We start from the raw sequence: 141,553 nt of genomic DNA, 5'->3' as shown, positions 1-141,553 counted from the left end.
TGCAGGTTTACCAGCTGGAGAATAAAAGCTTGCAGGCCGAGGAGCTCTTCTCCACCTTGTCCTTGGAGAGGTTTTTTCTTCCAACCATCCAAGCTCAAAATAGATGGAGGAAGAGCTGCCAGCTCGAATGCCTGTCCCCAGCTGTCCGGGTGCCTCAAAGCTGGTCTTTGGCACCGGGAACTCAGGACAGCGCCTGCTTCGCGCTCCTCCTCCTCCTCCTCCCCGGCGGTGGCCCTGCAGTCACATGCGTGGTGGGAATCCAGCCAGCCCTTGCACGCTGCAGCTCTTTACGCTCCGTCACAGGCCTCAAGCTGGGCAAGATGCAAGAACATCCTGAAACCTATTAGCGTGTCTCAGCGCCCTCCCTAAGTAGATATGATTTTTTTTTTTTTTTTAATTCAGACTCCAAGTAGGAGGTGAGAGTAGAAGAGGTGGGAGCCTCTTTGGCTTCACCCTGCAGGTTTTAAGTTGATTTTATGCCAGAAGACCATTAGTTTCTGCTATCTCGGAAATTAGACCCTTGGTGTCTGCGTTCAGTGTGGAGCTGTGAGGGTCTGACTGTATGGCTGTATTAGCTCAATTTACCCCTCTCTTCCAAGATGGGTTTAACACTAATTGACCAGAATTCAAACCAGCTTTCTCTCCTGGTAATGTGCTTCATTGCTTATAATTGACCTGCTTTCCTGGCAGCCGAGAGAGTTGTACCAGCCAGCATGTACTGCGTGGCTGCATCCTGTAATTACTTAGATTTAAGTCTGTGAAGGAAAATTTTAGGAGTTCCTTCTCTGCTGAACTTAAGCTGTAAAATATATATATATATATATATATATATAAAAATAAAAGCTTCTAAGCTGATCTTTTAAACATCTAGCCACAGCTGAGGGAAGCAGCTTAGCACCGCTTGGCTGATAGCAGAAGATGGCTTTTGGGAGCATGGGGATTGTACTTTGGGATCTTCTGCGTGGTAGGCTAATCAAGTTATTTCTTATTTCTCTCAGGGCTGTTCATTTGTTTTGGATGACACCAAGGTGGGCATGGCCATGGCCCAGCACTGCCTGGCATCATAGTCCCCACCATAGATAGGGTGATGCCTCCTCCTGGATAGCGTCTGTTACGCGTGTGTCCTTGGCTGCTTATCTCTTTAACTAAGGAGCCCTTAGGAGTGACTAAATTAGAAACGGAGTTTGCTACCCAGATTTTGTGTGGGAAGAAGGTGGAAACAAAGGCCTATTACTATTATTATAGCAATACTTTGTTTAGCGATGGGCCTTCTGAATAGGGTTTACATGAGCCTATGATTGCCTGAGTTCAGCGTGTGCAGTTTTTCAAAAAAAAAAAACCAAATGGTGACATTTAGGCACTTAGGTTAGTGCCTAAAACTTTGTTAGTTTACCTAATGTAAAACCTTAGGTAGGAAAACCTTAAGTTTGACAATGGCACCCAAAACAAGTGTGTCCAAAGCACTGATTCCAGCACCTCTGTTGCCTGCGTTTCAGGGCTTTCTGAGAGGCCTGGATGATGTTTGGGGAGGTGGGTTGTTTGGATCCAGACATAAATCCGATGTGAACAAACTGTCCAGCTCCCAAACTTGGAACATTTCTGAGCATTTGCAGGTGCCTGAAATAAACACCCAGGTATTTTTTAAACCAGAAAGACCTCTTATCAAGTTTAGGCATCATCAAGGTGGAGCAGCTTGGACAGGGCAGTTCTGGTTGACTTTCTTAAACCTGCACACCACAATAGATGGCCAAGGAAGTCAAAGATGCCAAAGGAGATGAAGAAACACCTGGACCTCAAACTCGAAGGTTTTCCCCATCTTCTGCTGATACCTAGAGCAGAGCTAATCTCCAGGCAGGTAGTAATATATAGCCTTGAGGGAAAGAGGAAAATTGAGAGAGCGGGAGACATTCCTCGCTGTTTAAATGAACCTCTCAGAGGTGCTTTTCAGAAGACAGGAAAAATGACAACCTGATTTACGATAACCCTTTTCTGCCTTGAAATTCACTGGCGTGCCTGTACTGCTCTGTGCATCTGGAAATAAATCATCAAGCACTGCAGAAATGCCCTCAGAAACGTACACTTTATTTGGCTAGCATGTGTGCTCGACAGCTCAAATATGCATTTTTAGGCAGTGCTACTTCTCTGAGTTTCTTCTCCAGATCTGATGAGTGTAGAGCATTGATTTTGCTTCCAAGCTTTGAGATTTTTTTTCTGTGCTGGGGTCTCTGGGGTCTGCAGAGGCTTTTTCAGGTTATATAACCCCGTTTGGGGGAGATGTAATGGGAAAAATTAATGAGGTTAAGCAGAAGAATTTTAAATGTTTCATCCTGAGAAATGAGCAGAATGTGTGCGGATACGCGAATGCTAAGGCCACAAGAGCTGGTGTAATAGCAAATTGTTAAAGTATCACCCAGCAGCTCATTTCATCTTGGCCTAAGGCATCGGGACACAGATGCAGATAAAGTTTTTCTTTCTTTCTTTCCACCTCATGGAAAAGTCGGACCAAGAACTAAGCATCAGGACTCATGGTACTTATTTCATTTGACAGAAAAGTCAAACTAGAGGCAGGGGAAGAAGCCTGCTAAGCACTTCATTTGTCTTTCTCTTCTCAATGAAATAACCAAAGGTATTCTGTTGGCTAAATTTATATATTTGACGTAACGCTACAGTGAAGAATGAACCCAAGGTAGGTTTAAATGCATTAGTAGTCATTATTGTGAGCTGGCAGTTTAGAAAATGGGCATTTCTGCACATTTGTTTTAGGAATACTGAAATCCTTTCTATGGCAACTCTTTCAGTGGATCTCCATAGCAAATCCGTGCTCTTTCTGTAGCTCGTGTGACTCTGAAGGCAGAAATTTGACGCGTAAGATATCTGAAAAGCTTTTGAGGGAAGTAACTTCCCATGCAAAGTAGGTTTGTCAGCGGCTGTCCTGGAGGCTATGAACGTTGTGAAACCTCCCTTAATCCTTAATGTGTGGCCGTGCCGTTTGCAGGATAGAAAAAGAAAGAAAAGGCTGAGAAAAGAAACGGTTACACTGAGAGCTGGGATCTCGCTGGTGGACTGTTTACTTTGTTTGTCAAATCTGTGGTTGGAAGGACATTTGCCAAGTCTTGTCTAAATTATAATTTCTCTACTTGTAGAAGCTGTACTGGGAGCTCTTGCACATTAGAGAAGTAAAGCTTTCTACAAGTGCATTTGATGTATCAAGATATGACTTATCAAGCTAACTTACATGAAGATATAAGCTCTGTTTTCCCATCCTGATGGCTAATCTGGCACCACAGAAAGGGCAATGATAACTTTACCATTCACTGCTCTGCATTGGTTCGGGTTTGCAGACCTCCTTTGCACACGTGTTCTTGAATTTGGTTCTGTTACCTGAAGTCTCAGTTTCCTTAATTTGTAAGTTCTAAGTTCTGTCTTAGAGGGGGGTTGGTTGGGAATAATTCCTGCGTACATAGTAAAATAAAAAAAAAAAAAAAATTTAAAAAAAAAAGAAGGAAAAAGGGAAAAAAGCTTATTTAATTTTCAGATTTACACTTGACACCCATTGAAACCATACGCATAGGTATAGACACCCATTCTGTGTCTATACATGCAGATCTGCTCTGTAGTAACCTGTAGTGACTTGTTTCATGTGTGTTGATGTGGTCATCGGGATGTTTAGTGTACATTGGCCCATGTCAGTGGTTTGCAACCTTTTTCGGTTTGTAAATCTTACATTTTTTGCAGTAGGGTGCAAGCATTTGCATAGCAAATTTATGCTCCTGGACATTGCGCTTGCTTTGCAGAATGACAGCTCACCAAACCCATACGAGTTGCCTGCGGATCCCCAGTGCTCCCCAGTGGCTGCAAACAACTGGCCTCAGATTGCTAGGAAGGTTGTAGGGAAAAAAGAGCAGGAAGAGAAACGAGCGCTCCCGGGCAGCACAAACGCCCCAGGCACCCTGAGAGCACCCAGACTAATAGCTCTGGAGATGCTGTCTCTGGTCTCCAGTTAATTTGCAGAGCTGAGCAGGCAGGTGAGAAGGTGCTGAGGTGCAGCAGCAAGGGGGCTGGGGATTTTACACCTTGGCTATTTTATATTTTTTATATATATATAAAATATATATACTTTATATATATATATATATTTTTATTTGTCAAGTCCCAGAACACAAGCAGCCTCTCTACCCAACGCTTGGTGCCCCAGCAGGATCCCGCGTTCGCTTGCCTTGCGCCTCGCTGGCTGCAGGTTCTGTTCACAACATATTGTTTGACAAATGTCACTTCTGAAGAGAAAGAAAAAATAAATTATTTCTTCAAGACAAAGTTTCAGATTTAACGTTGAGCAGATGCTCTGTCTAAAATTAGCATAATGATTCCTCATGCCTGCTACTTACCAGGACATGTGTCTTTAACGTAAGTGTGGGAATAATAATGCAACTTCGCAGTGATTTGGGTTTTTTCATGGTGGGGAGGGTATAATATATATTGAAGATGCTCCCGAATGCTTTTGAAACATTTATTGAGCACAAAGGCCTTCTGAATTGAGGAGCTTTGCTATTCCCATGTAGCAGATGTGGGCAGGAGCTCATGAGATACGTGAGGTCCCAAAGAAATACTACAGCTGGGAGCAGTGCTTGAGGTAGCCGAGGTTCACCAAGGGCCACTGAGTTCCCCCAGTGGCCGAACTGGTGCCGTGTTTCAGGCAGAATGAACTCCCTGACTTGCGATGTCGTGTTTGCAAAGGGACATGGTCTTCTGGTGTGAGACTGTTAAAAAGAAACCGGCCTGAGAAAAGGTGCCCAGTGGGATTTCCAAGCGCGTGGGGCGCCTTTTCTTCTCGGTGTGGCTGATTGCGAGGCTGAGAGCGTCCAGCTTTGGAAGGGCTCGTTTCGGTTTCAGGTACCTGGAGGATTTACAGGTCAGATCTTTTAAAAGGTGCTTAAATATGTTAGAGGATGTTACATGTAATTCATAGAGCCGGTCTGCTCCAACTTTCCAAAAAGAGGATTGGGGTGTCGTGGCCTCACGCCCAGGCCGCCCTCTTCCAAAAAGAGTGGGATTGTTCATACTTGGACATAGAGGTTTTAAATTTTTTTTTAAAAAGAAAACCTTTGCAAATCCTCTGTTTCCCCATGTGAGAATACTTCAGTGCTGAAAGTAGAATAACTTCTTGGTAACTCTATAGGGAATGCATGGGAGGGTTCATAATAAAACCCCAAATTTGCACACCGGGGTGAGGAGAGCCTTCTGTCCCCTTCACACTTGCCTGGGACTAACAGCGACTCTGGCACTTGCATATATGGAAAACGTGGAAGTCCTGGCCGTGCTTTCGGCTTCTGTTAATGTCATTCAGCCGATGCTAAGAAAATAGAAAGGAAGGGAGGAGTGAGGAACGTGTGACCAGCTGGGAGCACACAGACCACCAGAAAGTGCTCTGAGGACCACTGGATTAGAAACCATCAGAGGAGCTCATTGTGCTCATAGAAGATAGAAGAGCTCATTGTGCTCAAATGATAAAAATAAAGAGATGGAAATAGTTTGAAAGAAGCCCTGTGGATAATTTTTACACAACCTGGGCCATGCTGAGGTGAATAAGGGTGGATGAAGGGATAGGGAGGTACGCTAATATAAGGAAGAAGGTCTGACCTTTAAAAGCAAAGCGAGGAGTAGTTTCTTTAACCATGCGAGGCCTGAGGACAAACCCTTTCCTGCCTAACATGGGTCTAACAAAGGATTTGCACAAAAGCTGCCCATCGTGGCCTAGGCATAACCCCATATGTCCTTGGCGCTGCAGTCAGGAAAGGAAACCCAGGGGAAACCTCTCCCTTCTTTTTTTTCTCCTTTAAGCAAAACCACTCTCTTCCACCTAAGAAAAGCCACAGCTGCTTGGTAAACACCTTTTGTATTAACTGTTTTTGAATGGCCGTGTTTGTGCTATTCAAGGGGAAAAAATATCTCCACTTTCTGTATGTTGTAATGTAGAGGTCAACCAGAAGAGGACATTTGGGCGTGTTTGGTGGGACCGGGAGATTTGAGGGTGTTGGTTAAACCCAACAAAAAAATGGTAGCACGTCTTCTGAGGAAGCTTTTAAATGTGGGGCCATGTGAGCTCAGTTTCATTTATTACCTGACTGTCCAAATGTTCAAATTGATTAAGAAAATGGGTTTCTTGCCATGTTCAGCCGCCTTGCATCAGCGGGTTCTGTGGCAACCCCCAGTTCTCGACGCTGTTGGCCAAGCCTACCAGAGCTCATTGCAGCGCGGTGACCGTGCAGACTGGATGCGGTCTGTTTCCTGGCGTGAGATGCAAACCAAATGCACGTGTTTGCAAGCCTAGCGCTTGGGGAAAAAAATAACCTTGTGACTTGTAATTGGAGGCAGTGTGGAGTGAAGGCAGAAGGGGAAAACGCACTGCGTTTTGGTGTTCAGCAAGTCCGATTTGGGAGGGCAGGGGCAGGCCCGCGTGTTGTGGGGTCCTGGCCCCGTTCGCGTATCCGCTGTCTGCCTGCGTCCCTGCTATTAATCCTTAACCACCCGCACCTGCACGTGCCCGAGTGACTCAAGCCAGGAGAGTTGCTGGGGGGGAGCACGTGAGTGCAATTAAAATAACACAGGAGAGCCTTTCTGTATTGTACTCTTCTTCTCAGCTCTGTCCAGGATGAGGGGAGCTGAAATGAGGTGTGAAACTGGACTGGTGAGGACATCGTATGCACACAGAAAGTGAATGCGCCCTACGGTAGTTTCTCACTTCTAGCACTGCAGATGTTTTGAGCTTCACGTGAAGCTGCTCTGTGACTGACTGCAGAAAGGCCAACCTGGTGTTTTTGGTTGTAGGTTTCCAATCATTAATTTGCCTGAAAAGAGGCATTTTGTTTACGGACTGAAACAACCACCCTGTTGATGTTCAGCCCGAAAAGGCCCGGCCCGGCAGTTCCTTGCTTGGCTGCCAAAATAATTCTTTCCATCACAGAGACCTCAGAGCATCGTTACTTCATTGCTAAATGACTTCTTTGGCTCATCCCTGACTTCATAGTCTGCAGTCAGATAGGAACAGAGGATTGGCAATGGTTTTTCTGAGTAAGGATTTTTTTGTCACGAATTTGGAGTGCAGGTTAGCTGGGATAGCTGTACTGGCTATACATCAGAAAAAGAGGGGTTTAGCATATTTAGTGGCAATATATGCTTTTCAAGCATATACTGATAAACTGACCAAAATAAACAAACTTGGCAATAGCTCTTTTTTTTTTTTTTTTTTTTAATGTAAACTGTAAGAGCTTCTAATTGCCACAGAAGAAGAGTAAAACCTTTCTGTTGTTGTTGAACCCTTGCATACATTTTAAATGCAAACACGGCATGGAACGCAAGCTTACTCTTCTGCTTTCTTCTAAAAATCTCAACCTTGCCCCTTTACAGCTCTCTGCACTCAAAGCTCAAAATTTGGGATTATGTGGTTTATTGTCCTGAGGCTGGGCTCCCTCTACCTCCCCTCCTGCCTGCCAGGCTGGAAGTGGGATGCACTTTTGGGAGCCAGGGAATAAGAGAGAGAAGGGAAAAATAAAAGGACCAAAGTCCTATTGCTGTCCACATGTGGAGCAGAAACGTGTAATGAATTTAAATTAATAAAAAAGATAAATTGGGGGAAAAAAAAAAAAAAAAAAAAAAAAAGAAAGAAAAAGAGGAAGGAGAAGGAGAGGAGAGGGGGCGGGAGCCGCCCCGGGAGGCGGCCGCTCGCGGGTGCGGGACGGGGCGGCCCGGGGCGCCCGGCCGGGCAGAGCCGCGGCCGCCGCCGTGGATCCAGCGTTTCCCTTCGCGGGAAACCCCGTCGGGAGCGCGGGCGGCGCCGCCCCGGGCAGGGGCCGATGCGCTCGGGTGCCCTTGGGAACCCCCTCCCTCCTCCTCCTCCTCCTCCTCGACGGAGCGGCCGCGCAGGCTGCGCCGAGGGCGGCGGGCGCCCCTGGAGCCCGGGTCGGGGGAGGCAGCCGGGAGCGAGGCAGGGGGAAGGGAGGAGGAGGAGGAGGCTGCGGGGGAGGAAGGGAGGGAGCGATGCAGAGCGGAGGGAGCCGCTGGCGGCTCGCTCCGTCCGCCGGCCCCGGGGCTCCCCCGGGTGCCCTCGAGGGCCGCGGCCGCTTCGCGCTGCGGAGCCGCCCGGGCGCCGGCCTTGCGGGCGAGCCCCGCGTCAGGATTAGGGCCGCCGGGCGTTTCGGAAGGGGCCGCGCGCCCCGCCGCGCCTCGGCGCGTTGTGCAATGCCCCGCAGCCAGCCCGGGGCTCAAGGATTCCCTTGTCTGCGCCGAAAGCCGCAGCAGCCGCTTGACAACAGGAAACAATGTGGAGTGAATGGAAAAAAAAAAAAAAAAAAGAAGAAGAAAAAAAAAAGGGGGGTGGCGCCGCCTGAACAACTTCCCTTTACATCACTGCCCAAATAAGGAGCTTTAAACTAACCCTTTTCTATTGCAGCCCGTGCAGAAGATCCCCCTGGAGTCCCAGGGTCCCTACCTCTCGCTGGGCACAGTTATGGGAGAGCCGCGGCTGCAGCGCGGGGGGCACGTGCAGGTAATGGATGCGCTCCCTTCGCTCCGGGCCCCCGATGCTTTCCTGGGGGGAAACAGGGTGATTTTCGCACTTCTTTTTTTTTATTGTATTTTTTTCCCTCTCGTCTCAGCTGTGTCAGCACCCAAAGGGGTGGCCGGGAGGGGGGACGCCTGGCTGCGGACCAGCCGGGGGGGAATTAAGAGCACTGGTATCACTGGGGCATGTCTCCCTGGTGAGGTCACTTGTAATGAGTAACCAGGAGTTACTGGATGTCGGACTACTGTACACTGTAAACACCGAGGCTTGTTTCTCTTGATCCCCCGCCAGCCAGCCCGGTGCCCGCACCGGCAAATAAATAAACTGCAGTGCGAGTCTTAATTGGCGGCTGCCTCTAATGAACGCGCTGTGAGCTGAGGACTTTCGCTCCCTGCGCCGTGTGGCGCCGGTGCCGGGGGAGCTGCGTGTCTGTCTGTCTGTCTGGGACGGATTTCCTCCTTATCATTCGTACAGGAAAGTGAGTGGGGAGTGGAAGGGCTGTTCTCGGCTGGCACGTGACTCCAGCGGGAAGCTGTGCTAGTAGAAATCAGGGGCGAGCTGCTTTTCAATTGGCTTTCCCCAGTTAAGGGTTCAGAATATCACCTAGATTAGCAGTTTTTCCCTGCTCACCTTCCTGCACTAGACGCAGAAAAGGAGGCCCCAGACCAGGAACTGACCCGTGGCGTTTTATCCTTTTTTTTGAAAAGTGCCTTCCTGGCGCCTGCACATCAGCAGAAGAGGAGGCAGCCTCCAAATGCATGAGGTCTGAGTTGACAAGTGCTAATGATTTAAACTTCTTAATCCTCTTTGGTGGAAATTAGTAATGCATCTAAAGGTGCAACAAGGCATGTGCTTGAGCTGCTCTGTGCAAATGATGGTTGTTCTGGGTAAGGGGCTGTGCATTTTGCTGCTGCTGTTTTATTTCTTTTTCTCTGTGTTTTTTAGCTAATCAGAACAACTATTGTGAAAGCACCAGGTACTTTTACTCAGTTGTACTCTGGTGAGTGGAAAAAGCTGGGGCAGCTGATGCAGTGATTTATGGTGTGAGCAATAGGATCCAAACCCTGTCCTGCTGCTACAGGGTAACCTGCAGTGGATGGACTTTTGGTTTCCCTGCGCCAGAAGACTGTGAGTGTGAAAGGCTGTTTTAGACCTTCAGGAGCTGGAAAGGAAGCAGTTGGGGATCCTTATAGCCCCTTCTCCATCCCTCTGATCTCACTGGGCTACAGGAATCCCCCTGGCACATGAAGCAGAGGAGAGCTGCCCATGCTTGTTGGGGACTGTCATATTTCTCTCAGCATTTCAGGAACTTTATTTTGTTCTTGATTCTTGTAGAAAAATGCGCATGGTGTTGTCACAGTGCAGGGTTTTTTTTTCTTTTTTATCCACAGTAAAAATGGATGGGATTCATGTGGGGACATCTCAGTCTCGTCCTCTCCTGCGCCTCGTTTGCTTTGGAACCTTTCTTCAGCGGTTCCGAAGTTTTGATCTGGGGGCGTTCTCCTTCGAGAACTTCCCAGCGACTTCAGAGCCGCTGCTTTGGAGCAGGGATGAATAGGAGGAAAGGCCGGGTGGGATCAGAATTCCCTGCACCGCAAATAAAAGAGCGAGCCGGTGGGGAGCTGCCATCGGCCCGGTTGGCTGCTCGCCCTTTGGAGAGGCCCCTCACGGTCATTAGTTGGGTTGTGCCCTGCTGGGAGGGTTGGGCTTTTGGTTCTTTTGCCCTGCTCTGTTATTAGACGTGCAGACTTCAGGCTCCTGGAAGGTGGCGTGTGTCAAGAATTGGCTAGATCCAACCAAATTGGGTGCTGCGTTTCGGTTTCTGCAGGAAAGCTCCTCTCGGACACACCAAGGCCTCGAGGTGTTTGCTGAGCCTGCTTGCGTGGTGGCACAATTTAGAAGGGAAATCTCAGGAGAATTCAATCAAGTTGAATCTGGCCCTTTTCCCAGCAGACCAGCGTTTAAGTGTAGTAGTTTTGTGAAGTCTTTATTGCCATGTTCCTGTGTTCGAACAAATCCAGCTGCTGTGTTGCTTAGCTATCTCTACTGGGTAAGGGTAGCACGGGGTATTCCTACTTTGTGGAATTTAAAAGGAAGGAAATCAGCACAGCCTTTCATTATACAAACACCTCCTGATATTTTTCATGGGAACCACTAGCAGATTTTAAATACAAGACATACAAGGACTGGTCGTCTTCAGCTTTGGGTGTTGGACTTGCCACTGTCAGTAGACCAGTCTAGGGGCAATGCCATGTTGGTCTTCTTCAGCTTTGGGTGTTGGACTTGCCACTGCCAGTAGACCAGTCTAGAGGCCATGCCGTAGCGGGTCTGCGAGCCAGCAGGGATGGTGGGACCCCAGTGCTGCGTTGCAGGCTGGTTGCGTTCCTCGCTCGAGGCTGGGCATGGTCCAGGCCAAGGGCATGGCTGGACGCGTGCTCCCTGCACGCACATGGCAAGGAGTGCAAGCTGGGCTTTGACGCTGCAGGTGTCTCTGCTAGGAACGATGGTGCACGGGCTCCAGACGCTTGCGGTGAACAAGGGCTGGTGTTTAGGTAGGTGAGGGTTTGCAAAACAAGCTGTGAAAATTGAAGAGCTCCTAGGAGCCTTCCAGGGAGTTAGCAGTGAAACACATTGGCCATCACCTCCAGCTGGCGCCTCCTGCCCCGAGCTGCTGGGAGCTGCCCAGAAGAGCCTTGGATGGGAAGTCCTTCCCCATTCCCTCCTTCTCAGGTTGATGTCCCAAGCGGTGAGGATCCCAAGGGAAGCAACAAGCACCCCGGGGCCGAAGCTACAGACTTGTCACTGAGTGGAATGTGCTTCAGAGTTTTCCATGAGGCATCACCAACTCTTTAAATAGCTACCCACGGGTTACATTTGTTTCCTCCTGCCCTTTAGTTGGTTTTCTTGGTTTTGTTTCCTTCTGGGGAAATCTGCTAACGTAAATTAAAAAAAAAAAAAGAAAAAATCAAAGTAAAGATGGGGCAGGAATAAATTTTTTTTTTAAAAAAAGTTTCAGAAAATTCACAAATTTCAGAGAGCCCTGATGTGACCAGCACTGCCTAAAAAATCAGGTTGGCTGCAGGCTGCTTTGCTTGGTTAACTGGTACCCGGGAGCGGGTTGTTAATCGTGCAGATCTGAAACGTTCGCCCAGAATCGCCAGAGCTCCCCCGGGTTGGATCAGCCGGGGAGCGGTGGCCCTTGGAAGCAGCGTTGGAAGCGCGATGAGCGGACTTGGCGCGATGGAGCAGGGAGATGTGAATCCCACCCCTGCGGGGATTTGGCTCAGAGCGGGATGCGTTGCACGTGGGCTGGCCTTGGGAGGGCCCTTTGTGGCAGCTGTTCTTTGCACAAGTGGAAAGGCTGGGAAATGTCTTTGAGTCGGGCTTGAGGAGGCCTCTGGGCATCCCCGCTTGAGTCACGGCCTGAGCCCGGATGTGTCGCTGCGGAGGAGCTCAGGGCTGGCAGGGGCAGGACGGAGCATTTTGTGCGGGTGTGTTCAAACAGAGCAAAGCGTGAATTTGGGTTGCTTTTAAAAGAAGAATGACCTTTTTTTTATTTTTTTTTTTTTAAAAAGATGCAGCGTGTTTGACATTGGGACAAAATGGTGCAATAAAAGGTCAGACTAGAACCAAGAGTAAAAATAGAGTTGTAGATATCTCCAGAAGAATGCAAAGCTTTTCAGGGTTGGAAGGGAAGTCAGTGTGTTTAATTACCTGCCACAGACCTGCTTGGAGTGCTCAGGTATTTCCTTCGTGACTTTCTTGGGCTAAATTTAACAAAAAAAAAAAGAAAAAGAGAGAGAACCTACTCTTCGCTGTTTTGCTGCTCTGTTTACGTGAGAAAATTGGCCAGGACGCAACAGTGCGGCCACTGTATTTTGGAAGAAGTGTACATTTCTTTTGGAACTGAGAATCTCTGCTGGAAGTTACTCTGCGAGAATTCAGCAGCGCCTTCTGGCCAATACCCGTTTGTGGAAAAGTGCGTGCCTCAGTTCCCACTTCTGTAAAATGGGGTTAAAAATATTCTCGCCCCCTCCCAGGAGCATTGCCACACTCCCGCCGCAGCAGCTTGTAAAGCACCGCGGTTTTTTTCCACCAGTGTGAAAAAGGCTAAATAAAAGTAAAATCGGACTATTTTTAATGATATTCTAAGTATTTCACGCTACAGTGAAAGGCTGCAAATAACTATGGAAACACATCGTGGTAAAGATGCATCGTTGCAGCCTGTGAGCACTCTGGACCGAGGAAAGGGTTATTTTTTGGCACTGGTAGTTTGCCAGCCACTTGAAAGACTGTGGGAAGGGGTAAAATTGCTGCAGGAATGGTCCGAGATGTCCCTCGGACCTTGCAGACAGACCCTTCAGCAGCACAGCCTAGATTGTCACGCCTGGAATCAGTGATTCACCCTTTAATGAGTTTATTGTCTCTGAAGAAGCGAAGGGGAAGCCCCAGGTGTTGGTGGCCTGCTGCTCTCCTCCCAATAGTTTCTTTCTGATTCTGCTGTAGCTCGCTGCTGCAGACAAGGTCCACTGCCTTCGTGTCATGATCTGTCGCCCACCTGTGAGCGTTTGCTGCAAGGTTGGAAAATACCTTGTGTTCCTGTTTGCATTCCTTCGACTTGAGACTTACTCAGAAAAGAGTTTACACCAAAATGTGAAGCCAATGGTTCGATTTTTCTCAATAAACAGGTGTAAAAGCAGGAATGGATGATAAGTTGTTCAGGTAGCTTGGTCATATATAGTGTAAATGAAGGTGAGAGATGCGGTCCTCCTTTGGGTGGACAAGTGCTGAGCTCCTCCAAGGTCAGACGAGGCTCTTGGCTGGTGAAGACCCTCAGCCCACAGCTCTGAAGTGACCCAGGAATGCAGAGCAGATGCAATGGGAATGGGGAGAGGGCAGGAACCACTGTGGGGTTAGAGAGTGAAAAAATAGTAAAATAACTTAAAGAAGTTCGCTCAGAGAGAAAGAAGCCAGTGCAGGATTTGAAGTTGGTGAACGTGCTTGTGGCCAAGAACAGTTTTGTAGAGGTGTTTGCTGAAACCACTCTCCCTCTTTTGGTGACTGAAAGGAGTCAGGAGAGGGGAAGACGAGTGCGCTATGGGAGGACACATCATGGAACGGGCAGACATCAGGGGCCTCTCTCGTGTATCACCAGCTTCGTGTTGCAGCGGCGATGCTCTGCCTGGCTTTGCAGTGGTATTTCGGGGCACTTTGCACTGGGATCCTCCAGCTCCTTGAGGAACTGCTGCTGGAACCTGTTTGGCTTCAAAAAAAGAAAAAAGAAAAAGAAAAGAACATAAAATGTTATATCAAATAGTTATCTCTGAAGACGATAGTTATCTGCCCACAAAACAGTGGCTGTTTGGGTCTTGTCTTAGAAATGCTGGAAGATAATTGGATTTAATTGGGTAGTTTTAAAAATTATTATTTATTCTTAGGTCTATTAACAGGTGTGTTACTCCATCCTGCTGCTCTTGGCTCCCAGCACACCCACTGTCAGCACCGGCCCGTCTTCTCCTCCCCTAATACAGCAGCACAAGGTGCCGTGTGGATACTGCACCTAGCCAGGGCATTCCTCTAGGGCTGCGGGTTGCACGCTCCTTGCTCGAGTCACGAGGAGGTTCTCAGAGAGCTTCCAAACTCATCTCATAGGCGCCGCACAAAGGTCTTGAACCCTTCCTAGAGGTTGGCACTTCCCAAAAACACGAGCCTGTCGCCACGCAGCTTCTCTGACGCAGCCTGAGAACTGGTTCGTGCTGCTTCTGTCACGGCGAGCCCGGGAGGGCTCCAGCATGTTGGGTCACGTCAGAAGTTCACCTAGTTCAGAGGCCTGACAGTGCCAGGAGGATGCGGCGAGCCTTGCGACACCCTGACGGCGGGAGAGGCTCCTTCCCAGTTGAAGAATTCACGTTCGTTGTCACTAACTACTATTTATCTATGGTCTGGACACCATATATGATCAGATACCAGGAACTACATGTATGGGAAAACTGGATGTGTGGTTGCACCTTCAGGGAGCTTGCAATGAAAGGCAAAAGTCGAAGTAAGAGAGGACACAGACAGGGGAAGGGGAAGGAAGGGGTTACAGTGGCCAGGCGGTGAGGTGGCTTTGCCAGCTCTCATATGCCTAGTGTGTTTTACTGGCGGGGTTTAAGAGCGCTCTTTCTCACTGGCACCTGTGGAAAGGCTAATACCGGAAAGAGGAAAGGAGGTTTTGTCTGCGCTATGCATATTTGATGTTTAGCGAGCATGTATTTTAATAATCACCTTAATAAGTTACTCCCGCTCGCCTCTTGCTTTGTTTCTGCGTCTCTGGAGGCACGCTGCTTGCTTAACACTCTCCAAGTCTTCGTTGCATTCAACACATGATTTATCACTATTGATTTACATGGCACCCGGCACAAGCTTCACAGCAGCGGTGCACAGAAATTATGGTTCTTGCAGGACCACTTCACCCATCACTGAAACAGAGACTCTGCTGATTAACAGTGGAGAGGAGAACAAGACGGACAGACTCATACAATTTGATGACCTCAGCGATTAATTATTTATTGGGCTTTTAATTTTACATCCATTATTCCAGCTCCGTCTCCCTTGACTTCCCAGCGTGGTTGTCCAGGGAGGGGAAGCATCAGCAGATGCCTTCGGAGCGGGCAGCCTTGCGGCTGTGCGTGCCGGCAGCCTGGCTGTTAACCCCTGCAGCTGCAGCTCTGCAGAGCCAGGGAGCCTCCCCGCACGTGCGCTGCCCTCGGGCTTTCGCTCTGCAGCCCGGCACATCTGGGTTTCCCCGCGGCCCCGGAGCTGCAGGGCACGTGATGGCTCTGATAACTCTTGCACCACGGCGTGAAAGCTCTGCTCCCCTTGGGCCTGCCTCTTCAGGGCTTCCAGCGCGTGTCTGCAGCTACCAAGCGGGCAGTGTTTTTTGAGTATGTTTTTGTGGTTCCGCTTGGCTTTTTCTCCCCTTTTTGAGAGGTCGAGGATGGCCAGAACTGAGAAGGACACTGAGGCTGGAGCTGCACGCGGGGCCCCCCACGCGGGGCTGGGGAGGAAAAAGTCCACACAACTAAATCTCTTGCTGTGCACTTCGTGTTTTCAGAGTCACAGGCTTTTAGTGAGGAGCTGGGCTCATTTACTCCGAATTTCCACTCCTCTCCTTAGTTCATTTGGTTCTGTGGAGGGAACTGATGGGAATCGCCACAATAAAATTTTAATTAAATGCCAGGCAATAATTTGCAAGGAATGAAATGCGGTACCTGCAGCAGGCTGTTGACATCTGTTCACAGACCCCGAGGGCCATTAGTGACTTTCAGAAGCCGGAGAAGAACACAGGTCCACTTACCTTGTTTTTATTCTTCCAGTCTGGGGCAGAGAGACCTATTATGTTGAATATTTTATAGCGGTGCACTGTTGCCATCCTTCCTGTGAGTCATTTTTCCCCAAGAAGCCCATGCTCGCTGTGTTATTTAACCCCTTTAGAGGGTTTTAAGGGTGCCTGTAAATCTTCAGCGGGACTGCTCTTTTACATGCCGTGCTCATGCCGTCGCGTTACTGCACTGCAATTCCGGGAAGCCAAAGCTGCTTTAGTATTCAGCGCTCTGCATGCCTGGGAGAAGAAGGTCCGCGGCAGTCTGGAGAGCGGCACACACGTTGCCCTTGCCTGTAGGATCATTCCCATCATTGAAGTTGTGAAAAGTTGTTTTCCATGGAGGTTTTCCCCCGGGTCTGAGTTCACTGGACAATGCTAAGTCTGCCCGTGTCCTACAAAGGGGACATTTCCAAACCAAAGCGTGAGTTTTACCCAACCCTGTGGGAGATTTCTTCAAAGGGTGGAAAAACTCTTAGTGGAGAGTTCTCCCGTTGAGCTCCTTTTAATCTGTTTCGCCCTGTTCCATTAAGCTATATGTGCCTATGTGTGTTAAACTCCCATTTTTGAGGTTCTTGCAGATACTTCTCTCCCCTAAAACCGTCCTCAATGGCTCTTCTATATGAGATTATATATATGTATATTTATCTATATCTGTTTCTAAGTTTGGGGGCTTTTCTTTTTAAATACTAACTTTTTTGTTGGGGAGGTGAGGTGGGAGTTCGTTGCTTTCTCTAGGTTTCAGACATCAAGGAACCTGGAACCAACTCCAATTTTGGGTTGTTATACTGATTTTTCAGCAGCGCTCCTGCTGTGCAGCCTCATAGGTTTAAGGCCAAAAATACATGCAAGTTTCATTTAAATAACTGTAGTGGAAACTTTCTATGGAAAGAAGATAACCGAAAAAAAGCCCCTGAAAGAACAAAGTAATTGCCTTAAAGAATGACTTCCTTTTGCTGCATTGTTTTCCGTTTGCATCAGCCGTTTGTCTCCTTTGGGCTGTGCAGTTGCGGTTCTTTGGTGTGTCATCCAGCAAAAAGTACAGCAGAATTTCTGTGCACAGAAGAGCATTGCTACTTTTTCCTCTGTTATAAGTCAAAAGAAAAAAAAAAAAAGAAGAAAAAAAGCAAACAACTGCACTCTGCAGATTGGGTCTATGACATGAATGGAATTTTAAAATGACAATTAGTACCGAAAGCTTTGCTCAAGGGTTCTGCTTTTGGTAGAGTCCTTCAGACTCCTTCAGATAAAGAATGTGAGTGTGAGCAATTGCTAATACGTGGGAACCTCTTGACCAATGAGATGAAAATATTGTGGCATTTCGGCCTCTCCAGTGCAGAGATGTGGTTTATATATTTTTTTCGTCAAATCCCTTTTGTGAACTGTTGACCACATCGTGGCGAAGGCAGCTCGCTTTGTTCTGGGGGCGCTTTGTCAAGCTGGGAGTGCCTGAAGCCCCCAGCCAGGCTCGGGTTTCTCTTGGGAGCCTCGGGCAGGACTGCGTTGAGTTTCCCAGGGCGTTGCAGAAGGGGCAGGGTTCTCGTCCTCCCGGCGCTGCTCATTTGCTGGGCAGGTCAATGTTGCCTTTCTTGCGTTTGCTGCAGGGGTAGAGCCTGGACGTTCACGTTTCGCAGGCTGCAAGCTGAAACGTTCCTTTGGGGCTGTTGGCAAGATCAAGCAAAGCTTTTGAGTTGTAGGGGTCACCTTATTTTTATCTAAAAAAGCTACTTATATGATGCTTTCTGCTCCAAAATGGAGTCTTGTGCTCTGTAGCAACACTGTGTTTTCTTTTTAGCACTTGTTTTTAATCACTAATCAAGTCCTAAGTCTCCCCAAATGTTAGTTTAATCCCAGTTTATAGCCTCACTCTTGAACTGAGACCCTGGATGCTTTCAGTTTCTCATTCCATTGGCTGCATCTTGACCCACAAGTCTGTCTGGGATGCAGCATGGCAAGGGGGGTATAGGAAGAAATCCGCTCAACAGCACTGCAGAAACTCTCTTTTTTTTTTTTTTTTTTTTTTTTGTCACAATGCAGAGTTACGTGGCACGTTGTCACCCCTTGCAGAGCCACTGCAAAGGAGACTTGTCAGGCATCTCCACGCTGGACTGTGTTTCGTGATTTACAAAGTCACTTGCATCTCAAAAAAAGAAAAGAAAAGAAAAAAAAGAGAAATTTTATTTTTTCTCCCATCTAAAAGGTTTTGCAAGCTTTTATTCAGTAAGGAAGAAAATGAAGTGAGTTAGGTGTCCAAAGCTGCCTGCCTAGGGCAAAACCAGAGGACCAGGGCCACCGTCTTCCAGATGAGAGCAGTGAGAAGAACTCAGCCTTTCCCCTGGCTTAGCAAGGACACTTGGGCCGGGATATGAATTTTTAATTTGCGTTCAAACTGCTTTCACACTGGCATTGCCCAGAGATAGAGAGCACGCAGCCTTGTTAGAGAGGGCGATAACAGCTACCTTATCTCCAGTGCCTGCACTGCTGCTATGGCTTTTTCCTTTTTTCTTTTTAATCTGATGCTCTTTGTTGAAAACCCGGATGGGGCAGATGCCCCCCAGTTAAGATTGATGGAGGGTATCTGTACAAGTCTGTCTGCTGTTTCATAGGCTGCTCCTGAGCTAAATTAGGATAAGGACTGGAGCTTCAGCGTGTCAAAGATGGTGTGAAAGGAAATCTCTTTAAATGCTTATGCATCAGCAACGCTGGCTTTTCTTTCCATGGCATTCCAGTGGTTCTTGGTGACTAGAGATGTCCTTGGTGGTTGAGGAGCGATGCGACAGCAATGGGTATGTAGTCCAAAACCAGTGCAGCTCCCTGCTAGCATCAGTGTGTGTCCTTTAAATGCTCTCTTTATTTTTTTTGCTTCACTTTTAAAATGAAAATTTAATAATTTTCATTTAGCACCGGGTTTTCCTTGCTGCTCTGCAGAGAAGTGGAGCCCAGAGCAAAAAAGGGCAGCAGAGGTTGGAGGGGGCCGAGGTGGCAGCAGCTGAAATGAGCCCCTCGTGTCGCTCCCAGTCGCTCAGGGAGGACCTTTTGCACAAGCCTGAGGCTCGCAGGGAAGTTCTGGGGCTTAATGAGGAGGCTGGAGCAAACTTGCTCCCAGCCACGCGCAGGAGGCTGCGAGACCCTTGGCCAGGTGAGGTGCCCGCTGTGGCCTCTGCTGGGGCTCTCAGCAACATGCCACCTTGGGACTGTGTTATTATAAGTTTATTTTCGTACTCGATGAAAATTTTCTAAAAATATTTGCACTCGCTCATCAGCCATCAAACTTCCTGCATTCCTGGTGACTGCAGGGAAAACTTCTGCTCTTCAGCCCCATCGTTATTCAATGCAGGTTTCTCTGATGAGAAATTAGTGCCTTGATCATTTAGGCTGCAGTCTTTCACCTGCAAAAGCGTATTTTGCATGCTGCGTGGGAAGGCAGATTTGCTTAAAAATAAAACTGGCTTGATATTCTGTTACGTGCTGCTGCGAGCAGGCCAGCCACAAATTATTCAGGTGAGACATCTGTTTTCATACTTCTGTAGGTAAAAAGGTTGTCCTGAGATTGCACCACTGGACAAGGACCCCCTTTTAGTACGTGGTGGATGCTTGGTGTGACATGGGCACGTGATTTGGTGCAAATAGTAATGCTTATCTCCCCTGTCTGGTTGGTGTAGATGGATGTTTAAGAAGACGAGTTGTCTGAGGGAAACATGTTATGGATGAAACCATTACCTCAACTGAGGCGCTATCATGATACAGCTGGTTAATAATAGTTGAGATATGTAGGTGCTTCTCAAGCTTTTCATCTGAGTGGTCATTGGTAGCAGCTGGTTTACCCTTTGAAATAAGAAACCAAAGATTTAAGACAGGCCAAGAATCTCCAAACCCTTTCCTGATGGTTGGAAGGCTAACTTTTCCAAAATAAGCAAGACAGATCCCACAGCTGTCCTAGAATTTCAGTTTCAGTTCTTTTCTTAAGAACTGAAGATTAAGTCAGAAAATTTCTTGTAGGGTCTAATTCATGTTCCCCTCAGTGGAATTTAAGGCCATGACTACTGCTGTTTTTGACAGCCTGTGAAGGTGGCATGGTCCTCTGTGTTTGATGACACAAAGGACCATGATGACCTTATGGTGACTCCTTTTAGTCTTTATTCCTTTAAAACCGGATGAATCTGATTCTTTCAGTCTTTCTCACCATCATTGTCTTCAGCGCTCTTGATGATTCTTGCTGTTCTCCTTGGGATTTCCTCTACACCTTTATCAAATACACTGTCCAATATTGGGACTTTAGTAGTGATACATAAGAAGAGAGTTCCACGGTTTTGGTTTTGAGTCTTATGAGCAACACTGCTCTTCATGTGAGGTGCTGTGATGTTTGGTTTGATTGCAGCAATATGACAGTGTTCAGTCCCTGGCTGTGATCCCCACCAGCTCACAAGTTATTTCCCTTGGGCATTGGTTATCCGTACTGTTCACCTGCCGTTCCTGAACTCACTTTGTCTTTTTCTTTTTCCAGACCATTTCTACAGTTTATCAAGATCATTTTGAATCCTAATCCTGGCCTCTGAAGTACTTGCCGCCTGTCCCGTCCTGGTATCAGCAGTGATTTTAGTAAGCATATACTATGTTCCCTCCTTCAAATGAATCATGAAAATACTGCAAAGAAATGTATCTCCACGTGAAGATCAAATTGTGTTTGAAATAAGAGAGTTTTACTCCCATGGAGGTATTGTTGTCTAACCAGCAAGTGGAAAGACAGATTATAGTTAGGACATGGAATTTGAAAGAAAAGAAGCTGTGGATTCTTAGAAAATCATCAAGTGGATTTTTCCCTTGCTCCAGTTTTCTTTCTTTCAGTAGAGAACCCCCCATCCACTTGGGTCTTGCAGCTTTCCTTTGTCCAGCAGATAGTTGACGGCTGAAGAGCCTCAGTATTTGGGGCTGAGGAGGGAAAGAAAGCAAACCCAGTGTGTTCCATGGAAACCGTGGCTGTGAGTGAGGGGGGAACGTGCTTGACTTGGGGGAGCTTTGCAGCATTGAGGTGTTGAGGCAGGGCGCCTATGGCCTTTGTTGGGATTTCTGCCTTTTGGCTCAGACACTGTCTTTAAACGTCAGTGGAATATGTCAGTTCATTCTGGGGGAGACAGTGAAGGGAAGGGTGTGCCAAGATTTATATATTTCCGTGGGGCCTGATGAGTGGAGCTTTATGGACCGCACTTACATTTATAACGCCAAGGGGCAGAGCCAGGTGGTGCCCGCAGAGACCAGAAATAGAGTTCACAGCCACTGCGTGTGTCCCCGTAACTGTCAGTGTCTAACAAATGAGAAATGAAAACAAAACGGGTGGAGGGCTCCCAGAGGTGACCAGTTACACACGTGCTCCAACAAGAGCTCATTTCTTGTCTTGCCCGTCAAGAAGAGCCTAAGGGCGGGTTTTGTTGTTAGCTGCGCCTGAACATCTATGCGTGGGTCAGAATAGTGCGTGGCTTCAGCCGTCAGCTCCTCCGTGAGCCCGGCCCTTTCTAGAAATTTCAGGATAAGCAGGAAAAATCATTTGTGCCTCCCTCTCAGCTCAGCCTCTGTCTACGTGATGATGGATTAAGGATTCTCCATGCCATAGGGTCAATAATACTCTCAGCATACTAAAAAGTGGGAAGCAGAGGAGGGCAAATGCTCCTAGGGCCCAAACCTGCTGACTGCTGCTCCCCTCTCCTGTCATCTCTATGTCCTTCCCAAAGTTACAAGAACTTGAGGAAGAACGTAGTTCTGTGAACAAAGACCCAGAATTTGCTGTTTCTTAAAGGACCATGTAAAACTGGCTTGCTGTTGGTGGGGGGGAAGCCTCAAATATCCCTGTGGAGAGTATTTAATGTGAATGATTTTGTATTTATTCGTTGCACTTAACTGAGTGGATGGAATCTCTTCTGGCCATAATTGTTTTGTAGTTGGAAGTGCTGTCTAGTATGTTAGTGTTAAGAGCAGGTGCACAAAGAGATTTCTTTCTCTGGAGAAAGAGAAAAGGGAAGAAAAAATAAATTTTTTAAAAAAGGCAAAGCTTACTGTACCAGTAATTGATTCAATAATCCTTTTAATACTAATTGCAATGTTGCAATAATCCTTTTAATACTAATTATGATTAATTTACCCATCTGGCTTTTGTTTACATGAAAGACAACCTGGCTAAAGCATTTTGTTTAAAACCTCATGGAGTTTTAGTAATATTTTGGACTTGCTTCACATGATATATTGTATAAACCTATGACTGGTTGAGTTTTGAGGGAGAATCACATGCATCCATCGTGACCTGTTTTCTCTCTTGCACGTTTTTCGTCACTAGGTCCCTCTCTTTGCACTTTTCCCATATTGTCCAGCTGCACCTGTACAAATGTCTTCAGACTTATTTCTTCTCCTTTTTCAGCTTCTTTCTTGACAGTCGTACCCAGGCCCTTCTCCGGCAATAGTTCTGCTCTTGATATTCTGCTGAGTCCAAAAAGCCAAGTCCATGCAGCAGCCCTGCCATTTCCTATCCATGGCTCCCTGTTCCTTCTGGAACAATCCTGCTGTAATTTTCCACTTGTTCCTCTCACCAGAAGCCCTCTTTTCTCACTTGCATATGCCACTTGCTTTTCCTGTCTCTTTTTTTAAGTGCTTCTTTTTCTTGTTATTTTCCATTTCTGTAAAGCAGTTTAGATTTTTCAGAAAACAAAGCTGTGTGGCTTTCCATATGCGCCAGCCCATATGTATCTGCTTATAGTGAAGGTTGCAGAGCAGTATCCATCAAATGAGGTAACTTTCCTTCATTTCCTATTTATTCACTACTGCAAAGTGAACTTTCTGGGAAGGCTTCAACCAAAATATTGTAAGACTTTTTTTGACTTGCATAAGAGAAAGAAAACAGACAATTCTGTCCTACAAAAGCAGCTCTGTTGACAGTAAGACCATTGCTCCATCTTTTCATCAGTTAACCTGGAATCTTTGATGTCACAGAGCAACAGGCAATAATCACGTACACTGGAAAAGGCTTCTCTGTAAAGATGATCCCTAATCACTTCCAAATGCCTTGCTTCTGCTCTTCTACATCGGTTTTAATTCAGTTTACCTTTTCTTACCTGGCTTCACAGTGCTATGAACCTCTGGCATCTCTGAGGCATGTGGCCTTTGCATTTGATCTTGCTAGCTTTCAACGCCGTCCTCATCGGTGGATTCACCACTACACTTTAAGGAAAGGCCAAAAGCACAAGAATGCCCACAGTGAGCACCGTGCGGCCAAGTATTAGCTCTTGGCAGAGAGGTTTTGTGATCTGCAACAGTTTTGACGGAGCTGTTGGGAAAAGATGGTCTATCACCTCCCTGTTTCAGGAATTGGCTGGGAATGGCTTGGAAAAACAGACTTTTGAGGAAAAGGCTACTTCCGTGTTGCCAGAGGTGTGGGTTCACCTGTGTGGCCATGGACATTACTGTCTGTGTCTCTATTTCCTTCTCATTTGCAGGTACTTCACTGGCACCCTAGGGTGTACATGCGGGGCTAGATCAAGACCTCCTTTCACGATGGTAGAGGGGTTTCAAGTCAAGGGTCCCTGTTGCATCAGTGCTCCAGGACTCAGGGTTGACTCTCATAAACCGAATTTCCTTCCAAAGCTACAAGCTGCAGCTTTTTCTTTTCACTTTCAAGCGGTCAAGGTACTATTTGCAAAGCCTTCACAGTCTCATCTCTGTATCTCCCCTTCTGCAAGCCCTGGAATCTTGCTAACGTTGGCAGTGAAATGTTAAGACCATTTTTTGGCCTTTCTCCCCTCCTGTCCTGTGTGTTTTTCTCCATCTTGCTGGCGTGCTGCAATCCTGGTGCACAGAGCAGAGTGCTCCTCTGCACAGGACTGTGTCGCGGCTCTGAGGTCACCCCTTACTAACTGAAAGGTGATGTTTTTAATCGGGTAACAAACACCCTATTTTAAGCTGCTTCTAAAAATAATTTGCCACACAAGTTGGTATTGTGGCAGTAACGTTTTAGAATTGAATTGAGAGTGTTTTCTGAGTATGATTCATAGAAAGAAAATGAGCTTTACTAGTTCTGCCCCGGGGTGAGGCGACGTAGGTGAGTTGCTGATTGCGTACGGAGGTTCACGTGGTTGTGAGGACTTTTCCATTAGCTCCTCTGTTGCAGGCTCTTCTCCTAAGAGTGGAACGTCACATAAGACACTGGAAACTCTGTCCCAGAGGTAGGGTATAACCCATTTCTTACAGGGACACTGTCCCACGGTGCCTTGGAGAGTTAGTGCCGTTCCTCACTCTGCCTAGACAACTTGTGCCATCTGCGTTGCATCCATCACCAATGAGACATCTCTTTCTAGGCCCCTTCACTGAACTGTGGGGTCTCTTTTCTTTTGGTGCTACTGTGTGATCATCCAGCTCCTCTCCCAGCCTTTCATATCATGGCAGTGCCCTCTGGACTTTCTGCTGTGCTTTATGTGCTGGAGTTCACCTGCAGCATGTTGTGCCGAAGTAGATGGTGATCCCGTTGCCTTCCTGGAAAAGGTGATGAAGCTTCACCACGTTCCAGGGAAGGATCACAGTGTGGGAAGTGGGAGGAAAATATCATTGCTTATTTACAGCTTGGTCCTTAGAATAGGAAACAAGAAGCTTATGGTGATAAGAGAAGGCGAACGGGAGGTCCAGGCTCGGCGCTCATAGCAGCTTGTCATGCGAGACATCCTCAGGGTTCTGTGTTTTCAGCTGTAGCATGGGAATCGGACATTCCTTGTCATGGGAGGTTGCTGAGGATTCGTTAGTGTTTGCGGAGGGTATTAATTAGCCCCAATTCTGATCCTTCTTCCTGCCAGCCCCAGGAATGTCTGTCTTCAAGAGCACAGCTGTGCCAGGGTAAAAACAGTTAAAGGAGATTGGGAGCGTTATCAAGGTCCAGAGCAGGATATTTGCTGAGGCTGAGTGGAGGCGTATTGTTTTTACTCATACTGAGAGCGCCTTTTTTAATCTGGGGTTTCCTTCATTTGTCTTCATTTAAAAAAAGCAAAAGAAAAAACATTACAAAAATTCCTTAAACTTCTGATTAAATGTGCCCAGCACCTTGTGCAGGCCTTTTGGATGCCCTTGCTCCATGCAGTGAGTGGAAGGAGACCATCTGGAGAACATCGGGGGGATGGCAAAGCTGGGGAGCAGGCGAGACAATAAAGTCAGGGGAGGAGGAGATGCTGGGATGTCACCCGGGCCTGCTGGGGCGAAAGGCAGTGAGCAGCTCCCGAGCGCGGGCCGCGACGCTCCTGCCGCGCGGCGGCTCCCCAGGGAGAGGCCGAGCCGGGCAAGTCCCAGCCACCCAGGGGTTAACGGCAGCATAATGGTCTCCTTCTCCCTGGCAGAGGAGTTTCTGTGCAGGGCCCGTGGGTAAGACGCGTGATTGTGTGTCCTGGCAGCCGCTTCGCGCTGTGAAATAAACACCCGCTCGGATAATAGCGCTCATTGAGCATTGTGCCCGGGAGCGCACCGGCACACACGTCAGCCTGGGGCCGGGCGACTTCCAAAAGGTTTCCAGGGCGTCTTCTGCTCAGGCAGGTCCTCCCTGCTCCTGGGCGAAGCAGCTCCGGAGCTTGGGGCCGACCTGCTCCGAGGAGCTCCTAAAATAGCGCCCGCAGCCCGGCACCGCTCAATGTGCCGGGCACATGGAGCAGCTCCCAGATTTGCTTCCCTGTTGGGTTTATGTTTGAAATCGCTATAATAGCCCTGCAGATTTATTGTTGCTCGAAGTAACTGGAACAGAGCTTTAGAGTCAACAGGCCTGATAGCGAGTCCTCAGGCTGTGTGTGAGGGAGCGCAGAGGGGAAACTGCAAGGTTGCAGTGCATGGAATTTCTGGTATCAGGTGCTCTGCACCCTGATCACTAAGCCCTGCAGTTTCTAAGAAAAAAAATCTCTTTTTTTTTTTTTTTTTTTTCTTGATTGCACTATTTAAGAAGAGTGTTTTTTAAATCTCAGAGATACAGGAAAATAAAACCTACAAGATCTGCCCTTGATGGAAAGACAAATGTTCTGTAATGTCACCTGGTCTGCAAGGAATGCAATACCTTGCAATTGCAATACCTTTTTTATTTTTTTTATTTTATTTTTTCCCCTTTGACCTTCAACCTGGATGGCCTCCATGACCAGAGAAAATTACTATGGTTTCTGGCTCCTGCTCATCAGACGCTGCTCCACAGTGTCACAGTCAGCCTCTGCAGACCACAAAACCAGTTGCAGCTAGAAAGTTTGTCTTAAACGTATAGAAGGCTGATTGAAAAGCAAGTATGTTTCCAAGAATTCCCTATGTTCTGGTTTGTGTTATTTCTAAAATTTAAAATGTGTTTCTCTTACCCCAAATAGTTTTCAAATAGTAATTGTAAGTGGGGAATTACAACATACACGAGTGGTTTCAAGGAGGGCTCTCAAAGGTCGGGTCTTGGTCTTGTGACAGTCAGTGGATTTCTTGATGAACCAAAAAAATAAGCTTCTGCTAATTAAATACACATCTACAGTGTTTGGAAGATGAAGCTGGAAATAAGGAGCTGAATCTTAGCAGAGAGGTTATCAGTCACTGGAACATCTTAAGTGGGAGCTGGCTCATCTCCTGTCGTTCACAGTCTTTAAGTCAAGACTGTTCTTTCTTTTCATGAGAGATGTTGAAGCTCAAGGGCAAGTCCTACGCTTATTGCAGAGAGATCGGAGAAGTTCTGCAATCTGCGTTAAGCTGGAGGTTAGGCTGAATGTTCATTGCGTTGTCTTCTGCTCTTAGAATTGGAGGCTCTCTGAGGACTAGGTAGGATTATGTTATCAGATTTGGAAAATAAACCTTTTAATCCCCCTCGGAATGATTGTTCCAGAAAAGCAAGGGCCTTGACTATGCTGAGAATGTCTCTTTCTTGCAATTTGCAGTCATTAATGCTTCCTAAGGGTGAGCATGAATGTTGTTTGCTCTTTGGTCTAGGACTAAGAATAGCAATTTCCGAGGCAAAGGCTGGACTCACTGCGCGCCACTTGATTGCTGTTAAGACTTGGCATCTCCACGGAGCTGATGGAGCTTCCGCAAGTCCTAGTGTTTGGTTTGTGAGCTGTGCAGAGCCTCGCTGGGAAAACAAACAAGCTCTTGTGCAATTATCAAGCGGTTCAGGTGGTTTTGATTTAACACTTCCGTATCCAGGTGAGAATTTCCCCTCTTTCTTGGAATACGTTATTGTTCTGGGACTCTGCGCTTTAAACTTCAGGTTTAGTTGTAAAGATGCCGCTTGCTTTTGATGTAGCAAAGAAGAAAATCTTCTCAACTGACTTTGGGAAAAACAGAACAAACAAACAAGAACAAAACAACAAAGCGCGACCTAGAAGGCAAACACAGTTCTCTGTTTTGGCCGTCCAGCAGCTCGCTCCCCTGAGCTTCTGCTCTCTAACTGAAGCAGGGCTGTGCTCATGGCCATCCTCCCTCTTGGTCCTGCTGCTCATGAATGAGTTCAGAAGCCTCCAAGAGGAAAAGAACTGTAATGTAATGAAATCCTTTTTTCCCCTGTTTTCCAGAAAATCAAGGACATAACTAGAGATCCCTCGGAAGGGGGTTCCCCAGCCAGATGACCAGTTAATTGCTTGATTTTCTTCAGCTGTAGGTTTGAGGTGAGCGGCTCTGGTGAGCGGTGGGGCTGCCAAGTCTGGCAGATGATTCAGCATCTTCCCAAGCTGCCTGGACCCGTCCGGCCACATCTCTGCTGTTCTTGCAGCACCACCTTCTGGCCTGCTCCCCCAGGCCTTGGGCGCTCGCTGGAGACAGCGATGCAGCCCATGCATTCGGTGCCGTGCATTAAATTGAGGTGCTCCGTAGCAGGGTGGGAGCGGAGGACTGGAACGTCCTGCTGGCTTGTGGCCGGCGGAGCTAATGCATGATGAGTTAGGTGAAGCCTCCGCAGGGTTTCCAACCTTTGGGTCCTGCGCGGCGCTGAGGGTGCTGCAAGCTGGTGGGTCAACGTGTGCATGGAGGTTTGGGCATGGTAGAGACCTTTGACCGGAGAATTTTCTTTCTCACATGAAAATAGTGAGAGGTTTTTCTGATCTTTCAGCAGCTTAATCAGCAGGAGATTTCATCTCAAGTAAGGTTTTTGGATTCTTCTTTTGGGACTTTACAAAGCTGGAGGCTTTTTGGATTAGCAGGTAAAGTGCAATGGTAATGGCAATCTAGATTCTCTGCAAGTTTAAGATCTGCCATTTTAATTTCTTAGCGAGAAGGTGACATATTTTAAATTAAAAAAAAAAAAAGAAGACAGAGGAAGAAAAAGACTCACAGCCAACCAACCAGGTTGGAAGTGTTTCTGAAAAACTTTGCTAATTTTTTCTTGCCAAAGACATTTTAATTCTATTAAAAATATCACCAAATAAACATTTTGAAGCCTTAGTGGCTTCTGTTGAGCCCAGTGCTAAGCAGTGGGAAAACAAGCTCAAATTTCCTGGATGTCTGTACACACAGATATATCTGCTTTCTTTGGTAGAGTATTTTGAAAAACACTTAGATGCCTTAAAATCTTCAGCATTTGCCCTGTGTGTTGTTTCTGTAATGTCATTCCTAGCCAGATGCCCAATGAGCTCCGATTTGAAGCTCTCAGAGATATTTTCAAGCTGCCTGGTCACCACTGTGAGTTTGTTTCTAATTAAACAGAAGCCTGCAGTTTATTTCATTAGAAGCATAATAATAAATGTGCAGATAATTGGCCGATTCTTAATTCAGCAGCTCTTAGAGGCAAATTCCATCGAGTTTGGTAGGATTAGAAAATGGAGCTTTGTGTCACTGAAGTAATCTGGTTCTCCTCATCTGTGGTAAGGTGTTGCTTTGCCTGTAGCTCTGATGTGTTCAAATAATTTCTCCAGGCTGTGTATGTGATGGGCACCTCGGCTGCAGGGTTGCCAGCAGAATGGGCATATCTAAGGTGCAGATCTTAGGTCTGCAGCGGCGTGGGGAGGACACGTAAAATACTGGCCTGTGTTTCCTCTTTCCTGCAGTGAGAGCTGTAGGTTCTTGGAGGAATAGGTTTGCTAGGAAAAAACAGGAATTGGTGGACGCACTATGGACGGGTCCCTACATAATTCTTGTACGTGAATGCAAATATCTGTCTGTCAATAAAAGATCAATCACCTGGAAATTAACCCAAACCCATCCTGGTTCTTATTAAACGCTGCTTCATTTCCCTTGCATCGGGTATATTTTAGCATGCACATACGAGGGACTTCTGTAGAACTCGTGATGACAAGGAGGAAAACACTGTCCAGACTTGATCCTTTCCTTCCCACAAAGTTAATAACATTCCCTCCAAACTTAGTCATGGGTTTTTTTTTTCTCTCTCTTTCCTCCTTTCCTGTTAAACAAATGTATATCTTGATTTGAAATGATTTCTGTTTTGGGGACTTGGCTTGGCCTTGTTGGTGTGAGAACGCTGAACGTGCCAGTTCCTCCCGAGCGTCCGTCCCCAGCGCTGCTGTTCTGCAGAGCACCAGTCGTCCAACAGCAGCAGGTCTTTGCACCCCGACACGTGCTGCTCTCCGCAAACATCCATTTAATTTTGGATCGCTCCCGTGCGTGTAGTTTTGCATGCTCGTGTCTGTCTGTCGTGTATATCAGCTCTTTCCAAAGCGAGGGTCGATGTATTTTGCTGGACTTTTTCAGGACTGTGTGCGAAGTAGCATCTTCTGCATCCATCCGATTAGGAGATCTGCTGCTGTCCTCAGATCTGTCAATCCGTGACATTTCAGCAGCTCCAGATTGGCTTAGGAAATATTGATCTTGCAAAAGAAAAGTTTGGTTAATTAAACCGACTCTCCTACCAGTTGCCCTGCTGAGCAACACGAGCTCGGTGAAGTTTTTATCAGGGAGGCTTTCCCGGCAAGGATAGCACTGGGGACAGGCAGGCACTTGCTCTGCGTGTGTCTCGCTGGGTTTATTCCCTGTTTCTGTTATGTGACAATTTAGAGATGTGTTTCAGTGCGTGCTCCTAACGGGTCAGGGCTGTTTCTGCAAACAGGAGGTTGCCAGCTTGGTCACAGGATCACAATCTCTATTTTTTGCCAGAATAAAAGGACCATTTTCTTCTCTTTTTGTCTCTCATTTCAATCAGGACAGGAAGAATCCCATTGTCTTTCGTCCTAAAGCAGTGGGGGGAAGTTTCCTGGCTGAATTATTTCCACTGAGATTCCGGGCTTTCTCCACTGACACTTAAACAAAAATCTTTCAGCATCTCCTCTTTGTGTTCGATTAAATAAGATACAGGCTGGCACAATACGGCCTTGTGTAGTGATGCTGTCTCCAGAAAGTAACGTGCTGCTTTGGAAGAGCTCTCCACTGAATATTATTTTCTTGTCAGGGGCTCTGCGAAGATGGCCTGTCTTACCAAAGCTGGAAGCCTTTTGTAATGTCAGCTTGGAAGATCATTTTATCATTTTAGCGAGGTTATACAATAATCTTGGAGACTGTTTTAGTTTTATTTTCCTTAAGTTTTATTGCATTTTACTTAATTGCTTCTGCGTTATTGTTAATGGGACAAAAAACAGTTTGTGCAATAGCTTGCAGAACAAAATTATCAAGGAACAGAGATGGCATTTGAATTTTAAATCTTTCCTTTCATTGTTTCCGTTGTCTTCCAAATCCTCATTATTTTTTTTAATTCAGCGCTACAAACCTGCTGTGTCCTGCCGGAGCCTCGTGCGTCCTGCAAGCCCATCCCCAGAGCAGGCTCATCCGCACGCTAGGTGCGGGAGGGTGAATTCTCCAACGGGAGGACGGGCACGCTGCCCGTATTATCACCTGGTCAAGCCAGGGCCGTGTTGTTTGAACATCCCTGAATTCCTTTATTTCTGCTCGCCTCTGCAGCCGGCCACCACGTGGTCGGGCTCTGTGCAGGGCGACTTGGAGAAATGAGCAGCCAGGGAGCAGGGGGTTCTTGCCAGGGAGCAAAACTGCTCAATATGAGCACGGCATCCTGGAAAAAGGCAGGGCTCCCCAGGAAGTTGGGGAGGGTCAAGGGGAACCATTTGCAGCGGATCCGTGCTGAGCTTCCAGGCCATGAAACCAGGGCCTGTGGTGTTCACTGAAACCTCATTCCCCACTGATTCACCCTGCAATTATGAGACTGAGCAGAAATCATAAACTCCATGTGAACCCTAGCCATCCTCTTCTTCTTCTTCTTCTTCTTTCTTTTTTTTTTTTCCACTCCTGTGGTTTGAAACTCTGTGGAAACGTTTTGGAAAATTTCTCAATATATGAGTTTAACCGTAAGTCTCAGCAGGGGGAACGTATTAGCAGGGAAGGGCAATTACCACGTTAGCTGTGTGCAGGACACGCTACCTTGGAGAGACTCCCCCTCTTGCCAATAACTGGCTCCCCTCTCTCGGTTTGGCAGGTCTGGAGTGCTCAATTCGGGTGAATTTTGAAAGAATCATTACGCAGCAGTAGTTTTGAAATATTAGTTTACTAATGACTTTTTGCATCAATAAGCACACGAGAAGTGAAAGCAGCAGTGATTTTTACAGTCCTCTGGAGGAGAGGCTTGCAGCAGTGCAAATAATCCCCCGTCACACGCAGAAACATTGAACGAGTCTTGAGGGTCGTCTAAAAATTATGCGAGAACTTGGTTTTCTTGAGTATTGTTTGCAAGAAAACAAGATTAGTTTCATTATGAACATAAAAAACCCTCTCTCCTGGAGTGCGAGAGCAGTGCTTCTCTATTGGCTTGCCCTTACCATCTGCAGGAGCCTCACTTCAAATCCCAGGGGATGATGGAAATGATGGAATTAATGATGGAAACGACATTGCTAAATTCTCCTGCTCCCAAGCATGTGCTTGTGTGCACAAGCAGAGCAGCCTCAGCATGCATGAAGCTTTGGGAGAACCTGTGCAAGTGCTAGGGCTACCTTAAAACTGCAAATCAGATGTGGCCTGGCTGGGGCAGAGCTGTGTGTTGTGTTTCACATAGGAGAAAATGCCATTTTCTACATAATGTGAGTATGACCACGGGAAATGGTGCCCTCAGCCCGTGTTCTCCATGTCCCTGTGGGGAGAAACAGTTTTTACCTGCAGCTTCCTGGTGGTGATGCTCACCAGGATACGAAGGGCTTGTTGCTTTTTTGTTGTTGTTCTTTTAATTTCAGTCATTATGTTTCTTAGAATATTTATCTCTAAGAACATGCCGATTTTGCAATAATTACTGTGTTTCAGCTCAAACACTTCTCTGGAAAAACAGTTTGGGGCAGTGAAAATGGATTAACCCTTTGCATGTGGCCTGCTGGCGAGCCGCACAGCTCCCCTTCTTCAGCTGCTTTCCACGCAGTGTGGATGTGGAACCACGTGGAGCGTCGGCAAGAGTGAATAGCACAAATACAGCATCACACCCTAGACTTTGTGATGAGTAGAGAAAGTTCCCTGGATGTCTTCCCTTCTGTTTTCCAGTTATATGGAAACAATATATAAAAAATCTATATAATATAATGTATATAATAATATATTATATAATTATATATATATATGCTGTTTTTATATATATATATGGAAATACATATGTTATATGGTTTCCTGTTTATCTCAGTGGGTGTTGCCCTCCCTGTAGTGTCCGAGGGCCTCCCAGACTCTCACGGATGACTCACAAGACGTCTGGGAAATCAGGAAGTGTCCCCGTTTTAGGAAGGGGGCCTCGTGCAGCCCGTAGCTGTTGTGCCATGCCCGGTTTCACGCAGGAGACGTGTGAGCGGTGCGGGAATCGCACGCGGGTCGCTCGCTGCATCGCGTCCTCCCCGCTGCGAGCCCAGGGCGGCTCGGCAAATGTTGCGCCTGCAAAGTTGCTTTAGGAATCGGGCGTGTGGATCCCCCTTGTAGCTGTCTGAGTCGCTTTGAAGCGCACCAAGCTGCAGTGGGAGCGCGTGGCCGTGGGGAGCAGGAGGTGGGACGCGCGGGGACTACCCGCGAGCACGGCGAGAGGGGAGCGCGCCGAGGATGCAGGCGAGCATCTCTCGCCGTCTCCTCGCTCCGTATGGATGCTCCGCTCAGGCGCTGGTCTGGCATGAGGTGATCTGCTGCCACAAGCATTGCTGCGGGCAGAGGAGGACGTTCTTTGCTGGCACCTCTTCCAGCGGGTGCATGTGCAGCGTCGGGGCAGACTCGGGGTGAGGGGGCACCCCCAGCAGCCGGGACGGGTGCAGAGACTTAACCTTGCATCTGGCAGCGACTGTTGGAGAGCAGAGCCCTTCCTTCTCCAAGAGCAGATGCTGGAAGAGGAGAGGAGCGTTGCTTGTTCATGTCCCATGGGAAAGGCGTGGAGGAGGATTCCAACTCCAGAGCTTCTTATCCATCCAGCCTGGAAAGCTGCTCTCTCGTAACCTCATAGTGTCATTGCTGGCAGTGATGTGGGAAATGGCTTCCCCATTTAGACATCAGAAGAAGAAGAGGGGGCCTGAGGTTTTTTGGTTGAGGTGGTTTTTTGGAGTAGGTCTTTACTTGAGACTTTGCCTTGCTTGTCTAAGCCTGAGCCTTGGGCCCATACATGTGCAGATCGATGCGTTCAGGGCCGTTGTATAAGATGAGGATGGAGGAGCTGAACAGTAGCAGACAGATTCACTTAGAGCAAAAGTGGCCAGAAAACCAAACTCGGGACTAAATACCCGTTTTAGAGGCAGAGCAGTAGCATCCACGGCGTGCTCTGTAATAGTCGGTATCTAAGCAGAGCTGAAATGCATATGTGAGCGCGGGGCTGTGGGCTCCTCTTGTGCCACCATCAGAGGGACCTTGCGCAGGAGGCCAGCGCGGCGCCAAGGGCTGCTCCAGCTCTTGGGACCGGCTTTGTGCGCTGCTCCCGTTACCGGTGATGGATCCGCTCCGCCAGGGCCTGATGCGAGTCCTCTGCCTTTCAACGGATGAGCCCAACATGCTGTTTCTTTTGCAGACTGAACTAAATCCCGGGCCAACCGAAGAGACGCGCCGTCAAAGCTGCAGCCGGTCGAGTTCGCTGTAAGTGCTCTCTGTTTCCCCACAGCGAGTTAGGCGCCTCTGATGTGTGCACCGCTCTTTGCAATGGGCTGGACCTAGCAGTGGCTCTTGCCTTGCTGTTTGTCTGGTGGTTTTGCTCGTTCTTAGCGATTTTTGAGGAACATTTCCCTGACAAGTCCTAGCAGTGCTGCAGCAGCAGCGGATTAGTGTGGAGCCCCTAATGACACAAGCTCTAGAGCTGCTCACCCATTGCATGGGGAAATCCCTGTGCCGCACATCGCTTCAAAAGCTAAAGGTGATATCTGCCCTGTAGGTCAAAGCTGCGACCAGGAGCTCCCTGTGAGGAACATGGGTGCGTGGTGATTGCACCAGTCGTGCCGAGGCCAACCCAAAGCCTGCCACGTTTGGTATCTTCTTGAGACCTTTGTGGAGAGCTCTGAGGTTCAGGGGTTGGGGGGACCGTGCGCCTGGGCCTCTTCACACGAATCGCTTTCATCCAGAGCAAGGGAGTGCAGAATTGTCAGCAAGGCCATCTGAAAGAACAATCCGAAGCGCTTTATTTTATATTTTAGGGTAAAATTCTGGTTGTTCTGAAAGCAGAGGGGATTCTGTCACTGCTTCAATTCACCAGGGTGGCAGTTGTTGTTTCTGTCATTGCAAAATTAGCAGACGTTTTCTATTCATATTTGTTCCATGGCATTTCAAGTAAAAACCCTAAGACATGATGTTTGAATAGAAATAATAGCTGGAATTCCTTTTTTTAGTGCCTATATTTTGGATTTGGTCACAGCGTATTAGTTAAGGGAATCCATATGCCATAAAATCCACGTGATTATTATATTTCATTTTATTTCTATGTTTTTGAGATCTGAGGAAGCTGTGCTGGTGCCATGCACTCTGTGGCTGTGGAGCTGTGCAATAGTAGAGATTAGAAGAAATTATTATTATTATGAAATTATTATTAGAACTGGGCAGAGGATCTGCAACCAGCTCTTTGGAAGCTCTCATTCCCCTGCTCTACTCATGTTTCCAAGTTCATAGGGAAAAAGCCTCCTGTGATTTCAAACTGAAGGCACTTTTTTTTTTCTGCTTCTTTATTTTTCACTGCTGAATTTTCTTTGGAGACCTGTAAACCTGTAGCAACGGTGTTGGGCTCCGGGATATATTTTTGCCATTCCCATTCCAGGGGCCGTTTCCAGTAATGAAAGAAACACGTAGGAAGTAGCTGGAGTTGTCCCGGGATGGCCTTGTGCTCTGTAGGCAGCAGGTGTGATTGTTTGTCGGAGCAGTTCTTTAAATGCTGACTTTTGTGCAGATTTCCCAGCAAAATGAGCCCATGTGCTCCTCCGAGGAGGAGCGTGTTAGCCTGAACATTTGCAATGATACTGAATCATCTCGGAACGCTTCCTCGCAGCCCTCATTATTATACACTTAGGAATAGTGATGGCGACTGCAGCAGAAAATAGAGTATTAACATATTTTTCAGGCATCCTTTAGTTGGCAGTTCTTAAATGTGAGTGAGCTTGTGGGAGGCAGCTTTGCATTAGCTGCAAGTCTCTGCTTAAACCCATTTGTAGCACACTGATGGGCTCTGTGCATCATAAATGGGGCAAAGAACACCGCTCTTGGGTAAAAAAACAACACGATAAATGAGCTCCACAACTGTGTTTAATCTTTAGTAGTTTTTTTGCCATTGTTTTAATCAGTAAAAGATGATATCTCAGGGCGATGGATGCCACTGAGCTAAGACCTTAATACGGGGTGTCTTGCCCTAAACGGGACCTGCCTTTCTCAGGGGTTGCATGTGGAGGTGTGTCCAAACACTTGAACCCTGACTTTTGAATGCCTCATGTTAGGTACGATGAGTCCTATCCAAAGAATAGACAATTTTTAACCTCTTTTGTACATTTTTGCTGCTTCATGATGTGTTCCAGGATGGGACTGTGTATTTTACACTCTGCTAAAATAAGCTAAGCTGAGAACGTAGCAGTAGGACTAAATTTCCACAGTAGAGCCAATGCAATTCTGTGATAGCAATGTCCTACATCCTAAAGCAGGTAATAGCTTCACAAGAGAGGAAGATACTTCTTTCTATATCGTTGCAAATTATGCATCTTAATTTACTTAAAAAGCACCATCCTTAGCTTTTTTTTTTTTTTTTTCAGTGAAAAAAGTATACCCCCAATTGTCTACTTGTCTCATTGACAAGTATGGTGAGCTTAGTAGGGCATCCTATTCATAGCCATTGTGAAAAGGATTCCCCTTTACAGTGAGCTGATTTTTGGCGTTCCACATACAGGGCCTGCTATACAAGTTAGACTTGCATCATTGTTCGTTTGCAAAAGGCAGGAAATTAAAGAGACAATTTTTCAGCAAAAGTGCTTGCTTTTTCTTGACTTGCTATTATTGAAAATGACACAAGAGATTATTGCAAGCTTAAGAAAAGATTTTACACAGACAAGATTTGTTCTTTATTTGTCGGTAGTGAATTGTGAGTGTATGTATTGTATTAAGCAGTGCTTTGTATGTAGTCAGTTCTACTGTGTAGTCTATTTGAACGGACTTCTAAAAATTATAAAAATTGTAAAACCATAAATGTTTACAGAATATTAGAAAGAATTCAAGCTTAAAACCATTTTAATAGAGTTTTCAAAACTGGTTGTGTTTCAGGTTCCTCTCTTTAGGTACTCTTAGAACATAGAGATAGGTGTGAGCTAAACTCAGTTTAAGTCCTTGAGGTTTGACTTAGTACAATTTATGTTTGATTTACCATTAAAAATAACATCTCGTATTTGGTAGACATTTGACCAATTATTCAGAAATTCTTTTGTTCAAAATGTTATGTTCCTCTATAAAAGTAACAGTGTTTAATTGCTTACATAGAAATGCTGAAGTAATTTTTGTGTGTGTGTGTTTGTTTTGTCTTGGTTGATGTAATTGCAGAAATGTGGGAAATACTTTTCCAAAGCCTTTGAACTCCAAAGTGGAACAGAAGGAAGACACAGGGAGACATACACCGTTCAGTGTTATTTTTCTTGCACGGGGAAAAAAAAGATCATTATGAGATGAGCACTAACGTTTCAAGCTTTCAAAGGTTTGCATAACAAACAAAAGACACATTGTGGGTTGCATCTTGACTTTGAAGGCTTGCCACTGTCAACTGAAATAAAATGGCAAGGTTTAAAGCCTTAACCAAGTTCACAAGGAAAATATTTGGACTAAAAGTTTTGGAAAGTTTTCTCTCTTTGAAGTAGTTTGTCATGTGTTACCAATGTGAACTTTATTGACCTTCAAACATTTTTTTTTTTTTTGAATCAAATAGCAACTAGTGACACTTTACTAAAATCTTAAATCAACAACCATCCCCTGGTGGCTCCAGCTTCATAGCAAATGCAGGCAGAACAGGGAATCTACAGAAGAGACCTTTATTATTCGTAAATGAAGCCTGCCAAAACCTTCCCAAAATAGCATTCAAAGACCCTTTTAAGGTCATGGATCCTGAACAAAGCCAGAAGAGCACAAAAAAGGCTGAGGAAAGTCCAAGGAAGAGGCTTCCCAAAGGAGAGGCTTTCCAAGCCAGTATTTCATCTGCAGCTACGTATCAGGGCAGCTCCGCTTCTTCTTCGCAAGGACCCCCTTTCCGAGATATCCTATCGCAGCAGCACTTTTCTGGCTCTTTGCCAATTCCAAGAGAAGAATCTCAGGAGAATACTGGACATCAGAAGCAACCGAAGCCTTCCTCTTTCGAACACCCGCCCCACGTTCCGCCGCTTCAGCAGCACGCACTGTCACCAGCATTCATGTCTCCTGGGAAGCCAGAGCACGTCCTTGAAGGGCCCACATGGCAGCTAGTCGATCCAGTAAGACCAGGTCCCTCTGGCTCCTTTTCGTCGCCCGGGCTTCATTCTCATCCCGGCCAGCTCTTACCTTCCCAATCACCGATCATTCCTGGAGAGGACATGCCGTCCGTTCAAAAGGTCTATATTCCTCGCCCTTCACAGGTTTCCTTAAAGCCAGCTGAGGAGGTGCACAAGAAGGAAAAGAAACCTCAGAAGCCGGGCAAGTACATTTGCCAGTACTGCAGCAGGCCTTGTGCAAAGCCGAGTGTGCTCCAGAAGCACATCAGGTCCCACACGGGGGAGAGGCCGTACCCTTGCATTCCATGCGGCTTTTCTTTCAAGACCAAGAGCAATCTGTACAAGCATAGGAAATCTCACGCTCACAGAATAAAAGCTGGGCTGGCCTCAGGAATCGGAGCGGAGATGTACCCCTCCGGCTTGGAAATGGAAAGGATCGGCGGGGAGGACTTTGAAGAGCCAACAGAAGGGGAAAGCACGGATTCCGAGGAGGAAACGGGTGCAATGTCAGGCCACTCGGGAGAGCTCTCGCCCAGGCCAAAGCACAGCCTGTTGTCCAGTAGCTTGTTGAGTGCAGGAAGCCAAGGCTCCAGCCACGACCGGTGCTCGTTATCTCATTCCAGTATGTCCCAGTCTCTTGAGGACAGCACCCAGTTTGCGGAGCCATCGTCAGACCACACTCTGAGCCATAAATCTGAAGACACTCATACGATAAAACAGAAGCTTGCGCTCCGCTTAAGCGAACGCAAGAAGGTCATTGATGAGCAGGCGTTCCTGAGCCCCGGCAGCAAAGGGAGTACCGAGTCAGGCTACTTCTCCAGGTCAGAAAGTGCAGAGCAGCAGATCAGCCCACCAAATACTAATGCAAAATCTTACGCAGAAATTATTTTTGGGAAATGTGGTAGAATTGGGCAAAGGACTGCAATGTTAGGTACAAACACAACGCAGGGCGGGTCGCACCTGTCTGCCGAGGAGAAGCCTAGTATAGTGCCGTTATCTGTGCCTAGAACACAGGTTATTGAACACATCACTAAGCTAATTACGATTAATGAAGCTGTTGTAGATACCAGTGAAATAGATAGTGTTAAGCCTAGAAGAAGCTCCTTATCTAGACGTAGCAGCATCGAATCTCCAAAGTCCGGTGTATATAGGGAACCATTTCAGTTTGACATCAAGTCTGGTTCCAGCAGCCAGTTGGATGCATCCAAAGTGTTGGCATCACACGGTGAAAAAATTAAGCCCGAACAATCATTGTTGTCACTTCAGCAATCCCACAGTGCCACAGAGACAGTGCCTCTCCTAAGAAGCCACTCAATGCCTTCTGCTGCATGCACTATAAGCTCCCCCCATACCTTTAGAGGTAGCTATTCGTTTGATGATCACATCATGGAGCCTGAAGTCTTAAGCCGCAGTCAAGTGTTTTCTTCCCATCCTCGAATGCTAAAACGACAACCAGCTATTGAGCTACCTTTGGGAGTAGAATATGTCTCGGAGGAGGTTAGCTCCGTGAGCAAAGAAACTATTTCCAAACCTCCTGAGGAGCCCGAAACCAAGGAAAGCGATCTTACCAAAAAATCTCGGAAGGGTCTGAAAGTTAAAGGGTTCATGTATGAGTGTAACGTATGTGGTGCTCGGTACAAGAAAAGGGATAATTATGAAGCCCATAAGAAATATTACTGTTCAGAACTGCAGCTCTCAAAGCCTCGTTCTTCCAGTTCCCATGCCTCCTCCGAGACGGAGAAAAGTGCTGGGGAGCCTGACCCGTGGCCCCAGATGATGCATTACAAACTAGGGAGCAGTTTGGAGCTTACGCCACTACGAAAAAGGCGGAAAGAGAAGAGTCTTGGTGATGATGAAGACCCTCCTGCTTTTGAACTGTCTGACACCCCCTCCTCAAGTACTGGACCAGGCACTCAGTTTGCAAACCCAGCATCATCTGACGTTGCTTTAAACTTAACCTGCGAATCCCTTAAGTCACCAGCAGATCCGGGTAAATCCACACCTTCTGATGTCAGCTCCAGCTTCCACTCCAGGAATACCAAACCGGCTTCGAGTACAGAGAGCAAAGAGAGAAGAACAACTTCAAAGGAGATCTCCGTCATCCAGCACACGAGCTCCTTTGAGAAGTCTGACTCTATAGAACAAGCGAGCAGCGTGGAGGCAGAGGAGAAACCCTTGTCACAGTACTCATCTCAGCCAACAACACAGCACAGCCGGCCACCTCATTCCCTGCAGCCCAAGCTGGTCCGCCAGCCCAACATCCAGGTCCCAGAGATTCTGGTCACTGAAGAGCCTGACAGGCCAGAAACAGAACCGGAGCCTCCTCCAAAAGAGCCAGAGAAAACGGAGGAATTCCAGTGGCCACAGAGAAGCCAAACCCTTTCTCAGCTCCCCGCAGAGAAACTTCCACCAAAAAAGAAGAGGCTGCGGCTTGCAGAAATGGCTCAGTCCTCTGGAGAGTCCAGTTTTGAATCCGTCTCTCTCACCAGAAGTCCAAGTCAGGAAAGCAGCATGTCCCATGGCTCCAGCCATTCTGTGTCATTTGATCGTGAGGAGCACAGCAAGACAGAGGCAACCAGTCAGCCCTCTGAATCCCACGCCAAGTCTCTTAGTGTTGGCTCGCATATGTTGATGGTACCAAGCCACCACCACCATTCCAGGGAAATGCGAAGATCTGCTTCTGAGCAGACACCGAATGTGTCCCATTCTTCCCAGATATCAGAGACCCGCAGTAAGTCGTTTGACTACGGGAGCTTGTCGTCCACTCCTGCCTCAACACCTGGGCCATCAACCTCAGCTCCACAGGAGAGAAGAAAATGCTTTCTTGTCAGGCAAGCATCTCTCACCAGGCATCCAGAGTACGACCCAGACTTGTCCCCGAAAGGTCGGCAAGAGATGGAAGATCCAACTCCTTCTTCTTCAAGTAAATCTCCCGCTACAAGTTTGCCCCATCAGCCGACATCTTCCTCCTCCTTGCCCTCCCACGATACTTATGCAGCAGATAAGAGTCAGCCCAAAGACAGCCCCCAGCCAGCATATACGCAGCCCTGCACAGAAGCTCTGCAAGTCTTTCATCATCCCGTACCACAGCTGACGCTGCCCGAAAAGCAGTACATGTCCCCACAGGTCTCTCTCTTTCCCTACCAGCATCTCTTGGCACAGCCAGGGCAGTCCGCGGAGCTCTTGGCCGCACACACCATGTCTGATATCCTCTCTGCTCAGTTCTCCATGCCTCAGATTCCTCCCTCTATTTTTCAGACCCCACCACTTCCTCTCCAGCAAACGCTCCTTCACCCAGGCCAGCTTCACGTTACTGCTCCGTTAATGTCTCACCCTGCTGACGTGCCCTTCAGGCAGCATCCTTCCTTCTTGCCGCTGCACTACCCTGGCTCCTCACCCATCCCCTCTGCTTTTTTTCTGCCTCTTCAGTCTCAGTTTTCTCTGCAGTTGCCCGGCGAAGCTGGTGGACATTTATCGCAGATCAAATCCAGCTTATTCCCAGCAGCAGGAACCTCCAGTCTTTCCCCGTGCACAGAATATGGCTCGGACAGTAGGTTGCATCCACTGACATGCACAGCAAGCCCTTCAGCGCCCGTGTCCACGTCTCAGCTGGTTGTTCCCACGCGCTCAGACCCGATGGTGTCGCTTGTTGTCCCCGTTCGCATACAGACGAATATGCCGTCCTATGGGAGTGCCATGTACACAACACTGTCCCAGATCCTGGTCACTCAGTCCCAGTGCAGTTCCTCTTCCATTGTTCTCCCCAAATTTGACGATCACCAGTCCAAGGGCACCCTGGTCTGTAGCGCCGATGTTCATGGACTAGGATTTGATCTGGCACAAGTGATCACAGAAGATCAAAGAAGCATTTTCCAGAGCCCCTATCTGCGAGTACCCTTGCCCTTACCAGAACGGAAAGGCTACATGCCACTCACTTCGCCGTCAGATAGCGTCCTCGGATTGGAAGGAGGTCCATCAACAGTCGGCGGAAGCAAACGTATGCTCTCTCCAGCTGGTAGTTTGGAGCTGACGATGGAAACGCAGCAGCAGAAAAGAGTGAAGGAGGAGGAAGTGTCTGAAGCAGAAGAGAAGTTGGAAGTGGTGAAGCCACCCAGTGCAATAGAGAAAGGGAAAAAGCAGGATAAATCTCACTTTCTTGCAGAAAGCCAAGGTAGAGTGGAGGTTGAAACACCCCCTAGTTCGTCCTTAGGCCAGTCAGAGCCAAAGGAAATCCCGGGTACTTTGCAGCAGGCTGTGTCCCATTCAGGTTCTTCTTCAAGTTTTGAGACACTGGAAGAGTATAAGCAGCCAGCTGGCAAGCAATTCCTCAGCAAGGCACCTTTGCAGACCGTGAAGAAAGAAGACCCCAAAGAGCCGGTGGAGCCCTCTCCATCTAAGCCTCCAAGCCCTGCCCCCCAGCCGGAGGTTTCTCGTAGTGCAATGAAGTCTCGCGAAGGTACGGACACGAAGAAGGTACTTCAGTTCCCCAGTCTCCACACAACCACTAATGTCAGTTGGTGCTATTTAAACTACATAAAGCCAAATCACATCCAGCAAGTCGATCGCCGGTCCTCGGTGTATGCCAGCTGGTGTATTAGCTTGTATAATCCCAACCTTCCTGGTATATCCACTAAAGCAGCCCTGTCCCTGCTGAGGTCCAAGCAGAAGGTGAGCAAGGAGACCTACACCATGGCTACAGCTCCCCGGCCAGATGCAGGCCGGCTGGTCCCGTCCAGCTCCCGGAAGCCCAAAATGACAGAGGTAACCTGGGCATGCGCTTTGCTCCTTGTCTGTTTGGATACTTGGGAACTGGGGCGGGGAGGGAAGGGAAGGGGAATTGCAGTTGGGCACTTTGTTAGACACTTGCTCTCAGTGAAACTTTTAGAAGGAAGAAGCTGAACTGTGCTATAACCCAAAAGAAAGGCAAGCCTACTGCTAAACTGTACTATAACCCAAAAGAAGGGCAAGCCTACTGCTAAACTGTGCTATAATCCAAAAGAAAGGCAAGCCCACCGCTAAACTGCACTACAATCCCAAAGAAAGGCAAGCCCACTGCTAAACTGTACTGTAATCCAAAAGAAGGGCAAGCCTACTGCTAAATTGCACTATAATCCAAAAGAAGGGCAAGCCTACCGCTAAACTGTGCTATAATCCAAAAGAAAGGCGAGCCTACCGCTAAACTGTGCTATAATCCAAAAGAAAGGCGAGCCTACCGCTAAACTGCGCTATAATCCAAAAGAAAGGCGAGCCTACCGCTAAACTGCTCTATAATCCAAAAGAAAGGCAAGCCTACCGCTAAACTGTGCTATAATCCAAAAGAAAGGCGAGCCTGCTCTGAGCCAATATGCCGTCTTTTTGTGCTCCAGTTTCCACTTGCCTTGTAATCCACAAGGTCACGTAGGAATCAGGGCTACACTGTGAACTACCACTGCCTGTGAGCAAAGGATTAGACTTGATTTGCATTTGTGTCTTGATAGTTCAAACAGCTTTACAGCTTTTTCTTTTAATAATTCCTGACGTTTTGCGTGTTATAAATGAAAAAGGATTACCTTGGGGAAATGGGATTCTGTCTGGTTGTGCATCCACTGATTTCACATTAATGAAGATGGAAGAGCATACTTGAAAGTATTTAAAAATATTAAAGGGAGATTTGCCAGTGTATTTAGGCATGTAGTAAGTGTATGGATATGTGATGACATTTAAAAGTAGCACAGTAGGTTAGGAATGGGAGTCTTGCTGAAACCCATGTTGTTGAGTCCATTTGGTTGATGTATTTAGGTGTCTCCCAGCGTTTCTAGATATCTAAGAATATTTTATTCCTGGAACTTAAAGTTAAGAGGAGCAAGACAAACAACTTCCCAGAGCCAGATCTCCCCAAAGTCATTGTCCTCATGGTCATGGAAGTCTGTCAGGCGTCAGTTGCAAAAGACTAGTGTTTTTCACCTCATTTTGAGATTTTTCCCCTTTCAGTTAATGCTAAACCGTACAGATCCCTCTAATCCAGGTCATGTTCATGTAGATTAGTGAACAGAATTGCTCCAAAGATTTTGCAACTTGATATTCATCTCAAAGCAATTTATATTGATGGGTTATTCATTTTACTTCTGAATCATGAAATGAACTCTGAATATTAAATTTATCATAATCGCTGCTGCAGCAGCTGCTTATACATACGTCTTAAAATACACATTAGAGTCACTGTGATTCAATAAGTCTTTATTCAGCATTTCCATCATTCTTCTGCTGAAATCCCAAAGACAGAATTTCTAAGAATCTGGGGAATCTGCATTGCAATAACTGTACCAATCCTTGATATTTATGTGCTATTTTTTCAAAGGATTTTATCTGTAAGGTGTTGTACCAGCCTTGATCTCATTCTCCAATGAAAGTGCCTGTGCTTCTCTAAACTTTGCTCTGTGACATGACACTGAAATGCTGAGATCAACTATTTAATAATCCTGAAATCAAAGGTTAGGCTCTAGTTAGGAATGGTTTAGCCCTTAGATATGTTTCATGGCATATATTAACTTAAAAAACTCAAAAACCTTCTAGACAAAACCCTACAAAGTGACTGATGGTGAAAATTAAGATTTTTATGGTGTAGTTTACAAAAGAAAGAGTTTGCCCTGATGTAACTGGAAAATTCATCTAGGAAACGGTGCAGCCTGATTTTAATATTAATACCTGCTGCTTAAAGGAGTGGGTTTTTTCCAGAAATTATGTTAATTTCAAGGAGAAATTGACTTCATGCCAAGTAGAGAAATAATTTTTAATTAGACGATCAGTGGGAGTGAAATTCTCAGTTTAGCTTTCGAAGTGTGTGACTGGCACAGGGGAGGAAGTCACGTTACTGGTTACTCAGGAAGACGTGATTAGCAGGAGGTGCATGGCAGGAGCATCAATCAGAGGGCTGGAGGTTCAACCCGCAGTGAACTCCATTCTAGTTGTTTTCCTTAAATATTTTCTCCTTTATGTAACTCTAAGCTGTCAGCAAACATGACAGAAAATGGAAAACAGCTCTAATATTTCATGCAATTATGCATGCAGCAAGCTACCAGCACGCGGTACCAAGTAGACGCTGCCTAAGTACTTGACTTGATTTTGAAATTATTAGTGAGGTTTACTGAGCAGACCAATTCTGAAGTGACTCCAGACTGCAGTGTGCATACAGAGATGCTTAATTATCCTGTATTGGGCTGCCCGGTTTGTAAATTATAGGAGATTATAGGTGGTAATAGTGTCTGTATGATTTTGGCCCTCTTCAGTGCCTTTCATGTGTATGTGCTTTGCGCTTTCAAAAAGGGCAATAAAATAAACCTGGGGCCACGCTGAGAAAGTGATTGTCATGTACTCTGCAGTAAGGAAAGGAGCTGAAATGGGAATGTCATCCCTAGCCTTTTTGTGCATGTAGAGCTAGCAGCAGAAGTCAGAATAGCCAAGGTTTATTTTTCAGAGGTGCTCCCGCTGCTAACCTCGTGCTTCCAGCACCACGAGTTGTGGAACCTGGGTTGCATCTCTCTGGATTTCATGTCTCAGTCTGAGCTGGTCACTCTTGGCTTCTCTTATGGCCACGGGAGACCAGGAGGCACCTCCTGGGTGATTCATCCCACCTTGAGATGAGTGTCCAAGGTAGGGCGGATGAACCACCCTCAGGAGCTGCTGCTCTTCAGGTGACTGCGAAGAAGGAAAGGTGACCAGCTCTGGCTGGGACTCCTGTCGGTTCTCACAAGGATCCTTAATCTTCTCCCACAAATCATAGATGAGATGTAGCTGTGGGTGATTCATTTCAGTTTCAAAAGCCCTTGGGTCCTGTTTGCTTCCACACTTGCATAAAAAGCAGCCTGGGTGAAAGGCAATTTAATTTTCCCCTTCCAGAGCTTTGGAGATTCCTGTTATTTGCACCGGGAGTTTGTAGCAGGGCAATGTCCCAAGGTTTCATTCTAGGTGTGCAGAAGTCCCCTTCCTCTATCTCCCGCAGAGACAGAGAGGCAGCTCTAATGTTTACGTCCATATGCTGTAAAAATGCCATTACATCTGGTAGATGGCACGTCAGTGCATGATTTAAGCCTGGGTCTAAATGAAGGCCAGCAGGTTTAACATAAGGGAAAGCAGATTTCACCCTTGGAACATTTGGGGAGATGAAGGACTATTTTCCCTCCATGGTTTTGTGGTTTTCTATGCACTGCACCCATGGCAGCACAGTTTGAACGAAAGGAAATCACCCAGGAGCTTAGACTGTCAAGTGATTTATACAGTTGGAAGGGCTAAAATCCAAATTTGTGTGTGTGTGTGGAGGGGAAACCCACAACTTGAAGTTAAATATATGAATTCTAGAGGTGTCTCCCCTCCAGAATTTTGTGGATGCCTATACAGAGATACAGTCACGCAAAGACCGAGCAGGGAATTTGGGAACAGAGACCCTGGGCTCTGCTGTGTGTTCAGAGTGGCCGCAGCCAAGATATTTCTCTCTCTGAGTCAGTTTTCCAGCTGGCAAGAGATGGATGGTGCTTGGCCGCGGTGCTGCAGGAGCTCATTTGAACGTGTCCTCTGCCATAAGCAATCACTCGAAATATGACACGAGCAGCCGGGCCCAAAAGCCTGAAGTGGAGGCCCTGTTTATTAAGAGGACCTCGTAATGACTGTGCTTAGAGCCTATTACCACGGGCAGCGAGGGTGGCAGGTTGCTGGCTGTTTCTGCAGCTGCCTGCAGGGTTTGGTCTATGTCGTTTGCAGAGTGATTTTGTATGTAATCAATGATTGTTTTGCTCTCTTGGGGAGGTAGGTTCATTTGCCTTCGCTCCTTTCTAATGAAGGTCGAAAAGACATAACTAGAGCTGAGAAGGAAGAGGATAAAAGAGGAAAATCAGAAGAGGAGGCTCTGGTAACCAAAAGAGGGGAGCCCGTCAGGATCAAGATCTTTGAAGGAGGGTAAGTGTCTTGTTTTACTTCTTTCTCTGTATGGCAGCCAGTTGCATGGGAGCTATTGCTAACAATGATGGCAAGTCAGTGAAGGTGTCGCGTGGAGATGAGCAGAAGGCCAGCTATAGTTGCATTTCAGCTTATTTTTTGCCTCCACCTTAAATACACTTGATCCTCAAGATCTATATGTGCTCCAGAGCCGCATTCAGTTTCTTTTCTGAGTTGTCTTCAAGTTAGCAAGTGCCCCTGTATCTTCTCTCAGCGAGGTTGAGGGAAGACGTCTGAAGAGCAAAAACACTTCCTGCAGTTGTCCGTGATGTTACAGGAGTGAATTCCCTCTCTTCCAAATCTTTCTAGAGCCTTCTCCTGAAAATGATTTTCCTAATGTTTGTTACCATTATAATGGAGGAACTGGGAAGGTCTTTCTTGATACTGGGGCTTTAGGTGTGGGAAGAAGGCTTGCGTTTACCTGGTTTTAAGCCCACCCAGCCAAAGTGGGTCAAACCAGAATGGATGCAAGATGTAAATTTGTGATGTATCATAGTCTTAGGTCAAAGCAATTCAGCATGCTCTTCTGTAATTCAGCACCGGTCTAATATTACTGTTTATGTTATCAAAATACTAAGAATCAGTTAACCAGATGCATCTTTGTGGGATACAATTAAAGCTCATACTTCAATGTCATCCTTCCCATGCATTTCAGAGGGATATAACAAGAGAGATTCCTAGTGGGATTCATCACTTCTTGTCATTTGGTAGTTTTGGTTTTTGTATGCTAGAAAAAGACTTTAATTAGTCAATGGTTATGGTTTTCTCCCTGCTGTTACCTGTTGATTGCTTTTATTTTAAAATATTTCATTAACAGTTGATCAAGGTATCTACCCAAGAGAGTAAAATAGTAGTTTATGAGAGGAAACCTGTTTGTTTGTGCGGAACAGCTTACCCCTGACCCGGACAATGCACGCATGTGTGCAGCTCAGTTAGATACGTGTCAGCAGGGACTGGTACCTGCAGCGAGAAGAAAGCTTGGCCAGTGGGGGATGAACCCTTCCCAGCACATTCTCATCAGTGCAGCCTATAATAGGGCTGGAGTGGTTTAGGGAGCGAGCGAGGACGAGGCAAGACTGAAGCCTATGATAGGCTGGGGACGTTGTCATCGCCCTCCTGGAGCAGCTATGGCCCACGGGACTGAGCAGGGGATGTTATTGCCTTCAGATCTCACAGTCTCTCATTTTCTAAGCTACAGACACAAAATAAAGCAGCTTTTCCAATATGGAGCGTGTAACCCAGCATCAGGGAACATATTAGTCATCCTGAACGTATGTTGTGTTTTATTTTAAAGTTCCTGTAGCGCTGACTTAAGACAGCCGTCCTTCTGGATGCGAGACAGAATATAGTAGCTGTTTAATGCCAAGCCTAGACTAACGTAAGATGCCAGATCATAAAATAAAATGTTATATCTAAATTGCCTGGCGTTCACACTGCTAGGAGGCCAGGCGGGCAGGCTGCTCTTCAGAGGTGCTCTGCGAGGACCTGGGTGTTGGTGCTTAATGCCTGTGAAGCTTCTGACATTTAATCATTTAGCCTCAGCAGCCTGTGTCTGCAAAAATGTTTTCTTGCAATGAAGGAACAAACCTGCAGATGAATCAGCAGCATGCCCAGTGCTGTGCACAGGATGCTGTAGGGATCAGACCCCTTTTCCTTGATGGCTGCTGAAAATATTTTATAAAAAGGTACATCCATTCTCAAGATGTTATTTCACTGTTCTGCGCTTCACGCCCACTAAGATTCTCCCTTTATTTCATTCTTTCACTTGCTTATTCCTTGTTTTCATACAGTCTGCTGCTGGCTAGACCCATCCTTCCAGTGGGCTGTAGTTGCTTTCAGATCATTTAGAGCCATCTCAGGATTTGATGGCTAGGCCAAGGAGAGAGATTATAAAGAAATTCATGGTGCTTCTGCAAAAGCTGAACTTGTTGCACCTCTTTTAGATGCATCTTGCTCTCAGGCTTTATTTCTCTAGAGCTCTTCTCTTTCTCACTGACACTCATGTTTGGTTTTCCCTCTATACAGCCGCATCTTCTGGCTTCCTTGATCCCTTTTCTCCAGTTCCTTCACGATCATGTTGCTTATAGCACTGCCAGAATATCTCTGGGTGTTTTCCCTGCTACTGTGCAGCCTGCCAGCTAGAATCACATTACTTGGTTTTCAAGGGAGACTAAAAAATCTAGATTTCATGCTTGCTTCATACTCACTATCCATTTTTAAGGAAAAGGGTGATGAACCTGCCAGAGGCTCTTGGGACCGTGCTGGACAACTTGACTTCCCTTGCAGTGTCACTCCTCATTTTAAAAAGTCTGCTCCCCAGCTCTGGATTTGGATGGCTGCTTTGTTTGTGTTTACCCAGAAGGGTGTGTTTTGAAAACAGGAATTTACAGATTCCGTGAGCCAGGGTTAGGCTTGGATTCAGGTTTCATGGGAACCGCAGGAGGAACTTTTGTGGTTCTTTCCTGACTTCTCCACAGTTAAATGTAAACTTGAACCCTAGGGTTTTCTATTGGGGTCTTGCTAAAGAACAAATTCTGCTTTCAGAAAGTCTTGCGTAAGTAATTTTAGTACTATTTTTCTACGTGTAGTCATGAAATCTCCTAAGAGTGAATATAGTTCCACTTAGTCAGCATTTGTCCTGTACACACAAGCACAGCCCATGCACTCGACTGTAGAGGAAATGGGAGTTGTTCCGCATCCCACACACAGAGACTGGAAGCAGCACGGCCTCTGTAGGATGTGTCTGGGCGAATCATGCCATTAAGCAGCCGGGTCAGAGCTTATGCTCCTTAAAGACCTAATATAAATATCCATTGGCCTTTTCCTGGGGGATGTTGTGGTGATTCTGACCAATGGAAGTGATCTTTGAAGGTCAAACTCGCCAGCACTCCTCCAGGAGCAGTGCTGGGAGGCCTCGGTGGCTCTGCGTCCCCGTTGTCAATATGTCTTGGTGCTTTGGAGGCACTGGGCCCATCCTGAAATCTTACGTCATGAAACTGTAGAATGGTATCGACCTGATGTGAAGGGGAGGTCTGTGATGGTATCATGGCCTTGTCAGGGAAATGTTGCCTGTTTATTGTGCATTAGTGTTTCCGTGATGAAATCCGATATCAGTAGGGGTATCTATAGTCAATATATGTACTTAGGTTTCATGGCCAAGCCCTCAGTGCTTTTATAGGGCTTATCAGTTGGCTTATTGCACTAGTTTATTGTAACTAGTAGGGCGAGCAGGACCAAGAGGTGGCAGGTGATGGTCTTTAGATGGTCTTTAGACCATTCCCACTAATTGACATCTTTCTGCAGCAGTGTCTCGTAAAATGGTTCTTAGTAAGAGGGGAGGCTGAGGTGTTCCTAATGGAAAATTGTTCTGCTTTTTTTCCCTCTTTTTTCCCTCGGCTGCCCTCTCAGCCCTTCCTGCTTGGGGACTCTCTGGGATCTGTGCTCGGCTGCTGGGTGATCTCACCACATTTCTATGAGCAGCCCCAGAAGCCGGAGCTCCCACCACTAGCTGACACACACCCCATGGAAAATCCCTGGCACAACAGCGTGCGAGTTTCCTTTCCCTAGAGAAAGCCTCCCTGTTAAATAAGCCAAATTCCCCAGCGTGCGGCTCCCAAGCCCTGCACTGAGCCCTTCAGGGGGTTTCCTTTGCTCTTAGACGAGTTCTAAGAATTTCAGCCCGTTTATTTTGAAAGGAAGACACGAGCTTGAACACAGCAGCAAGGGAGGAATCTCTGTGAAGTGATCCCTATTTTATATGGCCAATATTTATATATTACACGTGTGTGTACACTTATATATGTTTATGTATACATGTTGTGTAGCCAGGCTGATTACTCCCCATTACTCTGAGGATCTTGTGGGCTGTCTCTGCTGGATGCTCCCTGTCTTTGGACGTGCCGGATGCATTGCTGTGCTCCGTTTAGGCGGCGCCGTGGCTGCTCTGCACTTCCCAAAACCTGGGCCTACAGCTGGCGAGTCGCTCAGCAAAGGGTGACTGCCAAGTCCTGAGCATCAGTTTGTGCTCACAGGAGCAAAGCCGGGCCTATGTCCACGGGGTTGGGTGCAGCTCAAAGGGACATGATGCTAACACTCCCAGAATGGGGAGCTCCTGGGAAGGATAAGCTTTATTTCTCATGCCCGCTAAAATAACATAAGGTCTCTGTTCAACACCATGCCTTTTTTTTTCAGTCTCGCCCTTTTTTTTTTCCCCTAATAGCACAAGCAAAGCACATTTTCTGCTTAAAAAGTTAGTGATTCAAAGAAGACTAGACACGGGGTGGCGATTATGAGGATGGATTTGTGAATTATACCAATGCTGGTGGGTTGAAAGGACAGACTCTTTGCAGGGATGGTATGCGGGCAGTGCCGCTTGAAAGATCGTGTTCAGGAATAGCAGCACAGAAAAACAGCAACAAGGGGAAAAGTGTTTTGAAAATAATAATAAAAGTAGTATGCTTTTTGCTTTGAAAATCTTCACCTTTTTTTTTTTTAACTATAAAGTATCTTTAAAAACAGTGATTTAGGATAAGCTTCCATCTGACCAGAAACAAATGCTTTGATTCCATAATATGTCTTCATGAAAACTTGGATTTTTTTCTGTTTTAATTTTGAGTTTACTTTAAAAGAAAAAACTCTCTGATTATTCTAGGCATTGCCAAGAAAGTGAAAAATCAGTTGTTTGTAGAAGTCTGTTCAGGAAATCTCTTTCTGGATCAGGAGCAGCAAGGTAGAGGGCAGGAAGCAGAGCGAAAGAGGAGGAAAGGGAGAGCGGAGCAGAGCAGATGGAGGAGGCGCAGACCAAAACACAGTGAAGATGCAACTGGTGCGACTGCAGCCCTGGACATGTCGGGGTGTCGGCTGGCTCGGCGCGAGCTGCCGTCGCGATGCGTTAGATAAGAGTCTGGGGGAGATAACAGCTTTCCTTGCGGAGCGACGTGTGGGATGTCTCTGTATCCGCGCCAGCTGCCGAAGCTGCCGCTGCGCAGACGGTGCCGAGAGCGCTTGTGTAAGTACCCTTGTGCAGTGCAGGAGGAACCTGAGGGTACTAGCTGTGAAGCAGGTGCTTGATTTCTGCCCGGAGGAGCTTCTGGTTGTGTCAGCAGTGCTGGAGCTCCGTGCAGATCAGAAGAGCTGCAGCTGCGTGCCCGGCTCGAAGCCTGCGTGATCATGCCTGTCCTTGCAGCCTGGCATGGGTAGCCACAAGAGCTTCTCGTGTCAGCGGAATCCCTGTCCTATCCGTTGGATCCGCTCCTCGCTACCCGCCTTGTTTGTCCCTTGTGGATGTGAGTGCCCAAAGCAGCAGTAAATCCTCCAAATATTCCGGACAGAAATGGACTGGCTCTTGGTCATCTCCCTCACCCTGATGCGGATGGATGAAAACTTGGGGGGAGTGCAGGGACCTCGGTGCGGCGCAGTGATGTCCCCGTGATCGCTGGAGACAGGTTTCCTTTCACGGCAGCTGTGTTTGTGCTGAGCAGTTCCTGAACAGACTGTTCTCCCGTCTCCTAAGCGTCGTCAGGAGACAGAGAGCGATGGTGGTTAGAGCAGGGTGCTGGGATTTGTTGCCTGTCTCCTACCTGTGACTCACTGCAGTCTTGCATAAATCATTCTTCTTTCGGGGCTTTGATTTCCGTGTTTGTGACAGGGGACCCACAACTCACCTGCTGCAAAGCTGATGTGTCCTTAGCATGTCTTAATATTCTCGTTAATGTTCTGTCCCACTTCCTGCCCCGAGTATCTCATCACTTCACTTGATAAATTGGATTCATTCTTCAGCTTCGTCCTCTTTTCCCAGGAAATTAGACAAACACAGAAGGATTTAGCCTAGGTTATTGTCTGTTTTTCTTTATTAGTTTTTCCCTAAATTATTTGTGGCTGCGCAGCCAGCTCTCCTTCTTGAAGCATCCTTCTGGCAGGCTCTCAAAATGAAGCTTGCTACTAATTTTCACCAGCCAACTATTACCAAAAAATGTTTCTCCAGTTTTCTATGTGACCTTGTCTGGGATGCTCACCTTTCTGCAGGGATTTCTCTGATCCTGAGTAAAGATCACATCCTCACGGGCCAGTGAGTGCAATGCTGAACATGCTCCCTATCTAGATGCTCTTCCTAAAGAGGCCATTCCCTGCAGGGCTTTACCAGCCGCTCCTTCACTTGTTCATGACATTTTATCTCCTCTGTGTTGCACAAAGAAGCAGCTTTCCTTGCGTAGGTGCCTGGGGTACCTGGAAAGGGCAGCTTTGCCTTGTTGACGTTGTGCTGGGGAAGGGCTCCAGCTTCCAGAGCTGCCCGTCTCTTTTTGCAGCACTAAATGAATTTGATGTATACTAATAAAGCAATTGCACGTGTTCTAGCAATTAATTGGCTTATAGCATCTTGTACATCCAACGTTCAGCCTGGCTGGACGAGGATGGGCAGCCCTTGCTCTGGAGAGAACTGGAGAGACTGGCAAGCAAATGGCTTCTTGGATGGGGATACAGCATAATTTTCCTCCTCCCTCCCTCCCTCGCTCCCTTCCCTCCCTTCCCTCCCTTCCCTCCCTTTCTTTCTTCACTGCGGAGATGGGTTGAGCTCGCTACAGGCTAAAGGAAAGCACTGTCATGTTTGGGGCATCCCTTCCCTGTCCTGCTGTTGACCTGCGTGGCCTTGAAGGGTCTCCTCGTTGCTGTTCCTCGGTTCCTCCCGTGCAAAGCGGGGCCGAGATGAGGATGGTAGCAGCGGACATTTCTTTGTTAGACTTGGTGGCTCTCCATGGGGCTGGTTAGACCACTGGATGTGCGCTAATTGTTGCCTCTTTCTCATACCTACGTGTAATTTCACCTCATTTCTGAGCCTCGTATTCACTTGAGAAACGCGGTGCACGTGACTCTACAGTCATTGTCCCTAGCGAGGACACACAGTGCGTGGCATCGGACAGAGGCAGAAGATGAGCAAGGGGGACAAGAGCCGGTATTCCCCGTTAGGGACAGTGACGATGAAGAGGATGAGTGAGACAATTGCACGTTGTGAAGGAAAAACTGGTAAAATTTCTTGCCAACAAAGAAACACCAAGAAGAGGGACTCAGAATAGGTAAAATAATGTAGGAACGGACACATGCAGGTGCCAAATTAGTAGGACGTATGTGTGTAGTATCCAAGGTTATATTTTTTTTGTCAGATTCATAAGGATAAGTTTTTTATTTCCTTCTCTTTGCACTTCAGAAAAGGCAAGAAGAACATTTTCTCTTGTCAGATGTTTGAAAAACGTTAATTTAAGAGAATCTGTGAAATACTGAAGTCTGTGATCACCTAGACGGTCCTTCTACATCTCAGATTCACAGGCATGATGTGTAATATCTTATTCTGAGCCACTGTTTGATATGGGCCAAATGTCTGGAATAATAAGGTCTCTGCTTCAGCATACTACTTAACAGGCTTGTGGCAAACCACGATTACAGGACTTTCACTTTATTGATTCAGTGACACAATCTCTGCAATTAATTCAGTGGAAAATTTGAGAAGGCAAACGTTTTTACCAGGTTTACTTAGGATTAGGCAGCTCTTAACATCTGCACATCTAAGCAGCCTGTCCTGTACAGAGATGTAATTTATAGGAGCCCTTTAATAGATTCCAAGTACTGTGCAATCAATTAGAAACCTGATGTCCAAATAGACAGACCCAGACATAACGGCCTATTACTCAATCCATATTCCACTAGCTAAATGGCAGGAAGATTACTGAGAATACAATTCCGAGCTGGTTTTTTGGGACTTCCTCTTTCTTCTCTTTGTAATGAAGAAAACATTATTTTTGAGGAGACCGATCTCTTCTCAAGGCATTTGTTAATCTGATCCCTAGTTTTTTGGGTTTTTTTTCCTACAAAATGTAGTAGCTCATTTTTAATTTTCAACTTTAATATTAAGTACTGTGAGCGAAACCTGGTGAGGACAGATGGGATGTGAAACTAGGGGAGCCCTCAGGATGCTGGCAATACTAGAGGTCTGAGAGTTAGATGTGCCTAAATCCGCTTTTCAAAAAATAGCAGATATAACAGTGCTTATACTGACAGACTGCCTAGAAGTAGTAAGTGAAGTCGCTCAACCTCCTAAAGCAGTGGGAATTGAGAGCGCCAGACGTGTATTTACCCACACGTATTTACCCACTGTGTACATGGAGTGGAGTCGGGGGGAACCCCTTGGAAGGACTCTGGGCTCCCTCCCTCTCGTGGGCAGCAGAGGTGGGAGGGACGTGGCGGGGAGCGGCTGGAAGGAGCAGCGAGGCCGGGGCAATGAGCAGAGCTGCTGCAGGCAGAGCTCCAGCTGCAAACGCAGGGGAGGTCAGAGGTGCAAGTCAACTGTGACTTGTTTTAATATGCAGTCTTCCCAATTCGTTTGAATTTTCACTGCTTAAAAGTTTTTGGGTTTTGTTATGATAAAGCCTCTTTGCATTAGTTTTAGCTTTCAGTTTTAGCTTTTCTGTCTTTTTAGGAGTGGAACTTGCTAGCAGAGTGGTCCAGGCAGATGCGTCTCAAGTTTAGTCCATGATCTCTAGATCGTAAGTGCTGTAAGGATGCTTTCAGCCCAGCTCAATTTCCTCGGGATGAAGGAGTGGGAAAAAGCTGCAATTACTCGTGGTGTTTAAAGTAATTTTCCTGTTCCAAACAACAGAGGTCTACTGTCAATTAAAGGTAGTCACCAGTTCTCTAGGTAGCATAAATGATTGCAGTCAGTAATTACAGTCAATTCTCACTTTTCTGTTCTGGAAGAAATGAGCTGCTGCTAGTCACACACTTGCATAAAATCGAGCGAAAAAGGAGCGTGGGGTGACCTGTCACAGTTTAAAAACTTGTGAGAAATTCTAACCCTGTGTTGAAAATATGGATCCAGAGTGGCTGTGATGGGATGCATCCCCATGCGTAGAAGTTCAGGCAAAAGGTAAAGTGTCCTAAAAAAAGATATTTTTGCAACTCCGCTGCTTGTGCAGGTCTAGAAGTAAGACCGAAGAACTGCAAGACTTGAAGCAGAGGAGCTCCAGTGAGAGATCACAGTCCAGGCCTTGGCTGATTCTCCTGGTGATACTCACTTGGGATCTTCTGTGCATGACAATTTGGGAGGGTTTTTTGGAAGTTTATGCATTTCTGCATAGTTTAGCTTAGCTCCTCTCTAAATGTTATTCAAGATGTGGTGTGATGAACATGGGGGAATAATCAGACGTATAGAGCCCAGTTTCTATAAACCCCCCTATTTGGTGCTTTGGCTTCTGGTAGACGCTGAGCGTAACTGAACTGGTTTGTAGCTCTCAGCTGGGCAGCAACACAGTAGCGGCGCTTTCAAAGAGCAAATATTTCTTGCAGATGTTTCAGATCAGCAGTTAAACCAGTGGTTTTCAATGTTTGTGCATTTCTTGCCATTCTTATTTAAACAAACTATTTAATGGCAGAATTATGTGGTTTTCAAGATTGCAAGAGGCTGAGCACTTACGCCTCTCTTCTGAGACTCAGCTGCGTAGCATCCAGTCCCCTTCCAAGAGCAGAGGGCTTCCAAGCCTTGGGTTATCTCTGAAGCATTCTGATAAAGTGCCACAGCAGCCCTGGGCCTGCAAACGGGTCTAGATAAAATAATAACTTTCCCCAAATGTGAAATGAAGATGCAGCTTTCAAACTGAGTAGGAGGAGAGCTCCTGTGGGCTAAAAAAGCAGGAGGCCATAAGGTGGTTAGAATTGGTCACTGGAGAGAGGACTGTCACCTGCACCAGGTCCCTGAGCTGGTCCTGCGGGGATGGGGACATTGGAAATAGTGTTGCTGGGGAAATACAGTAAAGAAACGAGGCTGGGAGAGTTTAAGCTAAAGGAGGTTGGTCAGATTTTCACCAGAACTGAAAAAAAGCCGAGTAATATTGGGCATGCGCTTAGTGGTGTGCGCACTAGCTGTGATGAGAGAAGAGCAAGGAGCAGTATTTATGCAGCTCTGGGATTGTCTTTGTTTGTTTTCCTTTCAATTTCCTTCCTTTCCAAGTGAGGCTAGTGCTGAGCCCTGCAGTGAGACCCGCTATGTCTGTGCCCTGCGTGAATGTGGGATCACAGGAAAACTGATGGACAGTTAGTCTATTTACCCAGGTTGTCAATGACTGTGAATTTTAAAGATGAGGCATGCTAGTTTTGCTGCAAATTATCATTAATACTAGTAATTTCTTATGAATTCAGCTCATCTGTTGAGTATTGAGTTAAACTTGCAGCACTGAGAGCTGAGAGCATCACACAAGGTAGGACTTGCTCTTCAGAGGTGCTGAGTAATGGGCAGAACTCATTGTATTCAGCAAGAACTGTGAGTTTTTGTGTTTTTGCAGATTGTAGCTCTATGGGAATGTCACTATACGGGTTTTGTAGCATCATTTTTCTAGCACAGACAGTTCCAGCGATTCCTCATACTGCACCTCCGGCTCCCTGATGCCTTTTGTGTAGCATGGTAAATGTCAAGGACACATCTGAGTCTCCCTGATGAATTTTGGGGGACTCTCGTATCTTGTACCGAAGAGCAGCGAGTTAAAACAGTTTCTAACTGCCCCCCTTCTTCGCAAGGGGACTTTGCTGTCCTCCTTTTCCTGCGCAGCCCAGAAACGCTGGAGAGCAGAGGTCGTGTCAGCAAGTCAGAGCAGCCAGTTATTTGTGCACAGCCGTGCTCTGTGGCCCTCCCGCCGCCTCCGGCAAAGTGTGAGTCGTGTCACCAGAGCCGCTCGAGTCTGCAGCAGCCAAGGTCACATCTGGAGCAGTGGGTTCATGAACCGTGCCTGGAGCCAGATGGCTTCCATCTCCTCCGCACATGGCCCCGTCAAGGGAACTCCCAGCTGGATGGTGATCCCACGAGTGCTGGCGGTTGCTGGCAGCCTCCTGCCACTCACTGTTTATCTAAAGGGAGAGAGGAAGACGAGTGGTTTTGAGGAGGAGTCGCCTCGGATTCTTGCGGGGTTTCGTGTCGCCTGCTCCTCAGACAGCAGCACGTTCTCCAACAAAGTCTCAGCTGGAAGGAAGCCCACGGGTCCCATATGAAGACACATATATGAGATACCCCCAGGAGCCTAAGGATCCCTCCTCAGCTTGGGAAAAATGCCGCAGCCACGGAATGAACCAGAGTGGCTGCTTTCTGTGGTGTTCTGGAGAGCAACGGGAATGCATTCTGTCCTCAACAAAACTTTGCATGATACACTGGTACTTTTGACGGACCTTTTCATACTCGTGCAGAATTTGGAGAAAAAGAATTCCAAGCAAGGATTGTTTTCAATAATATATTTTAGGGAAATATCACACTTCAAGTTTTCCATACTGAGCACCTGTGCTTGACTTGCTCGACAGCACCCCAGTTCTGCCGTACTTCACGAGCCCTTTCCTTGCACAGGCTTTTCATTGGTGCCTTCACTCCGTATCTTTATCTTGCCAACCCTTCTTCGTGTGCGACAGCTCTGAGGGGAAGTTCATCAGATGCTCCTCAGCCTCCCAAGTCCGAAGCTGTGATATGGTGTTCTGCGTGCGAACAGCAGCACCCTGCTTCTGTCTCTGCCCAGTTGGAAAATTTGAGGATAAAAGTGCTTTTCCTGATGCTTTATTCACATCGAGCCTTCTTTGCATTCTCTCGCACTGCTTGTCCCTATCCTATCAGGCATAAGCACCACCATGCCTGTTGTCTCCTTTAGATTACAAAAATGTCGTCTCCCGCCTCGGAATGGTGCTAACTGCCTCCGCTGCCCATGTTTTGCATTTGCAAACCTTTCTTCCCTGCTGGGAAGAGCTTTGTGAAGACATCTGCCGACTTTCTTCTTTCTCCTTCAACTCTCCTCTGTTCCGAGATGTCCACAACAGTGGTGCCAACATTGGGGCTGCTGTGCCATGAGATTCCAGCACATCACAGCATCTAACACTAACACAAAGCGATGTCACTGTCAGAGATCTCTCAGGGGGCTTCCCACTTCCTCGCCCCGGTTAGACGCTCCCCGCCTCCTCCAGACCTTATGATCTTGCACCATTTGCACATACAAACAGTGGCGCGTTTCCCTGCGTGTTATCCATGCGAGATTTCCATGGGAAACTTTCCAAGGAGGGATCTTTCACAGTCTCTCTCAACCCACAGGGGAGGTGGCCGGACCGTTTTCCATCGCGGACTTGGGAGCTGCTCTCCTCCTCCCACCCACTCCGCATCCTTTGGAGACAAGTCCGTGCTGCCGGAGGGTCAGCGCTCCGATTCCAGGGACGGCATCCCGGCCTTTCCCAGCTGCTGTGGGGGCTGATCTGCCCTGCGAGCGTGGCGCGGTGCCTGGGAACGGACGGAGCGCGGCAGTCCCGCAGGAACGCGCTGGAGAAGTGGGCGCGAAGCAGCGGGACCCGCGCGGCTCTGCCTGGGACGCTGCCGACCCGCCGGGCTCCAGGAAAACACCGCGCGTCGCGGGGCTGCTCGCCGGCCTTCCAGAGCGGGGCCCTGGAAACGGGCTCTCAAATGAGCCGCCTCTGAGTCACGCTCTCCATGGCTGAGGAGTATTTAGGGACATCTGAAAGAAATTTCCTCGGGAATGCACAGTTGTTGCTGATGCAACAGAAGTGTGTGCCCCTGACATGCTTGCATTGCTTATTATGTATAATGGTAATCATTATATATTTAAGCTTCTCGAACTTCTCTACAGCAATCATCCAGTACGCTAGCTAAAAACAGATGCCAAAGAGAGAGGAGGGGCTTTTTTTTTTTTTTTTTTTTTTTTTTTTTTTTGACTTCTTAAGTTCAGTTGCAGAAAAATGACTGGGAAAATAGAATTATGGGTTTTCCAGATTTTTTTTCCCTCAATAATTGTGGTGTCTAATGCGGTTTGGTTCCAAGTTAAAAGAAGAGGGTTTGGAACTGTAGGCCCTGCAAGCACACCCTTGGCTCTGCTCGGCTCCTCACACATCATCAGGCGCAATGAGGGCTCTAGCCCTGCTTCCCCTTGCGCTGCCCTGCTGCCTTCCCTTGCTCTGGATGGCTGGGAGGAGCTGCCTGGATCCATGTGCTGATGATGTGCAAGAGAGAACAGATCCAGCTCCCCTCCCTTGCCTGCCTTCGCTTTGCAGGGATAGCAGGAGAAGGAGGAAAGAGCAACTGTTCCAAGGCACCGAGGTCAGAAGCTGTGACTCTGTGCCCAGGGAGCAGCTGGGCAAGCGGGCACCCTGGCACTCATGCAGCCCAACTGGGCCTCCAACTGAGGCCCGACTGGAGCCTCAAGCCTCCTTTGTCCTGATCCTGATTTCCCTTCTTGGCTTTGCAGGAGACAGGAAGGACACAATACGGGAAATAATTAGGTTAGTTGTTAAATGCTGATTTGTCTCAGATCCACTTCAATGGGTGGCTAAAGGGTTGGGACAAGACTGAGATTCCTGTTTCCTTTAAGCATTTATCTATCAGACTACTGTACATATTTTAATTAAGAATAGTAGCCCCTAGGTCTTTGTCGAGTGCAGCGAGGGCTGACATGCAGGTCTAATTGTATGTGATCAGCTGGGCCCGGTCTATTAGATGCTCCACGATATCAAGATGTCCTAATAACATAAGTGGCCTTGAGTATTTTGTCAGTGCTTTTTATGTCTGGAGAGCAGTGAAAATTCATCAGCTATTAATACCTGGTGGTAATGAGAGCAAGAACAGACTAGAAAATTACATGTACAGAATATTTTTGTTGTGGGGTTAGAGTAGCTCTCAGATTGACTTGCTGGTTTTGTGCATACTTCATTACCTTTGGGAAAGAAGGGACCAAGCAGCTGGGCTTGCTTTTATTTACTGTGTTTCGGTGGAGCCAGAGGCTTTTTGGCTTCAGTGCTTCAGAAATAAATCTAGTCCGTTATTTATTATTATTATTATTATTATTATTATTATTATTATTTATTAAGAGCTTTCACTAGGGAGCGGGGCTTTGCTGAGGGAAGTGTCAGCCGCGGTGGAACCAGTATATTCCAGGTGTGTTCAAGGGGTACAATTCCGAACAGTGAGCTGGCAGGAGACCCCAGGGTCCTGATAGCGAGGAGAGGTCTTCTGATATCTCAAGGTCAACCACAGGTTAGCCCGGGGGAACGCGCGTTGCATTGGTCCACTTCGAAGTGTAAGAAACCTGGAAGGATCCAGCTGGTGATTCGAAGTCCATCCATAGCTCCTCCTCTCCTGTGTCTTTCCCAAGGACTTGCGACTGAAAAGGGGACTTTTTATCCCTTAAAAAGACCCCGTGTTTCTAACCAGCTCCTTGGCTTCTGTGGAAGCTTCGCTTGGGGTTGGCAGTAGGGTTGTCTGGGCTTTCTTGTGAAGACATGTGGAAATCAAGCGTTTGTCTTGAAGAAGTTATTCCAGAATGTGCAGCGTATCGGGTTTGCTTCCAAGATTCCCTGAAATCAAGGCACTTCCTGTTTTTCCGAGTGTAACCCGGCTGCCGTTTGAATGGGCTTTGCATTATTGTTAATGGCACGCAACCTTAGACATTCCGGTTTTATTGGGCCAGCAGTTTATGGATGGGTATTTATGTCGCCACCGAAGAAGTGAATGAAATTCAATATTCCCTGCACAGCCTTTGCTGAAGCTGCTGGAAACCTGCACTTGAAGAAAAAGTGTTGGAGTTTCTATTGTTAAGTAAAGATGGAGATGAGAATATTTCCTGAAGAGCACCCTCTTCCCTGGAGCTACCTTGAGAGCTGAGCTGCATCACCTCTTTATACAAGCTGGGGAGGCAGACTGAGTCCCCACGGGAGATTTTCTCCAGTCTAACTATCCCAGGGTGGAGAGGAGGAACCGAAAAGGAAGTTTGTTTTTTTTTCACCATTTCTGTTGTTTCTGTGTATTCCTCGCGTGCTGTTCTCACAATCTGTTGCTGACCAAACAGCAGGAAGGGAGATGCCGAGGGTCCCTGGAACTGCATCCTTGCTGTAGAAGTCTTTCAGAAATAAGCGTATGTGCGAGAGAGATGATGCATAGGTTTGATATGTTCACTTCTTTTAAATTCCAGTTGCATGTTGCTTGTTTTGCTGAGATCTTCTCTGGCATTTATTTGGTTTGTTCATATTGCAGCCCCTTGCTAGCCAGCAATGTTGGCAAGCAGATGGTTTCTAGTGAGGAAAGCTCAAGAACTGTGAATTAAGAGAGCGGCTGTTGCTGGTCTCCGTTTTCTTGCTGCTTCGTGTCCCACTTGCTGCGGTGGAAGATGGGTTTCAGATGCACCGTTGGCTCTGGTTGTGCCATGCATCCCCTCCGCAGCCCTGCTGCCCAAGGGATATAGTGTCCCAAGGGAGGGGACACGCTCCAAGAGCAGCGCCCAGCACTGCAGTTAAAGTTCCCCTGTGGGGTTTGTACTAATTACTGTTTTTCCTTATGTGCAGAAATTCGGCTTTTTTAACACAGCAGTGCTTTTAGCTGAAAAAAGTGCACTTAGATTTTTTTAGACCTTTTTTTCCTTTTTTTTCCCCAAAACTATCCAACCAACTACTTAATCAACTGCGCGAGTCTCACCATAGAAGTAACTGGCATTGAGGCTGAGCCTAGGATGTACTTTTCATGTTGAAGTCCCTACAGAATTACTTTCCAGACTGTAGATTTATTGTAAAAGCAAGGTGACTTTTTTTCCCCTTGCTCGTCTGCCAGTGGCCATGGACGGGACAGTTCCATGGGACAGTCAGTGACCTCTAAACACAAAGCAGTTACTTCCAGAAGTTTAAACAATAATTGGATGATGTAAATGCAATTTCTGACAAACTTGTTAATCATTGATTTGAAATAATGAAATTCCACTTTTTAATAATTTAAAACTAAGCTATGTAAAGCAATGGGGAATATAGAGGCAACAGTGTTTTGTTTTGCTTTGTTTTAATATGTACCTGTCCCCAAGACCCATGAGCGCGTGCCATTGAGGTTTAAGTTGTAAATGGGATATTTATTCATTCCTAATAGGCTGGAGAACAAGAAGGCTTGTGTGAGATGTGGTGACAGAAGAGAAAATGCGTTTCTGTAATGTAGACACTGGAGTCAGTGGGTGCTCACCTTGTCGCACGGCAAGAATATTAAGCTCTTCTCCCCTTGACTCGTGTTAGGTAACCGGGCCAGTCTGATACCAGCACTGCCCTGTGCTGCGTCTTACTGACATGGTGTCCGGCCTAAACTAAACCTGGGCCAAAGCGGGGGCGGGCAGAGCGGCGTGAAGCGCTCCGCGTGGCTGGGAGCCCTGCAGGGTGCCCGCAGAGCAGAGCCGCGGAGGGACCCGCGGCCTGCAGACGGTCGTGGAGAAAGCCTCAAGATCGAGATCATCCAGACCTGCCCATGAGTCAGGCCCGGATGGGCTGAGCATCCTCGGGACGATGCGCTCGGAGCCCAAAGCAGCTGGAAATCCGGAGAAGAAGGCATCTGCAAGGGGATAAGCTTGAGACGGACACTCAGGAAAGCAAATTTGTTTTTTTTTTTTTTTTGCAAGAAAATGCTGCCAAGAGACTCCGATAACTGTTCAATCATGGCTCTTAATTCTGCAGCACGTCTGTTCCAGCAGTTAATAAAGGGACTAATTAGAGACTGAAGTATTGGTAGTACTTGCCCATGTAAGTGTAAATCAGCTCAGCAGTTACTGTAAGGAACGGACTTGACTTTCAAAGGAACTGAGTTTCTGCTGGGCTACAGAAAATTCTGTTTCTCAAGTGGAAAAAGGTGGGAAAATGTGAAAAATACTAATTAATAGCATCAAACTTTCAGTAAATGATGTAGAAAAAAAATGCTTGAAATAAATGTGGAGGTAACTACCTATGATGATATCCAACAGAGCAAGGTGTCATGTTTGCCCTAAAAAGCATGCCTTTGTCAAAAAAGGGTGGTTCTTCGCTCGAGCATACAGAAATACACTATCAAAATGCTTTTATGGCATTTGACACATGAAACCTGAAAAAACATGAGAAGCCAGACATATATTGAAGGAATTATCTCCACAAACATCTTACTGCCTTTGAGGTAGACAGATGGCATTTGCAGCAGCCTTCTCCTGTTTTACAGCAAAATTGGCCACCCTTCCTTTTGTTGTTTGGTTCAACATTTCTTTAAGCTTCTTCTCTCCTGTTTCCCTGCTCCCTGCGTGTGCCATGCACGTGGTCTTAGTGTTAAAAAATATCTGTGGTGAAGGTGGCTCAGTCGCACCGATTGTCCAACTGTAATGGTTTATTCCAGATTATATCACATGTCGCTTTATCCAGGAAAAGCCAGCCCTTGGACACAGAGGGCTCGTTTAGGGATTCCCGTGGGAGAGTGTAATTAAGGGTAGTGCAACGTGGTGCAAGTACAAGGCTGATAAAGGAGCAATTTCATTTTTCTTTTTTTTTTTTTTTTTTTTATTTTTTTTAGTGGCAAGGTGATCACCACTGTAATGATGGAAAGAAAGTGAGATAAAGCTTCCAATGAGGAACAGGAGTCGGGGTTTCTGGGCTGCTTTTGCTGCTGTAGCATTGACTCACGGAGTGAATGAAGGGACATAGGGCATCTCCAGCTGTCAGTTATGGATATCTTCAGTACCTGTATGACAGGTATCCTGTGGTAGAGGTTCAAGTTGATTTATTTATTTATTTATCCATTTTGTGTGTGAGTGGATGGCCTTTCTGTGGCTTCACTTACATGAGATGGAGCGTAAGGGAGAATGTGGGCTACCGATGACCCTGCTTATGTCTGGAGAGGTTGTGCTGACACGAAAGGACAAAACTATGGGCTGTTTACCCGTGTTTAACTGTTGGGTGCCAAGGGCTGGTTCCTGGCATTTTAGGCTGGTCTGCGGCTAGCTGGACACACAGTTTTTCTCTCTCTTCCCCAGTCTGTGTCTGAACCTGCCTAGGAGCCTTCGGCAACGTTATCACCTTAGAGCGTGATCAGCTCCGCGCCTTTCAGACATCTGCTCCTATCTCACCTCTGACGGAGAGGAGCTCTTCTGCCCCCGTTTTGCAGCTAAGAATTTGAGGAGGAGAGCCCAGGATTTGGCAGGAGAAGAGCAATTTAGTCCACATCTCATACCTACCAGGGAGCACCTAGGAAAACTATTCTGAGTTTCATGTGTAGTAAGTCCCCTGAAGACCCGAGCAGAGTTGAAATTTAGAGAATTGAAAATTCACTTCCAAGTGAAGTGAAGAAAATTGAGTCAAGGCCACATGTATTCTGAGTGAGCAAAAAAACTGCAAAGTTTCATGTGTTGCCCACGGCAGTAACTTGCCCACCTTGATATTCCCGGCCGTGGGAAACATGGGTATGTTTTCTTGGCTGCTCCTGCGTAGGTCAGGCCACTTCCATTGCATCACTTCAGTGCTGCTTTCATGGTCTTTCTCCATTTTTGCTCAAGTTTAAATGATGTTTCTGTATTCACCGTGTTCTCACTTATTTAAGCAAGTTTCCTCTCCCTAGTACTTTGTGCTGCTATTTCTGTTTCTCGTTAAAGTGTCTGATGTTTTTTCACCTTTTTGTTTGGGGGAGGGAGGCTTTATCAGGAGGATGCTGAGAGGTGGCTGGGGATGCTGTGTGTGTCTTTGGGTTCCCCTGTAGAGGATCTGACCAGTGTTCACAGCTTCCTGAAGACCAGGCCTATTTCCCACTGTGCAGAGTGTGAAAAACTGAGTTACAAGAAGCTCCATGCTTTAAAAATTAAGCCCCTTAAAAATCTGAGGGGACCAATTGCATGTTGCCTTATTCTCCTGGGGCTGCAAGTGAGGGAAATTACCGACTCCATTTGCGAAGCTGCAGGAGGCCAAATGATTTGTCCGACTCTCACAAATGTTTTTCAAACCCTGTAGCCTCCCTTCCCTATGTGCTAATGTGCGGGTAGAAAACAAATGACTATGCAATGTGCAGGAAAGATGACCAATTTCACCCTTTTGGGTAAACCTGAGTCCTGCTACTGTGCTAATGATAAAGGAGCCCAGAGTTTGGAGTCATAACATTTGGTGTTGGTAGAGTATGCTAAAGAATTCACTATTTTCTTGTTTTGTGCCTGTTCTGGATGGCTCTCCTTCTGACAGGAGTCTGTGCAGGGACCACAGGTTGCATCGTGGTCTCTTCAGGTGGCTTTTGCTGTTGTCCCAAGGGGTGTGAGAGGTTCTATCACAAGAGATTTATCTGTGACATTTTTTTCCCAGTACTTTGCACTGTATTTTAAAATATAGTGCAGGCTGAGAGAGAGATGTTCCAGGCAGCTAGGCTGGACCATGACACATATAATTCAGCCTATTACAAGTGCCTTAGTTTGTGATTGAAGATGAGAAAATTTAGGGTGTTTGGTGACCCTGTGATTTGATCTCAGACTCTGGGGTATTTGTGCAGAGAGGCAGGTGTAGGGCAGAAGGATTCACCTTTGAAGAGAGGAGGCAAGCGTTTGGGCCAAAAGGCTTCAAGCTATTGTGAGTGTAGCCTAATTAATGAGGGCTGTCAATGATAAATGAGACCTGCGGTGTCGATAACATGCTGAATTAATGGAGGAAAGTTGTGACTACTTTTGAGGTGGGAATCTTCTTTTTTTTTTTTTTTTTTTTTTATCATGACGCCTGTTGCTCATAGGTACAAATCAAACGAAGAGTATGTGTATGTGCGAGGCCGTGGAAGAGGGAAGTATGTATGTGAGGAGTGTGGAATTCGCTGCAAGAAACCCAGCATGCTGAAGAAACACATTCGCACGCACACAGACGTCAGGCCGTACGTCTGCAAGTACTGTAACTTTGCTTTTAAAACCAAAGGTAAGAGACAGCCAGCTCCTAGCTCCTCTGCTTAGTGTATTGGCTTGCAAGCCGTCTCGGGGGCGCTCACGGAGGGGAAGGAAAAGCCTTCCTAGGGCCCAGCATGTGGAGGGAGGGGGATGAGGAACTCTTAAGTTGGCCCAGTTTTTCGGAGGAGAACCAGCACTGTGTAAAACCCACGAGTGTCTTCAGGTCACCGCGAGGAGCATCACTGCTGGCCTGCAGCAGAGCGTCCATGCCATCTTCTTTGTGTTTCTTAAAGGCGTTTCTTAAATAATGGTCCTGAAATGCAGCTTCACTGGCAGGCATGTTAGAAGCAAAACCTCCCCAGAGTCAGGATCAGGAGTTCCTGGCTGCAGGCAAACATCGCTGTCTGAACATCTAGTCTTTTAGTGGCTTTATATGCTAGTGCTGTCAAGATCTATATTGCGCTGGGCGTTTTCATCCTTTGCAACTGCATGTAGCTTGAGCATTTTAGATATCACATCAGTAGACTTTTCTTCAAAGACCTCCATTCCAAGATGTCTAGTCATTAATGATCCATAACCTCATTACCGCCAGATTTTCTTCATGAGCAACCCCCGTCATTGCTTCAGCCCAAAGGTCAACTCCAATATAGTCAACTTGTGTCTCAGGTGCTTGGGAAAATGGACAGGGCAAGTAAATTCTGTAAGAGAAATGCAAAGACACGTGCAAAAATGCCTGTCTCTTGCAAGAGAGTCTTGGTAAAATTGTCGAAACAACCAAATGCCAAAGGTACCATGTTCCTTTGATGTCTCATTTTACTCTGTCACCTTGTTAGCCATGAGTTTTAAAGCTCTGCCCCCCCATCTTTGGTTCCTTCAAGTCACACAGGGAAGAGATGAACTTTTTTCATTGGAAACATGAATGTCCATTTGCGATTTAGAGCTACATCATAGGAGATGCCAGAAAATAACACAGGTGGGAGAGAGAATCACCTAGAAAAGCATCAGTTTGTTTTGGGGGTCTAGTGGGCAGCGCTGATGGTTTTGTTGGCAAAACTGAGAGGTGATTTTTCTGCAACATACTGTTAATCACTAGTTGTAGCTTAGCCTGGGGAAATGATACTGAATTTGAGGCCCAGATCTCTTATCAGACCCATGCTGCAGATCCAAGGGATGTGTCTTTCTCCCCTCCCAACCTGGAGCACCTAGGTTTCTTTCTGATCCATTTTCTCTCTTTCCCTCTTGCTTTCGTTCCTTTGTTCTGAGGTTTTCCTTTGAAGGAGCTGAATCCATTCCCTCCTTTTTGTCACTTCCCCTTGCTTCCCATCACGCTCCCATTAGGTTTTTATTGAGGGTGCTGAGATCAACCCGTTCTTTTTCCCGTCTCCCCAGCTGCTTTGCTCCCCCTCTCTGCTGCCTGGAAGCCCCGGCTCGCAGCACCCACTGTGCCCCTTGCAAACAGCCCCTGGCCTCAAGGGCACTGCCCTTCTTCAGCTTTGCAGGAACCTGGCGTGAGGAAGGGAGCACTGAAATGCTTCCTTCCCTGCACAATGATGGGGCTGGGATCGGAATGCAAAATTAGCTCTTTGCCTACGGATGCATGAGGGGCCAGAAGTCCCCGGGGTCAGCAATTTTAGGACATGCAGTTGCATGATGACATGTCGGAATTGCATGAAAAAGGCTCTGTGCTGTGAGGGGGGTGGCCCAGCCCTGGCTGTGTCCTCTGGGCAAGTTTGTTCTCCACATGAAGTATGAAGCACTTGAGTAGAAGCTGTTTGCTTTCCTGGTGCAGACACAGGGACGTTGGAACCCGTTCCTGGAGGGTGAGGAAAATGCTGAGCTGCCTCGTGCACTGATGCAATCGTCGCTTAAAGACCCAGTGTAGAAACTTGGCAGTTGATGACAGAGTGTGAAGCAGAGGTCCAGCAGATTTGCAAAAGCAGAGGTTTTATGACTTATTTTGGAGACGTCTAGAAAAAGTTCATTTGGGCCCTGGTTCTCCAGGAGCCTCTCATCTGGTGAACAGTTTTGCAATGGCAGTTAATTGCAGAAGTTCTTGCTCCTGGACTACACTTGCAAAAATATGAGTTGAGTTGAAGCTCTTTTAGAAATGAGTTTTCCAAGGTTAATTTTAGCCATTAGTGTAAACTCAAGGGGGTTATCTATGGAGCTGTCTTCATTTTGGCTGTGGTAGATCTCTCCAGTATGATCCAATGCTCTAAACTTTAAAGTATGCTGGAAGTGGTTTAACTTTTTATTATTACTATTATTGTTAATGATGATCTGTATCGGGTTAAAAATGTTCCCTCCCTCCTTTCCCTCTTCTCCCCACCCCCTCAACCCATAAAATCCTTATCTGTGTTCCAAGAGCTGGGAAAACTTCTGCAAAAGGAAGAGCTTTAAATATGGTCTGCTGTTCACTAATTATGCCATTTGTCTGCTTTTTGTGCATTTCTTTCATTGCAAACCACGCTCTTCTTTCGGGCTACAGAACTGCAGGGAAACACTTTATTATTATTATAATTTCAAAGAAAATCCATAATTTGTTTTGTTTTTCTTTTTCTTTGTGTCTGTGTGCATGTGTGTTCATTTAGCTGCTGGAAACACTCTCAGAAGTCAGGTTCCTGAGGGCTTGTGTGATTTCAGGTTTCTGGGGCAGGGCTGCCGGTGCCTGCTTGCTGAGGAGCCTGTCCCTCTGCTGCCGCAGCGCCCTCCTCGGCGCCTTGCCACCTCCGAAAGCCCCTTGAAAGGAAGCTCAGCAGCTTCTTCATTGTTCGTTCAAGGAAGGAAGTGCAGGAGAAGCGGCGCTCTGACCGTTTTCTCTCACAGGAAGGGCAGCGAGAGCTTTTCCGTGACCTGTGTCCCGGGGGGAACGCAGGAATTCCAAGGCTTTCCTCCTTGCCCCTTGGATCGGAGCCCCCGGGATGCGCGGTCCCGTGGGGATGTGCGTCCCTGCCATCCCTCCCGCTTGCGCAGTCCTGCCCGTGCAGCTGCTTTCTGCTCTGGGTCAGGCTCACGTTCTCTTCTCTTGGCGTCTCTTCCCAGTCTGGATCACCGTGCGGAGCAGCCGGCCGTGTCCGTGCTGCTGCCTCTGCGCGGAGGCCAGAGCGACAAGGAGCTTCGCAGTCCTTCAGAGGGTGCCCGGTGCAGGAGACGGGCGCCTCTTGGCTGGAGACACCCGTTTGACAGTCCCCTCCACTCTCCCTTCCCAGCCGCCAGACTTCTTCATGTCCTCAGCCTCCTTTAACAAATGAGCTTGCAGTTCCTTAAATCAGCTCCTGACAGGCACTGGGGTTGTTGAACATGTTAATAGATTAAATGCATTACCCTGCAGCCCTTAAAGGCAAGGCTCTGGCTGCGCGCTTTATTGCTGTTGCAGCCCTGCGGTGGATAGCGGGCTCCGTGCTCTGCTCCGGCTCCTCTGGAAAGCAGGGAGCAGCTCCAGCTGGCCGGGAGCTCTGGCACAACTAACAGCCACTCCAGCAGGCGGATTGAGATAGAGGTTTGCAAAATGGTTTTTTTTATTTTTTATTTTTTTTCTCATACGGTGTAGCTAGTAAGCCTTAGAACAAGCCTCAGTGGGAAGTGTGCTAATTCTCTGTGTTTTGCAATCTGGAAATCCAGGCTAGGCGCCTTCCTGGAAGATTGGTTTTGGTCTAACACAAGCTAATGGGCTTCATCCAGAAGATGGTTAATTTTTTATAGCCTGTATCAAACCAGGCAAGCAGAATAGATGTTCAAAGTCTCTCCTTTAATCTTCAAGTCACTAAGTGTATAACAGTAAAATTTAAACAATGCTTTAATAGAAGAATATGAAAATAACTTAAGTTCAGGAAAGCCATAAAGATTTGTATTGCACTGTCACTTTGGACCGTGCAATTGATTCCTTGCTGGGCTTTTTCTTGTTGCTGTTGCTAAATGGTTTACTTTTAATAGGAGAAATAGCAAATATGGTATAGATCCAGTACGGTCAAGATAATTGTTCCAGGAGCCTTAACTTTTTCAATCCCTGCTTTTCATTTTGCCTCTGCAACCCTTAAATTACTGTAACCAGATATTCTAAGAAATTAATTTTCCTCTTGTAATTTAAATAGGCAACTGCTTCTAGCCCCTATTAAGTGGCTTTAAATGCTTATGTGACATGGGAGTTTTAGTGCTCTCAAGACAACAAGACTATTTAAGCTGCTTTAAGTTCAGAATAAGACCAGAAGAGCTTAAGCAGTCAGTAATACACAGCTATACGCAGGCCTAACGAGAGAGCATCCCAGCTGTTTCTGCCTGTGCTGAAAATGATGCAAACCTGCATCACGTGAGAGTAAAATGCACCGAGTTTGCCCTTTCTGAAAGGACAGTGGAATTCCCATTTCTTCTGACGTTGTGAAGCAAACAATCTTGTGCCCTGTCTCCGTGCAGGAAGCTGGGCCTGGATACACTGCAGCTGCTGTGTGCACCGGTGGGATTTGCACCTCTAGCTCTGCAGGTGTATCGTGTTCATCAGCATGTGGGGACAATACCTTATCTAACCAAACAAGGGTGAAAAGCAGAGAGAAAAGGAAAAGAAAGCAGAAGCAAAAAGAGGAGAGCAATGTTTAGTGTGAGTTGCCTCTCTGGTGCTTGGCATCGGCTCACTTGTACGAGGTTGTTAGCAGGGCCAACCAGCTCATGTCTATTCTGGTAGCTACATGGGGAAGGAAGGGAAGAAACAGGTGTTGTCTTGCACAAGGACAATTGCCTGGAGTGAAAAATAAATCAATATATATATTTATATATTTAAAGAGATGACACTCATGGCTTCTGACAGAACTTGTCAAGCCATGTCTTTGCTCAAGGTGGAACTGAGTGCAAAGCAAAGGTGAAATGAAGCAACGGGCTGAGAGCTGCAGGCTGTCAAGGCAGCCAGCTGCGGCTCTGTGTCTGCCCTGATCCTGCCATAGGGAAAGGAAGAGAGTCTCGTCACCACCAACCGCACCGGAGCTCAGGCAGCATCTGCGTTTGGGGCAGTGGAGAACCCACCTTCAGAACCAACCGGCCTCCAGAGCAAGGGGCCAAAGCTGAGCAGCGAGCATCTCTGAGCACAAGAGTCCTTCCCTTCAGCATGGGGTGGCTGCTGTCTTACCCAAGTGGATGACGGCCTTTAACAGCTCCTTGACTAATTGGCATCAGAACTTCTCACTGAACCAAAGCATGTACCACCGTGAACGGGTGTGCTTGTGTTGGGATGGGGGGCACCAAAAGGCTCAGGGGACCTCCTGTCACCGCTCGGCCCGCCACGGGTTTGCAGATGGATTCCCGTGGTACTGCAGACCATATTTTAATAAATAAACCCTGCTCGCGCCAGGCGTTTCCATAGGTTGGTTTGCTGTGGCTACTGGATATCCAGTTAGGGTTTTGCTGTGGGAACTGAGTGAAGATGGGTCGTCTTTGTCAGTTAGGTGCAATGCACCATGATGGCCAGTAGCAGCAAGGTTTGATTTCATCACACTGAGCCAGTGTCTTTCTAAGACCCAAAATTAAATGCCAGTTCTATAAGACTGCAAACCAAAATTATTGGCACTGTTTGGTAAAACAGTTTCTTTTCTTCTTTTTTCCTTAAATGCTGATTCACTAGACCCAAAGCAGCCCGTATGAGAACATACATTTGTCAGACTGCTACTTTGGGTTCACAGCAGAGCTCCTGGTCCAAGAGTGGCCTGACTTGGAACAAGAACCTGAGCCAAGCTGGCCCCATCCTCCTGCTGAGGGCCTAACCACGACGCTAAGGGTATTTAGACATGACATTTAAAAATAATAACTCTCTCCTGTTAAAGCTGTTACCCTGGCTAAAAAAAAAAATAAAAAAAAACTATATATCCATTGGAGCAAGGACTTGAATCCACATGTGCCACATCCGAGGTGGCTGCCTGGTACACAAGGGTGTATAGTCAGCCTTTGTCTCTCTCTCTTGCTCTTTCCTGTTGGAGTTATTCCATTTTGTATAAAACGGGCCAAGTAAATAATTCATGGGCTAAAGAGAGACTGACTCGGTAGCTGGATGGCTATGGCGCTCTCCTGAGCTGTGGGGACATCGCGGGGAATTCTCTGCTCCCATGAAGAGCTGTTTGTTTATTTACACGAACTGAAGCAGCAGCGGGAGAGATGGATAGAGGCCCTCGATGCTCCCACCCAGCTCGGGGACCAGGGACTCTGCATTGCAGGAGCCCAGATGAGGGACCTCGGTCCTTAGCTGAAGGTTATGATGAAGTGTGAAAATACTCTTTTTTTCCCTCAAATTTTTGTGAGAAAAACAAGCCTTGTGTTCGATGCTACTTGCAGTGGTAGCTGACAGAAGGGCCGATTGCACATCATATTGCAGCAGTGAATGGGGGATGCCTGGCTAGCTGCCGGGTTATCCTTCCAGCCATGGGAAGGAGTTGTGGCAAGGGCCCGGATTTCTTCTTATTGGCAATTAACTCATCCCACAGAGAGGTGTCAGAGAAGAAAGGGAAAGATGAGGGGAAAAAGGGGCTGGTTTTGCCCTTTTTTTCTCCTACGTGTCTTTCTCTCCTTCTCACCTAGCTGTGTTCCCCACCCACCCCAAAGCTTCCCTTATCTATTATGGGGGTAATGACTGCTTAATTCACCTGCCTGTAATTTGGGAGTTAATAGAATTAAAGAGATTAGAGCCAGCTCATTCGCTCTGAGGCCAGCAAGCCCCCAGGTTATGACATCCCCTGGTCTCCATGCAACAAGGGATATCCCCGTGTCCCAGACTGCGGCCGTTCTCCCTCGCAGGGCCTGCTCCCGCCATCCCAGGCCTCCTCCTCAGCCCATTTCCTTAGATCCCAGTGCGTAGGGAGAGTATCTGTGACTGCCCTTGTTGCGGGGAGCTGAGTCCTCTTGGCCGGGTCCTGAGGACGTGCTGGAGATCCAAGCCCTCCTGCCAGCTGAGGCAGGTGGAGCATGGTGCAGCGGTGCCCATCTACATGGCCCCAGCCCCTTGTTCCCATGTGCTTGAGTTAGACTAGCCTTGGTTTAACCGACTAGCTTGGGTTAAAAAAGATCCGAGAAGGAGCATTTTGCCAGAAAAGAAAGCAAAGCAGTGCTGAGTTTTGAAGAACGCCACACTGCGAGTGTCAGCAGAGCTGGGGTGCAGCAGGCTGGTCCCCCCCAGCCCCCAGGGCTGCCCCTGGCACCCTGCAGCCTCCCTGGCCTTCCCCCAGCCCCCGTCTTCATACGTTGTTCCGCCTGGGAATTGCATTTCCCAGCCTGTCCTGCTAATTTTTATCTCCAGTTGTATCCAACTGTTGAGGCAGAGGCAGACAAAGCCCAGCTTAGCCCAGGCTGCTTCTTTCTCCCTGCTGCTCTCAGCTCAAACATTCCCTATGGAATTACTCGTCTGCCCTGGGTCCCTAGGGAGCTCCCCATGTGCAGGCAGATGCCCTCCTGTGCTGTTGCTTGTTGCAGGTATTGCAAGAGGGAGTTGTCTTGAGGGGCTTGCCTTACTTCCCTCATTTCCCACTCTGCTGCGGAGTCCTGTGCAATCCAGGACTTTTCTGAAGTGCAAATCCCAGCTGCTTTTCCCTTTTTCAGTTTGCATGACAGCCCTTTTCCCATGCGATGCCTCCTCCCTTCCTCTCCATTTCTGCAGCAAAGGAGTGAAAAGGTGGATTTAGCTTCCAGCCATGGGTTATCTGATGATAGTGGACGGTGCCTTTAGGAGAGTCAGATAAAACCTCCTCCATTCAGTTCTGAGACAGATTGTCAGCTTCTTGCTGCCATGTTTGCAAAATAGGAAAAAAAATAAAAAAAGGAAAAGAAAACAACAAAAAAAACATGTTAACCAAAATGTGTGTTGTGTTTCCTTGCAGGGAATCTGACTAAGCATATGAAGTCAAAGGCCCACAGCAAAAAATGTCAGGAGATGGGTGTGTTGGTATCTTCACTGGTGGATCTGGAAGCCGAGGAAGGTAAAGTTCAACGTTCTGCACCCCCTTGTTGCTCGTGCCGTGCAGTGCACGCAGTGGCTCTGTCGGCCTCGCACTCCTGCCAGCCTGGACAGGGGTATCTCACGTGAGTCTGTGCCTCTTTGCTGCCACAAGTGTCCTCTTTTGGGGCAAGTACTCAGTTCAATAATTTCTGCCCTGGTTTCTGCGGCTGAATTTCACTGAAATCATCCCAAGAAGCAGATCTCTTCCTGCGAGGCTGGGCAGGAGCTCCCTAGGGAAGGAGGCAACCATGAAATCTTCGGCATCTTGTCTCGGTTGTAGGTGTTGAGGGGAAGATGAGAAAGATCTCCAAACGAGGAGCTGAAGGAACCTGGGGAAGTCTAATGTATGCTTACTGTTTGAGCTAGAAAAAGATATTTTACCCAATTATTGGAGCCTGCAGTCTGACAGCTGCACAGGGTTAGGTTATGAGTCTCTTGGGAACAGTTAGATGTTTTTATGATGTTTATTGTGTTTCTTTTAGCAAGGTCCTGGGTATTCTGGGCTGGAGCCTCAGTGGGGGGCTGACTGGGAAGAAGCCTTATGGGCAGCAGATCTCAAGTTATCGTGAAATTTGGGCTCATTTGCATTCGTGTTCAGGAGGTCATTTGCATCTGTAGAAAACATTTTACCTACCACCTCTAGAGGGAAGAGAGGCTATAAGAGGAGAGGTCTGTCTCTGTCCAAGTATGTTTATTCCTGGATAAAATACTTAGTGCCACAGAGCACTGCAGTGTTCTCTGTTTGCGGCGTCCTATGGTCTGGGCATGACACTGTTGACCCATCCTGGCCACCGCCCCAGAAAACCCTGTATGAAAGCAGCTCTTGTGGCTGCATTTGGTGGCGTTCCTTCCCATTTCCCGTTCCGCTCCTCAGTCTCACCCCAAAAATTTTGATTCCCCAGGTTTCATTTTGCCACAGCCCACAAGGGTTTGTTGATGATGGGTTAACATGAACTTCGTGAAACACATGGCACCGCAGTTATTTTTATAAAGAGAGCATCAGCTGCGCGAGTTCTGGAGATGTCACTGTGAGCCAGGGAATGTTAGCTCGGCGGGAACAACGAACAGCACTTACCACCCTGGTCTCCTGCAGAGCTCAAGTCCGTGAGGGGTTTATTGGGAAAAGGGCAGGGACCGTTCCCCAAAGGCCACCCTGGTTTGAAGGTAAAGAGGTGCGGATATGGGCTCTTCTGCAGCAGTTGTGGGATAAATGTGGCTTGGAGGGCTGGTAGGATGACCTTGACCTTACCAGGGCAAGTAGAGCCCAATGGCACTTCCAATGCCATTATACATAACCCCTACCCACTTCCCCAGTGCCTTTCCTTAGATGTCTCTTACATTCCTAAAACCATCTCAGTTCACAGAGGCGCTGACCTGTTCCCACTTGGACCCGGGGGCTGATATGATAACTCGGATCATCAGATATCCATATTAGAGAAACTTTTGCGTGGCAGAGACTTCGGACAGAAAAGATCTCAGCCTGTGTGTCACCACGTGTGTCCACCACATATGGACACGTGTCCATGTACACCTGCTGATGCAATGCGCTTTGCAGCAGCTTGGGAGAGGGACGGACTGCGGCTGTCCAAGGCCACACCAAGCAGCTCAAAGCTGCCTTTTGATCAGGCAGGGACATTGTGTATTCGGCAGCGGCATTGCCAAAGGTTTGCCGTGCAGGGAGGAGGGCACGGAGAAGCAAATCCAGCCAAGGATTCCGCAGCAGCCGCCGCAGGGAACAGGCTCCGTGTCCCATTGCGGGGCACTGCGCGAGCCCACGAGCTCCCGTGGAATAAGGGATTAGCCAGGGCCCTCGGAAAACCTCCCTGCTGCTAACGCTACCTGGAGGGGATTCTGTTGTGGATCAAAGCTAGATACGGGAAGAGGAAAGGAGATACTGAAACGCAGGCTGCATGACGCTGAAAAGAATAACTGTTATCTTAAACCTTGCCATTACAGTCAATTACCGTTAATGAATCACATTAATTGAGTGTCACTTTTGAAAACCTGCATATCTGAAATCCTATTTCTGCTGGCGTAATTGCAGGCTGCCGAGACCGGAGCGGCACGGGCGCGCTGCACGAGTCCAGGGAATGCTCCCGTTAATTATTCAGTGCAGTCATTCATTCCCGGGCCCGGGCAGGGTTAAGAGCAGTGCATTGTGAGCAGCATATTGTGCGAGCTGCCTGAAAGCCCTTCAAGGCTGTAAGCTGACAGGGGCATTCTGCGCAGCGCAGCGGAGGGCAGGTGAGGAGAGCGAGCTTGGGCTCAGCCTTTGGGCTCAGCCTTTGGGCTCACTTAAAGAATAGTCCTAAAACAAAAGCCCCATCAAATTTTTGAGCCCTGGATCAGCTGGGTGGCACTGTCGGCTGGGAGACCTTTCATTAAATCACCAGTCCCTGACTAATTGTGAACAGACACGTGGGTCTTGGACACCTGCAAGGAGAGGACCTACCTCCGCTCCGGAGGGGCAGGATCCCATTAGCTTTCGGGAAGGAATCCTCTCTTCTTGTTGCTGTTGGCCGCACAGCTGCTCGCTGGAATGTGTTTGGCTGTCTGCACTCTGTTGCATTATGCAAGCAAGCCGTGTAATTTTAGAATTACAAAAAAATATACAGTCCCCGTTTCCTCCCATTGATGAAGACCATTTGTGTTTGTGTAATGGGGACAGTCTGCCAGGAAGGAATGCAGAAAGGTGAAAATAGGAAAGCGTGGTGGCAGAGTAGCATTTCCTTCCTTTCTATCTATCTTCTGTTTTACCCGGTGAGAGATAACACTGGACTTTTGCTGAATTTTCAGATATTTTGCTCTGTGAGTAAGGAGGCCTATTGCTCATAAATGCCAAGTAAATACTAAGCAAAGCAGCCAAGAATAAGCTTAGAAAATCATTTGTAGTGTGACTTCTGTACTGTAGTGTTTGGAGATATGTGGATGGATGGGAAAAGAAGGTAGAAATACCTGAAAGGGGCAGGAAAAATCAGCGCTTGCAGCTGCATTGCACTTTCCCTGCCCTCACAGTAGCAGATTGGAAAGGACATTCCCTGTGGGATCAGAGACGGCATCCTCTCTGGAGCGGGAATTGCAGGAAAAGGATCAGATTGATCAGATCCATCCATTTGAACTGAGAAATGACCATGTGAGACAAACTACTGCAGAAGGTTTTGAGCTTTCCTTCAGGGGCCTGAGGCAAAGCGGGAGGGAAGAAGAGTTCCTGAAAGACTCAGGATTATTTTAAGCTGGTGCTCTGTTTCTTGGGATTGGCTTGTGTTTATCTTTAAGGTGCAAGTAGAAGGGACTGTTTCTTTGAAGGAAATTTGAACATAGTTCTTCACTCTTGCATGGCTTTTCAGTTTGGTGGAATAGCATTGGAGTAAAATGAGGGTACTGAAATGGATCATGCTGTTGACCAGGCATGGTTTCCCTCATTCCTTGCTCTCTTCCTTCCTCCTTTTCTTCCTCCCTTTCTCTCTTCTCCTTATTTGCCCTCTCTCTCTCACTTTTAGCTCAGCAAAATGTATTTCAGTTGCAAAAAGCCAGGACTCGTGGTTCAGGTCTGGGCTTTCTTTCTGTCTACCAGGACCAGGCTAGGAGGCCAAAGCAAACTGCATCTGGGCTGTCCCCGGGCTCCCGGAGCTATTTTCCTATGTGGCAACCCCGGACACGTCCCTGTGTGGAGCTGGCCTCGCGTTTCCGTTGCTGTGTGCTTCTGACCCTGCCAGTGCCCGGCTGCTGTGTGATCAGAACCAGACCACACAGTGCCAGGCTCTGGGGCCCAGGGTGAAGCAGAGGCTGGGGCTGAGGCCACGGCTGTCTGTCTGTCCCCATGCCCAAAGATGTCAAAACCCCAAACCAGGGATGGTGACTCGGTTCCCAGGTCTGGTAGCGAAAATCATTCCCATTCTAGGCGAGAAATATGCAGAGCTGGTCCCGTAGCTGGGAAAGCCAGTCATTTGGAATAATATTTGTTCTGAACTCGGTTCCTTTGGGACTTTGCAAATAGCCCGTCGCTGGGTTCTGGGTCCAGCAAACACCATCATTACACAGTAATTTCACAACACAAGCCAGCCTCTTGGTAGAAGGCTGCTGGCTTCAGCGAGACACCGTGTGATTCCTGCGGTAGGTCCAGTCTTGCCTCACTGACCAGCTAGCAGATATTTTCTAAACAGGGGTAGCAGACGAGATGCATTTCAGTCTGACTCTTGGATGAATAATCATCCGTGCTTAAAATACACGTCTTGTTTCACTGGTATTATCTGAGCTGCCAAATACTTCATGAACATTTAATAGCAAGGCCCCATTATTCAAAGTAAACGGAATTAGGCTTTTTATACATAGATCATGGTGACTTCTCACTGTGTGGCCGAGTCTTGCTCTGAAGAAAACATGCTGCTGCAGGCAGGTGTGGTCCAGCCTCGGCTTTAGCTCCGTTTCGTTTCCCCTCTGGCTTGTCCTGCTGATGGATGGCAGCCCTAAATGGAAAACTGCTTCAGTGAGTGCTCCGTTCACCGTGTGAGAAAGTGTCCTAGGCTGAACTGACAAGGAAAGAGGCCAGCAGTGCTGCAGTTAGTTATGGTGCTTCGTGCAGGTGTTGAACCCCCATCCCGCGCTCCCTCTCCAAAGCCAAAGAGCAGGCACATTGCAGAACCACTGCATGCGTCGTCTTGGTGCTTGGCACAAATAGATTTTGAGAAATTAGTGTTTTCTTAGCCCCTCCTCAACAGTGGGAACTTGAAGGAAACCCTCCTGACACTGCAGTTCTGCTGAGCTACAGTGACCTCCAGTGGCAGTTCCCCATGGACCTCTTCAGCCAGAGCTTGCGTTCCTGCCCGTTCCACTGCACATTTGGCACAGGAAGATGCTGATTTTCTGGTTTGGTGGTTAGGCAGTGTGGAACTGCTTGGGAACTTGGTCTTGATCTCAGAAAGCGTCTGCTGATTCTTAAAGTAGGAGAGAGATCTGTATTTCTACATGCAGATTGTGTTTATTTCACATCCTTTAGAATTCTCATCCTGTTTGTTCCACAAGAATGCAAGCCACCTGTACAATCCTGTTAACAGTGATTTATGACAAAAGCATCACTATGTGAGGCCTTCCACAGATGCACAGCAGAACTGTCCTCAGAATAGCTAGGATTGTTCACAAGGTAGGATGGGGAAAATCCACCTAGGTACTTTCAGCCTTATTGCCTGTTTTTCGTTAGCAGTCCTGTGTTGCTGCGTTCAAACGTCATGTCATCTAGGTGTGCTCAACACGTGGAGAACGGGAGTAGTCAGTAGTTCCCCCAGCAAGCTTCCTGTATGTCCACAGATACAGATGTGTGATAGACACCTTTGCAATGAATAGTCATAAAAAGGCACTTCAAAGGATGATAGTGCTGCTGTTCTGGTAATCCAGCAAGAAAGCTTTGTTTATTTATTTATTATTTATTTATTCACAGAGAAATGAGTATGTCAACAGAGCAGTGGCTGGGATCGAGATTAGGTTGGAATATTTCGTCCCAGTGGTAGGACTCACTCTGGTCAAGACCAATAAGAACTGGAATCATCAGGAGCAGCATTCTAACAGAGGTTGGGCTTGCAGGATTCACAGCAGGAGGTGGTGGGGTCTGGGTAGTGGCTGTGCCCTCTTGCTCCTTGTCCACTTTGTCTTTTTAGCAGTTGTGATTTAGCACAAAATTAGTCTGTGTGTTTCACTCACCCTGTTTTCTGTTTCCTCCTTCCTTCAGGAACAAGTGAAGACCTATTCCAGGACTCTGAGGGGCGGGAGGGATCTGAGCCAATTGAGGAACACCAGTTTTCAGACCTAGAGGAATCTGACGACGATGATGACAACGAAGATGATGAGGATGAGGAGGAAGAGGAGAGCCAAGATGAGCCACCTTTAAAGTTGCCAGAAGTCACACATACCGCCCTCCCCATGCAGTCTTCAGTTGGCTCTCTGTCTTCTCAAGAGGAAGGCACTGAAGCAGCGTTGTCCTCAGCTCAAGAAACTGTTTCCAGTAGCCAACAAGCAGGTGAAGGCCACCAGGCCTCCTCCTCAGGGCTTGAAACAAAGTGGTCAGCAGACAGCAGTGACATTGCTGTGTGCCATAGCTTCTTGGCACTCCGCAGACCCGCTTTGACCTCCACGGAACACTTGGCTTCTGCTGAAAGGGAGTCTGTCACAAGGCCACAGATGTCCTTAGCTATGGACTTGTCAACCTCAAAAGACACCTCCCCAAGAAAAAGGTGGTCTCCGAGCCAAGACTCTGGCAGAGCTGGTGGCAGCAGTAGACCAATGCTATCCAGAAAGCACCTGTTAACCAAAAACGAAACTTCGCCGAAACGATTTTCACCAACTGGAGAACTGTCTTCTCTAAGGTGCCTGTCTCCAGGGAGAGGGCTATCTCCTTGCCAGCATGTCTCTCCCAGGAGGGAGGCATCTCCACTGAGATGTGTGTCACCAAGACTTGAGCTGTCGCCCAGCAGGCATCTTTCCCCAAGAAGAGAGTTGTCCCCAGTCACCTATCTTCCACCAGAAGGAGAAGCCTCCCCAGTGAGGCACTCATCTCCAAGCAAAGAGATGTCATCAGTCAGATATGTATCTCTGAAGAAAATGTTGTCTCCGGGCCGTTCAGAGTCACCTAGGTATCCATCCCCTGGGAAAGAGGACTTGCCTGGTACTAGCAAATCAGCAGCAGAGGACAAAGTTCAAAGCTCATATAAAGCCCAGCATGGAATATTATCTTCAATGCCTCTACCTCATAGGTTCTTTGGCAAAAACATACAGCTCTATGAGTCCAAGCTGGTAAGTTCCAGCCCCTTTTGCCCTCTAGTTGTGGTGGTACCTTCTCTGTTTTTTTTAATGAATGTTGCAATGCAAAAGCTATTATAGGGATTTGTGATGGACATCCCAGTTGACCCAGAGGAAAGTGACGGCAAACAGCAAGAGGTTTTTACACTTGCTGTCCTTGCCCATCTCAGCTGAGGAGAAGTAAAGTTGTCCCTTTCCTCAGGGATTATTTACTCTCCCTGACCAAATCAGTTCTCACTCTTCCTGCTGAGACAAGCAGTAAGGATAATCTCTTAATAATAACTGTAGGTGTGCTAAAGAAACCTTTTTCCTGCAAATTTCTGACTCATTTCTCAGAGTTCCCAAGCTGGTAGGGACTTCTGACTACATTCAGTGATCACTGACCTGAGCCAGATAGGAACTAGTCAAGAGGAAAGGTCTTGTACCCTATTGCTGACTCCTGGGCTGCCTAATAGGTGCAGCCAAGTTTGTTAGATTAACTGCTGAGAAATGTTTGTTTGGACATCTCTGATTTCATCTCACTTCTGTCTTCAGCATGGAGAGGTGTTTCCCACTGGGTCCAGAAAATTATTTAATCTGTCTGCTGGACATATCAAATCCTGTGGGTAAAGGAAAATTTCATGTTCTTCTCAGCTAAAGGCAAATTAGACATCGAGTTTTATGGAATGTTAAGAGATGTCCCACTTCCATTTCTACTGACCGACCCTTCTGTAACATCCGCCGATGTCATTCAGAAATAACAACCTGCAGTTCAGGTGCTGGAGTTGCTCTGCCGTGAAACCGGTTCGAGGAGAGACTCGAGCCATCAGGGACTGCATGGGCACAGAGGTGCCTTTATGCAGCCTCTGGCAGATGCTGAGCCAGGGCTTTCCCAGGAAAACCAGGCTGCCCAGTGTGCATTTGTTCTGTGACTGTGGGGATGCTCTTCCTTTTGGTGCTGCCCTGCTTCTGCTTTGCAGTACACGTGGTGGTCTTACCTTTTCAAAACCATCAGTTATCCTCGGTCAACACTCTTGCCTGCTTTAGTGCCATCTCCCTTTCCCGTGGATTAATTGCCTTTGGTAAGTCTTGGGGCTGTGGGAAGTATAAAACCATGTTGTTACTTCTGATCCTTTAGCTCCAAGACATAGCTCCCTGGTCACATCTGGTGCCCTGTACATTATTTGGACACTGACGTGGTCCTGCTGCAGTATAAGGTCTTCTGCTAGGTCTGTGCATCAGACCTCACTCTCACCGTCTCTCTTCCCACCAGCTCCTGCAGTAGGTTGTCTCTCGCCTTGTTGTCTGTTGTGCAGTTGAGATGATCTGTACGTGTTTTCCTGGCATCCTTGTGGTGACTTTTTTATGAGTTTGTGTGGATGAGTGAGATGTAGCACTGGTTTGAGCTTGCAGATGCTCCCCAATTAAACACCATCTCCAGTGGCTCTGCTGCTTTCTCTCTCTACATTTCTCTTTTGCTGCTTCCCTTTGCCACCTCTCCCTTGAGACTCAGCTGGTTGTCCACTGTCTCATAGAGAAACATGCTCCCAGTCGATCCTCAAATAGTATATAGTAAACCCCATCTTAAAGCAAATAGCATACAGCAAACCCCATCCTAATGGAAAGTTTCTTTCAGTTCCTGTTGCTTCCTCTTCTTGGAGTCCTGTTTAGAGGCTTAGATATATCCTCCTCACTAATGAATCCATTTCTGTTTAGCCACATATCTCTCCGTGATGCACAGTAGGAAACTATGTGATGCACCGAGAGAGAAAGAGGAAAAGGTAAAAAAGATTGGATCCTTAACCCTTGATTTCTCCAGAGCACACCCTGAGGGTGGTTGTGGGTGCTGCACCGATGAGCGTGCTTGGTGAAAGATTAATACTATCTCTCACTGGGACCACAGGCTCAGTTCAGAACACCTTTGCAATTAGCAGCCGTCATGCTGCCTTAAGGAAATACAGTAAAAATGAATAGTATTGTTCTAGGCTCTAAAGAATAACAATACACAGAAGGGGATCTGAAGTGGTTCTGATCACAGGAGATACTGGGTTCTGTGCAGGAGGTTCAGGGCAACTCTGATAATGAGCCAAGCCCAAATCAAAGCTCTGGATCTCGCTCCCAAGCAGATCTCGTGCCTATCTGCACCCAGAAGCCGAATCTCGTGGGGGATGTTCCTCCTTGATTAGATTAGAATGAGGTGCCAGTGAAGCCCATCAGCAGTTCCTCTGCTATAATGCACATTAATGGCCATGCTGTAGCTCACGCGCTGCCCTGACGTGGCTGTTTTCTGTCCCATGCAGAAGATAGAGCCCCGAAGCCCAACGCGCTCGCCGGGAGTCCCGCAGCCCGCCCGCCCCCGGCCTTGGCAGGCACCCCACGAAACCCACGTCCACGCTGCCGGCCGCGGCGAGGAGAACGTCTTCAGCCATCTCCCGCTGCATTCGCAGCAGCTAGCGAGGACCCCGTACCCGATGATTCCCATTGGGGGCATCCAGATGGTGCAGGCGAGGCCGAGCAGCCACCCCAGCCTGGTGCCCAGCTCCGTCGTGTCCCTGCAAGCCGCACATTCGGCACCCGGCGGCGGCAGCGCCGCGGAGCTGGGCCAGACGTGCGGCAGGGATGAGGAAGCGCCGGCCCCGCGGGGGTCTTCACCGGCGTCCACCTCCCCGCTGGCGAAGGTCTCCAAGTGCATGTCGTCCCCGGAGCGCGCGGGCGGCGCTTCCTCGGAGGAGCCAGCGAGGACTAGCGAGCTTCAGCGAGAGACGGACGAGGAGGAATACAGGGTAAAAGCGCCGGCCGAGCCCGGCCGCGCGCGGCGGGCTGCCCCGGGGAGCCCCGGCGCGGAGCACGAGCCCTCTGGGGAGGAAGAGGCCGCGAGGAGATCGGCGCGGCGGCGACAGCAGCAGCAGCAGCAGCGCGGCGGCCCCGAGGGGCCGTGGCCGGCGCCGGGCCGCAGCGGCAGCGCGGGCCGCCCCGCGGAGCCCGGCCCGGGCCGCCCGCCCGGCCCCGGCCCCGGCCCTGTCCGGAGGAGAAGCCTCTCCGGAGAGCCGCGTCCGCAGGCAGCGGCCGGCGGGCAGGGCGGCCCGCACGGCGGGCGCGCGGCCTTAGGCCAAACTCCAACGCAGGTGGATGAGAGAATGGGAAGTGCTTGAGCCTCCACCACCCGTTCCACCTTTAGGCTTCCTGTGTAAAATCAGCAGACATTTCCAACACTATTTCCTTTAGTATAATCATCGCTATAAAGAAGCACTCTAGTGAATGACCAAACCCACGGAGGATTCCTGGTTTTCTTTGTCCCGGTCTGGTATTATCTCCACATGTATGCAGTTACTTGTGCCTTTTTCTATACCTTTTGTTGCTTGAAATGTACAAAAATGTTTGAGGCTGTGAATATTTTTTTAGAGTTTTTTGGAAAGGGGGTTTGTTAGACCTTGTCTTTTTTTCGCCATTTAGGTGTGTGTTATTATGGGCCTGAGAGATGCGGAAAGGAAAGGGTAAAGCATTTTAAGAGGAAGAAGATGCACTGAAAACAAAAACAGAAAAAAAAAAACTTTTTTTTTTATATTGATTAAATGATTAAAAAGAAAAAAGAAACCAAACCCTTGCTCCTGTGTACAGAAGTTTATGATTCATATTTATTACATGCTTTATTTAATTCTCGCAAAGTGCTTGGTTTTTTTTTCTCGCATCCCTCTGATTGCCTGTCCTTGTGCTTTAAACAATTGAGACTGCTTTCCATTTGAAAGAACAGAAAGCAAACCAGAGCCGTGTTTACCCTGAATTTGTGAATGAAACTAGCACTTCCTTTAGGAGGGGAGGTTTGTTCGCCCGCCAGAGACACTGCAACCGAGCAAGCAGATCTCCAGCATCCCTCCTACCTGCAGAACCCATCGCAGCACTTTTTTTTTTTTAATATTAAAAAGAAAAAAAAAAAAAAAAAAAGCAAAGGGGACAAAGACGGTTCTTCTTCAAAGCTTTGCCTGCGAGAACGTGGGAGCGTTTCGAATGTAGCCGGGGCTGGGAGCGGCGCCTCGCTGGCAGAGCCGCCCTGGCGCTTGCTTTCAGCCCGGGCGCACGGCGTGCCGCGCAGCGCCCTGTCAAGTCATGCCTGTGCCTGCGAGCCCCTGTTTTCTGGGGTTCAGAAGCCCTCTGCAAACACCCTCCCTTGGTGCAAATAGACCCCCCCTCCCCCAGCCTTTCAACCTCTTTTTTTTTATCTCCATGTTCTTTCTTTCCTTCAGTTTTGGACAAGCTGCCCCCAGCGCATCCCCGCGTTGCTTTGGGTGAGCGATGCGCGCCTGCAGCTCTGTAACGCGCGAGGGACTCCGTGTCTTTATTTTATTCTTATTTATTTATTTAAAATGCAATGTTGCAAACATAGTCCTTATTGTGCAGAAGGGCCTTTTTTTTCTCTTTTTTTTTTTTTTTTTTGATGTTTTGGGGTGAAAAAGTTACACTGCTGTGTGGTTAGTGTTTGAAATCGGCTTGTCGTGCATGCACAGTAACTTTTTCCAGAGCAAATTTTTTAGGTATGACCATCCTTAAGCGGAGCAATGGCCTCTACTGCCAATAGATACGATACCAAATACAGAGAGACTCAATGGAGCCATTCTTCTCTGTCGCATTAACACACTTTTTAAAATACAGATGTTCAGTACGTGTTTGCCCTACTAGACAGCAGGCTCTTTACTACTTCAGAGGGTTTTCTGGTCTATAGAATCTGTACAAATACTTTTTTATTTTAACAAAAAAAAAGAAAAAAAAATAAATATTTAACCAGTGGACCAGTTCTTTCTTCTTTCAGAGCTGTTCCAGTTTATCGGGTACGTAATAAACTTTTTTAAAAAAGTAAAAAATAAAAAAATAAATCAGATAAAACCCTGAATGAGAACATATTTCCTTGACAGACTTGATGAGCTATGAACTGTTCCCGTTTCACGGGCAAATAATATAGATTTTTTAATAATCTTCTGTGATTTTTTTCTTTTGTTGTTCATTTCTTGTAAAGGGAATTAAGTGCAAAAGAAGATATCGTGGAAATAACATTAAGGTTGTGACACTGACCAAAATAATATCCAGAACCATTTGCACCATAATTAGCACTTTTATCAGGTTCTCTCTTTTCCCGTTTCCCTCTGTTCTGGCCCCAAGCTGGCAAGCAGGTCCTGTCTTCAAACCCAGCCAGATGCCGTGGCAGGAGCAGGGTCTGCGAGTTCGATTCCATATCAAAGCTCCATTTGGTAAAATTCACAAGCGCTAGCTTAAATCCGACTCCTTTTCATAGGATTTAAGTCTATGCTTAAGTCTGGCAATGACTGCTCCGGGGAGCATCCCCACAAACCACCTGCCTCTCCAAACCTGGTGCCAGGTGTCAATTTGCTGCTTTCTGCCGCTTTTCTGCCCTTTGTCACACTCTTAACATTATTCCAAGGTAGCTTTTGTATTTAATTTACATATATATAAGCATATATATATATATGAAATATATATTATACATATATATATATATTTTATATATATATATATAGAACCTGTACATAAAGAAAAGTAATGCAGCAGTTGCGCAGTCAGCATCCTGCTTTTATTAGGTGCGTTTGACATTAGCTTTGGGCTAGATCAAATCTGCTCGACTCCCCTCCGTAACTCTGTTTCCCCCCCGATCTGGCGGCACTCGCAATGGTTGTGGGTTTTATTATTATTATTATTATTATTATTATTATTATTATTGCTGTTTGGGGATTTGTCGTCGTTCTTTTTCCTCCCGTTCCCAGCGCAGCGGCTGTTGGCGCGGCGGGGTTAAGCTCTGCCTGGGGCCCAATGGTGCTTCACGCTATTCCGGGGCAATACTCTGCCTATGGCCACGGCAGAGGGGATCACAGACACATAAGGGCTAATTTTATCCCACTGGCAGCTCGGAGCTCCCGAGGACGAGCATCCCCTCCCGCTGCCCCCGGGCGCCCTCCCATTCCCGCTGGGAACCGCAGCATCCCCTGGAGCCCAGCCCAGCCAGCGAAGCGAAGGGAAGGCACCGATTTCCCAGCTCCTGCCCCAAAATGCTGGCGGCTCTGTCCCTTTTATCATCCCCCAGGCTACTTTGGAGGAGTAAGCTCTTGGCGTGAGCCACTTACAAGCCACAGCTTCTATAATACCGCTCCGAGTGCCCGTTCCTGCTGGAAAACAGGGATGCTAAAGCCTGAGCTCCCTCATTCTGCATGGGTGCTGCAGGGGCAGGTGAATCTGGCACTTTACAGCGGCAGCTCGCAGTGTTGTTTTGCAACAGAGCACATAAAATGGGCAAAATTCAAACCCAAAGCCCAGTCCTCGCTTTGCGTTGGAGGTGCATCAAGGTCCTTGCTGCCAAACAGATGCTCAGGCCCCCAGAAGTCGTTTTGTGAGCGGGACTTGGCCCGCGCTGTTAAATCCGTGGAGCCTTCGCATTAAGGACCAAGCCTTGTACCCAGAGCTAACATGGCACTTAGGAGGATTTAAACTTAAACGTTTCAGGAGCCTCAGTGATTTATTCTGTACTTCGAGTTAAGCGTGAATTTAGCTGCTTTTTTTTTTTTTTTTTTTTTAAATTCGAGGTTATGGAGCTCAGCGCTTTGCAGGACTGAGCAGACCCCGGGAGGAGGAGGAGGAGGAGGAAGGGGGCAGCTGGCTCCCAAACCTGCCCAGTGCCTTGACGCAGATCTCCAGCAAGTCGAATGGCTCGCAGGCTCTTGGCTGGGTACCCCAGGCTTGCTCCAGGAAACCCTTGCAAACGGGCGATGGAGTGGCCGCGCCCGCAGCCAAGGGCTGGGCAGGGTTTGCTCCTCCGCTCCTCGGGGGGCCGTTCTGCAGCCTCCAAAGCCGAGCCTGGCTGTCCCGCGCACAGGAGCCGAGCGGCTGGCGGAGGCTGCGGGCGCGAGCACACCGCCTCGCCCCGCGTCTTCACGGTAACTCCCACCAAAAATGGTTTAAAAATCCACAAAATAGTTGCTTTTACCTTAAGACGTTTTGCACTTATCCCCTTTTATTCTTTTTTTTCCTTTTAAATCCACAGAACTAGCATCTGAAAAAGCAATATACTCGGTCACAAAGATCTCATTAAAATTACTCCAGTATTTTATACTGAATCCTAAACAGTTTGATCTAGCCCTTTTCTGGTGTTCTGGCAATAGTTTTCTTTTTTCTCTCCTTTTGCTAATTCAATTTCATCATGTGCTTTTCTTTTTTGTTTTTTTAATATATTCATCTATTGCACAGTATTTACGAATAAAAGCATATTGTAAATTATTTGCAAAAAAATAAAAAAAAATAAAAAAAATCAGTCCTGGTGGTATAAAACCAATCTGTTTTCATTTCTGAGATATGATGGCACTTACGATCACTTTAGTAAATGTAATGTAAAAATAATAATAATAATGTGTACGCAAATTTAATATACATGGTCTCATGTAAGATAAATATTTGCCTTTTTTTCTAAAAGGTGTATGTATTCTGTAAGTGGAATAGTCTGTAGAAAGTTTCTATATGTTCTTAAAATGGCAATACATTCCAAAAAAGGTACTGTAAATATGTACAGCATACAATGTAATTTGGTAGTTTTGCCTGTAATTTTATTTTAACTCCAGTTTCTACACTTGCATCTTGCAATGTCTGTATGGGTTATATCAGTGCAAAAAAAAAAAATGCAGGTAAAAAGCACAGTCTAATGTAAAAACAAAAACACAAAAAAAAAAAAAAACCCACAAAACACAAAAAAAACACAGAAAAAAAAAACAAAAAGGAGAAGAAAAAAATACTCAGTATTTGATGTTTGTGACCCTTATTGTAAATGACATCTGTACTGTGAATGAGAAGTTTTTACAAGTATAATATTGCCTTTACTACAGCTCAGTCTGTCTGCTCAGCCTGGGCATATTTTTAAAAAAACAGCATGTTGGAATAAATTTTACAGTCCCAACATATGATGACCCGCATGACTGGCAGTCTTTAATTTTTCAGTCGCTTATTTTTCCAGTGCAGACACGGCCCCTCCAAAAGCAGGGAGGAAAAGTGGCCCGAATGGGTGCAAAGGAGCGGCGGAGCCCCGCGGTGCCCCGGGCGCAGGGGTGCCCAGACCGCCCCGCCGCTGCATCTGCAGAGTCCTGGCATAACTCAGCGCACAGGTGTGCACCGGCTGCAGCCACAGCGTTCAAGCTGGGCGCGAGGCTCTGCAAGCTTTGGGGCGTTTCTGCTGCTTTTTGGTGCAATGGTTCCCAAGCCTGCTGTGCCTTGCCTGGTCCAGCTGCTGGCCTGAGCCCTGTCCCAGCGAACTCGTCCCCAGCCCGCTGCCTTTCCTGAGTGCCACCTTTTAAAATAATAATTACAAAGAATTAAAAGAATAAAAGCCCGTAATTGCCCCTGCTAGCTGTCCTTGCTGCCTCCAGCCCATCCTTTCCCGTCAGGGTCCAGCAGCCCCTCTGGGGCCCCTTCCCAGCCGCTCCTCTTTGCCCCTTTGTCCCGACGATCCTCATGCGACAAAGGGGACACTGCAAAACGGGTCAGGGAAGCGCAGTGGCCACCTGATTGCACGGAATCCCAGAATGGTTGAGGTTGGAAGGGAGCTCGAGAGATCATCTAGTGCAACCTCATTTCTCCGTGTGAGCGCGCAGCTGCGGCCAGCAGAGCAGCTGCTCAGGGCTGGAAGCACCAGCGACGCTTAACGATGCCCAGTGTGGTAACACCGGCACCACAGGGCACTGGGGGCATGCAGGCGTGCAAGGACTCTGGGGTAACATGTGACAGGGCTCAAAGAAGACCGGATCCTTTATTGCTCTAATAACACCTTGTATTTCCCTTTATAGTAGTTGCAGGCGAGGATGCAACCATTGGCTGCATTGACTGCAGCCTGGGGATGGTGCCATTCCTTCCAGACACACGGCCAGTCCCGCCTGGCGTGTGCTTGAGCTGCTGAAGAGAGGAGGCATTTCTCTCTCTCTTTCTCTCTCTCTCTTTTTTCTTTTCTTTTTTTTTTTTTTTTTTTTCCTAACAAAAGAAAAAGGGAAAAAGAAAACGATTCACACCAATGCTTAAAACCAGAGACACCTTAAAGGCAGCCAGAGCTGTCTGGAGAATGCTGCAGCTAAACCCCAGTAATCTCCGAAACCTGGAACCAATTTGGTTTACACAAACCTAATCTCCAAAACCTGGAACCATTTTGGTTTACAGGAACCTCCAGAGTGGCTCTGATTAATCAGATGTCCCAAAAAACAGGTTTCCATAAAGTTTCTTTGTTTTCTAGACTCAGGGATGAGATGTTTCCTCTCCTGCGAGGCCAAATATATCATCAAAATATGAAGTATCCTTGGGCTGATCTTACAGCTTGGTTCTTGCTGGGAAAGGTGGTTACTGATGACCATGCAGAAGAAGGAAGAACATGAGAAGCCTTTGGAAGGAAGCTCCAAAACCTGTACCTTTTTCCAGGAGTCTAAAATTTCCCCAGTTCTTTTAAAATACTCAAGTCCTGCAGTGAAATGGTCTTTTCTTCTGCACTGTCCCGGTTTCAGTCTCCAAGCTGCTTGGACCTAAGAAGAGGCCTCCACTATCATCATCATCTCTGAAAGGACAGATGTGTCTATAGACTCAAGTTCTCGGCAAAGGTTAGGTTTGAGTGATGTGCTTCAGTGAGAACGGCCTGTGACCTGTGTGTCCTTCTGTTCTGGAGAGCTAAGGTAAAACAACGCTCAAGTTTAATTCCTTCAGGAAAGCCTGGCTCAGGGTCAGCCTTAGGAGCTTGCAAGTATGTGACTGGGGAGCCTAGCGGGGGGTCTTCCTAGCCAGGACTACCCTGGGAAATCTGTGCCCTTTGCTCCAGGATGCTGTGCTCAACTCTAGGCCAGACTAACGCGGGGATTTGAGCTGCGCCCCGTTCAAAGGTATGGTTCAATTATCACGACCGGGAAAAGCTGTGGGCAGCTCTGGACCTCCTGCGGGCAGCTCTGGCGGTTGGGCGGCTGTGGATGTGTGAACGCAGCCTGGGCTTGCACGTGGGACCTCCTGCAGCCCCCGCTCCACCACCACCCCGGGTCGGGAGAAGGATGCAGGCGGGGTGGAGAGGATGGAAAAACAAACGACTGCATGAACTGGAGCCTGGCTGCAGAGACCAGCCCCAGGGACAGCTCATCACAGGAGTGTGCCTGGGACAGAGCAGGGGACAAGCAGCTGCGAGTGGCTGGGGACGGGGGGCAGCCCCTCGGGGTGAGCCCCGCATCCTCCCCTCTGCGCCAGATGGTCCGGGCCCGGAGCAGCGTTTCCCCCCGGGAGGAGGGGATTTGGATGGGAAAGGCACTGGGGCCCTGCTCGTTGTTATGGCAACGGGAGGAGGCTGCAGGGAATGGTGATGGAGAAGGGCTCAGCCACGCAGGGACCTAAAGCCACGTGGATTTGCAATTTGGAATCATGGTAAGCACACTTAGCTAGATCTTCAGTCCTATACACATGAGCCCTGGGCAGGTCCCAGGTACATCTGCACCATTGCTAGTCCTTTGTTATTTAGTCTTACAATGTATCCTATATGGAGCCTTATATATATCCATTCTATACGGAGCACTCATATCTTTGAGGTGCACGTAGCAGGAGAGGTTTAGGTAGAGGCTGATTTTCTCTGGGGACAAATAGATAGACCAGAAACACTCTGGAGATCCTCATGTGTTATTTTCTATTCCTGCATAACTGTTTGTGAGGGTAGTTACCTGGTTTTTATAATATTCTCCCTTGACAGAATGGATTTATTGAGGTCCACGGTAAAACAGTGACGCATCACAGGGTGGATGATTTTGTGCTATCAAGAATCAAGGCATTTCATAGATAAGGGAACAGTATAATCTGTCTGTCTGTCAAGCCAGACTTAAATCTTTGATGTGCACCTTCTCTAGGCCTCTCAAGCCTCATTTTGACTGCCATTTAACAGACTCGGTCCCCATATCCTCATGCAATGAACATTTTCATGCAAACTGGCAGTCGAGTTTGCAAAATCCTGACGCTGCTTTAGAGAAACATCGTTGACGCTTCCTCATATTTGTCTTGTGCTCTTGGAGTATCCAGGGAGGTTCATTTTCCTACCAGGCTCTACCCAAAGAAGGTCTAGGAACGGCTTCTCTAGGAGCAAAGCCCACAATTCTTCAAGCCTCCCAGGGCACCAGGAACTGATGCTTTAAACTTCTCCTCTCACAATCCAACAACCACCATGAGACTCGCCGGCACACGAAGTAACGCTGCTGCTAACAGCAAACCTATCTGCCTGGTGCTTTTATATGTCTGACTGGAGACCTAATAAGCACGGAATTGGTGTGTGATTTAATGAGGAGAGCTTCAAAGGTGTTGTTTCCACACCTAATTCACTCATCTGGACTAATAACCTAAATGGGTGGCATTTTTTATTTCCTCCCAGCAATTTACTATTTACCCAGTTGTTTTACAGCTTGTAATTTAATAAGTGCAATAAGGCAGAGGTAGTGCTTCAGGAAGGAGGGCAAGCGGAGAGAGCCCGCGGTCGCTCCTATAAACTGCTCTGGTGGCCGCTGCAGGTCCCATTACATTTTAGCTCTTCTGCAGCACCGGCCAGCGGGAGATGTGGTGTGCTGAGCCTCCATTTCCAAAATGGGCCAGAAAGCTGATGAAATGGGAAAATGGCAGTGCTGGTTCTTCTCTTACGGGTTTGTATTGAGCAGCCTGGGAAGGGGTCAGTCTGGAGGGGCAGTAGGGCCAAAGGAGATGCAAGGAGAGCAAAGCTCGCCCGCCCGGTGCAGCAAGTCTCCCTTCTGGGCTCTCATGTGCGCGAGGGGGCAGCTGCCTTGTCAAAGCTCAGTTTCTTTGTGCTGGCCTGTCCATCAAGGCTCAGGGGTAAATTCCACAGTGTGACCTCTATGGGTGAAGAAGTCTTTCTGACTGAAGCTGATAAAGGCCAGGAGTCTCAGGGATCCTTAGGGACACACAGACAGCTCCAGATGGGAGGGAGAGAAAGGCCCGAAGCACATTTTTGTTCTTAACCTCCCATCTGCCCAGCATGTAGGAATAAATGAGAGATTTTTTCTGTCCTCACATTGCACCAACAGCTTCTGCACTGTCAGATCCAAATGGCCTTTTTGATTTTTCTGTTTTTTTTTTGACTTTTGTTGGTTTTTTTGGGTGGCTTTATCCCATCTGAAGCATCCCTTAAGCCATGCTACTCATTGGGTCTCCTTGCACCTCCCCAGCTTTCCCAGCCAGGAGGAAGCTGAGCCGTTGCACCAAGGCATTGCTCCTGTTGCAGGCTCGATGACACGGAGCTGCTGCATGCCAACGTGCTGCGCCCGTCCCGCCAGCCGTCCTTCCCCTCACGCGTTCCCCATCCTCGCCTTTCCAAGCACTTTTGCACTCATTGAAGGGCCGTTATCCAGAAGCCCGGAGGCTGCCGCTGAACCAAGCTCCCTGCGAAACGTTCCCGCCGTTGCTGTGATACCAGTGAGAACGCGCACCAACCACCAGCCTTGCTATTACTGCCTAAACTAGCTTGGAGATTAGGTCATTTTACAGAAAAAGCTTTGAGTCAAAGATCTGTAGCTGTGCTAGCCACGGGCAGAAAAGTGGATGCTGCTTAGGATTCATCATCTCTTTTGCAAACCTTCTTTCTCCCTTTCTGCACTTATTTGAACCCCTTGGGCTCATTGAGCTTTGGTGCACTGGCCGTGTTCTTTCCAAATGTGCAGCACTGAAAGCATAGCCCCATTTTGTAGTCTGCCCGTTAATCAGGCAGCTCCACAGGAAGGGGAAAATCCTAATAAACCTGCAGCATGCTCCCCTGTTGCTAATTAACATTGGAGCTATTTCCCTCCATTTTTAAGTGGGAAAATAGAAGCGAGCCTAGCTTGTGCTCCGAAGAGCCACATTCCTGGCCCATGAGCTATTCCCCAAAGGCAGCCCTGAGAGCATCCAAGGCAAAAACTCTGCTCGGTTTTCCTGACTGCAAAGCAGAGTGGAGAGGGGCTGCAATTCCCATTCTGGCCTGCTGCTGAAGCCAGCAAAAATGACTTCAGAGATGGGCAGGCAGGGACCTGCCTGGGCTCCAGGCCACGGCGCTGGGCTCAGTGCAGGAGCAGCAGCAGCCCCTGCTGCTGAGGAGCACGCAGGGGCCCACGTTTGGGGCTAAAGAAGCAAATATCAGCCTCGATCACCTCCCACTCCTGCGTGGGGATGAAGAAGGGAGGGTGGATGGTCCTGCAGTGAGGTGTGCATTGGCATGGACTGAGCTGCTGGATTTCTGTCTACACAGAGAAAGACAACAAGAATGTCTGCTTTGGGCTCCCAACACAGAATCCATCAGACCTGGGTCTATGCCACAGATTTCCCTGCTTCTCCTCATTCTCCTCTCTGCCTGCAGACAGTCAGAGCCCTCCCTGGTCACCCGCCCTGGCTCCCTCACCCCTAAGACCCAAGTCCTCCAAGGTCTGGCTTACTGGCTTCCACCCGGACACATTGGCTCGTTTGTCCCTGCTTCTGCAGAGCAGGGCTGCTGCAGTGGGAGCCGTTTCCATTTCGGAGGCCGGCGTTTCCTCGGGCCGGGTGCCGCGGTGCCGGCACGGTGATCCCTGGGCAGGGCTCGCAGCGCGTGAAGGCGGCCGCACAAGGCCTGCGGGCCCTCAGCTCCGCCTGCCTAACGACTGCAGGGTCCTCTCTGTGCCTCCGTGGTGGGGTGGGAGCAGGAGCCAGGCACCCAGGCAGGAGCCCATCCCCGCAGGTGCTCACGATCAGCCCATCAAGAGGATCGCCCCTTAAAAGAAGGACTCTCCCAGATCTGCCTTTTCTCTGAGGCCTCACACAGCTTGGCTCCTGCAGAGGTGAGTGATTTGAGGCCAAAGGTGGAAAAACTGGGTTTCAGATTGGGCTAGATTCTTCTCTGGCCCCCAACCATATCTTCTGAGCATGCAGAAGCCTTCCCTGGCTGTCCCATTTGCCCCCACCAAGACCAACACATCATGACGACACATAGAGCGTCATAGCACAACCTCAGAGCAAGGCACCCACGCTTGGTGCCGCGTTCCTGGGATGGGTGGCATCACCAGCCCCTGCGTTAGACCAGCCCCCCCAAACCCTCTCCGTTTTGCGTCAAGTTCCTCACACAGCTCGGATTTGGCAGTGCAACCTCCCTGCTTTGGAAAGGGAATTATGCGTGTCTGCGGAGTGCCATCTAGTGGGGTTTTGTTTTATCATCCATGTTTAATTACAAAGCATCATCTTTTTCAAAAAACGTGTAGGTTTGATCACAGGATCAACGCGCGAGTGTGTAAGCGTGCCTCCGGGTCAGATAACAAATTAATGCAAATTTTCTCTCTATGCCTGCTCCTAACAGCTCCTTTCCTTGCCAACTGTTTGAGTGTGTGTATGTATATCTGTTCCTTGCCTAATGCCTGCATATTTTTTCTGGTACATTATTGGTCTTGATTTAGAGTGGAAGCTCCACAGGGCAAATATTTCATGTTTTTGCTGCTCCTTAAAGGACTGTACAAGTCAGGGGCACTACAGGCAGAATAAAGTTGACATAGGCCCTAGATGGTTTTGTGGGGGGTCCTGCAGACACAGCTGTCTTGCCTCCAAACCTAGCAAGGTGTATCCATGGGCATCTCTGCACACGTTCGGATTGCCTGGGGAGCTGAACTCGTGTCTGCATTTGCACATATTGTTGGTATATACTCACACAAATATGTATACTAAATACACGTGCAGTATATGTGTGTATATATAGACACATAGCATATAGATGCACAGTTTGTAAACAATGTACACGTGGAAGGAAGGGAAGATACAGGGACCATCACTTGCTTTTATGTCTGATACCTCTTCCCAGATGGGTGATTCTGTCTGCCAAGGTGTCAGCCTTAGCATTACTATTATTGTTGTTATTTTTATTATTATTATACTTCGTTCTTATTCTTTTCTTATGTAAACCAGCACCCACAGGATGTTCAAAGTTTTGCTTGAGAAAGAGCTGAGCAAAGCCCCGAGGAGCTGACACTGCAAAATGGTTGGTACCTAGCAACTTTTGCAGCCTTATTTGCACACTCATCATCACAACAGCCGTAAAAGGCCTCTGCATGCATCGTTGTCACCCCCAGGAACACCTGCAGCACCAGAACTAAGGACTGGCTACAGGACAAGGTGGGTGCCAAGAATTTCAGTTGGTAAAGCTTTGGAGAGTCATTCCAGGGCGCTATGAGTAGAATCCTCTGTGTCATCTCATTGTTTTGCCCTCTGCCCATGACCATCCCCATGCACATACAGAAAAGCTCCATTGTGTCTCAAACCCAGTTGGAAGCTTGGATCCCCAGAAGGGACCATTGAGCTGGGAGACGTTTGGCTTGGTTCTGGCTATTGTCACCATACGTGTGGCTGCTAATGTTCTGTCTTATTCGCTGTGATTCATCCCAGATACTCCTGGTGCCTGGAGAAGCCTTGCTGTGAAAAAGCTCCATGTTTATTTACAGCTCAGCCTGTCACTCCACTCGGGCAATTCCTGCTCGCGTTTCTCTTGGAAAGGAAGAAAAGAGCAGTTGTTTAACTTATTCCAAGTGATTTCCCCTTCTCAGTGAGGCTATACCCATAACTATACTATGACCTGCTGCAAGCAGATTCAGTAAATTTCAGGTGCAATCGCCTGAAATTATTCTGCCTTTCCTTAAAACTACACCCGGGAGCAACTGGACAGCATGATGCCTTAATCCCAGGGAAAGTATCCTGACTGGTGAGTTTTTCTTAGGAATCAGGACTGGCCTCGTGGCTTATCCCCTCCATGGTGGGCACAGCCACCTGAATGGCCCAGCGTTGTCTCTCCAGGAGAGCCAGGCTCATGGGAGCAGCTTGCGTTTGGCTGGCTGAGGCTGTTGGGCACATGCCATAACCTGACACCCTGTTTATCTAAAACATATTCCAACTTGGACCAGTCTGTTTTCAAGAGACCTTGTCCACGGCCAACATGGAAGCAGCAGAGAGGCCCCGTTGGGAATTTGGCCCAAGCAAAGTCAAAGCTGCTGGTGGTGATCCAAGAATTTTAATTGATTCTGCCAACATACACACCCTGAGCACTCAGAGGTGCTCAGTGTCGACCTGCACGCCCAAAATCCTGCCCCAGAGACCCTGCTAACGTTGCACTCTGCTTGCAAGCAGAGTACCCATCGTGGGGGCTCAGCTTGGGACCATAGTGGAGGGGATATGCTTGACACGAGCTGCCAGCATCTGCTTTCATGAGATGGTGGTGTGTGACACAAGAGCATTGAGATGGGAGGCAGATGGTTACTAAAGACGTCGTTGGCTTTGCCTTTGTAGAGAGTGGAGATATACAATATTACCCCAACAACTTCTCTGGGGGAAACGGACCCCTGTTAGCATAAGCTGCTCCTGAACCTACCTGGGGCAGACAGTGAAAGCCTCCGAGATGGCTGCTTAGTGTCTTCAGACCTGTACACCAGTGTCTCCAGAACCATGCTGTTGCATTGGTGTTTCATGCCTGCTCTATCCAGGGGCCTGGATATTCCCAGCTCGGCAAAGGAGTGTTGTGTAGGCATTTTGCATTGGCATGGACAACACAGGGAAGGATCAGCCCTAGGCTGCCTGGTATTCTCTCCTAATTAAGGCAGGGATGAGGGAGTGGGGAACTGGGCCCAAGTTCGTTAACTCTAATTAACGTCCTTGACTCATCCCTGTTCACTGCGTGTAGTACCTTGGTGTTGAGCTCCAGTCACTGCTCCACTTGCTGGCCCTCCAAAAGCACAAGGAGGAATGAAGGGAAAATGCCCTTTGGTGAGGGCTCCCGAGCTGGGGGAACGGAGCAGCCCCGCGGGGAAGCAGCACTACTGACCTGCATGCAGAGTGCATGTTTATGTGGGGTTGAGATAAGCAAGCCCTTTGCTCAGGTTATTTTTTCTCCAACCTCACATGAGAAAGTTGAGACCTGGTGGCTACGATGGTGCTGTTTGAGCAGCCTTTGTCAAGTTGATTCTGGTCCCAGCCCAGAAATCAGAGAAATGGGAAAGAATAGGAAAAAGAACCGAGCTTCTGGAAACCTCATATTGATCAGGCAAAGGGGCCCTGCCAATATTTTCACTGCTTTCCTCCAGTAATTTTTCTGCCAGTCTCCTGGTGCTTCTGCTCTTGTGCATGAGGTACTGTTAGGCCAGACCTGTGGGAAAGGCTGAGCTTAGCGAGTGCCCCGTGTCCCATGGATGCGTAGCTGCGGTCTGTGCTCTCTGTCCCAAGGCTGCAATATTCCAGTGTGCAAACGATTCCGCTGCCTCCTTGCTGCCGCGCGCAGCCTGCAGACCCAGCAGGTTGAAGCCACTGGGACATCGCGGCCTTCTCCTCGCCTGCCTTGCAGCCCTGTGATGGAGCAAGCACCCAAAACGCGTGCAATGGAGAGGCAAACGTGACGGGAGCGATAACTCGCATGCCACTCTGCTTGCTCACCCAGAACAGGCAGAAGCTAAATATAGAAGTGAGATTGCTAATGACTGGCACAGAAAAGCCTCCAGCGGCTCCATCCACTTCATTTACACCTCCCACAAGGAAGGCAAAGAAAGCCTCTTTGAAGGGCTGCCAACCTGCTGCCATCTGAGTCAGTCACTCGGCCACAGCTTCCCGCGCGGCACCTGATGCCAGGTGTCACCTAATGCCAGGTGTCACACAGGTTGAGGGCCGGATTCACAGCTCGGTTGTCTCCAGTGAACTGGTCTCCAGTGGAGCCACCCCAAGGAGCCGGGGGAGAGGCCACGGTGTGGAGCGTTGTTTTCTCTGACCCTTTGCCAATACATTTCCCAGATCGCCGCAGATGATCTGGGCTTTTCGCTGCAGCAGGCAGCACTTTCCCCTGCCGCTTGGTCCCTCGCGCTTCCACACCTCACTGACCAGATGGAGATGTGCGCGGTGCTGATCACTGTCTAGATAAGGCGGCTTGCTTGAGGAACAAAGTGTGACCACATTCCATTGCATGGAGACTGCCCCAACAGCAGGCTGGAAATAGGAGTAAAGAAAACATTGGACATGCATGTATGGGACTCCTGGTAGGTTTCTGCTTCTTTCAGGTGTCCCCTGGGGACCGATGTTTATCTTTATAAGATTCCTTCAGCTGCAGTTGCTGTTCCTAGCTTCCCATGGCCCCAGGCATTAATGAGCCTCTGACTCGAGCAGCTTCCATTTATCAGCCTCCGAAGAATTCCCCCCTGCTCTAATCCAATGAGCTGAAGAAAAGTGCTATAACAGGACAGAACAACTGATTTGTGTCCCACAGTTTGCATTCCTGCAGCCAGGAAAGCCCCCCCAGGGTGCCCACAGGAGACACGAATTCCTAGAAGACAATAGGTTTCTTCTTGAGATGGTTGTTGGATAGAGGTCATCCACCATGTTCAGAGGCCTTGTTATGCTGTGGCAGGAGTTCATCTGGAGAACTGTTCACCTCCCCAGCCTGGAGAGTTATCAACTATGGGAAAAACAGCTGAATGAGAGATGGAATCAGGCTGCTAAGGTGCTGAAGCTGCTGAGGGACTGAGATACCCTGTGGCAGACTCAGAACTTCCATTTCCTGGGCAATATATACTGATGTCAACAGAGCTCATGTCTGTAAATTCCCAGACCTGGAAGCTCCTTTTAGAGGAATTGCTGAGGGCAGACTTGTGGAGGAGAAGCCATACTTGATTAATATCCTTTTAGAAAACAAACCAGGTTTATTGCTCACTCTGTGAGAACAGCAAACAAATTCAGGGTGATAACAATGGTGTCCTTCCTTGCAGCCTCCCTGGCACTCTTTGCTGCAGGGACATGACTCTTCATGTCTTCGTATGCTGCAGCAGAGGAAAATCCTTCCCTCGGTCACAGTCTTGTGTCTGCTGCACCTCCCTGAAGTCCAGCTGACCCTTTGAGCGAGGATTGCTCCAGGCCGGGCATTCATTCTCTGGGTGAAGTATTTAGGCTGAAACAGCCTTCATAGAACTGCTCATCCTTGTATTTTCCAAGGCCTGGGGTGGGAGGCTCTGTGTGCAGCGTGTCTGCACACCAAAGGTGCATCCGAAGTAAGCAGAGGGTCTCGCCCACCGTTGCGCTCGGACATGAGAAGGATCTCAGACTGCAGCCGGGCGCTCGCAGCCCAGCCCCTGCTGTTTTGCCCTGCTCGGCAAACCTGCCCTGAGCGATGCACTGCAGCTCACATCCTAGTTTTGTGTGTAGGTGGAAGCTTTGCTCATGTATCCGTCGTTCTGGTCATCCGTAGGAGCCTTGTGTCAGACAACATGGATGATTTCGCCTCTATAAGTGGAATCAAGAAGTCAGCTGCAAGTTGCCTTCCTTTGCACGTCACAACTACATGCCCCAAGCTGTCATCCCTCTGAATGCAGCAGTGTCAGCTCTACTCCTCCTACCTCTTTGTCAAGCTGCAGGGCTTTGGCAGAGGCAGGTTTAGGATGGGATTTAGGCTCTGCTAGCTCTGACTGTTGTAACCCCCAAGCAGCTTGGATCCCGTCATGGAGCTTAGGGGCTGAGTATTGCTTGGAGATGATCAATAAGGAGCTGATTGTAAGGAGCTATTTTCCATCTCTCTATAACTCAATGAGAGTTCTGAACTCTCACTTAATCTATTGATGACCAGAAAGGGAATTCCCATCTCTTCCTTAACGGAAGTCTGGAACCTGGGTTAGAAGCAGCACAGGAGCAGGGTGCAGCATTCCCCGCTCGGCCCGCACAGCCCACCTTGCTGAGGACCTGGCATCTCCACCTGCTTGCAAGCGCCCACCCTCCCAGCTAGCCTTCCTCGTCCTGCGAGGAAGCCGATGAGCCCGGCTGGGTGCTTTGCCTCGTTCTGGCCCCCGTGGGCCCTGTTCAGCCAGCGTGCCAGGGCGTCCACGCTGCTGCAGGTGAGCGCAACGCTGCGCGGTAATCAATTATCTCCGTCGCGCATTGTTTTCATTCCTCGCCTATGCGCGTTTCCCAGAGAGCTGATTATGTCACTCATTAACCTTCCAGACCTCTTTATTTTCTCTATGCAAAGAGCCAGCTTTTGTCAGGCCAGCACGTTCATATTTCGGCTAAGCTTTAAGAACAAAGAGTCCCCACTAATTCCTTTCTGCTTAGTCATACCCGAGTCACGTAGAAAGCTATTACCAAAATTGGTATAGAACGGCTGCCAACCACAAAGCTCGGGCCCAGCTGCGTGTGGGGAGATTTGCATATCAGTGAGCTGGGAGAAGGCCCAGGGCAGGCTTGCCTTGCTGCAAAAAGATGTTTTTGTTCATTTCTGCAAGTGAATGTTTGCAAAGTCAGAGTCTTCCCCAAAACAATGGAGATAATCCTCCCAAGGGGCCTGTCCTCCCAGGAGCTTTTATCTTCTCTCAGCACTTCTGTCAAGGCCAACTGAAGCTGGCACCTCGGTGGATTAAAATTCACTTTTCTTTGGGCTGACCACATGCAGGTATTTGTTCCCTGACAGCTGAGAACGTGGCGCGCTGAAAGGACTCCACATCCCTACGTGCTGCACGCGTCGTAGCGGGATGCTGCTGCCGTGCAGCCGCCCGTTCCACACGTGTGCCATGACCAAGCCCTTCCTGCCAAGGCCGAGCCGGGCAGCACATACTGGAGCAGCGGGGCTGCAAAGGTGACGGAGGTGTCGGCATCCTGGGCTAACCCTGGCTGCTCTTTCCTCGTGGAGCGCTGTGTGTGTCCGGGTACATATACAGGATGCACAAGCGTGCCCGTGACTCCTTACCTTTTTTTACCCTTGGTATGGGCGTGAGGGGCTTCTTTAATCTTCCCTGTAATTTACTGTATTCTTTGTCATGTGGGCCCACCTTGTCACGATGCACCCATGGAGGAAGCACCAGCAAAAGGTATGTCCAAAAGGTACAGGCACCTAGTGCTTGTGGCCTCCGGCTGCCATCGCCTTTGCAACTCCCCAGGACACAAAGCCTGATGAAGAGCCAGAGGGCTGGGTGCAGCCTGCCCTTGCTAGGCAAACCCTGGTGCCTGTGTAGGTTTGTGCCTTAGGGCGGCTTTGCAGAGCTGGGTGGAGTGTGCTCCTGGTTGCAGTGTCTCTGCCTGAGGGTCATGCCTGCTCTCCATGAATTGTCATCTGCGTAGTTATTGGTAACGGTGTCTAACATTAGCTAAGGTTTATGTTGCATCATCAGTCTGTCTGTAACATACATACCCCTTACTTAGGTGGCATCTGTCATGGGTATCTTGTCACCACATAGATAGATAAGCCTCCCAGGACTGCCACAGCTTGTAACAGACACCCCTCTCGTTATGCCATCAACCCAGGAGAGATGATCCTCCTAGTTCTTCTGGACCTGCTCATCCCTCCGACACAGCTAGACCAAGGCTTTGCTATATCATGTCCAGACAACCCCAGCACAAGGAGGCATCTGCTGCTACACGGTCAGCTGTGCCTGTCTTGCTGGCACTGAATTAGGAAGGCCTGGGCACGAAACAAAACCAGACACAACAAACAGACACGCAGGAAAATGGTGATGTGAACAACTGCAGAAGCAGGGCAGGAGATGAACAAGCCAGAGCTTCACCCCAAAGCGCTCAGCAGCCCCTCTCTTGCTCATCGCTTTTCAGGTCAAATGGTGTTGGCAGGCCCGTGAGCTGGTCGTGATGGACCCCCTACCCTCTCCATATGCACAGTCAGTACAGTAGGAGATGCTGGAAGTGAGGTCAGAGCACCCAGAACTGTGCTAGAAATTGCACTGCTATCAGCTCTTTGACTTGGGCCCTCAGAGATGTCTTGAGTTCTGAAGAGCAGTGAGTACTGCCATCCATGACACTTCTCTGTACTCAGGTGTTTCCTAGATCTAGCTGACCTCAGGTAAGAGGTGTCCTGCACGTGCCATTGCAGTGGATGGCTTTGAATTTGGCAAGATTACAAAGCGGGAGATGTTCCTATCTTTCCTGTAAAAATCTCATGTAAGTGGTAGCACCTACCGCCTTCCCTTCCTGCCTACCTGTCCAGCAGTGCGTACCCTTCTGATGCACACCAGCTTCTTCCTACACGTCTGCCTGTGATATAAACAGCGTTTTATCATAATTTGCTCACAAGACCGATTATGTCTGACCTTCTGTGACCTTGTGGGGTCCTGTTGGTCCCCACAACCAGCGTGAGGACTTAGAATGGACTTTTAAACACTAGTTTTCCACTCTAGGCTAAAGGTTTCTTTACGGGATTTACAAGCAAACGGGTGATGTTGCATATGGAGTTTTGTATATATTAGGACCTTCAATGTCTGCAGCAAAGTTGATTTCAAAACACTGATATTTAGAGACATGGGCAGCCAATTTATGTTCACTTCCCTGCAGATCCTTCCAGAGGGAGCACCCGCACACTTGCACACGCACGCTTCTCATGAAGTCTACTTTTGTTCTTTCTTGTTTTGTTCTCCTACACAACAAAAAATCCTTCTGGCTCAACGCACCTTTGCTCATCGTGTGCACAGAAACACACGTTTTGCCAACAACTCTCCCGAAGAGACACCCTGCAGGGATATCCTGTCTACACTTTTCCTATCATTAAGCAGAGGGTGGAAGTCTGTATTCGGGGAGCTATCAAAAAACCCACTCTGTTTGCCACTTTGCCAGCGTTATCAGTGTTTGTCCCCGTTCTGTGTCCTTCATTGCACTGCTAAATTCTTTTCCAAAATGTCATAAAACGACGGGGACAGCCCTGTTTTTTTAAGACCGAGGAGAACGGGCTGAGTGCGGTGGGGAGGTTGGCGCCCTGGGGATGTGCACGTCCCCCGTGCAGGATGTGTGCCGTGCGGCAGCAGAAACCGGAGTTTCAGAACAGGTCTGGGGTGCAGGCAGGTCGGCGTGCGCTCCTTTGGGGGAACGTCAGCGCCCAGGCACCTAGCGAACCAGCAGTGTTAGGTGGCAGCCGAGGTTTTAGGTTTCTCAAGGATGTCTACATGCCGGGCTTGAGCACTTAATCCCCTCTGGGTTTAGCTCCTTGGGCACGGTGAGCTGCTTGTGCACAAGCCCTAGAGAGACTCTTAAACTAGGCGTTCCCCACTTTCTGTTTTGTTGGCAAGACCCGCTCCGTTAGGCATTTGCAGAGCCTGCCAAACCCACACAAAAGGCAGCGGAGACGAGTGCTCAGACGCGTGTGTGTACGAGCAGGCTCGAAGAGCAGCGGCTCCGGCCCTGCCTGGGCTGCGGGAGAGGCCGCGTGGGAGAAGCCGCATCATCCCTTCCACACTGGGGCTAGCAACCAGCGAGCCCTCTCGGTGGGAAATGGTCAGGTTGTCTGGGCTGGGACCTTCTTACCCCTCCTGTTTCCCACAGCTAATTAGATACTGATCAGAGTCCTGATATCAGTATCTAATCAGTGGGCTGCAGGGAGATGGGAGGGAAAGGATTTCTTCTTCCCAGATCCCATCTATGATGAGAAGGGCCTGATCGGTTTTGGTGTTCACAGTTAATAACCCTGACACCTACCTAATTCCCTTCATATTTTCCGCTATTTTAAGCAGTTCTCTGCTCAGTCTGGTTCTTTGAGTCCTGACTCTCCTTTATGCATGGCCAAACTTTCAAGATTTACTGTCTGGCATAAAAAAAAAAAAAAAAAAAAACATACAGAAATGCAATTTCTGTTTTGAAATCATTTTGGTCTTACCACACTGGTATTAAAAAAAAATCCATGGTTTTGCATTGCCCAGAGCCCTGGTAGAGCCCTACAGCCAAGCCTAGCTAACTCTGAGCTTATTGCAGAAGACACTGAGAGGGATTGACTCAGGACTATAAGGAATCAGGGTGCTTGGGGATCCAACTTGGATGCAAAACCATCTCTGGCCTATCACTGGTGGACTAACACTAGCTGACTTTGTCACCCCACATCTGGTCACTGCAGTGCACATCAACGAGAAACCATGCCTATAGTTGGACTTAAGATTTCCCTTACGTATATAAAATACAGAATTCCAGAGAGTGGAATAATTTTCCACTATTCCGTAGTTTGATGTTGGAATACAAAATTGAAGAATTTCTGGCAAAGCAGAAAATGTGGCTACAACCTCTCGCAGTTGTGATCCCTCTAGTGTTGCAGGCGGTAATCAAGAGCTATAACATAAAAGAGCTTCCAAGAAGAGAAGTTTCATAGCAGGCAGGTTAACCAGTAACTGCAATTACAGTGATATCTGTCCAAGGGCAGAGACGTGCAGCAAGGAGACACTACTAACATAGATAGATCCCTTGCCAAGTTTGTGTTGTGATTCCTCAGGACCTCATTACCGATCCTTTAATTAAAATTTCTGGTAAAACCTTGTTGTTTCCTTTCCAAATATATCTGCTACTGCAGATTGGAGTCTCTCATCTCCTATTAAAATTGAAAATGCAGCAGAATGGAAACTATGACCTTCTTGGTTTGTTGGAATTTTTTTTAAACCAAATATTTCTCATTTCCACTAAAAACAAAGTGCTAAAAAGTTTCAATGATGATTAAACATTTTGACAGTGTTTTGAAAGCAGAAAAGCATTTTTGACGGAAGATTTTTTTTTCAATACAATTTTGAGTTTTCAAATAGGGAAGTGGGATTTGAAACAAATTGCAGGCCTAACAGTTGAAATATTTTTGCTGAATGTGACAAATTGACAGCTTTAAAAAATGTGGGCCTCATTTCTAACTATACTTAGATATTTTGGGGAAAATATGGGACGTTCTTAAAGGCTTCAGTGCTCCTGTGTCTGCACTTCTTGTCAGAAAAAAAATCTTATCTCTTTTGCTGCAGACTGTCCGGGACTTGTACATTGTTCAACACAAGGGGATCTGCCGTCTAGGTGGCACGAATCAATGCATCAATCTATCTATAAACCACATCAATAATTAATAATTAACCACATGAACGAGTGCTGAAGTTTAAAGGGCGCACACCTGTGTTTTCTCTCTGTTCTCTCCGCTTCTATTCAAGCTATATTTAATTTGCCTCATTCTCAGCATAAACTTCTGTCCCTGCTGACTCTTTGCCGCTTCCAGCTGCTCCTTGCACGTATCCAAACGGAGCACTGGCTGTTGCACGCCGCTGGGTCTGCAGCCTGGAACACCCCGTCTCTGGCAGCAAGCAGCCCTTGTAGAGGAGCTGCAGGGACCTTCCCGCCTGCCCGGGTGGTAGGAGCTCTTGTCTTGCCCAACTTGTCTCAGCTGGAAACTGCTCTCTTACACAAGCCCTTCTCGTGCACTTGCTGCAAAGGATTGGTGTCATAACGCACTTAGCAATAGAAGACAGCTCCGAGGTGGTGATTAATTACATTACACCTATTGTAATTATAAATTCCAGGTCACTCATCATTCTGGAAATCAGGAGGAGTTCACGCGTCAGGGTGGAGTAAAGGCAGACATCCATGTTAAAGTGTTCCAATGAACACCCAACTTACAAGGAATGTCTCCATGGGGCTGTCTAAACACACTGCTTTTCTTGCCCTTTAGGCAGAGAAAGTATGTAATCAGACACACGGGGCAGATTTGTAATTGACAGTCAATTTAACCCTATTAAAAACTTTCAGTCTTGCAAATATTTCCCTTTGGGGCAACCTTTCCATCCACAGAAAATGGATGAGCCTGCTTTGGCTTCCCATTTAGCTAGGAAGAACTAGCATGAGAGTCCCTATGTTCTTGATAGGACTCATTTGTGCTGAAAATACTCATTAGATTTCTTGGTGTGTGAGCGCTCCAGATTTCTACTATCTCCTTTCTCTGCATGAGCTCCCAAACCATTACAGAAGGGTGTCATCAGAAGCACCTTCATTATCATTTCAAGCTAATAGCTGGAAAAGCCAGCTTAGACCACACCTGTGCTCCAGTGTGTCACCTGTGGCAGCAGAAGACACTGAGAGGATGGGGGACGAGGCCTGTCAGCAGGGTTAAGGTTGGGCGTGCTCCTGCTGCAGGTCTCAGCCACGTCTAACTGTGAGATTCCTGGTGCATGAGGCTGAAAGGCTCTTCCAAAGCTAATCACACGCTCACAGCATTTCCATTTTAGCCAGTACCTTCCTCCACTTGATTCATACAAGTGTCTAGAGGCAATTCTTCCCATTCCCACCACACCTCTCTTCTTTTACTCAAGCACTAGTTATTCTGCTATAAAACTAATGACACTTGTGCAGCCCTGATAACCATCTCAGGCTGCAGGCAGACAGCCCAGCAAATTGCACAGGTCTCTAAGCTGTTCAATTCATTTCTCCCCCTTCCAGAGCACTTGAGGATCACATCTCACTTCACTCTAAGTTTTCATTACAGCTTATCGTACTGCAGCTTTTCAGATGCCTCCTTCTGTCTGCTACCTGCAGGCAGGTCTACCACCCAGGAAAGGTCTGGGCATTTCCAAAGCCAGGCCCAATGCTGGGGCCAGGCTCCCTGTCCCCATATCTGTTAATGGTGCAAGGTTTCTCAGGAAACTCCTAGAGCAGGAAAACACACAAAGATCTTGACACTGGGACAAGGTCAACAGCCCCTGTGCGTATACTTAGGCATTGATAATGCAGACCACAAATAAACACAGATTAGGGACAAATCTGTAAAGTGTGCATGCGCTTAGGTCTTAATGATTCTTTTTTTTATGGCTGGCTTGGACTCATTGAAGCTATGGGCTACTGAAAGGGGAATGTCAGGCAGTCCTACCTCTCCCTCATACCTGCCCCAAAACCTGCTGTGCTCCAGCATGGAGGCTGACCTGCACTGTAAGTCTTGGGGGTGGAAGCAGGCCACACTTGCAGTAATCACCAGCCCTCTGATAACTGAAATTTTCATATGCTCTTAGGTCAGCCTCCATGGAGCTGTCCTGAAGACAAGATCAAGAAGAGAGGCTGAGGTCTGGAGGATACCCTGCTGCTGCTCAGGTCATTTTATGGCCCCAAGCTAGGTGGAAACTCTCCAAACGCCCTGCTTCAAGGAGGGTTGTGTTTCCTAAGCTGCCCGCCATGCTCAACACATGTGAAACTGCAGGGGCAACACTTGGCATTGATCTATGTAAGCTCAAACCCTGGATAACCGGGAAGCTTCTTCCCCTTTTCCCCTACAAGTGTCTGGCCCCACGCGTGCCCCTTATCCAGTGCATGAAGCCTATTCCTGGCAGAGCGTCACTGCACGGAGAGGCCTTCAGCAGAGAGCAGAGACCTTTAACCACTGATGCATCGGCTTAGGGCGCAGGGAGGGATGTCCCAAAGGAAACCTCCCTTCACAATGTCCCTTTCCTGCCCTTCCTACCAGGGATTCAGTGGGGGGTGACCGAGCACAGGGAAGTTTTCCGCATGTACCCAAGACAAGGGCTGCAATTCTTTGCGGGGCCCCTCTCGGCCACGGGGAATTCTGGCTCGTGACATGGTTCCATTGTTCCCCGCGGTGCCAAGAACACGCCGGGATCTTGTCTTTGCGACGGTTAAAGCGCTTTCCTGTTTGTTCGCTCGCCGTTTCCAACCGGCGCGTCCCATGAGCGCTGCACGGGACGTCTCTGCTCGCGAGTTGTTTTGTCCCTTTCGTCATGTCGGCCTGCAGCTCCTCACAATGGGGCGAACAATGTATTCCTGCAGGCAGGGGCGAGAGGGGAAAAAATAACCGCGGGAGGCAAAGCCCATCGCTGGAATTTAGGAGCCGGGGAGCAGCCTCGCGTGCGCCTTTGTTCCGCCTCGGGAAGCCGTGTTTGTGCAGCGCAGACCTGCTCCTTTGCTCCAGCCGCTTGCTTTTCTTAGCGATTGCAGCGTGGTGGCAATGCCACCCTGGGAAGCGGCGGCCCCTGCTCCTTATCGGGGGACGGGGGCAGTTGCAGGAGCAAGGCAGCTTCTCTGCATCTAGGAGGCCAAGGAGAAGCTCTGCTCTCGGTGCAAGCTGAGGCCACAAGTCCATAACAGTGTTAGGAGCCGAACACACTGCCTAAAATGAGTAGCTAGTATTGAAATGACCATAGATATATATCACAATTACTGCTCTGTGGGGGCACTTGACCCTGACACAGGTGTTTCACCCCATCTGCAAGTAAGCTCTTCTTTCTGACTCTAAATGTGCAGCAGGCTTTTACATTGAAAGTCTAGAGCTGCAGGCAAGGCTCTCCAGGCAGGGTCCTGCCCACCTGGTCAGCACAATCCCGGTCACATCTCTGCTCTACAGGATTCTTGCATCCCTACAAAAAGCAGAGAATTTTGCCCATAGTCTCACATCCTTTAAGATCTTGGGAACACCGGTGATCCAGTGCCAAACATCCGTACACATGCTGGTCAGGTTTGTGCCTGCTCAACACCTTAGGGTATTTCCTGGAGGGGGAAAAAAATGAGTTCAAACTCCATTCAGTAGGCATATATGAACAAGAGGGTGTAACATGTGCTCCATTTTCTGCAACAATATAAATCAACTGGGATTTATAAGAAAAGAACAAGACAGAGTGAGAGAGATCTTGGATGACAGGACTGGTTTGTAAAGGTATTATTGTACCTGGCACTGAAGGCAGATGCCTAGCAGAAATCTGGGCACTTGACTTCTAGAAATGCAATGAGATCTTTACAGATACTGGCACCTTCAGGCATTTTTGGGAAATGAAAATCGACAAAGCTGTGATCACCTAAGGATTCTGGTAAAAAGTGGCTTGAAGCCAGACCTACAAAACCTCGGGTGGGCTCAAGACCCCTCTTCTTTTCCAGGGGCATGTGGGGTCTTATGAGGCAAGGTAACCCAAGCTCCTTTCAGTAATTAAATCCTGGCAAGCCTGGATCATGACTCTGTCTCATACTCCATGCAGAGGGCTGCTAGCGTGCACTAGCCTTCCCTAAGTTTTGTTTGACTTAAAGTGTTCCTTTTCTCAAAATTTGTGATGTCGCTTATCCCCTAGCCTTTTCTCTGTGTAATTACAGTTGTTCTATTGCCTTCCTCTAGTGGAGAATATCTTCTTGCCTTCTGCAGTGACCAGAATCAGGCCCTCAGGACCTGCAGCCAAAGGAGCTGCATTATATCACTGAATTGGCATCCGGAATGTCATATAGTATCCTAGGCCTGACATCACTCTGGAACTTGGCACAGCTGGAAAAATGGGCTGTAACAGGTAACGCTGCTATTGTGTTTCCCTGTTGACTTCAGAAGGATTGTTGCACTGCTATGGAGTCAAAAATTTCCCTTCTTTACAGCTCCTCATTTGCCTCTCACACTGAAGTTTTATTTTATCAATTTTATCTTTGCCTTCTCATTATTTTGAAATAATATTTGCAATATTCCTGATATTCTCAAACATTCTCTTGGCCCTACTACTTCAGCTACACCTCTGGCTGCACATTTTTCATTGGCTCTGGCCGTTTCTGCTCCCTCATTTCACCCACACTCAATAAATGGAGCTCTTTACAGCACCTGTGCTCTAATCTGCCATCACAGTCGCTTGGTGCTAAGATGGTCATTTCCCCTGAGCATTTGTTGGATCCCAGCATGCGTTTTCCTCTGCAAGCGTCCATGGCCATTTTGCATGAATGCAGAGGGATCCACACTGCCTATTTGGTGGGAGCAAATGTCCAAGTCTTGTTCCTCGTTTGCAGGAACGCGGCTCCAGCTTCCATGACGTAAGCCCAGCTCAATGCCCTGTTTCTTACTTCTCTTCTCACCACTCCTAGCCCATGTTACACTTCACACAAGACCTTGCACTGATTCCCTGTAATTGGCAACAACTTGCATTGGTGCATGACAACAGTGCCATAAAAACCTAAACAGTGCAGGGTAAACAGAGAAAAATACACTCCCTTTACTAAGAAGCTTTTAAAACCACCTTCACGTAGATTAGTCGAGCCCTTTGCCGGCTGTTTGAGACAGCTCTCATTCCTAAGCCTATTCCACTCCAAGGTCTAGGAGCTGCCCCTCCAAGCTGCACAGTAGCACCTGGGAGCTCTTATCCAGTGCCCAGCACCCGATGCTTTCCCTGCAGGTTTCCTGCTTCTGTGTGACACACGTGATGGGCAACATGAAGCTCCTTTGCCGGGCTCCTCGTGCACCCCAAGAGATGACCAGTATATTTTAAGTTCTTCATATCCTTAAGAATACGCAGCAAGTACCCAGCGTACCATCATTAACGGCAAAAGCAGGCAGCAACGGAGAAGTTTTATTGCTCAATATTGCTCTAATTGCTCAGCCTCACAAAAGACGAAACTGATTTTATTAAAAAAAAGGGTACAGGTAAAGCAAAGACTCTCTAGATTTCATGTAATAGGTGTATTTTACTCTTGCTAAAAGTCACTGGGACTGAACCGCACTCAATTTGCCTTGAACTATATATGATTTTCTCAGTTTGGGTTAAGTGAACCCCGCAAGTTTGCACACTACGGCCGCCTCTTTCCGCGCTGCCCGCGGGGGTGGGGGGTTCGGGGCATCCCCCCGGGACGCGGGTCCCGCGCGGGTCCCCCCGACCCGGCCGCCCCGCGCGCGGCCGCGGCTCCCCGCGCCGCTCCCGCTCCATCTACCGGCCGCGGCCGCCAATTACCGCCCGCTGCTCCCGGCGCAGGGGCGCGAAGCGGCGACCACCGCGCGCGGGACTCCGCACTTCCCCGCAGCCGCTTCCCCGCTGCTCGCGGAGCCACGCGTGTTTCTCCGAGCTCCGCGCTCTGGGAGGCGGCGGCTGGTCGGGGCGGGGGGTGGCGGCGCGGCGGGGCTGTCCCGCGCGGCGCCCACGCGTGTCCGCGCCGCGGTGCCGGTCCCCGCGGTGCCGGTCCACGCGGCGGGGCGGAGCGCGGCCGTGACGCGGCGGCGCCGGCGCCGGCGGGGCTATAAAGCACCTGCCAGGCACCCGCTGCCTCCACAGGCTCCTTGGCAGCTCCCGCTGAAGCACCGCGGAGCAGAGCGGAGGAGGGAGAAAGGGGAAAAAGGAAAGAGGGGAAAAAAGGAGAGGGAAAACATCCCCAGTGTTTCTTGCAAAGCCACCATGCTCAGCCACGCCGCCGGCGCCCTGCTGCTGGCGCTCGCTCTGTGCGCCCTCCTGGAAGACGGTGAGTCCTGGGCTGGAGGGGCTGCGCGGGGCTGCACGGGGTGGAGGGCACAGCTCGGTGCCTCCGCGTGGCTCCTGCCCGCGGCGGCTGCTGCTCCTGGGGCTTCACGCAAGTCCGTTCTAGTCCTGCAGCCTCATCGGCAAGGCTGCCTGTGCTCCCAAACATACTGCAATCCATGTAGGTGTGTGTTGGAGGTGCAGCACCGCCAGGCATGCGGGTGCTCCTGCACGGAGCCCACGGCTCACGCGTTCCTCCTGCCGCTGCAGGTATGGGCCATCCTGCCCTGGATTCCCACCGTGCTGCAGCCGGCACCGCGCACCTGAGGACCAAGAGATGTTCTTGCAACAGCTGGCTGGACAAGGAATGCATCTACTTCTGCCACCTGGATATCATCTGGGTCAACACCCCAGGGTGAGCGTGAGCGCAGCGTGCTCGGGGACGCGGTGGCTGATGAGCGCGTAACTGGCCTTTCGGATCAGGGATGAGGATAGGTGAGAAGGAGGGAGAGCAAGTGCCCTAGTTGTGGGAGATTCTTGCAGCACCTGCTCTGGGGAAGGTGACGAGCTCAGCCCTTCCCAGCTGCTGACAAGTTGGTGCTCCTGCTCAGGACTTGCAGTAGCCGCTGGAGGGGAGAGAGGAAGAAAGTGCAGGATGCTGCCTCCTCCTGGATTATCTTGTATTGAGATTCCTACTTTGGCAAGGTGAAAGTAATACCAAGTGTTGGAACTTGCAGCGAGCCGGGAAAGTTGCTTTTCCCTCTTGCAAATTGCAACCCTGATTGCTGAGTGCCAGTGTGGTTAATTAGGCAGCGGCGGGCTGGCAGCGAGGCCGCGTGACTGCCAAGTCCTGCCCTCAGGAATGCTGCAGCAGACTTCCAGGCAGCTTCAGACCAATGGCCGTCGCTCTGTATCAAAACACACGCACTCAGGTGTGGTTATAATTGTGCTCGCTAATGCACAATTACAACTCGCTGCTTGCGCTGCAAAGAGCTGCCAACCCCAAACACGGGGAGAATAGAGTGTGCTCGAGGAGAGGAGCTCTGAAAGTGTCCCGTGATCAGACAAACCTGTTATGGCCTCCAGATCTGTTGATTTGCAGTATTTCCTGTGCATAGAAAGTGCTGGGGGTGGTGGGGAGCAGGAAGCGCCAGCCCTCCGGGGCTCGAGCAAGGGGCTGATCCGTGTTAGAGGCGGCCGCGCTGCCCGTGCCCGTGGGCGCTGCTCTGGCCAGGGGCGGCACTGGCAGGGGTGTCTGAGCTGCAGCGAGGAAAGCAAACTGCACTGGCAGCCCAGCATGTGCCAGGCCTGGCACCAGCCTCTCCCCAGGGTGGTGGGGTGGGGAAACAGCGGGTAGGAGAGGGACTGAATTTTAAAGGCTTGGAAATATCAGTGGCCTTTTCACCTTCTGTTTATAGATGTCTCATTATTATGGCACTGGCTTGGCCGCCTCCCAAGGTTGTGCTATAAACCTGTGGGGCAATAAAGTTAGCTGCGGAGCTGATTTCCTTTGTTTTGAACAGCCACACTGCTCCCTACGGCTTGGGAAGCCCGCCTCGGCGCCGCAGGAGATCGCCGCGCCGGTGCGAGTGCTCGCGCTCCACGGACAGCGTCTGCGCCGCCTTCTGCCAGCCCAAGCCTGGGTACGTCCCGCGGGTCCCGAGGCCATCGGGGTCTGCCCACGAGGGGCCACCGGAGAGCTCGGACTTAGTAAATCAACCAGCTCCTGTGGGGTGGTGCTTTGCAATGGCTGCAACTTGTGTGGTGGCCCTCATACCCAAGGCAAAGTGTCACCAGAATGTTTTGCTTTATAATAGTGTCTTTAGTGGTTGATGTGAAAGCGTCACCTCCGTCCCTCCTGGTGCTGGGAGGAAGGGCTGGGTGAGCTCTTGGGAAGGGAGACGCCAGCAGGATGTCCCCAGAGGGGAGAGCAGGAGGTGTGAAGCTGGCCTGGAAGCACCAGGTCTTGCTCTGGTGGGAAGGAGGCGTCAGGGGAGCAGCTGGCTGGAGCTGGGGCTCGGTGGTCGGGTGTCCTCTGTGCTTCTCCATAGCCTGCTCTCTAATGCATGAAGGCCCTCACTAAGGCTCCCTCCAGCCAGCAGGATACAGGCATGCCTATAGGGTGGAGAACTGGCGTCAAAGTTACTGTAGAGATCCGTCTTTAATTTCATATCAAAGAAATAATTTTAAAAAAGCGCATTACATGTTGTTATGAATCGAGTGGGGTCTGATAGAAAAAAGACAACAGTAAATATGACCTATAAATAGCTGCAGGTAACCACTGAATAAACACGTGCCATCGGAGATGCCAGAGCAGCGCTCCTCCTGGCACTCGCTGGAGTCCCGGCTGGGTGCGGGTGCCTAACGTGCATCTTCCCTTGCCTGTTAGGTACCTCCAGAGTGCGGAGCTCCCCGGGAGTCCTGGAGAGCCCACGAAGACGCTGCAGAGCAGCTACGTGAGGCCTTCCCAGCACGGCCTGCTGAGAGCTGCCAGGTGAGCGCGGCCTTCCCTCACCAACACTTGTGCAGTGAGTAGTTCCTACTCAGATTTGACCCAGCGTCTCCCTGTGGCCTTCACTGAAGTTAGAGGGCTTGACTCCTTATATTCCCTTTATTGGAGGCTAAAGGCTCCAAAACTGGAGGAATGCTGTGTGGAATGTAGCTCTTCATTGGAGTGTGGGAGGTTGCTTTGATGCAGAAGAGGTAAATAGGTGATGTACAAGAAGGATGGTTGGGAGTGGAGCACACAGGAGAAGTGACTGGGAAGCAGCTTTGGACCAAAGGAAATGGTTTTTCTGGCACTGCAGAACTGAATGGTGGAAGTTATTGCTGGAAGGTGTTTGGACTCCAGAAGTGTAAAGAAATTAAAGCAAATTGGGAAATTCAAGGAGGACCGGTCCACTGGCTGAGTCAAAGCAGATGCTTTAGGAGCAGTCTCTGGAGAGCAGATCTTGAAGTAGTACTTGGGATACTGCAGAGCATGACCCTCCTCTAAACCTCCATCACTGACCACTAGTGGAAACAGGATTTTCCTACAGTTAGAGTTCTTCTGCAACTTAATACAGCCACAACTAGAATTTTTCCCCTGTCCATTATCTACGTTACAAAAGAGCTTGGTGAACAGCAGGTAAATATAATGCAGGCTATTGTTGAGTGGTAAGGCAGCGGGTGGCAGACTGAATGTCTCTTCTGTTTGCAGGGATCTTGCCATATCCAGCTTGCAGTTTGGCAAACAGCAGCACCGTGCTCAGAGGAATGCCCAGCCAACAGCTTTGCCTTGGAAGAAAAACATCTGGAAGAGAAAGAGATAAGAAACGGGTGCAAACCAAGCTCAGCAGAAGAATCCGGAGTCCTGCGGGTGCCGCTAACTCCGCTGTTGGTAGTTAGAGCTGAAGGATGGCCACGGGCGGAAGGGGGAAGAAGTGGATGTCTCGACGCTCCCGTTGCGTGAACCAGTACTGCACTGACTGTTGTAAAGGGAAAAGAGAATCTCTCTGTACAGCCATAGGTGTGTTGCGGAGCTGCGTTGTGCCTCCTTCGGTCAGGCTGGTGTTACTGGTAGCGTATCGGCTAAACTCCGCGCTGGATACCTAGAGCGCTGGTCAGCCCACCCGGGGCAGCTTGCAAAGCAAACTGCGATGTGCAGTCCCGGACCTGGCAGCACTGAACTCCCGTGTCACAGGCCTGGTCTACTCTGCCTTTGAACCATGTTTGAACATGGTTCCAGCTCTACTCCGTTCAAACATGGTTTGGATGGCCATTGTAGACGGGGATAAACTGACTCCAGGAGGGCCTGTCTGGGCCCATCTTTGCTCTTTTATTTTCTCTTATCAGACAGAGTGATGTGCATATGAATGAGACTCCCATGATAAAACAGCACCCAGCTCTTACCATAATTAATCTTCTTAAAACCTGAAAGCCAGCTGAGTAGCCAGCGGCAATCTCTGCCTAAACAGGAGGACCATCCTTAGGTGGTTCTTGTCTAGATAGAGGATGGCTTGTTTACATCTGAGCTTGCATCAAATCCAAGCATGACCCCAGCCCTCAGAGCGCAGAGGCATCAGGGATGGGGAGGCTTAAGTAAAGGCTTAAATTTCAGTAGCACCTCCTGCCACAGCTGGGCAGGAGCCCAGCCTAGAGTCACCTGCAACCTGGGGAAGGAGCAGCCTAGGTTAGGTGCAGAGCCAAGCTGCTAGTCTGAGCTCAGCGCTACGAATCTCCTTAGACATACCCTTTGTGGAGCAGAGAACTTCTACCTCTTAACCCAGCATTGCAGCTTGCTTTCAGCTCTGCCTGAAAGGGAAGGCTAGAGGCAGAGAAGATGGGTGGTGGGCAAACAGCATGCAAAGGCTTGCTTGCTTTGCTTAGATGAGGTCTCTGAGTCAGGCTCTGTAGTAAATGACCAGCCTGAATAGCATGTCACAGAGAAGTGCAACCTGAATAGAGAGTGAATGAGGCAAGGGGCAGCCGGGTGGCATTAATGTGCAGAAAAAGATCTCCAGGATGAGAGCATGGCACTGTGTGCACATCCTTAGCAGGGGATGGGTTTAAACAAAAGCCAAGATCATGGCCACTTTGCCAGGCCTGAGCTGCAAAGTGCTGCTGGGCCCAGAGGAAGGGCAGGGGTAATTTGGGGGAACGCTGAGCCCAGAGCCTAGAAACCGTCCTCAGTCTGGAGGCTTTGGAGCTCTATCGCAAATGCACTTTCATTTGCCTGGGCAGATTAATTTCTGTTCTAAAGTTCCAAGTGGCAACTGTCATCTGGGTGGTGTAGATAAATAATTGCTCTCCTGGAACCGCTGTGTGGTCTCCCTTGCTGCCCAACCCTCTATTACACATGAAGACTTTAAAAGGCTGCTTGAAGTTGGTGGTGGACCAAAATCTGTGGCTGCTGCAAGTGTAGTCCCATTGGACGTACAAAATATTTCTTTAATTTTATTGTAAGCCCTAGAGGGGGAGAAAATGAGGCAGACTGATTGTATCATAAATGAAACAACAGGCAAATCATTGGGTCCCCAAAGCTGCAGAGAAACTTTTTCTATTTGACCTTCTGAAGGTTTCAATCATTCTAAAAAAAAAAAAAATCCTGAAAGGGTTTGTTCCAAAGGAAATTTTGCACATGGTTTAATGTGAGCCTAGTAATTTAAAATAAAACTACTGCTGTAAAATACTATGTATATCCCCTTGTATGTGTATGATGTCTCTGCTTTTAGTAACTTATTGCACACATTCCATATGTAGCATCCTGACACCTGTATATTTATTTAAATCTATTGGTTTTAGATGATAATTTTTGAACTTTAATTTGTAATAAATAATGACAAAAGTCAATTCTATTTTTCTTCCTTATTACACATCTCGGTGGTGGTGGCCGGAGCAAAGGAAAACTGGATGGACGTAATCCTGTGGAAGCAGTGGGGTTGCAAAGCTGGGTGAAAATGGGCACGCAAGGGCGTTTTGGGAAACATCCCTAGCATGCTCAGTTCATAGGGAATTCACAGAGCTGATTTAAGCCAAAAAAAGCAAACAAACAAAACAAACCCCCCATGTTTTTCTCTAGCACACATTTGGAGGCTTTGCATAACTTCCTGGGAGCTGTGTGGTGGAAGTCTATAGCCTTCTCCTTTCCTCTAGCCCAACATCCTTGGCTGAACTGCATCTCCCATGACACAGGACTTCCCTTGGACTTGGTGGCAGGTGAAAATCAGATTTCTTTGGACGTGTGGTTCTTCTGATGTGACTTTAAATGTCTTGACAATAAAATGAGCTAAAATGCCAGGTAAAGTGCCAGGTAAGATGAAGGGATAAAACGATACCTTGCAATACAGAAGAGGCTTAAATTTCCTATATAGAAAATCTAAGGTGCTAGTCTTCCCCTTTCTGCTCAGCTTTTCCCAGAACCAGCCCAAAATTTTTGCCTGTTTTCTGCATTTTCCAAGGTGTCCTGCTGCAGCTGATGTCAGATGGTGCGAACGAGGAAGCTGAGGGCTGGTGGCATTTCATTCATTTCCTGGGAAAGATTTCCACATCGTCAAGAATGTCTAGTAAGTGAGTATTAGTCAGGCCCTGCCTTTTTTGTCTTTCTTAAATTACAGAAGAAGTATGACCTTAGTCAGCCTGGAAGAAGGCTGGCCTTCCCCTCCTTGTGAGTGAAACCATCCCCATGCGGACAGGCCGAGGTCTGATCATCCCTAAGGGTAATAATATGAGATGAGTTCTCTAGGGAGAAAGGCTGAAAGTCAGCATTTCTGCAAAAACAGGAGAAAAATACCTCAGGCCAGGCATCCATAACAGGCCCTAAACCCCAAACCTGGGGAGAGCTCCCTGTTAGGCTCCCAAAATGTCCTACAAAACCCTGGGGACTAGTTGAGCTTGGTGGTGATCCCATGGCCTTGGCTGGAGTAGCTTCAAGGTCTGTACTGTGCCCAGGCCTTGGAGGACAATTTTAATTACAAGAACTAAGATAAAGCTCACCTAAGCTTTTACCTAAGGGTAAAAGAGAAGGGAGATCCTTAAAAGAATCTTAATTAAGATTGAAATGGGAGATGACTGTATTTATTTTGAGGTTATTGAATTCAATGATAAAGATTAGGTACAGCAGTTTGAAGAAGGCATATTTTATAAGTTTTCATATATAAAGGAAAGAACAGGATAACAAGATTTTATTAAGGAGGGAAATTGAGGAAAGCAGGTAACTTCCTCAGTCAGTTCTAAGTGTACAGGATGCTGTGTTTTCTTGGTTATGAGGTTTTGCTTCAGCAATCCTCCATTTGATTGACAGATGCCATAAATCAAGGACTCCTGTGCCCTGAGTAGGATTCTGGGAGGCAGAGAACACTGAAATGCCTCCCATGAGAACTAAGTCTCAGGCTGAACCCTTAACCACTTCCTCTAAGAGGGCTTTGGTCCGAAAGCACGGGCAGAGACTACAGCGGGCAGAACCAGTGTGGAACAGTTGGGTGAAACGTTCCCCACGTGTCACACCTCCCTGGGGCACTCTCGGCTGGAGCATTAGATTGTGTCGGAACCTCCTTCAAATCCCTTCTCAACCTCACACCCACTCACCGATGAGTAACTGGGGGCCTCTCCCCCACCTGGCCTCCGGAACAGCTTGGAGGTGACCTTACCACTCCCTCATCAGAAGGAAATAGCCTGTTCCTCATCACTTAGCTGCTCCAGAAGGCTGCCCGGTAAAGGAGAGATGGTTTCATCCATCCTCCGGAGGGAGAGGCTTCCTGAATTGATGTGACTGACCCAAAGACCTGCAACGGAGCAAGCCCGCTCCTCTGTCTTTATCCCTTTGTATGCAATGCTCCCTTTGTATCGGCTCTGGTCCCATCCTAAACTTCAGTGAGCTGATGGGTATCACTCTAGTAGAAATCCAGTGGAGGGAGAAAACAGGGAGATTTCTGCCGGTTTAGTGAACTCCGTTGGGCCAGAGAGCTCCAGAGCTGAAAGACCAAGTACCCCTAGGGATCTAAATACCTGGCTGAGATTCTGAGATGTGGGAGATTGCCATAAGCATCAAGGTTTTGCAGGTGTATTTTAACATAGAAACCAGTTACGGTGATTCCAGTTTCTCATCTCAGATAAGAAATGAAGGCTTGGGGTGGAAGCTGAAACAAAAAATTAAAATGGGCACAGCCAGGTTAAGTAATCACATAGTTTAATAGTGCAGTCGTTAGCTGCACTGAGTAACGAATAGAGGCTCCTGCCCCACCCTGGCAATGAGCTCCAGGTAAGTATATCCATAATCCCGCAGAGCAGCTCGGTGCAGCGTGGGACACGTGGCACCCTCAGTCACAGGCTGTGCAAGAGGGGAGCCGAGGCCTTCAGTTTGCCCTGCAGCCCAAGAGACGTTCAGCAGAGCCATGTCCCAGCCCTGGACATGCACCTTCTGCAGGAGCCCGAGGCTGGCTGGAGCTTTCACGGGCTCACACTTCATCTCTGGCAATGATTTCCTTGGAATCAGCTCGTTGAGGCGTATCCTCCCTTCAGCCTTGCAATGCAATCCTAAGGGATCACGAAGGGGAAAGCTACTCTGCTTTGAACAAATAATATATATATATACATCTATATCCAGTTGCATAATGACGCAAAGGACCCCATTGGCTGTGCTGAAAGTATGCATTCCTGTGGTGTTTATGGAGCGCGCTTTAAAAGCAGTTTTGGATATAACTGGTGCCATATGAAGGACAGGATCTGAACACCTTGCAGAGTAAAACCTTGTGAATTAACAGGAGAACAACCTAAGTGCTTGTTGCAAAGGAAAGAAAAAACCAAAACCAAAACCAGCAGGGCTGATCAGAAAGCCTTCCATGAGCTCCAGATCTCATGTCTTTGGCAGCCTTGCTCTGGCAATATACCTGGGAGACACGAGAATCTATCAGAAGATAGAAAACCAGCTTGCCTCTCCTCACAGAGTGCTCCCTTCAGCATATCCATGCATTCATCTTATTGCGACCCTAAGAGCACATTAGTTGCAACATGTGTTAACCAATTCAATAAGTCACCCTGATAATTTTTTATTTGTGGTTTACAATGCACACCATGAAAATCTCCAAGAGTTCATTTCAGCAGTGAGAGCATAACAGTTTAGACAAGATCTTAAATGGTGAATAACCCTCTCCCGGGGGATTTGATGGCAAATGCGAGGTATGCCTCTGTGACTTTATTATTAAAACAGAATGATCTCCCTGCAGCTCTGTTGGAGGAGGAGGAGAGAGAGCACATGGAGCAATTAAGAAAAATGTCTTTGACCTTCAGCAACTTAATCAGCTGCCAGTGTGCTTCCTAATAGTGTGCTAATGGTTAAGTTCTTCTGGATGCCATAAAAAGTGCTATAACTGGAGGCTACAATAAAGTGCTGATCAACCCACCAAGTGAGTCAATCTAAAAGTAATATCTGTCTTCATAATGACTATAATAAAACCTATGTGAGAGCCAGGAGATGACGTGAATAAGAATGCTGCTTAATTATGCTGGGCTGCAATGCTTGATGGATTTGTCACTCTTCTCCAAACTTGCTTTTGGGTAAAGTTCCCGTTCCTACTTATGAGGCGATGGAGCCCCAGGAATGTCAGAGCTTGAGCATCGTTATCACAAAGGAGGAGTTCCCCAAAGGCACATGAGAGGACTGAAGAGGGCCTGGAGGACCTGCAGGAGATCCCAGGACTGCTGTATTTTGTGGATTTCCATGACCTGAGGGCGCTCAGGTTCCCTCTGCTCATCTTGCAGGACTGAACAGAATTCCACTTGCTTCAGCCCTGCAGGGGCTTCTCTCTGTCCCTCAGAAACTCGTTTTCTCCTGTCTTGCTCTTTGCAGAGACCCAGGTGAGTAACAGGGACAGATTATAGTCCACGAACTGTCTTTGCATTGTCTGGAATTCTGCTTCTGGAATTGTGTGTCGTTCCTCGCTGAGGAATTCGGAAGGAGTGCAAGGTGTTCGTGGTGCCAAGCAGCCGTGACATCTGCCGCTGCCGGCGGAAGGAATCATTTCTCTTTCTTGTTCTTGCAACAACAACAACAATAAAACCATGCTCAGGGTTTTGGGATCCCTTTGAGCACAAAGCTGCTGACCAGGATGCGAAGAAACAGGAACACATTTCACAAGCCCAGCGTGAAGCTGGTGGAAAACATGCTGCAGCCTTTCAAGGAATCGTGGAGCACATTCCTGCCCCATCGGTAAAGAAAACAGGATGCAGGCCACATTCCTGCTCACATAGACAAGGCTCTCCACACCAGCACAAACACATTTGCTCAGTTCCAATTAAACCCTGGCTTTATATCACCTTGCTGCTGATAAGGGTCTGATTAATGGAGGAATTGTCTTTTTCCTTTTTTTTAAAAAAAGTCGCTAGTGCTAATTGTTTTTTCCCTCTCCCATTTCTGGTTTGAAAGGCGCTTTCGAGGAGGGCTGCTGATTGTGCTGGAACACTCAGTCTCTTCCTGGTTTTGTTTTTTGGGGCTAACCGCTGCCACTGGGACCAGCAGGTCCAGAGGACAAATCACCTCTGCGGATACCCGGCAAAATCCTGCCCTTGTGCCTCCCGGTAAACAAGCGCGGGTTCCTGCGCCTGCTCCTGACACCGCTTGCAGCCAGAACAATGATGGGGTGACTTCTCGCCAGTGTTGTTTCCTCCAGCGCGCCGGCTTCCCTCGCGCAGCCTCGGCTGCGTAGCAACAAGCCAGCAAAACAAAGCCAACCGGTGCAAGGCACTAGAAAAATATTATCCCGGTCCACAGGGTGGGGCCCCTATTCCCATTGGCCTTGGGATAGGCCCCAGCTCCAGAATTCCCGCCACGCAGCCTCCTGCATGCCGGGCTAATTAGCCAGCCTCTCTTTGCCCAGGTAGAGCTGGAGAAGCACCGTGAGAGGCGGGTTCTGCTCCAGCCGGTACGGGACAATGTGAAATGGGCACATGGGCCACAGCTTAAGCGAAGGGCTGGTGCCTCACTTTAAGCATGAAGTCTCCTTGGTCATCAAAATGTCTTTTCTCTCTGCCCTTGGTGAGGTAATACCACTGGGAATGACTCTCTCACGGTGTTTGTAATGCAGCCTCTTTATTGAGAGGCCTATACAAAGACGCTACCAGGAGATGCTGTCTCGGTCTATCAGCCCGTGCCCAGGTAAGAAGAGAAGCCGGGTCTTAGAGAGCCCAGCTCCTGTGGAGCTGCCATCAAGACCTCGCAAGCATCCATCGTGTGCAGCATCCTGGGGCTACTCGGCTCTGCCTGCACCGTCACTGCTTCCTAGGAGAGGGTGCTGAGGTGAGGGATAGACCCGAAACGCCCAAGACATTATACCCCTTTGTTAGACGCGTCAGCAGTGGGGAAGTGCAATCAAAAAGCTTGGAGGGAGGGAGACCGGCAAATTCAGGGGCTGCTAAAGCAGATGGGAATGGTGAATGGGGAGGAATCAACCACCAGAGTGAGCCAGGGAAACGCCTGGCTAGAAACCACGTCTGCAGCTGCTAGTGCTCGCTGAGCTGCTCTCACCAACGGGAGCGCGCCGGGCGCCAAGGTGGGGCTCTCCCCACCCCTGCACCGGGGATCTGTGAGGCGGCGGCTGCGGAGGATGCACGCCAGCTGGGTCTGTGCTGTTAAGCTTTATGAAAGTTCTGCTGTACCTTCCCCCTTCACTGATCTCCTGCTTACTCCTCGTCTCCAACCAGAACAGCCTTTTTCTTTCCGGGACCCCGCTTTTCCTATCCTATATCTGTATTTTCCAGATTGCAGCTTTATGGGTTTCCTCTGCCTGCCTCCTTCCTATTTCACAGGATCCCCTGCTCTGCTTTTCACTCTCCTTTATTTCTTCTTCACTTTTACCCTTCTGACTACTCCTACTCCATTACTCCTTCCATAAACAGACTTCATGCTTTGTAAACAGAACTGAGTCTCACATCTCACCATAATTTCAGAAAATAGACATTTAAGAAAAATTTCAAATCTTCCTCTCCTGCTAATGTCCCCATGAAACCAGAATCGCTCCCAGGACTGAAATGCTGAAGCATCCTGCTCCTAAGGTGAGTTTTCCGACCACTGCATATTGCCGCAAGCTGCAGAAGCAGCAGCTGAAATGCCTCTTTTTGTGCGCCCTAAATGTCCTTGAGTGGGAAAATGCAGGAATGCTGTTGATGATAGGGAGGAGGTGGATAGGGAGTTTTCTGCATGAAACCTTTGGCCCCGAAGAAATCTCAAGTGCTGGGTTCAGACAGGACTTTCACAAGCCTTGCTCTGTAATGACCTACCTACTGCCACATATTTGGTTCTGTGAGTGGCGTTTGCATCACCTTGTGATTTTCACCTCTTGTCTCTATCTAGAAGGAGGTTGTTAAGACACTGGGTGGACATGCGTGATCAGAACCTTGTCTTCAAGGTGTTCAGCCTCACGAACAGATTCATGAGCAGATGAAGTCAGACCACCCGGTTCTGCACTCGCAGGTGTAACTCATCTTCCTCTGGTGGCTGCATGCTCAGAGATGACATAGAGATGCTGTTGCTGGAGGAGCCTGCTATTGAAATGCTGGAGGCACTTCTGAAACTGATAGGACACAACGTGAAACCTTGTTTTTCTTATGGCTGTAATCAGCCTGGAAAGAAGAAGCAATCAGCAGTGTGCCCTTCTGCTATTCTACCTATGACACTAATTTACAAAACTGGTATTTAAAGAAGTAGCTCTGAAAGCAAGGGATGGTATTTCAAGGAAATTTATTATCCTTCCTCAGCAGCCAAGCATTGTAACTCTCGTCCTGCTTTAAGATTGTGAATGATTAACTCGCTCTAGCATGAACAAATTTTGTGCATTATACTTCAACTTCATTTGTTATTAGAAACAGGCGTCTCCTCCCTGGAGAGTAGCCACATGCTAACAGAGAGCTGAGCTGGACCTTTAACTCAACCAAGTATTGGCTTATTGGCTTTTGCATTTATTGCAGATGATCTGGGGTTGCATCACTTGTGCCAGTAGTGAAGCAATCCCTGCAGAAACGAGATTTCTGACACCTCTGAGTTGTGGTTATCGACAATGGGAGCGGCAGACAGGGCCGAACCACTCCTTCACAGGACAAAAAAAAACACTTAAATTCTTTAATTTTATTTTTGAAACTTCCAGAGGTGTTTAGCAAGTGTTTTTCTTACTCCTTCATTGTCAGGAAAGGAGCTCTCAAAGAAATTAAAAAGTCATGCTTTTCCCCCTCCCCTTACTCTATGGTTGTTCTGTAAGTGAAATTTGGAGAGCTAGCTCTTCTGGATCTAGTTCTCTCAATCGGTTTCATGCAATTTCATAGAAATGCACAGAGAAAACAGAATCCTGAAAAGTGGATTATCCCAATGCCAAGGAAAATGTCTTTATTCTGGCTTGTCCAACTTGTGTACTGGTTTTTACCCACATAATTTAGAGATAAATTCACTGGGATAATTTAAAAAGAACTTCAAATGTATTTTATTCTTTTTTAATGCTGCTTGAAAGGAATGTTTGCCTATATTAGCACAATGTTTGTGATAGTGGTAGAGGAAGAAGGGGCTCCAGCTGAACATCGATGTTTAAACCTCCTTAAAGGCTATGGAAATTTCTGTGTAGATTAGGATATTATCACTGGGCTGCTCCACAGCTCAGGAGCATGTGGCCAAAGTGGGAAGCGGATCAGAGGCATCAGTGTTTATATGAAATATGTGTTGCAGACCCTTTGACTTTTAATCCTGCTCTCTACAGGTTTTTCTACCATGCTGCTCTTTGACCCAAGATACAGGTTAAAAAATGATGAAATTTAGCAGGAGCAGTTAATGAGCAGAGCCATCTGAGACATATAACAAGAAAAATGTCCCCAGTGGTACCATTTAACCCTGTCTCAGGGATGGAAAAGTGTCGGTCTTGAAATTAAGGGCAGAGTGCTAGGATTTGGGGTAGTCCATTTGCAGAAGAGGAGGGATCTAAAGAAAATGCTTTGGTAGCATCATATGTTAACTAAATAAATATTGGAAAGTAGTGGAAGTCTGGTTTTTAAGGACAAATCCATACAGTGTTGAGTGCACTGTCTAAAGCCAATCAAGTAGTTGGAAGTGAGTGAAAAATATGGTTTTGGAGTGACTTATTGGAGTGACAGGAGTCTGTAGAAAGGAGACAATTCTGTCTTTAGAAAGTTTTTTTTCTTTGATAATAAAGGGCTGACATGGTGCCATAATGAGGTTCTTGAATACAAAGAGATGTTTGATACAACAGGTTTTTGCCCTGTTGACAAAACATACCAGCTCCGTGTCTTTTGCCTGCATGTTTTATGATAGGGTGGAGATGCAGAATCCCTCCTGGAGGAAGTGGGGTTTCCTTGCTTTGCCTTTGGTAAAACCCTGGTTCTGATCTAATCTCATACTTCAAGGCTGGTCCATAATTCAGCTTTTGTTTGTGGTTTGATTTCTGTTTTACTTCTAAAGCATCAGAGATGAGAGAGTATTTCTTTAGGGAGATGGGACAGATATCCTCTAGCATCTTCTTACCTGCTATGGGCCACACTTCATCACTAGCTTTGGGATAAGAATATTTATCTTAGGGCAGAATGACAAACAAACAACTTTTCTTGACTTACTTTCAAACATAACGAGTCACATCACTTTCTGGGATCATCTTTCACTCAAACAATATTTTCCCATCAAAGAGGTGTAAGAATCTTGTGGTGCTTTGTCTTTTCTGGGTCAGTCAGAGATGCTCAGCACAGATGGTTGCATAGCTGAAGCCTTTGGGTTTGCAAGGTGCTCTTCTTTAGGAAATGTTGATTTAACCCTCTAAGGAATTAGCATTACTCAGGGCAGTGCTGCTTTGAAGTGGTTACCAGCCTGGTTGGATGTAAGTGCTGGGTGTGGTATCTGCAAGGCAATAGTGTCATCCTATTTCCTGGGGACTGAGCATTTAATAAGGGGAGTTTCCCTTGTTGAAGGGGCAGGTGTGAGGCGGCTGCTCTTCTGGGCACCCAGGTGAGGTGCAGAATTCGGGGGATCATGAGAAAACGCTGCCCTCTGTTCAGGCCACCCTATGGTTGGCTCTTCACCTCCACAGAGCTCCTCGCTGCTGCCTCTGCCAGCCCTTCCAGGGTCTCACCAAACAGTGGCAGCTCCTTTGGGCAGACTCTGAGCTACTGTCCACATGCACCAGTGAGAACCCCTGAGGGCTATTCTGAGCCCTAGGCAGCTCTGGCCTGGTGAGACAACAGCTCAGAGTTGATAGGAGGCAAGGATGGTTTCCTTCCTGGACTGTTCTTGTTGGGTACTAAATTTGATGGTGTCTTTGATATCTTTTTTTTTTTTCTTTTTTTCTTTTCTTTTTTCCTTCCATTCTCAAGTGCTTTACTGGAGAAAGGCAGCTCTGCATTTTTCTGCTTCCTCCGTCTTTCAGGTCTGCAGGTAAGACACCTTTAGGGTCTACAATAGGTCTACAAACATCACAGTCCTATGATGTTCTTAATGTCACACCTCATGTGTGATGCTACTCGGTATACCCATGGCCACTGCGGAGATATGCATCACCCCAGGGATGAGAGTTTGTGCCAGAAATGTAGACTCATTCCTGCTCCTCCAGCCTCGCCTCAACAGCACTGTATTTGGTAAAACAACTGCCACCAGAGGCAGAACACTAGCTCGTTTCTGTTGCAAAGGTCCGTGCTGTTAATGGCTAAGAGACACCCTCGCTCTGCTCTGGAGGGTGTGCTTACTCATTTCTTGAGGGCAAAGCTGGTCCCTGGGCATTTGTGTTGGCATAGCAGCGCTGTAACACCTTGCCTCTTGGCACTGGTTATGCAAGGAGCTAAAAATGCTGGAGTGACTCATTTCACTGTCTGAGCAGAGCTGTTAGGACAAGAATAATGCAGTGAGTTACCCCAGCGATGACTGCAGAGGAATCCCAGGAGACAGTTTTCCCAGCAGCACCCCGTTGGCTGCTGCATCTCCTGATGACTTATTCACTCGCAGGGAGACTTCTCTTTCCTTCTGTTTTCCAACACAATTTGCCTTCTTCAAGGCGTCTTGGACCAAGTAGGAACTGTGCCGCTGCGGTCGTCGGCAGTCAGGCAGGATCCTCACGGAGGAGCATCCTGAGCTCCCTCTTCCACGAAGCCTTGTCACTCTGAAAAGGAAAAGTTGCTTTGATGGTTTACAGTGGTGGGAGCAGCAGAGAACAGCAATGCAAGTGTGAACCGGATTATCAGCAGCACGCTGCTTTGCCATCACAGTACACAATATATTCGCACACAGTATAAATGTGTACAATTTCAAGGCCTTTACAAAATCGAGAAAAACCTGCCAAGCCTGTGAACTTCTCCAAAGAATGGTTAGGAGACCAGGAGCTCCTTATGACGGCGGAAATGTTTCAAGGACACGGTATCAAGGATTTGCCTCCATGAACGTGTTGACTCTGCCCTTCCACAACACACTGTCACCTCTGTTTTGGCCTGTGCAACTCCATTAATGCAGTGTTAATGCAGTGGAAAAAAAAAAAAGCATTAACCAAAAGACCCCTAAATAACTGATAAAATACAGGATGATTGTTATGCTCTTCAAACACAAGCTTTTACTTTTAAGCTTCCTATATTGGCTTTATATGTGGATATAATTTATGTTTTGGGTGAATGCCATTTTGCATTTAGCTTGCAAGCCTGACACTATCCGAGGCGGCACCGCGTATGATCTTGAAAAGCAAGTGAACAATGAAAGATTTGCAGATCGTGCAGAATTATTGAGGTCAGGCAAGACCTCGGAAGAATGGGAAAAGCTCCAGGTGGACTTGCCAAAGGGACGTGAATGAGTCTGTAGTGTCAGGTGAAGTACAAGAGTGGCAATCACCACATTGGGAGGAATTCCTTTATGTATGTGGCTAGGCTAGGAAAAAACACGGGTGGTCAGTTACAGGAGAGCTCAGGGAGTGCGCTGGGGGTGGGAAAGAATGAATGTGAATGACGGTTAAGATGGTCTGAAAAGAATGAGAGAGAAAAACGATCCTGAAACTATGCGAATATTATCAGACAGATCAATGTTGTTCTCTCACTGGCAATATGCTACGCAGTTACTCTCCTTATTTAGGGAAGAAATAGTGATTTCCGAGACAAGCAATGAACATAAGTGGTCTAAAGAGATTTGTGCATAAGGAGATGTTGAAAAGCCCTTTCCCTGCCCCTCTCTGACATGTGCCAAGCCTCCATTTATCTTTTTGCTTTGCCTGCAAGCCCTTTTTTCTCCTTCTGCTTTCCATTATTTTGATTAAGCACTTTTGGGGGCTCTGATGTATGAAAAATGATATGTGAAGTGCAGTGGACCAGTGTTGCCCCTCCAGTTCCTGCTTTGCTGTAATTGTACTCTTAGCCTTTGTTTGTCTCTCCACTTATTTTACTTGTCAGGATGTTGGAAAGTGGCCTTTTCTTTGAAAATTTTTTTACAGTTAATTTTAGTTTGTTTTATTACATGCACATTGTCCAAGAAAGTGATTAATAATACTCCATTGCCTTTATGCCTTGCTGAAAACCTCTGGCTGAAACTTTTTTGTGACAAAATAATGAGTCTTGGAGTAAATGAAACCTTTCCAGAAGTGGTAGCTTTCTGGAAAAAAAAATTAAAGGTGTTTTTTGATTTCTTCTTTTTTTTTTTTTTCCAATTTTGAAAACTGAAAAGGTCATTTGAAAACCAAGATATTTTCATCTGGAACTATTGTGGTTTTGACGCTCTGAAGAAATAATATCTCGACTTTTCCACATCTCTGGTGTCTTCTCTGTAAGACTCGGTAGGTGCAGGTTTCTGCACCCTGAACCTCTTCCTTCTTTTTCCCTAACCGTGCTCTCTGGAAACTCTCCCTTTTCCCACTTACATGGAAATTTGTGTCATGGGAAATGTAATCCAATCTGGGAAATGAGCTTCTGGACAAGAACTGTTGCATAAAAACCTGAACTACATTACTCACTCAATTCTCCAATCCCATTCGTGATGTGAAATATGTATTTTGAGACCAAATACTTCATTTTTTCAATTTCTCCTGAAAATTGGAAATTACAGATCATCTCTTGATTTTGAATAGCTCTGATTGCACTGTGCTATGCATTGCACTCCCTTAACACAAAACTGCTTTGGACCATAATTTTCCAAACGCCTGCTTCTATTTGCAGGATGGACTGCAGGTATTTCCTTGTTGCTGCTCGTGGCAGCAAGCCCCGTTCTGCATGGTGAGCATAGATTATGTCTGTTTAATCCAAGCTGTTTGCACCGACCACCAGCAATGATGGCACGCAATGATACCGCCTTAGCACTTGATGCACCCTGTGCCCTTGAGGTCTGTAGGCCGCAAGTGCAGTAGTAGCCACGTTCTTCTCGTCTTCATAGTGAATGCACCTTACCTCCAGCAGAGCTTCCACGTGGCTCTACTGCACACTCTTAGAGCAATCCGATTCCTCATTCAGGTGTAGCATTTTAATGATATGAAACACTTCAAAGATGCACCGTATTTTATGTTCAGGAAGATAAAAAATTCTGTCCTCCAAGATAACGTGGACCCCAGGATCTCTTGCTCTGAGCGCTGCATCAAGATCCGTAATCTGTGGCTGAAAGGCAAGAGGGGTGTCTATGTAGTCGTTCATTTAAGATGACTTAGGATAGATGAAACACCTGCGTGGATGATCAGTGTGAGATGGAGTAGAAGGAAGTCCTGCCTTTCTGGAGCAGCAGGACAGATGTGACAGTGCTGGGTACAAAGGGGATAACATTGTCCTCTCTGGTGAATAATATATGTGATAGTCAAAGAAACATGTCCACTTCCAATCTGGTTCATAAACTTTCCACTCAAGCATGGTCTACACCAGCTCCTGGTGATCTTTTTTTCACTGCAATGTTGAGTCATCTTATGATTTCCCACTTCTAATTGGCCCAGGGTCACAGAGGTTCAGTAGTGGGAACAGCAGTCTTGATATGTACATAAATTGATACCATTTTCTATTAAATTTCAGAGGTTCTGCAAAGAGGTTAGAAGATTCGGGACCAATCAGACTCAGAGCTACATGTGGTGCTGGCTCCCTAGTGAGAACAGAGGTAAAGGAATGGAGAATGAGGCTGATATGTGGCAGGCAGAACAGATTTTTATTTATTTACATGTCGCTTAATCTCGCAGGTCAGATCACTCCCTGTTTTCTGTTTCAGTTTACCTTTCCATATAAATGCAAAAGATGATGATAGATAGTGAGAAAAACAATTGCATCATAATGTTGACCTTGTGTCAGACACGGTGATAATGGTGATGAAGTTCAGTTACTACCTCCCCTTAGGGCAACTCTGATCCTCAGTGATGTTCATGTCTAATATTTTCTAGAGAGGATTTCTCCTGGGCCTTGTTTCAGGTCAGCCTGACCCTCAGCTTTTGAAATGGCCTAATTAGCTGTTTGTAGAGAAGAGCTACAGATGCGCCGTGAATGTTTTTTGGGATTGGTTTTGCTTACAGAATGTGTTGAAGCTGGTTGCTGGTTTAGGGAATGCAAAGTATGTCTCGCGCTGTGTCCTGAACTCAACCTGCCCCGAGGAGGGATTCCTTCCCAGTTGTCCTTTCAATTCTGTCACACGGAGACATGGAGGAGATGGGGTGAGTAGGTCTGAATACGAGTCTTGAGAGCAAGAGAAAGGCGGGAAAAAAATCCCTGCAAAACACTGATGTCCTTCAGAGAGCACCAGCTCCATGCAACCACACTGGCACCAGCGGCTCATCTTCTTGCTCTAACAACAGTGTACTGAGACCACTGCCACCCCAAACCTCATCTCTGATAGCAGCCAGGCTTCAAAAAAAAAAAAAAAAAAAAAAAAAAAAGGGATCAAGAGGCCCTCGAAAGAGGATGATCTGCTCACTTTGCTATGCTCCTTCTCCCTCTGTAGGTTGTAGTCTGGTTTGCACCAATGAAGCAATTGCCAGCAACCCTTTTTGTCTGACAGCAATCTTCTCGCTGCAACTTGTTATCTGTATGAACGCTCCAAACATCTGTAGCTGACATCAGGTTTTGGCCTCGCATGAGATTTTGGAAGAAATAACTATTCATCAGAAGACCCTCCCCCAGAAGGAAAAACCGCAATGAATGTGAAAAAATACGCAGGATTTTTGGCAACTCCATTCATTTTTGACAGTAGGTGAGCAGCCTTTGTGATCTTGGCTCTGAATGGACCTTGGTGATGCCAGGTGGTGATGGACCTGGTCATGCCAGGCGGTGATGTGGCCTGTAGGCCCCTCCTGAGGGAAAGGAGGCTGTAATGCCACCCCAGCAAGAGCAACTACTCGGGGCAGAGTGTCCTTCTATCACCTCCACCTAATGTGGGATGTGACAAATCCAGGCCTGACCTTGACCTTGCACTTGGGCCCAACACAGCCACCAGTTTCAAGTACTCAAAATTTGTACCAGGCCTAGGTTTTACTTGGGAGCCTGTGCTCACACCTCTTTGTTTGGACGCATTGTCTCAGAAAAGGTAATGCTAATCCAGATTTTTTTAGCTTCACCTAGACTTGCCTCTAATACCAGACATGCTTAAGGGTGAAAACAAGTTTATTCTGGCAAAACAAGAGTTTAAATTCCTAATTATGAAGTTTGAAAGAAGATTACAAAAGAGAAAATAAAACACAAATCTAGACCATGCTAAACAACAGGATTCCTTCTTAGCTCTGGTATCTCTCACCTGAAATCTTTTGGACATGTTGCAGCTGTTAGCACGATGGGAATAGATGTGCACATGGCTAAATGGCTTTGGCTTTAGGAAGAACATTGGGAGAGATATCGGTCTAGATTTCAGTTTGGCTGACAGTAAAAGCTACAGGGGTTGAAAAGTTTGTCTGGCAGGCTGGCACATCAATGGGAAATTCCATCAGAGACACTGGAGAGGCCACCCCCAGCTCCTGACCTTCCACCCTTGTGGAGCATCTCTGCTCTTGCTGCTCCAGGTACCCTACGGACCTGTTGGCAGCCACAAGTCATCCTAACAGTTCCAGTGACATCTGATCTGATCTAGCCTTTTAAACAAGGCCTTCAGGTGCAAATAGAAAGAGGCATAGAAGCTTCTCATAAGAAACATTTTGATAAACCAGGACATCTCTGATGGCTCTTTATGCATGTATGTAGCCACCCGGATTAATCTGTTGGACTTATTACTGTACTGTATCATAGGACAGGAGAGAGGGGGCTCACAGCAAGCTGTTGATACTGACATTACATCTGCTTGACTCATATCCTCCCACCATGAATTAAAACCCCACCATGATTAAAAGACAATAGGAAGCATGTAACATTTGAAAGAGAAGAAGGGCAAAAATCCTGCTGTAGAGGAAAGGCAGAAGCAACAAGTTACCTAGATATCATTATGGAGCTCTTCAGAAAAAAAATACGGAAATACAAACCTTAAGGGACATGAGTGATTAACAAGGACTATAGAGTGCCTGGTGATAATTCGATGATCCATCAAGGTGAGGCATGGTTTACAAGGGGCAAAGAAGACAAAGAGAAAATATCTATAAATAAATTAAGAAGAGCAAGGCAAAATCAGATGCTCCTCTTGTTTAGCCTGCCATAAATAAGGGATAATTTTGGCGGACTTCAGTATTCAATGTTTTCTTTGCCTTTATGAAATATATAATTGCAACAGGAGGACAGAGTAGGGAAGAAAAAGGCTTAAGATCTAAGTAAATGGATGGTTCAGAGCACCCAAGCATCATGAGATCCTCTCATGGAAGGACCTTGAGAGCTGTACACCAGAATAATCTAACGTGTGCCACGGAAAGATAAAAGAAGAAAATTTTAAATAATCAGTTCAAAGATGCCAAGAAGATAATAAGGTGATAAAGAAATGCGGACATGGATTTATGAAGAATAAATCTTGTCCAACCTCTTTAATGTATTTCTTCAATTTAGTGGATGTGGGGAAAGCAATAGGTGAAATAAATCTTTGGCAAAGCCTTTGAAAGCTTTCTTTGACAGGAGTAGCAGTTTGATAACCATTGCCCAGCGCATAGATCTTGGTATGATGAAGGCAGTGATATATAGTTTTTCATCTCCTCTGGATAAAGAAAAATAGAAATCTGATTAATTTGCAATAAAGAGGATTTAGGTTGGATACTAAGACAAAGCATTCTAGTTAAAGGATGTAAAGTAGACCAGGAGAGGCCATAAGGGGAGGCTCTGTGGAGGCTCCTCATTACAAAAATCAAGAAATAACTGCTGGTGTTGGTCTGGGAATTCCTCAAACGTGCTTCTCTCAAGAAGGCTGGATCTGAGGATTTAGGAGACAGCTCTGTTCCAGAAATAGTCCATAAGGAAGAGCACGCATTCCTGGAGATTGTCTTGCTAAATTCCTTCCAGGTGCTTGCCTTCCTGCCATCCCAATCTAGGAGGTCCTAACCAATTATAAAATACTTTGCAAGACTGTATTATAAGGCAATATATTATTACCATGCACCCATGACAGAGCAGATGTGGCCATCAGCAGAAGCTCCTGACCACTGCACCAGCAGCTGACCACTCTGAACTCAAGCTTCTTGATGGAATATTCTGTAGTTTTAACTATTAACCTGCATGCCTGGAGGCACAACCGACTTTGTGTCTGCTCCAGCACAACTCTCCTCTTGAAGGGGTAAATTAGAGCATCTCTAGGGGGAAGAAAAAACATTTGCAAATGGGTATAGTCAGGTCAAGGGCAGGAATTCATTTTCATCTCTTACGAATTAAGAGGCTTCTGTGTAAACGATGTTACCCTTTGGCTTTCAGCTCTCTCCAGCCGGTCTCAGTCCTGAGTCACTGCAGAGGTTTTCTGGCATTGGCTGCATCCAGTGAGCTCTTACCACTAGGCAAGGGGTAAATTCCTGAAAACTGCAATTCCAGATAATAATACAGGAAATATTTGATGAAAATAAATACACAGAGAGATACACAAGCAAGAGTTTTGCATACAGCTTCAATGATTTTATTAAATAACAAATCAGCACTCCTTACTTCAGAACATGAACAATGGTGTATTATTTTTTCCATGTGCTATTTTAGGAGTACCCTGGAAAGCACAAGAGCAGTGTTTTCTGGGGCAGTGGGAAGCGGCAGGGCTAGATGTGGGCAGCTATGTTGAGTGGTCTTGGTTGCCCACTGTGTGCAGATGGCTGCTTCTCTACGTGGCACGAGGCCTGCGCTTGTGCATCAAATCCCCTGTACCTGTGACATCCTCAAAACTGCTGAGAGAACAAGCTCTGCCCTGGCTGGCAGTAAGGCGAGAGAGCCCTGCACTTGACGTGTTGGCTGCTTAAAAACAGGAAACCTGCTTTGTTTGGTGCCGCTTTCGCGTAGGGGTGATGCATACAGATAGCTGTGGCTGTTCTTTTAGCCCAGGCAAATCTTCGTCACGGGACGTGCCGTCTCATTGGCGTGAAGCATAAGGCATGTCTTGGGATAACTGATGTAAACAGAAAGTGCTACTTATAGTGTGGAGATCAACGTGAAGTTTTATCTCTGCTCTGGAAACGGCCAGGATCAGCCACTGCAAAATGCAGCCAGCAAACTGGTTATCACTTAGTAAAGCTCCGGAAAGCAATCCTCAGCTTGGGGCTTTATCTTCAGTGAAAAGGCAGAAGAAAGACTCTCTGGAGCCTCTTTACTTTCTTTTGCTGTTGTCCTTTTCCTTCCACTTTTAGACATTTCTGCCTACATGATTAGTATTTTTTCTTTGAGAATATGTAGCTATACCTGTGCGTCTGAACCTTGAGATGCAAAATTTTGGAAGACAACACAAGCACTTGCAGAGATAGTGCTGGTTTGGAAGCTAGCCAAGGGGGCATTTCATCGACAGGCAATAGCTTTTCTGGAAGCAGTAGGAGAGGAATCTATGCACAAAGTTTCTTGTTTTCTAAATTGTGCTCCTATTCTATCTTTCCTGGGAGATTTATGAGCCTTAGAATGTTGGACAAACACCAATAATAGTTACACATTTTTAGCATCTGAATGCTTTGCTTTGCCTGGTTTCATATGGAAAGACAAGTCCAGACAAGGTGGTCCTCCAGAAAATGGTTTATTGGGACAGCATTTTGGCCTGCAGCCATGGCACCTTGGGCAGTGATCTTATCAGACCTCCTAAACAGAGCAGGGTTGGGCCTGCTTGTTACTTCAGTGGAAGACCTCCGAGGAGAGCCAGGGCGTTGCAGGGAGTGGTATTGATGGTTCGCTGGGCGCTGCTTTCCCTGGACAGAAAGAACCAGCACTCCAGGCTACGGAGCTGCTGAAATGGCCCCACTTCAGGGAAGTGCCCAACTCAGCAGAATGGGATGAAAAGTGAATTCCACTGAGAATACCATATTCCCAGTGGTATTCGAGGAAGTTAGGGAGGAACTGGCCATCAGTTTCAAAGGAGATCTGGGTCGATAAATGTGGCTTTGGCAACCCCAGTCCAACTGTCCATCTTTGAAGTGTATTGATGATTTGGCAGAGATATGGACAAGGGTTTGCTTGTTTCTTATTTCAGCCTGCCTTTGATATGTGGGCTGAACTTTACCTTGACTTAAAGGGCTCTGGAAATCCTGTCATTCCATTTGCTATTGAGTACTGACTTGCCTGGCAGGTTAGATGTGATTTCAGATAATCTTCTGCAGAAAACAACCACATCTATAATGATGACACTTTTGGCCTTGACGTGACTGTTGCTTTGGGCTTCATTCAGATGCCTAAACACAGACGTCTAGTGCCCTTTGAGATGTCCTAGGTATCTGAGACATCTGCTTAGGATTGCAATATGACAAAGTCTCTACAAAAGACCCATGCTTTTCTAGACTGGCAACTGGTGGCTGCCTTAGCCTCTTGAGTGGTGCCAGTTTCCTTTGTTTGGGCCACTGGACTGCTCTGTTAAGTCTGCAAGACCAGAAGAGTTTAGCTCGTTTCTAGGATGAGATTCATGTCCTGATTAAGACAACTAAATGTCTCTGCATATAAGATGCTTTTGGTGAGCTTGGAGTCTAAAATCCAGGTACAGCCAATGGAGAGCCAGTCAATACGTCAGGTGAATCCTTGATGCAATCCAGCTGAAATAGTCACTAACGGGTCAGCTGAATTGTTTGTTAAGCTTGATTGGCATAGGGCTCAAGCCAGTTGCCTCCACATACTGGCTAGTTGATGCCCATATAGGTAAGAACTTGAATTGCTCTCTCTTTGTCCACTGGATTTAGTGGATGTTGGGCATATGGATATGCTGACATTTAGGTGTCTTAATTATTGACCACATTTCAATCCTGTCTGATCTGCTGGATAATCTAGAACAGACACCTTCCCCGATGAATTCTGCAATAGAGGTTATAACTTTCTGAGTGAAAAGGCGTTTTATATTTTTCTGTATCATTCACAACAGGCTTCTCTATTACTTGAACAAAAACTATTATCATTAATTCTTCAATTGTATAGACCACTCCCTAGAAGAAATGCAAGACAAAAAAAAGTAGAAACAACTGCAGTTTGTTAGAATGATGTCTAGGGAGAATGATCCTTTAAGGCAAAGATGCTGTGACTAGTTATTTATTCTTTTTTTTTTTTTTTTTTTTTTTGTTCTAATTTGATTATAAACATTATAGAGTAAGGGAATTTTCTTACCACGTACATGCACGGAGTTGCATGAAGGAGCTTGATATGACCTCAATTGCTATGTTGTTCAACAGACCAAGTTTGTTGTATGTTTTTCTCAGTTTACAAAAGCCTCAATTGTTTGCTCTTTGTAATTCTTCCCTTAGGAGACTATTGCATATTCTGTTTGCTCACTTGATGTATAAATCTGGCTGGTTATTCTTGATGGGGTTGCTTTGCTAATTATTATACCCTAAATTGCTTTCTAGCATCATAATATTTTTCTCTTTGTCTCTCTGTATCTGATAACAAGCCATTATCACCCTGAGAAATAATATCAGCAGAGTATGATGCAGTAAGAAAAAGAAGTTTTTTTCTATCTGGCTGTAATATTAGATTTTTTCTCACAAAGCACTTGGTCTAAAGCTCTTTGTTGTTAACTGGCACCTTTCCATTGGCTTCAGTGAGCTTTGCACTGGGCTTAAGTCCCAAACCATCAAAAATATTCAGAGATATATGTTCCCTTAATGTCAGAGAAACCTTTTTTACGGACCTGGCCCTAACTTCTTAGGCCCAAGTTACAGAGAGAATATAGACAACAAAATATGGAAGATGTTAATGCTTCACTTCAGAAGGGTTTTTTTTTTTTTTTTTCCTAGAAAGATAGAGGCTTGTGTAGTAGGGCCATTTAAATGGAGATTGCATTTATGATTGCATTCACCTTGTGAGGGTGTAAGTTCTGCTTTTCCTCATGCGCCAAGGAGATAGCTTTATCTTGCAGCCGTGCTCCATGGCCCCAACTCTTGGAGTGTTCTCCCAAAATACAGGTCTCTCTGCAGTGCCCCTGTCGTTACTGAGCCCTGTTCTGTTCTGTTATTTCTTGCCTCCTGTTTAGCTCCTGCTTCTGCTCCAGGACTTGCCTTTTGCTTTCGTTTTCTCCTGCTGGAGACCAAGACAGATGGCAAAGGCGAGGGTTTCCCTGTGCTGTTTGGACAGGCTAGTCCTCTTCGTTAGAAGAGCCAGAGAGACCGTTTCTCTCACAGCTTGAGTCAAAAAAGTCTAGCACTTTTGCTCATGATTCTCACATCTGCCTGACTGGTAAAAGCCCTTCTCCTGCTCTGGGTGCTCTGCTCAAATTGCTGCACACCCTCCCAGCTGAACGAAGCTGAGCGTTCATGCTTTATTACTAACCTGAGTTCACACCACTTTCTAATCCGAACGCTAAATTTTATTGGGTCTTTGCTTGGTTAAAGAAACCAAAATCCTCTTCTCAGATGAACATCTTTGTAATGAGTAGCTACAGGCTGTGATCAAATCACTTCCTTTCGTTACCTTCATTAAGATAAGCAGCGAGGAGGCCTCTTGCTGTCTCTCCAGGAAGATTTTCAGCCATCAAATTTTCCTTCTCTTAACTTTTCTTCAAGTTTCTAACAGTCTAATATGTGGATACTGGAACTGGTCTGTGTACCATGTACAGGTCTTTACCCTTCACCTTAGGCTGTTATTTGTTCCTGTCCTCAGTTTAGGTCGCCAGCCACCCCATTAGGTATGCCATTAGAAAATGAGAGATTCCCAAGTTTCCCAAGGTGGAAGCACCGAGAGAGCTTGGAATTCCGAACTCCAAGTAGAGCAGCCCCAGCTTGCCAAAGGCATGGCTTTCCTGAGCCAGGGTCTAGTGCTCCGCACAGGCACAGATTCCCCAGAGGAGCGTGTTTGCTTGTGCCTGCTCAAGCAGAGGAGAATGGCAGATTTACATGCAAACAGAGCAAAACCAGAGGCCAGGTTCCCTGTACGAGCTGTCAGGGAGAGGGAGGTGAGTGCATCTGTGGGAATTCAGAGCATCAAAGTCAAATTCCTACAAAAGCAGCAAGCAGTTGGTTTGAATACCCTGGGTACCCTCCTAAACAAAAGCAAGACAAGGGAGCTTGTAGCTGCATCACTTGTTCCCTCCAGAGATTCCCCCTGATGCTTACCTCAGCTTGCAAGCATCGCAGCTCCAGCCTCGGACCTTATCTCTGCCCAGCGCTGGTTTCAGCTGAGCTAGAGGAGATGCCAGACTCCGTGGAGACAACCATGAACGTGAATAAGTGTGGGCCTTCCCCTCAGTTCTTCTGCAGACTACGGATTTCTCCCGCTGGGGAGTCGTTCTGACTGCGTTCTCAGGGTTCAGCTGGCCCTCTGGTCTTCCTCTGCCATGTAATCAGGAGTAAATCACTTGTGCCTTCTGAACGGGTGAAATATGAGGTGGGTTTGGAGTTGAAATCCGAAGGAAAACCAGGAAGGAGTTTCTGAGGAAGAGGTGAATCTATGTTAATAGAGGATGTGGGCATAATCTTGGTGTGGAGGACTGGTGAATTCCCACTTGCTTTCCAAAGCTGTAGCATGGATGACTGTGAGCTTACAGGAAATTCTGCATATTTATATTGTTATTTACTAATTGGTGTCAGCATGGATGGTCTGATCTCAACTTTTTCATTTCCTTTATAAATTTCATTGAGATAACCCCCTGGAAACCATTTCTATTTAATTTTGTCCGAAAGACGGAGGCTGAGAGAGACTGGTACTTACTAGTACACCACAACCATATGTTCCCTGGCAATGTTACTAGGTCATGCACTGGAGGATCTTAAAAGAAAAGCATCTAACGTTTGCTCGCAGATTTGTGCATCATGCTGTCCCAGCTGTGTCCCCAATGTAAAGAAAGACAGGAGTATGACCTTTATGTATGTGGAGAAAGTTAGAAGTGCCTAGAAGCATGGAAGAGTGCATGCAGTGAGGGTGCGGATAGGGAATGGGGCACGCGAGCACCTGCCCGCACTAACGCCTAACAGCGTTGCTCCGGATCACGTTTGCTCCCAAGGAGGTGGGGTCTGATGGATGGGTCGCCCTGCACTCTCTGACCCTGTGTGTTTTCCTGCCGGGGAAACACAGCCAGGTACGTTGGATGTGTTTGGGTGCGTTTTCTAGATCAGTGCTCTGCGGGCCACGCTTCGCTGCAGGCATTGTGCAGTTGTTTGCATGTTGCTCTAGTAGCTCCATCGCGGGCTCTGGGCTGGGCTGTGGGAGAAGATTGCTCTGTGCTCGCTCATCAATGTGTGGTATGGGTTGCTGAGTGCATTTCAAGGTCTGTAAAGCTTTCTTTTTATTTATTATTTTTTCCCCTGCTTCTGCTTGTTGCAAAATCTGCTTCATCTTCACATATCATTAGCCTTATGGAGTACAAAGGAAAATGCCCACTGTCACCAGAAGAGGTAAGATGCTCCTAGGCAGAGCATGAAGGCCATACTGGACCGATCCAGTCCTAGATGCAGCCTGCCCCGTTCAGGTCCCTGTGCAGTGGTCAGCCCCTGAGGTGAGAGAAAACAATAAGCAGGACGTGTGGTCAACATCTTCATCGGCGCATCTCATGGGATTCCAAATGGGAAAGGAAGGCTCATGGCACTTGCCTCCAGATTTTGCAAAGCTGAGTGGAATCTGTCTCTTAAAGCTCCGAATTTCTGATATTTGGTGAAGCCTGGGGTAGACACAGCGAGTTCCTGGGAGCAGAGCGCTGGGAGGCCGCGGCTTGATGCAAGCAGATGTTATGTGCCACCGGCCGCCTGGCCAGCCGCCGGGGACTCTGCAGCACGCAACGAGTCCATCCTGCCGGAGGACGTAAGCCCTGTGCGCCTGTGCCGTGTGTGCATGACCCAGGAGCAACATTCACGCTGCCAGGACATCCATCAGGGGCAATTTTTTATGAAGAAAAATAAAACAATAGCCCAGTGTTTTCTTTGGAATTTCTAGGCGCACAGTACAGCAGCACAAGCCAGGGCTGGCAGCGAGGGCTGCCTGCTCACCCTTCTCCCCAGCAGCAGCCTGAGTCACGGCTGTGGTCACAGACAGTGACACAATGCCATTGTCATCCAAGGAATGCTGTGTTTTCCTGCTCTGCAGAAATATTTTGTACAGTGCATTTTTTCCTGTGCTCTCCAGAGGAGATACTGTCCGGATCCTTGCTGTAAATCCACCCCCCGGAGTGCTGCTGACTAATGCTCCCGTTTCGCTCCTCGCGCGCTCCCAAGGTCCCGGCCGTATTTACACTGGGCACACGGCGCTCGGAGTCAAGGCTGGCGGATGGATTTCCTCGGAGCAGCACGTGCGCGGAGCAGCGCGGAGGGCTGAGGGCGAAGGCCGTGCCGCCGGAGCCAGCGCAGGGCAGGGGTCTGGCCCGGAGCACCCATGGCCACGCGCAGGCAGCGCAGCCGCAGCCATTCCGGAGGGAGAAGTCAGCCCTCGTATTCCGGATACAGGGCAGCCCGAGGCTCGGGGGGTGACCGCTAAGCACAGTCTGTCACCATGCAGCCTTGCTAGCACCTAACTCCCCCTAAAGCCCCCTTCCCTCTCCAGCCGTGCT

The 141,553-nt window shown here is 47.7% G+C and overlaps 2 protein-coding genes and 2 long non-coding RNA genes across 4 annotated transcripts; all 4 read left to right on the top strand.

Moving 5' to 3' along the window:
• Positions 1-20,455: 20,455 nt before the first annotated feature.
• On the top strand, positions 20,456-36,888 carry LOC112950923. Its single transcript, XR_003250093.1, has 3 exons — positions 20,456-20,519; positions 33,847-33,911; positions 36,834-36,888. It is a non-coding gene; the product is annotated as an uncharacterized LOC112950923 (long non-coding RNA).
• A 219-nt stretch (positions 36,889-37,107) lies between these two features.
• Positions 37,108-86,384, top strand: HIVEP3 (human immunodeficiency virus type I enhancer binding protein 3). The gene is made up of 7 exons (XM_026043459.1): positions 37,108-42,508; positions 46,530-46,675; positions 66,249-66,424; positions 74,238-74,336; positions 80,079-81,139; positions 83,425-84,062; positions 86,276-86,384. The coding sequence occupies exons 1-7, from the start codon at positions 37,382-37,384 to the stop codon at positions 86,382-86,384; spliced, it is 7,356 nt and encodes a 2,451-aa protein (XP_025899244.1). The 5' UTR covers positions 37,108-37,381.
• Positions 86,385-90,477: 4,093 nt separating this feature from the next.
• On the top strand, positions 90,478-92,453 carry LOC112950906. The gene is made up of 2 exons (XR_003250086.1): positions 90,478-90,819; positions 91,869-92,453. It is a non-coding gene; the product is annotated as an uncharacterized LOC112950906 (long non-coding RNA).
• A 19,557-nt stretch (positions 92,454-112,010) lies between these two features.
• On the top strand, positions 112,011-117,370 carry EDN2 (endothelin 2). Its single transcript, XM_026043413.1, has 5 exons — positions 112,011-112,090; positions 112,357-112,501; positions 113,610-113,729; positions 114,476-114,580; positions 115,286-117,370. Exons 1-5 carry the CDS (start codon positions 112,027-112,029, stop codon positions 115,395-115,397), a joined length of 546 nt encoding a protein of 181 aa, XP_025899198.1. The 5' UTR covers positions 112,011-112,026; the 3' UTR covers positions 115,398-117,370.
• The last annotated feature ends 24,183 nt before the right edge of the window (positions 117,371-141,553 follow it).

Source organism: Nothoprocta perdicaria, unplaced genomic scaffold (assembly GCF_003342845.1).
Source record: "Nothoprocta perdicaria isolate Ctin4 unplaced genomic scaffold, notPer1 scaffold_33, whole genome shotgun sequence".
Lineage (NCBI taxonomy): Eukaryota > Metazoa > Chordata > Aves > Tinamiformes > Tinamidae > Nothoprocta > Nothoprocta perdicaria.
The sequence above is the reverse complement of the archived record's forward strand: the minus strand, read 5'-3'. Positions and strand labels throughout refer to the sequence as shown.

Bases quoted from the DNA above. Each gene is read 5' to 3' on its own strand.
- HIVEP3 (XM_026043459.1), top strand. From the start codon at position 37,382: ATGGATCCTGAACAAAGCCAGAAGAGCACAAAAAAGGCTGAGGAAAGT. The intron at 42,509-46,529 runs GTAACCTGGGCA...TTGGGGAGGTAG, and splicing joins GGAAGCCCAAAATGACAGAG to GTTCATTTGCCTTCGCTCCT. The intron at 84,063-86,275 runs GCCGGCGCCGGG...TCTGGCCCCAAG, and splicing joins GGCGGCCCCGAGGGGCCGTG to CTGGCAAGCAGGTCCTGTCT.
- EDN2 (XM_026043413.1), top strand. From the start codon at position 112,027: ATGCTCAGCCACGCCGCCGGCGCCCTGCTGCTGGCGCTCGCTCTGTGC. The intron at 112,091-112,356 runs GTGAGTCCTGGG...CTGCCGCTGCAG, and splicing joins GTGCGCCCTCCTGGAAGACG to GTATGGGCCATCCTGCCCTG. The intron at 113,730-114,475 runs GTACGTCCCGCG...CTTGCCTGTTAG, and splicing joins TTCTGCCAGCCCAAGCCTGG to GTACCTCCAGAGTGCGGAGC.